The following is a 144,179-nucleotide window of genomic DNA, read 5'->3' as shown; positions in this document are numbered from 1 at the left end:
CTATAAAGGTACAAGAATCTTATAAACTACCAAATCGATTGGAACAGAAAAGAAAGTCCCCTTGCCACATAACATGAAACATACAGAACAAAGAAATAATATTAAAAAACTGTAAGGAAAAAAGGCCAAGTAACATATAAAGGCAAACCTATTATAATTACACATTATTTCTCAATGGAGACTCTAAAAACCAGAAGGGCCTAGACAGATGTCTTGCAGACTGTAAGAGACCACAGATGCTAGCTCAGACTACTATACCCAGAAAAACTTTCAATCACCACAGGAGAAGAAAACAAGGTATTCCACAATAAAATCAAACCTGAACACTGTCTATCTACAAGTCTAGCTCTATAGACAGAATTAGAAGGAAAACTCCAACCTGAGGAGATTAACTATACCCAAGAAAATACTGGAAATTAATAATGTTACACCAGCAAAACAAAAAAGGGAAGCAAATGCACACACACATACACACACACACACACACACACACACACACACACACACTATCACCAACAGGAATTAACCAACATTGGTCATTGATATCTCTCAATATCAATAGACTCAATTTCCTAATAAAAAGACATAGTCTTTCAAAATAGATGAGAAAACAAGACCCAACCTTCTGATGCCTACAAAAAACACACAAAATCATCAAAGATAGACATTACTTCAAAGTAAAATGTTAGAAAAAGATTTTCAAAGAAAATGGACCAAAGGAGCAAGCTAGTGTAGCTATTCTAACTTCAAACAAAATAGACTTCAAACCAAAATTGATCAAAAGAGATGGGGAAGGACACTGCACACTCATCAAGTAAAAATTCCACCAAGATCACATTTTAGTTCTTAAGAGCTATGTCTCGAACACAAGGACACTCATGTTTGGTGTGGGATGTTCTCTATGCTGTGAATGTATTGCTCTGATTGGTTAATAAATAAAGTGCTGATTGGCCATTAGCCAGGCAGGAAGTATAGGCAGGACAAAGAGAGGAGAATTCTGGGAGGAGGAAGGCTGAGGCAGGGAGACACTGCCAGCTGCCTCCATGACAAGCGAGATGTAAGGTACCGAAAGCCACAAGCCACATGGCAACTTATAGACTAATAGAAATTGGTTAATTTAAGATATAAGAACAGATAGCAAGAAACCTGCCATGGCCATACAGTTTGTAAGTAGTATAAGTCTCTGTGTTTATTCAGTTGGGTCTGAGCAGTTGCAGGACTGGCAGGTGAGAGAGATTTGTCCTGACTGTGGGCCAGGCAGGGCCAGGAGAACTATAGCTACACATGTTTGTAAAAGAAATACTACTAAAGCTTAAATTACACATCAGCCCTCACACATTGATAGTGACAGACTTAAATACACCACTCTCATCAACAGACAGGTCATTCAGAAAAAAACTAAACAGAGAAATACTGAGCTAACAGACATTATACACAAAGTGCTCAAACAGGTATCTACAGAAAATTTTACCCAAACACAAGGGAATATACCTCAGCACCTCATGCAGCATTCTCCATAATTGACTACATAGTCATAAACCAAGTCGCAAAAGATACAAAAAGATTGAAATGACCCCTTGTATCCTATCAGACCAGCATATATTATAGCTGATTTCAACAACAACAAAACTACCAGAAAGCCTACAAACTAATGGAGATTGAACAACTCTCCACTGAAAGACTACTAGGTCAAGACAAAAATAAAGAAAAAAAATAAACACATCTTAGAATGAATACAAAACATACTCAAATTTATGGGACACAATGAAAGTTGTGCTAAGAGAAAATTTCATAGCACCAAGTGTCTACATAAAAAAGTTGGCAGTGGTGGCACACGCCTTTAATCTCAGCACTCGGGAGGCAGAGCCACAGCTACCATGTGAGTTCCAGGAAAGGCACAAAACTACACAGAGAAACCCTGTCTTGAAAAACCAGAATAAAAAAAAAAGTTGGTATTCCATTGTGTATATGTGCCACAATTTATTTATCCATTCTTCAATTGAAGGGCATCTAGGTTGTTTCCAGGTTTTGGCTATTACAAACAATGCTGATATGAACATAGCTGAGCAAGTGCTCTTGTGGTATGATTGAGCATTTCTTGGGTATATGCCCAAAAGTGGTATAGCTGGATCTTGGGGGAGATTGATTCCCAATTTTTTAAGAAAGCGCCATATTGATTTCCAAAGTGGATGTACAAGCTTGCATTCCCACCAGCAGTGGAGGAGAGTTCCCCTAGTTCCACAACCTCTCCAGCATAAAGTGTCTTCAGTGTTTTTGATCTTAGCCATTCTGACAGGCGTAAGGTGGTATCTCAGAGTTGTTTTGATTTGCATTTCAGAGAAAAACAATGACATCATACGGTTTGCAGACAAATGGATCGATCTAGAAAAAATCATCCTGAGTGAGGTGATCCAGACTCAGAAAGACAAATATGGTATGTACTCACTCATAGGAAGATGCTAGATGTGGAACAAGGATGACTGGACTGCTACTCACATCACCAGTGAGGCTACCTGGAAAACGAGACCCCAAAAAAGACACGGAGAAATGGATGAGATCTACATGAACAGCGTGGTCATGAGTGGGAACAATGAAGGGCAACGGTCGAGGGAAAGAGAGTGGGAGATCCTAGCTGGATCAAGAAAAGAGAGGGAGAACAAGGAATAGGAGACCATGGTAAATGAAGACCACATGAGAAGGGGAGGAAGCAGAGAGCTAGGGAGGCCCACGGAGATCCACAAAGATACCCCCACAAAAGACTGCTGGCAATGGTCGAGAGACGGCAGGAACTGACCCACTCTGGTGATGGGATGGCCAGACACCCTGTTAGTTGTGCCATAAACCCCAAGGAAGGTCTGAGGAATCTGGATGCAGACATCCACGGCTGGGCCCCTGGTGGAGCACTGGGAGTCTAATTAGTGAGAAAGAAGAGGGTTTATATGAGCGAGAATTGTTGAAGCCAAGGTTGGATAAAGCACAGGGACAAATAACCAAATGAATGGAAGCACAGGATCTATGAACCAAAGGCTGAGGGGCCCCCAACTGGATCAGGCCCCCTGAACAGGTGAGACAGTCATTTGGCTTGATCTGTTTGGGAGGCAGCTGTGTGTTGTTGCCGGGTCCTGGGCTAGTTGCATGAGTTGGCTGTTTGAATCCTGGGACCTATGCAGGGATGCTTGGCTCGGTCTGGGAGGGGGGGACTGGACCTGGCTGGACTGAGTCTACCAGGTCGATCCTGGTCCTTGGGGGAGACCTTGATCTGGAGGAGGTGGGAATGGGGGGTGGGGTGGGGGGAGTGGGAGGGGGGCGAGAGTGGGAGAACAGGGGAATCTGTGGCTATTATGTTGAACTAAATGATGTTGTAAAATAAATTTACTTAAAAAAATAAAAAAATAATAAATAAAAAAATGAACAAAGAAAAAAATAAATAAATAAAAAATAAAAAAAAGTTGGAGCAATTTTATACTGGTAATTTAATAGCACATCTGAAGGCCCTAGACCAAAATGAAGCAAGCACACACAAGAGGAAGAGATGACATGAAATAAACTGAGGGCTGAAATTAATAAAATAATAGCTGAGAATTAATGAAACAGAGTTGCTTATTTGAGAAAATGAATAAGATAGACAAAACTTTATTTAAACTTACTAAAAGACAGAGAGAATATCCAAACTATCAAAGTCAGAATGAAAAATGGAATATAAAAACACACCAAGGAATTCAAAAGAATCATTAGGTCAGATTTTAAAAACCCATCTTCCACAAAACTGAAAAATCTAAAAGAAACGGAGAATTTTCTCCAGAGATATCATTTACCAATGTTAAATCAAGATCAGATAAGCAGCTTAAATAGACCTATGACCCCTAAGGAAATAGAAGCAGTCAATAAAAGCTTCTCAACCAAAAAAAGCCCAGGGCTAGATGGCTTTTAGTTCAGAATTCTAACTGACTCTCAAAGAAGAGTGAAAACTAATACTCCTCAAATTATTCCATAAAACAGAAACAGGAAAAACACTGACCTATTCATTTTTATGAGGCCACAGTCACTCTTATAACCCAAACCACACAAAGATGCAACAAAAAAGAGAATTACAGACTAATTTCCCTCATGACCATTGATGCAAAAATACTCAATGAAATACTCACAAACCACACCCAAGAACATATCAAAAAGATCATCCACCATGATCACGTAGCCTTCATCCCAGAGATGCAGGGATGGTTTAATATATAAAAATCAGTTAATGTAACCTATCATATAAACAAACTGAAAAAAAAATCCCACATGATCATCTCATTAGATGCAGAAAAAGTATTTGACAAAATCCAACAACCTTTGTGATAAAAGTCATGGAGAAATTAGGGACACAAGGTACATACCTAAATATAACAAAGGCAATTTACAGCAATCATATAGCCAATATCACATTTAAATGGAGAGAAACTCTAAGCAATTCCACTAAAATCTGTAACAAGAGTAGGGTGTCTACTCTCTCCATATCTATTCAATATGGTACTTTACATCTTCTAGACCAATAAGACAACTGAAGGAGATAGGATATAAAAAATAATTGTGTTCATGAAATTCATTGGATTATATTTTTTTAAAAAAAATATTTGTAGAGTTCTCTGGCTCTTCAAATTCCATGATATTCTCAGGAAAGTTTCAGAATTGCCTGATATTCAGCTTTCTTTGAAATCTCCTCGCTACCTGTTGATCAGCAGCAATGTATTACATTTGGTAACATTTCTATTGGTTTTTCACCTGGTATTCATTAATCAATTGAGTGCTTTCCTTGGTGACATTAAGACCCTTTAGACATTATTTAGATATTATTTTTAGCATCTAATTTTATTAATTAGAAGTTTCCAAAATGGCAAAAATCTAATCCAAGTATAATAAAAAAAAAAGTCTACTTTCATAACAGGATCTTGAGTTCTAACTGGCTAAAATAGACATGAAAATCCTAGCTGTCCTGAATAGAAATTTACAATACTGCAATAATGGCATGAAAACAATCTTAGTAAAAAATATGTCCAGATATTTGTTTTCTGAGTATGACTATAACATGACTTGTCAATTTAAGGTCTTTAATAGTTCCAGTTCCTCAGGTCCTTTTCCTTACATGTTTGTTAAAAATACAAACATTGAACTCTCTCAAGAACAGATAGTTCTGTGCATTCAATAGGATAATTTGTATAGATGATTCCTAATTGCTATTTCTAGAGGTATTTCACATCATATGTTACTTTGTATTTTATATTTTTGTAACTATTATATTGTGTTCATTTCTTGATTTCTATTTCATATATTCAATACTGTCTTTTGACATTGCTACTGAGTTTTCTCTGTTGACTTTTGCATCCTAAAACTTGACTACATTTCTTTTTTAGTTCTCAGAATTTTAGGCGAAGTTTTGGAGGTTTCTAAAAAACCATCTCTTCTGAAAACATGGTGCATTTGCTTCTTTTTCATTTGCATGTCACTTATTTCTTACTCTTGCCTAGTTGTTCTCTTTAGTATTTCCATCACTCTGTTGATTAAATGGTGAATGTGGGTACTTTTATCTTGTATAAAATCTTAAAGACTTTCTGGCTTCCATATTCAATGGACTGTTAGATGGTGCCCAATTGTAAATGATCTTTATTACATTGGCTTTTATTCCTTTTGTATTATATTCTCAGAAATTTTATCATGAAGTGATTTTAATTTTATCAAATGTCTTTTCTAAATCAGTAAAAACTGCTACAAGACCTTTGTCTTTCCTTCTGTTAATGTTGATCTCATTTGAGTTTTCTATTTTTTCTTCTTTTAAAATTTTGTTCAGTCACTTGTTTGTGTCCTGCTTATCAATTTTGGACAGAATACTATGAGCAGTTGAAGCAAGGATAGTTTCTTACTCAAATGGCTAGCTTTTGCCACAAAGTGAGTAAGCTCCAACTGAAGGTTCTTTGATGCCCATCATCTGTTTTTTGAAGTAAATTGGTGCTGAAAAGAACAGACATATCTCATTATCAAGAAAAGCCTTATGTTATTAAGTAATTTTTTAAGTGCCATATTGTGTAGGTCTTTCAAGTGTTTGGAGATCACATATCTAAAATATATCTCTGTATGGCCTTGAAAATATATCTAACATAAATATAAGTTTGATAGTTATAGATAATTAATTATTAACCTGTATTATTTATTATCCTAAATAACTTTCAAAGACTAAAACTTTACATTACATTTTAAAATGAGCTGCATAGGCACAATACCTTAAACAAGAATAGAAACAAATATACAGTAAAACAAAGATAATCTTAAATTTGTATCAATACACACAAATGTCATAAATAAGAATAGAAATATATAATGTTCTAGCAAAAATAAATTTAAATTTGTATTAGTATAAAAATCCATGCCAATATAAAATAGCAGAGATTAATAATTGCTTTTAGTTAAAATAGAATCAACAATCTGCCCTCTTATCCTCTAATTTTTGAACCCACTTTTTCTTCTCAGAACAAGATCCCTAAATAAAATTTCCTTTGCTTAGTTTCCTCCAGACCATGACCACCAACAACTTGTGAACACCCCCCACACACACACAATGACAAACATCCATTGAATGACCAGAAACCACCAACCCCACCTCTTGGGAGTGTGAGTGTTGTGTTTTTATAATTACTTCCCACTCTCTGGGGAGCAATAGCATCTTTAGGGGACACTGAAAAAATCAAGATAGGATCAAGTTCTTGGGGAGATAGCTGTTGCCTAGTCTCAGTGTGATGGGAGGGTGATAAGGCTTATCTGAACTCCTGACTGGAACAATCTACAAGGCTGGGCCATTTTAGCTAACTGCATTGAAATGTTCTTGACCAGTTTGTAGTCCAAAGTTTATCTTTGGGTGGTGTTCATCATCTTAGTGGCATTACCACAATCCAGGTGAATTTATCATTGTGGGGCCCCCATATCTTTCTAAGGTTACTGTTAGGAATTGTCATGATTCACTGCAGGAAACTCAAACAATGTAAATTTCATATGCAGCATGCATCAGAGGGGCTAAAGGACCACAATCTATTAAATACATCTGGGGTATACAAACTTTGTTCCTGATTACTTGTTTCAGACTCAATCCTGAAATCACATATAGGAAGCAAGATGAAGCCTATTTCTAGAACAGTAGTACTCTATATGACCATTAATATTATGACAGAGTTTAAAGATATATTAATCTTATAAATTTTGAGGTGATTTTATTTGATATTTATATATCTTATAAATGTTGAGGTGATTCCATTGATCAACCTGTTTGTTTTTATGCTGATACATTGAGGTTTGTATTACTATAGTTTTGTAGCTTGAGATCAGAGATGATGATACTTCTGGAAGTTCTTTTATTGTGCAATATTGAAATGTAAGCTGCCAATGCGGTCAAGACTACTTCCTACTTTCTCTTCTAACACATTAAGAGTAGCTGGATTTATGTTGAGGTCTTTGATCCACTTGGACTTAAGTTTTGTGCATGGTGATAGATATGGATCTATTTGCAGCCTTCTGCACATTGATATCCAGTTATGCCAGCACCATTTGTTGAAGATGCTTTCTTTTTTCCATTGTACACTTTTGGCTTCTTTGTCAAAAATTATATGTTCATATGTGTGCAGATTAATATCAGGGTCTTCAATTCGATTCCATTGGTCCACATGTCTGGTTTTATGCCAGTACCAAGCTGTTTTTATTACTGTAGCTCTATAGTAGAGTTTGAAGTCAGGAATTGTGATGTCTCCAGAGGTTGTTTTATTGTACAGGATTCTCTTGGCTATCCCGGGTTTTTTGTTTTTCCATATGAAGTTGAGTATTATCCTTTCCAGGTCTGTGAAGAATTGTGTTGGTATTTTGATGGGGATTGCATTGAATCTGTAAATTGCTTTTGGTAAAATTGCCATTTTTACTATGTTAGTCCTGCCTATCCATGAGCATGGGAGATATTTCCATTTTCTGACATCTTCAATTTCTTTTTTCAGGGACTTAAAGTTCTTGTCATATAGGTCTTTCACTTGCTTGGTTAGTGTTACCCCAAGGTATTTTATGTCATTTGTGGCTATTATAAAGGGTGATTTATCTCTGATTTCCTCCTCAGCCTGTTTGTCAATTGTATATAGGAGGGCTACCGATTTTTTTGAGTTGAATCCTGCTTTGTTGCTGAAGGTGTTTATGAGCTGTATCAGTTCCTTGGTTACTAGATGTGGAACAAGGATGACTGAACTGCTACTCACATCATGAGGGAGGCTACCTGGAAAACAGGACCCCAAGAAAGACACAAGGATCGTCCAGTGATGGAGAAATGGATGAGATCTACATGAACAGCCTGGACATGAGTGGGGGTAATGAAGGGTGAGGGTTGAAAAAAACAGAGTTTGGGGGAGTGGGAGATCCCAGCTGGATCAAGAACAGAGAGGTAGAAGAAGGAATAGGAGACCCTGGTAAATGAAGACCACATGAGAATAGGAAGAAGCAAAGTGCTAGAGAGGCCCACAGAAATCCACAAAGGTACCCCCACAATAAACTGCTGGCAATGGTTGAGAGACAGCCTGAACTGACCTGCTCTGGTAATAGGATGGCCAAACACCCTAATTGTCGTGCTAGAAACCCCATCCAATGACTGAGGGAACTGGATGCAGAGATCCACGGCTAGGCCCCGGGTGGAGCGCCGGGAGTCCAATTAGCGAGAAAGAGGAGGGTTTATATGAGCGAGAACTGTTGAAACCAAGGTTGAATTAAGCACAGGGACAAATAGCCAAACGAATGGAAACACATGAACTATGAAGCAAAGGCTGAGGGGCCCCCAACTGGATCAGGCCCTCTGAATAGGTGAGACAGTTGATTGGCTTGATCTGTTTGGGAGGCATCCAGACAGTGGGACTGAGTCCTATGCTCATTGCATGAGTTGGCTGTTTGGAACCTGGGGCTTATACAAGGACACTTGGCTAAGCCTGGGAGGAGGGGACTGGACATGCCTGGACTGAGTCTATCAAGTCTATCTGAGTCCTCAGGGGAGGCCTTGCTCTGGAGGAGGTGAGAATGGGGGGTGGGCTGCGGGAAAGGGGAGGGGGGAGAGGGGGGAGAACAAGGGAATCCATGGCTGATATGTAGAACTAAATTATATTGTAAAATAAAATTAAATTAAATTAAAAAGAAAAAAATGAAATGTAGGCTGCCACCTACGCTAAATATTTTCCTTTGTGGGAGTTGCCATGGTGTCTCTTCTCAGTAGTAGAAACCCTAATTAATACAAGAGTTGGTAACAAGGACTGGGGTATTGTTGTGATAGGCCTGACCATGTTTTTGTTTGGAGCAATTTGGACTTTGGAAGTCATGGTTAAGAAAGCAGTGGAATGCTTTAAAAACTGCATAATTGGCCAAACTAATTGGAGCATGGAAGACAGTGGTGTTAATTGTTATTTGAACTGTGGGGGTTCACTCAAGAGGTTTCAGAGGAGAAGAATTTTAGTATGTTGCCTAGAGATCATTCTTGTGATATTTTGGTGAAGAAACTGCCCGCCTTCTGCCCTTGTCTGAAGTGTCTGCCTGAGGCTAAAGTGAAGAGTTTTGGATTAATTCTGTTGGCAGAGGAAATCTCAAAACAGCCTAGTATAGATTCTGTTGTATGGTTAATAGTGGTAACTCTAATGAAGATTTATAACAAAAAGGAGCAAGCTGTGCAGGATAAATTACAAAATGTAAATTTTGAGGAGAAAAATATTACCATAAGTGGAGTAGCATTGAATTCTGTGTTCAAAGAGATAAACAGATTAACAAATGGAATAAAGAGAGTGGTGACCTCAGGGCAGGATCCCACTCTGCTAAATTTCCAACTTTTGGAAAGAAACTAAAGAAAAGCTTAGAGCTGGGTGTGGTGAGGCACATCTTTAATCCCAGCACTGGGAAAGGGGAGGCTGGCAGATCTCTGAGTTTGATGCCACCCTGGTCTCTAGACCAAGTTCAAGGATGTTTTATGTCAGTAATTTTTTAGATTTAACATTTTCTTTGACCAATGTTTCTATTTCTTCGATTGTGTCAATGTCTGAGGTTCTCTCTTCCATCTCGTGTATTCTGTTGGTGATGCTTGCATCTGTAGTTTCTGTTCACTTATCTGTAGTGGGTAGCTGTTCCAGCTTTGACCTGGAAGTACTACCCACATTGAGGATTCCAGTAACTGTCATGCCTAAGAGGCAGATCCAAGATAGGAGCACTTAAGACAGAGATCTGGATGTGCCGGTTCTCTTGATTCCTGGATCCGGGATGCTGGATGTAGACTAAGCCAAATTCTCCAGAGAACACTGCTGGACTGCACTCCACCTCTCCTGGACCCTGTAACCTATCCCTTTACTTATAAGTTACCCCACAAAATAAACTTCCCTTTTAACTATGTGGAGCTGCCTTAATAATTCCACCAACACTTAACTAGATTTTCCATTTCCAGAATTCCTTCAGTTTGTCTTCTTTATTGCTTCTATTTCCATTTTCAGTTTTTGAACAGACTTGAAAACTCATTCCTGTCCACTGTTTTTACTGGGTTTTCTAGACATTCTTTAAGAGATTCATTGATTTCTTCCCATTTTTTTAGGCTTTTCCTTTATTTCTTTAAATATTTACTTATTTCTTCTTTAGGAATCTCTATCATCATAAAGTTGGTTAAGGTTATTTTCATATGCTTTGACTGTGTTGGAATATTCAGGGCTTGCTGTGGTGGAATGTCTGGGCTCTGGTGGTAACATATTTCCTGGGCTGTTTGTGTTCTTTCACTTACATTTAGGCATCTGGAGAAATTATAGGTTTAGGTGCCAATTCCTGAATTTGTCTTTGTTGAATGGATGTTTTCTTCTTTGGTTTCTATTTCCTCTCTGGTCTTCTGACTGCCATGGTCTGTGGTTGGGTAGAGGATCTCCACCCACATTGGGGGATGGACTTCTGATGATCTAAAAGGCCTCTGGTCTAGCAGGTGGCTGCTGCCCAAGTTTGGGAAAGAATTCTGGCTGTGTGTGACCACCAATCTGGCCCAGGGTCTTCTGGGTTTCAGGATGCTGGTCTGGCTTCTGGTGGGTTAGGAGGCTTCCAAAAAAAAAACTGGTAATAAGCAGAACAATTTTTTTGAGATTATGATTTAATTGTAACATTTTTTCCTTTCTTCCTCCTAACCCCTCCCCATATGCCCCCTGACTTTTCTTCAAATTCAAATTCATTACCTCTTTTTTTCACTAATTGTTACTGCATGCGTGCTATGTGTGTGTATATATATATATATATATATATATATATATATATATATATATATGTATGTTTAACCCATATAATGTTGCCTATATATTTTCAGAGCTGACTGTTTGACACTGGACAACCAATTAGTGTGCTCTTCCTTGGAGAAGGCCACCTCTCCTGTTCCCAGTTTTCCTCAGTTCTTTGTGTAGAGTTGAGGCCTTGTGGGCTTTTCTTCATCTAGTTTGACATATTCATTGGTGCTATGCTTGTTCAGCTCATGTTTGGGCAGTCGTATTGATGAGGCTTCATGGATGTAGCTCCTGATGTTACTAGGAGACACAATTTCACAATAGGCTTCCTGATCTGGCTCTTGTAATCTTCTGTCCCCTCTTCTGCACTGCTCTCTGTGAGAGGTTAAGGAGTATTTTGCAGATGTATCTGTAGAGATTGAGCTCCACAATTCTGGGTTTTGCTTTTGGTTTTCTGTAGTGGTCTCTGTCTGTTACAAACAGAAGTTTCTTTGATGAGGGGTGAAGACTACACTTATTTGTGGGTATAAGGACAAATGTTTAGATTGTTGTTAAAGACTATGCAGTTTTAGTAAAGTAGTGATTGCAAGTTCTCCCCCAACATCCATGACTTCATTGTCACTGAGTAGTTGGCTAGGTTTCAAGTATCAGGCAAGGTGCCCCTCTTGTTGAATGGAGGATCTAAAGTCTAATTGGAGAGTTATTGGTTACTACCAAGATATGTGTGCCACTACTGCACCCTCATTGTGTCATGTTAGTTATGGATATGGTTCATAGGTATCATATAAGCACAAGTTTTATTTATATAATCCTCTCTTTAAATAGCTTCACTCTGAACTGATTCAGGAAGACAGGAGAATTTGCATCTTAGAAAGTCTCCTCAGAGTACTGATGCTTCTAGTCAAGGGAAAAACTATGATGATCTCTTATCTACAGCAATATCATGATGTGTTTGGATGTCCCCTAAAAAAACAAACAGCTTCAATATTTTTGCTTTGCCTTTTAGGATAGACCAGAATGCCCCATTTCTTTTGAATGAACCATTTCTTTCTGCCATGGCCAAAAAGCATAACCCAAGTCCAGCACAGATTGCCCTTCACTACTAGGTGCAGCATGGGGTCATTACCTTGGCTCATAGTTATAAAGAGAATGAGATGAAGAAGAACATTTAGGTAATGAGGGGAGCTATGGTTATCTAGAACCCTGGTTGTGGTAATATATTGTGTACCCCAATATATTGTATACCATAATAAACTTATCTGGGGATCAGAGGACAGAGTCAACCACTAGATTAGACATAAAAGATAGACAGTGATGGCACACTCTTAATCCTATAACTAAGGAGACAGAGATCAGACTGGATTTCTGTGAGTTCAAGGCCATACTGGAAACAGAGCCAATCAGTGGTAGCACACACTTCTAATCCCAGGACTTGAGATTTCATGTCTTTGCTTGGGAAGGACACATGCCTTTAATCCCAGGAAGTAATATGGCAGGACACAGAAAGGTATATAAGACATGAGGAAACATGAACTCACTCTTTTTTTGGAGGAGGATTTCATAAGGCTAAGAACCAATGGCTTGTTCTTTGCCTCTCTGATATTTCAGATTTACCCCAATATCTGGCTCCAGGTTTTTTGTTTTTTGGTTTTTGTTGTTGTTGTTGTTGTTGTTTTGTTTTTTAAATAAAAAGACCATTTAGCAGTTCATGTCACATCTGGCCTCCCAATGTTTGTGGTATGAATTCACTAAAAAGCCACTTGTGACCTTGCAGGTCCCCAGGCTCAGGCCCGAGCTACATGCAACTTGAGTCTCCACCCCCACATGAGCTGGAGTCTTTTGGCTTTTTCTCTCCTGGTGGGTTGTGGGCTCTCTTTGGATCCCCATCTCTGACTGCCGCCATCATAGGTTGCTGCCTTGAAACTTTCTGAGGCTTCCACTACTCTGCACAGAAGCAGTCAGTCTCACATCTGAATCTTCATTGTTGACAAATTTCATGAGACAAGTAAGATTTCTTAAAAGGAATTACTTAAAAGAGAATTTTTTTTCCACATTAAAAAATGGAAAACACTTTTACAATAGAGGGAATTTGGTCTCTGTTTGATAACACATTTGGTGGTCTGAAAATGGAACAATTAAAAGAAAGGATAATTAATGTTGATGGGATTTACATAATTTCAATTATGAATATTATTTGTTTGATCATTTTTGTTTTATCATTAACAAGTTTGGTTACTATGAGTGCCAAGATAAAAGTTTTTTAAAAAAAACTTGTTAAAACAGATCATAGAGAAATTGAGACCCAGACAGGAGAATTTAAAGGTGAATCAATCTCAGCATTACATTATATGATTACAGAGAAACAGCCTAAGGCTTTCAAACAGCTAACCTTAATCTATCTGGAAACCTTATAGAAACTGCCACATGTTCAAGGTTGTATATGAGCTGATTGGACTCCTGTGCAAATGTTAGATTTGAAGAAATTCAAGGAAGCTATAGCCTTATATGGTACACATTCTCTGTATGTAAAGCAGATGTTAAACTCATGGTCAACTTGTGATAGAATTATCCTTCAAGACTGGAAAAATTTGGTTATAGCTGTCCTAGAAGCTGATCCACAGTTACAATGAAGGACCTGGTAGAAAGATGAGGCTAAGACCACTAAATAATGATGTAGGGCTAGAGGTATGGAAATTTCCCAAGATCAACTTCTTGAAGAAGGTGATTATGCTGTTATATAAAGACAAACTTTATATGATGACCACGCCCTAATTTTATGCCAAATGGCAGCCTTGAATGCTTGGGACAGAATTGAGAAGTAGGAAAGACAGTTGAGTCATTTACAAAAGTTATGCAGGATCCAAAAAAAAAAAAAAAAAAACCTTCACTGATTTCTTATAAAGGCTGTCTTCAGCAATAAATAGAATGATACCAAATTCAGAAGCTAGACAGATAATAATTAATCTTTGTCTTTTGAAAACGCTAATGCACAATGCAATGGTAATTAGGCCCTTAAAGGCAAGATTAGGACCCTTGGAAGAATGGATTTGAGATACAATTAATATTTAATCTCATGACCATGATGATACTTGGACAGGAAAGGTGATTTCCAGAGGGTTGAAGAAAAATAGTAATGTCAGGTGTTTCAATTGTGGTAAACAAGGTCACCTAAAAAAGGGACTGTAAACAGGACGTTCCTAGAAACAATGTTTTATCAAGGAATAATCCCAAGAGAACACCCTTCCCTTGTGGATTACACAGAATGTGTGGTAAAGTAAAGGCAAGCATTGGACTAATGAATGTAAATCAACAAGGGACAGACAAGGTAATCTTTTGCCTTTGCCATTGGGAAAATCCCTGAGGGGCCTCTCACATGCCCCCGTGAGAAATTCAATTTAGTCCTTTCCTACCATCATGGAAGAAACCCCTTCCTAGAGCAACTAAATAACCTAATGTTTAGTATAAGAAACCATAATGCTCTGGATGATAGAACAAAAATAGAAGAGAAAACAAAGCATTCAAGAAAAATCATAAATCAAAATTGATAACGATTAGATTTGAAAACTCCCCAAAGACTGAGTTGGGCAAGGGTTTTGTTTTTGTCTTTCAGGCAAATAAAAGCAACCATCTTGAGGAATTTAAAGACCTTTGGACAAATAAGCATCCAAAGAAGAAGGAAGAACTACCTAGAAAAATTACCAAGAAAAAGAATAACCTGACCTAATGTGATCTCTGAAGTCTCCAAAAAGATGATGGAATCCCACAATGAGGATTCCATCAGGATGATCACTATACCACTAAGATGACAAATACCACCCAAAGATTGGCTTTGGACTACAAACTGCTCAGGACAATTTCTAGATGGATAGCTGAAATGATCCAGTCTCACAGACAACTCAAGCAAGGACTTGAGACAAGCTCTGCACTTTCACATTATGCAGAGACTGGACAACAAATGATACAGCTACCTCTCTTATGACTTGACAATTAACCCAAAACTTTTCTTCCCAGAATCCCCTAAAGATGCTTTTGTCCCCAAACAGCAGGAAGTAATTTAAGAACATGACAGCCATATTCCCAAAAGGCTGGGTGGGTGGTTTTTGGTCATTCAATGAGTTATGCATAACTATCATTGTTTAGGATGCTTGGTAAAAAATTGTTAATGATCAGGAAAAAAGCTAAACAAAGGAAATTATTATCAGGGTTCCTGATAGAAAAGAAAAGAAAAAAAGAAAAGAAAAAAGAGGATATAGATAAGAGGTAGATTATTGAATCTACTCTGAAAAATATAGAAATGATAGAATAAAGGGTAGATTATTCAATCTACTTTGAAAAGAAAAAGAGAATATGAATATGATAAGATAAAAAGGTGGACTATTGAATCTATTTCTTAAAAGCAACTACTAATTTTAAATACTTTACATTGATTGGATTTTTGTACATTGTATGCAAATTATGTATATTGATACAAATTTGAGATTAATTTTGTTAGAAAACACTGTACATATAGTTCTAGTTATTCAAGTTATTGTACATATACAGTTCATTTAATAATGTAATACAGTTTTCTAGTCCTTGAAAGTTATTACCAATTATTTAGGATAATAAAGAAATGCATGTTAGTAGTTAGTCATTACAAAAGAACTTGTAGTCATATTAGGTATGTTTTCAAGGTCAAACAGAAATATATTTTAGATAGACAAGTTATCTTCAAACACTTCAGAGATCTACAGAATATGGCATTTAAGATGTGTTAATAACATAGATTTTTTTCTTTTCTTTATGACAATGAGACATGTCTGCTTCTGGCTGCACCAATCTACTTCAGAGAAGATGATGGGCATTGAAGAAACTCCTTATGGACTTTACTTTCATTGTGGCAAAAGTTAGCCACTGGGCAAGAACGTGCCCTTACCTTGACTGCTGAAAGTATGCTGTCCAAAATGGACAAGCAGGACACAAAAGAAAGGAATGCCAAACCTTGCCAAGACAAGGTGGGAAGGCCCTTTAGAAAATCTGCTTCACAGATGAGTCTGTCAGATATGCTAGGCCGGTAGGCTGAAGATAGATGCCCCAACATTGCAGAGGAACCTTGGGTGACTGTCTAGGCAGCCAGCTGTTTCTGTCATTTCTCACATTTTTTAGAAGTTGCTTGTTTATACTTCCTGCTTACTCAGGTAATATTATTTCCTACTCGGGTCTCTGAGAGAGTTGAAGATTAGATAGTTATGGTTGTAGTTTTCCTTGTTAACAAATTCAGAAAATAAACTCACTAAAGAGGTGTAAGTGTATAAATTTGAAAGACATCAAAATACAGCTTTTGGTTGGTAATACAAGTTAGGGTAGACCATGAATTAGGTGCAACATTTTGGACTCACCAAGACAGGACAAATAATGAAGTCTTTTTGTTTGAAAGTAGATATGGAGTAGATATATATAATGGAGTAGATATAACATAATTCTTTACTGTATATATTGTATATACTAATTGTACTTATTGCATATAGTTTTTCTTATATCAGTTATATCCTTCTTTTGTTATTTTAGACTGTAAAGGAGAAATGTGGTAATATATTATGTACTCCAATATATTGTGTAGCCTAACAAATGTATCTGGGGATCAGAGGACAGAGCCAGCCACTAGATTAGACATAGAGGCCAGATGGTACACACCCTTAATCCTATCACTCAGGAGACAGAGATCCCCATCTGGATTTCTGTGAGTTCAAGGCCACACTGGAAACAGAGCCAGGCAGTGGTGACACACACCTTTAATCCCACAACTTGAGATCTCATGTCTTGCTTGGGAAGGACACAGACCTTTAATCCCAGGAAGTAGTAAGGCAGGACACAGAAAGGTCCTGTGGAAACATGAAGACAAAGGAAAAAGACATGAGGAAACAGGAACTCACTCTCTTTTGGTGGAGGATTTCCTATAGGTAAGAACTAGTGGATTGATCTCTGCCTCTCTGATCTTTCAGCTTTTTACCCCAATATCTGAATGGGTTTTCTACTAATAAGACCTTTTAAGATTCGTGTTACACCTGGGTATTCTTCCTCACCCATAAGTTTCTTTGGAAACCTCTATAAATTTTTTGCCAAATCATTGTCTGTAGCATTTCCTGTGCAAGTGAGATTTCAAGTGTGATTTTCAAGAACTGCTAACAGAACACAAAACTGAATGTTTACAAATGTGGTCATTTCCAGAAATATCAATAAATGCCAGAATATTCTCACAAGTCACGGATCTAGGTGCCAGGCATTCATTGCATTGATCTTTGTACTTTAATCTAAATTTGAAACTTTCTGTACTTTTAATAACATATTCCTTCTTTTTTATTATTTATTTTTTGTTTTTTTGAGACAGGGTTTCTCTGTGTAACAGCCATGGCTTTCCCAGAACTCACTCTGTAGACTAGGCTGACCTCCAACTCATAGAGATCCACCTGCCTCTGTCTCCTGATTTCTGGGATTAAATGTTTTATTTATTTTAATTAATTATTTTTATTAAAATTTTCATAAATATATTTTGGTATTCTTTTTCCTCCCTCACCTCTCTCAAATAATAGAGAAAACCTTGTCTGATAGAAAACACAGAGATTTAGTTTCCATCACTAAGTAAGACATGTACAAATGACATCTTTACCTTCTGAAATGGAGCATCTCTATTTTTATTATGTAAATTATTATGATTATTATTATCTTTTATATTCCCCTATATTTTCACATAATTTAGTGCTTATGTGCTTATTCATTTTGAATGAATGTCAGCTATAGGCAGCTATTGACTTCAAAGAGAGGGAAAAATATTATATTCTGGTGATGAGTCCCTTGTTTGGTTATCCAATACAAAGGAGTCAGCCCTGGAATCATATAAACATAAGCAACACTAACAGACTATCAGATTATACACATACACACACACACACACACACACACACACACACACACACACTTAGCAACTCACAGGCAATTGGAACCACATTCATCATTTTGGAAGAAAGACACTAAAGTTTTAATCACTTATTGAAATAAATATAATGTTCTTTTCCCTAAAGAATTGTGTCTGGTACCATCTCTCTTATTTGCTCATGTGTTTCTTTTGACTAATTATAACCAAAACTGATTTGACTGAAGAGTGGGAGATAATAATAGCCATTTAGGAAACTGAAGGATGGGAGAACATAGACTCTTCAAGCTCCAGGGAAGTGGCCTTTAGATGGTGTTAAGAAGTCAGTGTTCTCAGCCCATAGGTCAACAAGAAAACAGACTATACTCACTTACCTTTTATCAGACCAAAGAGGCACACCTAAGAAGAGTGACCAAAAATGCCAAGTTGCTCCTATCAGTTCACTTCCCTAGTCCTAAAAATAAGGAATGGAATATTTCTTTTTTTTTTTTTTTTTTTTTTTTTTGGTTTTTTGGAGACAGGGTTTCTCTGGGTAGCTTTGCGCCTTTCCTGGAGCTCACTTGGTAGCCCAGGCTGGCCTCGAACTCACAAAGATCCGCCTGCCTCTGCCTCCCAAGTGCTGGGATTAAAGGCGTGCGCCACCACGCCCGGCTATGGAATATTTCTGTTTGAAAATATTTGTAACACTTATGAGATCATGACTGAGTAGAATCTTATGTGCCTACTGTAAATTGAAGCTACAGAATGAGGTTAGTAAAATCTTAGCCTATGAAGTTTCAAATTTAAACTTGGAAATATCAAGAATCCAATTGCTAATTGGTAATTAACATTGCACAGTCTCTTTTAAGAAGTTATTTCTGAAGCAATGAAAGAAACAGCAAGGAAAAGAAATAAAATCTTGAAGCACCTCGACCTCAATTCACTACAGCCTGAGTCTGTGTAAACTCAAACAAGTTCTGTGTGAGGTCAGAGATGTGTGATCCCAATCACAGTCCATCCTCAGTCTCTCTCAACAACCTTGCTTTTCTCTTACTACATACTTGGACTCTTACCTAAAGCCAGAGTTTTGAAACCATAGCTCTGTTATGAAGTGCACCAAACTGGATAGGCTAATGTGAGGTCAGAGTACAGTAGTGTTTTGTTCTAACCTAGGTCTCTGGAAAACCTGATCTATTTTTTCTTCTTATTATTATTTTATTTTATTTTACAATACTATTCAGTTCTACATAACAGCCACAGATTCCCTTGTTCTGCCCCTTCCTGCCCCCCTGTCCTTCCCCCCCAGCCCACCTCCCATTCCCACCTCCTCCAGAGCAAGGCCTCCCATGAGGACTGAGGTCGACCTGATAGACTCAGTCCAGGCAGGTCCAGTCCCCTCCTCCCAGATAGAGCCAAGCATCCCTGCATAAGTCCCAGGTTTCAAACAGCTAACTCATGCAATGAGCCCAGGACCTGGTACCACTGCCTAGATGCCTCCCAAACAGATCAAGCCAATCAACTGTCTCTCCTATTCAGAGGGCCTGATCCAGTTGGGGGCCCCTCAGCCTTTGGTTCATAGCTCATGTGTTTCCATTCGTTTGGCTATTTGTCCCTGTGCTTTATCCAACCTTGGTTTCAACAGTTCTTGCTCATATAAATCCTCCTCTTTCTTGCTAATTAGACTCCCGGCGCTCCACCCGGGGCCTAGCTGTGGATCTCTGCATCCAGATTCCTCAGTCCTTGGATGGGGTTTCTGGCACAACTATTAAGGTGTTTGGCCATCCCATCACCAGAGTAGGTCAGTCCTGGCTGTCTCTCGGCCATTGCCAGCAGTCTTTTGTGAGTGTATCTTTGTGGATTTCTGTGGGCCTCTTTAGCACTTTGTTTCTTCCTTTTCTGCTGTGGTCTTCATTTACCATGGTCTCCTATTCCTTGTTCTCCCTCTCTGTTCTTGATCCAGCTGGGATCTCCCGCTCTCTTTCCCTCGACCCTCGCCCTTCATTGCTCTCACTCATGTCCAGGTTGTTTATGTAGATCTCAGCCATTTCTCCAGCATTGGGCGATCCTCATGTCTTTCTTGGGGTCCTGTTTTCCAGGTAGCCTCACTGGTAATGTGAGTAGCAGTCCAGTCATCCTTGTTCCACATCTAGTATCCTCCTATGAGTGAGTACATATCATATTTGTCTTTCTGAGTCTGGGTTACCTCACTCAGGATGATTTTTCTCTGAGATACCACCTTACACCTGTCAGAATGGCTAAGATCAAAAACACTGAAGACACTTTATGCTGGAGAGGATGTGGAACTAGGGGCACTCTCCTCCACTGCGGGTGGGAATGTGAGCTTGTACAAGCACTTTGGAAATCAATATGGCACTTTCTTAGAAAATTGGGAGTCAATCTCCCCCAAGATTCAGCTATACCACTCTTGGGCATATACCCAAGAAATGCTCAATCATACCACAAGAGCACTTGCTCAGCTATGTTCATATCAGCATTGTTTGTAATAGCCAAAACCTGGAAACAACCTAGATGCCCTTCAACTGAAGAATGGATAAATAAAATGTGACACATATACACAATGGAATACTATTCAGCAGAGAAAAACAATGACATCATGAGGTTTGCAGGCAAATGGATGGATCTAGAAGAAATCTGATCTCTTGTTCCTGGCCATCTAGGTAGTGTAGGACATGGGCTCCCTCTTGTGGTGTGGGCCTCTTGTTAAACCAGGTATTAGTTGGCCACTCCCACAAGTTCTGTGCCACTCTTGATTGTTCCAGCACCTTTTGCAGGCAGGACAGATTGGAGTTTGTGGGTTTTGTGGCTAGGTTGGAGTCCAGGTTTCTCTTTCAATACTCTGCAGAGTATTGTCTCATGCCAAGGAGACTAGAATTTAGAGGTGAAGACTCCATGAGGGCACCAGCTCAACCTCTCTACATTAAATGAGCTGTCCTCAGAAATAGGGTCCTGTTGTCAAAGAAGACTTTTAAAAACTACTACTACTACTTAAAAAAAAAAAAAACTCAAAACCCAAAGATTGAATTCCTAGTGTTGCAACTCCCAGTACGTAATAGCATGAAAATCCAAGATGATCTGCCTTCTCCAAAACTATAAATCCCAGAATGACAGCCAAATAAAAAAGATGTTTATGAAATTCTAGTCAAAAAATTTAAAGTAACCCAATGAATGATATAGAAAGCTAAATGGAAAGCTTTTCAAATAGAATGGGCCTTAGGGATGCTTCAACTTCACTTGAAGAACTCAACTTTTCCCACCCAAAGGGACTATGGTTATCAATCCCGAGGCCTCTATATGCTTGGTCTGTGGTACATTTGAGATACCCTGCATTTTTTTGTGCAACATTGCTTGATTAGCTTCCTGATAATTTTGTTCCACAGTATGACAGTTTTCTACTGATTCTGTTCCATTTCCTCCATGAAAACTGTGTATAAGATAATGTACTTAAGAAGCTCTCTTGGCATTAGACATAGCTATAGATGCAAGATTGTAAAACATGGTAGCGAACTTCTGCCCTCTGGGGTCCTCCCATTGTGCTGTAAGCCTGTATTTAAGACCTCCTACCCCCTTCAAGAAATGACATATGGCATTTAAAATTAAATTAAATATATATATATATATATATATATATATATATAATTGAATGAATACTGCGAATGTAATCTATGAATACCACAAATGTGATTAATATCATGAGTGTAATTTAAAAAATAAATAAATTAATTAATTAAAAAAAATACATAGCTAATGCAAGATGTTCTGATCCCAACTTTTCTACTTGTTTGTTTGTTTGTTTGTTTTCTGATCTTCTGGTCTACCAGGAGGGGTATTAAGGCCCTGCCACTGAAGAATAGAATGAAGGGTTGTGTCAGAAAACAGGATTATTTCCATTAAACTCTCTTTACCATAAAAGATAAATACTACCTGTGGTAGTTTGAATGTAATTTGCCCCCATGAGATCATAGAGAATGACACTATGAAGAGGTGTGGCTTTGTTGAAGTAGGTGTAGCCTTATTGGAGGAAGTGTGTCATTGTGGAGGTGGGCTTTTAGGTCTCTTTTGTTCAAACCTCCCTCAGTGTGATTTTCAGACCATTTCCTATTGCCTGCAAGATGTAGGACTCTCAGCTACTTCACCAGCACTATGTGTGCCTACATGTCTCCATGCTTCCTGCCATGACTGACAAGGAACTGAACCTCTGAAATCTAAGTGAACCACCCCAATTAAATGTTTTCCTTTATAAGAGTTGCCATGGACATGGTATCTCTTCACAGCAATAGAAACCTCAACTAAGACTAAAGCTGGTACCAGGGACTGGGGTACTTCTGTGAAAGGGCTAGCCATGTTTTTGTTTGGAGGAATTTAGACTTTGGAAGTTTGAGTTAGGAAAGCAGTAAAATGCTTTAAGTACTGTTTAATTGGCTATACTAGTTGGAGCATTGAGGTCAGTGGTGCTGAGAGTTATTAGAATGGTGGGGGCTCACTCAAGAGGTTTCAGAGGAGAAGAATTTTAGTATGTTGCCTAGAGATCATTCTTGTGATATTTTGGTGAAGAAAGTGGCTGCCTTCTGCCCTTATCTGAAGAGTCTGCCTGAGGCTAAAGTGAAGAGTTTTGGATTAATTCTGTTGGCAGAGGAAATCTCAAAACAGCCTAGAATAGACTCTGTTATGTGGTTAATAGTGGTGACTCTAATGAAGATTTATAACAAAAAGAAGCAAGCTGAACAGAGTAAATTACAAAATGTAAAATTTGAGGAGAAAAAGAGCACCAAGAAGTGTACTAGAGCTAAATTCTGTGTTCAAGGAGATAAATGAATTAAGGAATGAAATAAAGGGAGTGGTGACCTCAGGGCAAGATCCCACCCTGCTAAATTTCCAATTTGTGAAAAGAAACTAAAGAAAAGCTTAGAGCTGGATGTGGTAGGGTACATCTTTTATCTCAGCACTGGGAAGGGGAAGGCTGGCAGATCTCTGAGTTTGATGCCATCCCTGTCTAGAGAGCAAGTTCAAGGATAGCCAAGTTTAGACAATGAAGGACAGAAAGATGGTGAAGATGTAGTTGAACATGGGGACCATGTTTCAGGCCCAGCAAGCAGTAGAACTTGGCAGCTTTGGCCATTTGGTTCTGGAATTAAGTACAGAAGAAAGGGGCAATGGAAGTTGCCCCTGAGACTAAGGAAAGTTGCCAAGGCCAAGCGTGTGTCAGGGACATCTTTGAATGGAGGCCTAAAGAGGCCATTTCATGAAGCTATGAAGTTGAAGTCTGGATTGCCTTGGAGACTCCAATATGTTAAAGATGCCAGAGCTGTGGGATACCTGCCAAGGAGAGCTGCTAACAGGGAGTGGAACAGCCCAAGAGAAAGAAGTATGTTGCAATCAACAAAGCTGAATGGAGTTGGAGATCTGAAGAGTGTTTTGACATCAGACATGAAGATGTATCATTTGTAATATGCCCAGCTAGTTTTTGTCTTGCTTTGGTCCAGTATTTCCTCACTATGCTTCCTTCTCTCTGTTTTAAACAGTAATGTATAGCCTGGGCCATTATTGTACTATGTGAGCTGTTTTTTTTTTATTTTAATTTTACAGGGGATTATAGTTATGAGTCTCAGAAGAGGCTTTGGACTTTGAAATATGGTTGAGACTGTTATAGACTATGGGGAATTTTTAAGTTGGACTGAATGCATTTTTGCATAAGGATATGGCTACAAGCCTTTGAGGGCCAGGTTGTAGATTATGGTGGTTTGATAGAAGATGGTTCCCAAAGGGAGTGGCACTATTAAGAGGTGTGGCTTTGTTGGAGTAGATATGGCCTTGTTGGAGGAAATGCTTCTATGTTGGGGTGGGCTTTGAGTTCTCCCATGCTCAAGATACCACTTAGTGTCACAGCCACTTCCTGTTGTCTTCTAATCAAGTTGTATACAGCATCATGTCTGCCTGCACACCACCATGCTCCCCACTACAATGATAGTGAACTGAACCTCTGAACTGTAAGTCACCACCTTAATTAAATGATTTCCTTTATAAGAACTGCTGTGGTCATGGTGTTCTTCACAGCAATAGGAACTCTAAGACACTACCTTAGAGTGAAAGGGTGGACAAAGATATTCTAAGCAAATGAGAAACAGAAACGAGAAGGTGTCACTGTTCTGATATCAGACAAAAATATCTAGATATCCATTAGCTGAGCAATAAGAAAAGAAAATGTTGGACATATACACGGTGGAAATCTATTCACTCCTAAACAGCTTTTTTATCATTTGTTATCACATAAATGAATCTGGGAATAATTATATCATTAGAACTACACTGGCAAGATAAAAAAGATAAAAGTATTCTATCACAACACTTATAGACAAATTTGTAACATTTGTAGAAATGTTGCTTTGAGAGAAATTAAGGGTTGTCTTAGTCGAGGTTTCTGTTGTTGTAAAGACACACCATGACTATGGCAACTCTTATAAAGGAAAACATTTAATTGGGGCTGGCTTCCAGTTTCAGAGGTTTAGTGCATTATTGTCATGGCAGGAAGCAAGTAAGAAAGCAGGCGACATGCTGCTGGCTGGAGAGGTTTCTGAGAGTTATACATCTTGATTCTTATCTGCAGGCAAAAGAAAGTGAATTGTATTCCCCACACACACTGGGCATAGCTTGAGCATATGATACCTCAAAGCCTGTCCCTATAGTGAAACACTTCCTTCAACAAGGCCACACCTCCTAATAGTGCCACTTCCTATAGGCCAAGCACTCAAACACATGAGTCTATGTGGGCCATACCTAAGTATCTATTCAAACCACCACAAGAGTATAAAGGCCATTACAGCAGCTGGGAATGTATGAGTGAGGGAGAGATAGTGAAAAGCTGATAATGCACACCAAGTAATAGTTACTATAGGAAAGGAAGTCTAATGTGCTCTTGTATAGGAGGGTGAATATAGTTTTAAATTTAGTTTTAAAACTTCCAGTAAAGTAGTTTGAATGTTTTACTATAAAAATGTAATTGACTTTTGAAGAGAATTTATTATATGTATAGCACACATATATATAAAACCTGATATCAACTTTTTCTGATTTAAATATGTATCAAAATATCAGATGATACCCCATTAATAGGTACAAGTTTTATGTTTATGTATAGTTAAATAATGAGCTACATTTAAAAGAATGTTATTGAAAAATAGACAAACATGTAATACATTGGAGAACCCAGAAGCAAATACCCACACATGTTGCCCACTGATGTTTGGCAAGATATCAAAGCCATTTATTTAGACAAAGACAGATTTTAACTGATGGTACTGAATAAAATGAAAATCTAAAATGCAAAATAAAGAAGTCAAACCATTATCTCACATAATATGTGAAAATTGTCATAAAATAGACCCAAGTTTTCAATTTAGATGATTGAGACTATAAAACCAAGAGATGAAAAACAAGATAAAGAACTTTGATGCTTGATCAGACTGTGGCTTCTCTGATACATAAAAGTTATGAGATATAAAAGGAAAAATGATGAGAAATTACTAGAATTTTAAACCTTCTGTAGCAAAAGATGCAATCAAGAGAATGAAAGACAAATCACAAACAGAACTTTTCCAAAGAGGATGTTTTGAGGATGTGGCTTTTCTTCACTTACGGCACAACGTGCTGTTGTACTGTGTTCTGCTCTGCCAGCCAGAACATGATATTAGTACACAAATGAGGGGAAGGCCAGGAAACAAGGGAAGAGGATTTGGACTTTCAGTGGACAATACTCAGAGCTCACTCTTTCTCTGGGTTCTTGTTATGGAATTAATATTTCTGAAAGGTTTAAGCCAATGGTATACAGAATTATAGCCTAGTTGTAGCAACTGAAGAAAATAATGAAGGAAACAAATTTTCTATCCACTTATCACTTTTCCAGACTTTTCATACATCCAAAAGCTTTAGGAATAGTTAAAAACTCTAAGCTCTTCTTTGAGAATATTAACCTGTATGAATCCAAAGACTGTTCAAAAGATTGACTGATATCACAGTAATAATGCAGAACAGCAGCTAAAGAATGTTAAGAATGGGAAAAAATAGTCTTCCACAAGGAGGAGCACACCAATTGGTTATCCAATACCAAATGGTCATCCCTGAAAGCACACACACAAGTAATACAAACTGAGCATGTTGTAGTTGTATATTTATGAATATGTGTATGTTGTATATAGAATATAAATATATATAACATATTCTATATATGTAAAACCTATATACATAACAATAATTAATGACAAAGAGGATAAGAATTTGGAAAGGAGCAAGGAGAGGTATATGGGAGAGTTTGAGAGTAGCAATGGAATGAGATATGATTATAATGATGAATTTGCATTATAATCTAAAAGAATAAAAGAAATATTTTTTTTCATTTTTCTTTATTAAGAAATTTTCTACTCACTCTACATACCACTCACAGATCCCATCTCCTCCTTCCTCCCACCGCTCTCCCTCCCAAGCCACACCATATCCCCACATTTCCCAAATCAAGGTCTCCCATGGGGAGTCAGCAGAGCCTGGCACACTGAGCCTAGGCAAGCCCCTTCGCACTGCACCAAGGCTGTGCAAGGCATCACACCACAGGCACTGGATATATAAAACTTAGAAATAATATTTGAAAGAATGAGAAAGACACTTTTGCCAGGGAGGCAGGTAGGCTGGACTGCATATCTTCATCTCTCCTTCTCCTCCAGATCCAATCCCCTACTTTCATTCCCAGCTCTACAACAGAACACCTGCTGAAGTTTCCCTTCCTATCTGACCCCATTTCCCATGGACCAGAAAGATGTTCTCCTCCAACCTTCCTTTCCCCAACTCATCCCATTATATTGGCCCCCAACATCAGCAGTCATTCCCTGGGAGCACACAAGCTGAGCATCCCAGGAAAAATAGATAAGTTAACTGAAGACTTTGCTACTCCCTCCTCTAGTTCAAATCCAATCTCCAGTCTCATCACTAGCTCTGTGACTGAGCAACTGCTACAGCTTTCCTTCTTCCTGTGCCCAAATCTCATATAAATCCCAGACTTTTCCCTCCTATCCTTACTCTAGCAGGCACACCCTAGTAATCCACAGACCACTCCCATTAGAGAAACAGGTAGACTAATTGTAGATCTTCCCCCATCCTTCTCTTCTTCCAGAACCAATTCCCAGTCTCATCACCAGCTCTTTCACTGACTTTCTGGAGTGACCTCTCTTCACCCTCTGCCCAATCCTAAGGAGACTAAATAAGCAGATTGTGGTGGTATTCTAATTGTACTGAAATGTGATTTTGATTGTGTGTTAATAAATAAAATTGCCTGGGGGGTCAGAGCTATTAGAGCCATAGACAGAGTGTGGTGGTGGTGGTGGTGGTGGTGGTGGTGGTGGTGGTGGTGGTGGTGGTGGTGGTGGTGGTGGCACACGCCTTTAATCCCATAGATCTCTGTGTGTTCAGGGATACAGGCAGCATTGGAGACATATGCCTTTAAGACCTAGGGGGCTGTACATTCAGACAGTGACGAGGCAGTCATGTGTTTGGGTTTACAACCAATGAGAAGGCAGAATGACTAGAAAAAAACGACTTACACACAGGAAATAGCTCTCTTTTCGGGAAGCTGCCACACTGCAGGCAGAAGGGTGAGATTTTAGCTCTGAGCTCTGACCTCTTGGCTTTCTCTTTTACATTGGTTCTGTGTTTCTTATTTAATAAGACTGTTGGTTACATCTACAGCAGATCCTGTTGGAACACCCTGCTTTCCTCCTGTAGAGAGCTGCGTGCAGCTGCGCCTCAAAGATGGCGCTGGCTTCCGCCTTCCACCCTCCCGATGGTGAGCGCTCTCTGTGATAAACAACTCTTTATTTGGCTAAGTCTAAGGATTTGGCTTGCTTCTGTGCACCTGGACCTATCCGCAGTACCCACGTGGCAGATTGGGGTTGGCTGCCCAGAAGCTACTTAGGTTGTGGGTTGGCTTTCCCCGGGGTCAGAAGTCAGAAGATTGTTTCAAGGTTCCTGAATAAACTGCTTGGAGAAGAGCCTGGTGTTGCGTCTTCCTTGCTGGTCTAGGCGGACGCGACATCCTCCCTCCTGTGAATCCTTTCAGACCCCTAGCCCTTATCCAAACTAACCAAAAGGCAGAGAGAGAGAGAGCATCCAAATTAACAAAATCAGAAATGAAAAGGGAGACATAACAACAGACAATGAAAACAGCCAGAGAATAATCAGGTCACACTTCAAAAACCTGTACTCCACAAAATTGGAAAATCTAAAAAATGGACAATTTTCTGGATAGGTACCACATACCAAAGTTAAATCAAGACCAGATAAACAATTTAAATAGACCAATAACCCCTAAGGAAATTGAAACAGTCATTAAACGTCTCTGAACCAAAAAAGTCCAAGACCAGATAGTTTCAGCACAGAATTCTACCAGATTTTCAAAGAAGAGCTAATACCAATGCTCTTCAAATTGTTCCACACAATGAAAAGAGAAGGAACATTACCAAACTCTTTATGAGGCCACATTTACCCCAATACCAAAACCACACAAAGATGCAACAAAGAAAGAGAATTACAGACCAATCTCTTTCATGAACATTGATGCAAAAATACTCAATAAAACATTTCAAACCCCCAAATCAAGCTCTCACATGGGAAGTCAGCATAAAGAAAAATGAAAAAAAGAGGCAAAAAGCTAACTATACAAAACATAAAGAATACTTTATCTATTAAAAAAAATTGGCAAACCAAATCCAAGAACACATCAAAAAATTATCCACCTACAAGTAGGCTTCATTCCAGAGATACAAGGATGGTTCAACATATAAAAATCTGTCAATGTAACCCATCATATAAACAAACTGAAAGAAAAAAACACACGATCATCTCATTAGATGTTGTAAAAACCTTTGATAAAATCCAACACCCACCGGGCGGTGGTGGTGCACGCCTTTAATCCCAGCACTCGGGAGGCAGAGGCAGGCGGATCTCTTTGAGTTCGAGGCCAGCCTGGTCTACAAAGCGAGTTCCAGGAAAGGCGCAAAGCTACACAGAGAAACTCTGTCTCGAAAAACCAAAAACCAAAAAAAAATCCAACACCCCTTCATGATAAAGGTCTTGGAGAAATCAGGAATACAAGGAACATATGTTAACATAATAAAGGCAATTTACAGCAAGCCAACAGCCAACGTCAAAGTAAATGGAGAGAAACTCAAAGTGATTCCACTAAAACTAGGAACAACACAAGGCTGTCCACTCTCCCCATATCTATTCAATATAGTACTCAATGTTCTAGCTAGAGCAATAAGACAACAAAAGGAGATTAAGGGGGCACAAATATAAAAGGAAGAATTCAAACTTTTGCTATTTGCAGACGATATGACAGTATACATAAGTGACTAAACAAATCCTACCGGAGAACTCCTACAGCTGATAAACACCTTCAGTAGTGTGGCAGAATACAAGATTAACCAAAAAAAAAATCAACTATGTTCATAGCATCATTACTTGTAATAGCCAGAACCTGGAAACAACCTAGATGCCCCTCAAATGAAGAATGGATTAAGAAAATGTGGTCCATATACACAGTGGAGTACTACTCAGCAGTGAAAAACAATGGCATCATGAAATTTGCAGGCAAATGGATGGAACTAGAAAATATCATCCTGAGTGAGGTAACCCAGACTCAGAAGGAAAAACATGGTATGTACTCACTCATAAGTGGATACTAGATGTAAAGCAAAGAATAAACAGACTACAACCCACAGCTCCCAAGAAGCTAACTAACAAGGCGAACCCTAAGAGAAACACGTGGATCGCCCTGGGATGGAGAAATAGATAAGATCTCCAGGAGCAAACTGGGAGTGTGGAGGGGCAATGGAGGGTAGGGGATGGGGCATGAGAACATAAGGGAACTGGATGGTCAAACTGGAACAGGGACAGAGTGGGAGAGGAAGATATACCATGATAGAGGGAGACATCAAGGGAACAGGGAGAAACAGGGTATTAGGGTATTTCCCAGGAATCTACAGGAATGACCCCACCTTAGACTCCTAGCACTAGTGGATAGGGTGCCTGAACTGACCTACTCTGGCAATCAGATTGATGAATACCCTAACTGTCATCATAGAGCCTCTCTCCAGTAACTGATGAAAGCAGATGTAGAGATCCACAGCCAAGCACCAGGCCAAGCTCCAGGAGCCTGATTGAAGAGAGAGAAGAGGGATTCTATGAACAATAAACATCAAGATCATGATGGGGAAACCTACAGAGACAACCAAACCAAACTAGTAGGAACCCATGAACTTTGGACCAATAGCTCTGGAGCCTCCATAGGACTGGACTAGGCCCTCTGCATAGGGCAAGACAGTTGTTTCAGATTAACCTATTTAAGGGGCCCTTGGCAGTGGGTTCAGTATCTGTCCCTAGCACATGAGTGGGCTTTTTGGAGCCCAATATCTATGGTGGAATACCTTACACAGCCTTCGTTCGTGGGGAGCAGCTTATACCTGCCTCAACTGAATGTACCAGGCGCTGCTGACTCCCCATGGGAGTCCTTGCCTTAGAGGATGTGGAAATGGGGGTGGGTTGGGGGAGGAATGCTGGGGGGAGCAGGAGGAGGGAGAAGAGGGGCATCTATGGTTGGTATGTAAAATTAACAGAAAATTTCTTAATAATAATAAAGAGTTAATGCCAATGTTTCTCAAATTATTCCACAAAGTAAAATCAGTTGGAACATTGCCCAATTCCTTTTATGAGGCCACAGTTACCCTGATACTCAAACATAAAAACCCAACAATGGAAGAGATTAGAAACAAATTTCCTTTGTGAATATAGATGTAAAAATTCTCAGTAAAATATTTGCAAACCAAATCCAAGAACACATCAAAAAGATCACCCACCATGATCAAGTACTATTTATCCCAGAGATTCAGGGATCATTCAATATACAAAAATCAATAAAAGCAATCCACCATTTAAACAAACTGAAATAAAAAAAACACATGATCATCTCAATAGATGCAGAAAAGGCCTCTGACAAAATCTACACCTCTTCTTTAGAGAAATTAGGGCTACAAAGAACATATCTGGACATAATAAAGGCATTATATAGCAAGCCTACAGCCAACATCAAATTAAATGGCGAAAAACTCAAAGCAATTCCACTATATCAGGAATAAGACAAGGCTGTCCACTCTCTCCATATCTATTCAATATAGTACTTGATATCGAAGCTAGAGCAACAAGACAACTAAAGTAGATCAAGGGGATATAAATTGGAAAGAGAGAGGTCAAAATATCCTTATTTGCATATGAAAACATAGGCCCTAAAAATTACAACAGAGAACTCCTACAGCTGATTAAAATTTTCAGCATATTATCTAAATACAAAATTAAATCACAGAATCAGTAGCCCTTTTAAATACAAATGACAAATGGACTTAGAAAGAAATCAGAGAAACAATGTCTTTCACAGTGATCCCTAAATAATATAAAATATTAATCTTAAGGTAACTCTAAGAAAATGAAAGACTTAGATAATAAAAACTTCAAGTGTTTGAAAAATGAAATTGAAGAAGATATCAGAAGATGAAAAGCTCTCCCATGCTCATGGATTGGTAAGATTAACATAGTAAAAATGGCCATCCTATTAAAAGCAAACTACAGATTCAATGGCGTCCCCATCAAAATCCCAACAAAATTCTTCATAGAGTTTGAAAAGACAATTCTCAACTTGATATGGAAAAACAAAAAATCCAGGAGAGCTAAAACAATCCTGAACAATAAAAGAACTGTTGAAGGTATTGTCATTCCTAATAGTTCTACTACAGAGCTATAGAAATTAAAAAAAAAAAAGTTATGCCAGTCAGGTTACTGGCATAAAAACAGACACATTGATCAATGGACTCAAATTAAAAACCCAGACACAAATCCACATGCCTATGGACACATTACTTTTTTTTTTTTTTTAAGAAGAAACCAGAAATACACATTAGAAAAAAAGATAGCATCTTCAAGTAATAGTGCTGGTCAAACTTTAGTCTGCATGTAGAAGAATGCAAATAGATTCTTACTTATCACCCTGCACAAAACTCAAGTCAAAATGGATCAAGTACCTCAACATAAAACCAGGTACACTGGGCCTGGAAATAGAAAGTGGTGAATAGCCTTGAACTTATGACAGCTCATTCTTGGGAAGTTGTGGAGCAAAGGGAACACTCCTCCTGTGCTGGTGGGAGTGCAGACTTGAACAACCACTATGAAAATCATTCTGAGTGAGGTATCCCAGACTCAGAAAGATAAATATGGTATTTCTTCTATGTGGATGTTATCCATTAAATAAATAACAAAGCTACAATCTATTGACATTGGGGGGTTAGGTTATAAAAAGAAGTAACTAGATGGGACACATGGATCTCTCTGGGAGGGGAAAATAGAATACGTTTTATAGGTGGAGTGGGGACAAGGGGGATGGGAATGTGAGGATGTGGTGGGAAGTGGAAGGGTAAATGGACTTGATGGAGGGAATTAGGAGCAAGACAGCTAAAATTGTGGGGCATTTGAGGGGTGATATGACTCCTAATGACATGCTTCTATACCCAGAGATCAGTGCCTCACTCAAACTCCCTGTCACCTCTTGAGCCAACACTATCTCAGGAACATCTCACTCACCATTCCTAGGGCTCTGGTATTTGGACGCTGTTAGGGATCCCTGGCACTGTTGGTCAGTCTTTCCAAGAATGCCTCACTTTCCAGACTGAGAACCATGAACCACATGCAGTGTGTTTAGTTTGGGGCTTACAGGACAGATGACCATTCTCCCAAATAACTGCTACCTGTAACTTTGCTAGAGCAGAAGGTCTCCACCCACTACACCCCCCTTAAATTATCACTTCCTAAACTCTACCCCCAGACTTCCACAGAAGTTAATTTTTGGTCTCAAAGACTCAAAAGAAAACAAATGAGGAAAGAAACACACACAGTAGTAAAGAAAGACCTTTTATAGGAAACATTAGCATTATTTCAAAGCATCATGAAAATGTAATGAACTATGGTGGACTGATGGACACGACTAGCTGAAGTTGAGTTGTTAAGCAGTTCAGATTGAGCAGAAATGAGATATGTTCAATCAACAGTATCTCGGATGTTGCTCACATCATTATCCATATAGAGGTACGTTGAGACTTGAGATAGAAGTCATGACACAAGCCACCACATTAAAATTCATCAGAAAAGGGATATTCTGGGTGGCCTTCACCACTAAAATAGAAAAGAAAAATATAAAATATTAATGCTTGGGTTCATTTCTATGGTAGTAAAGGCAGATGTCTATGATACTATCTTTAGACTTGACCACTTAATTTTCCTGGCTGGTTACAGAGCCTGCTGTTTTATTTTTTTAAACTTGACTATGAAGGAAATGTTTTTTAAAAAGTATGACTGAATTTTTTAATTAAATTCTCTTGCCTAGAGAAGGAAAACACAGAGACAGACACTGATACATGTACTTTCCTTTTACTTCTATAGTCAGTCTGTCAAAGCACAGAAGGAAAGATTATGTATCATTTCAGTCTCTCAATAAAAGCAAAAACTTAATGTCATATTTAATGGAGGTCTAATCATTGATAATCACAAAATAATGTGGAGAATACAGCTAATAGGTACTAATTTCCTTGCAATTTAATTTGTGCATTATTTATGCACTGACCATCACATGCGACATAATGTGTTTCATTCAGATAATGTCTCTAATAAGATAGATTTCTATGTCTAAAGATTAAAAACATATAACTTGTAGATCTCTATAGTTTAGCACCATTACAAAATATAAAATGACAAAATTATTACTTACTAAAATATTTAATAGGTGGCAAGAATTACTAAATGCTTGCCACTCTCTAACACGCATTATGTCTCATCTTTATCCTTCAATTCACTCTATTAATAAAATATTCTATTAGTAATGATAATGTACATGCCAGTCTTTTTAAAATTATTATATCTACTTCCATTGTGAATTAAAATTTCCACAGATAAAAGGGATCATGTGTCCCTAGTTTGTCTTTATTTGAAATATGTATGAAATATAAAATTATATAATCATTGAGCAATAAGGAGGAATAAAGATTGTTAAAGGCTATCAATTTCATCAGTAATAGAACTTTTTTTCCTAGTCTTCCTTTGGTATTAAATCTCTTTCTGCATAAACTTTATTTTCAATATTGAGATATTCATAACTCAGAAACAAGAAAAATAAGTTAAAAGAGTCTTAATGGCAGCTTTCAAGAAACTAATGAAGTGATTGGTTTCTGAACAAACATTCACTGAAAAGAAAAACACAGAAGCTAAAATAAATTGTGGCACATTTATAAAAGTGACTTACAATGGAGCAGGTGCATATCTTAAATTTCTGTTCAGGCTATCTAGGATTTTCATATCCTCTGATGGCAGCTCAAATTCAAATACCTATTAAACAATTAGAAACATTTTAGGACACTACCGATTTGCAAATTTTTAAAACCCAAGTGAATTCCATTTTATTCTTTAAAGGCAACTTTTTAATATACCTAAAAAAAACTTCTGAAAGGTATTAGACATCAAGCAAGATACTCAAGTGGTCAATGGGTGTCAGATAAAAGTTAAAGGAAATCACTTTTGAGAAATGTTGAAGCAGTATAATATATCAAAAGGACCTGCAGCAGATATAAATCTGATGTTATTCAAAGACGTGGTCTTTGAATAAGATTTCAAACAATCTAGAGTAAATTTCTGAACCATTTATTTTTAATATTTACATGAATAGGAACAATTCTTTGCAACACAATTTAAGTCAAGAATTATTCAAGTGTTAATTCCATAATTTCCAATAAAGAAAGAATTTGACTTGAAGAAGATTTCAATGGCTGGCACTGGTTACTTTACATAAAAACAATTTTTACTAATTTCTAAAATAGTGACACAAATAGATCATCAAATCCTTTGTTATTTCTCCAAAAATGGTGATAAATAAATAGAAGGAGGGAAAGGAGGTAGGGAAGGAGGGGGAGAAGGAAAGAGGATGAGAGGGAGGGAAGGAGTAAGGGAAAGAGGGAGGGAGGCAAGAAGGGAGGGAGGCAGGGAGAGAGGGAGGCAGAAAGGAAGGAGAAAAAGCTTCAAGTGTCAAAATGGAGCAACTGATCCATCTAGTAAAAAGCACTGAGCAAACCTTTGTATTTAAAAACTAACAAAAAAGCAAAGAATATATTATTAAAAGATAATAAGTAGCACTACTTCTCTATCAATAAACCTAATAATATATGCAAATACATTAATAGAAAAAAACTAAGAAAGTTATTAATATACTAAAAGTCCACCAAAAATTGTAAATTCCCATTATAGGCACATATTAAAATTCTTAATATTTCAAAACTTCAGTTCTTCCTCAATTTATGGATAAGTTTAATGTTTAGATATTTAAGCACCAAAAGATGTAATCAAAGTAAGCAATAATAAATGATGAAATTCTTACATATATAAGTATTATCTGTCCAGAAAATCATATTTTTATTTTTTATTAAAATATAATTATATCATCCTCTCACCCTTTGCTTTCCTATCTCAAACTTTCACATGTCTCCTTGTTACTCTCTCCCAAATTCATGGTCTCTTTTGTTAAATTATTCTACACACACACACACACACACACACACACACACACACACACAAATTCAGCCTGATGAAACTGTTTAGTGTTGTTTGTATGTTTATGATTCATGGCCAGCCAGTTGGTATTGGATAAACAAGGACCCCATCCTAAGGAAGACCAATTCTTCAGATCTTAGGCTCTTAGAATTCTTTAATCGTTTATAGTTCTTTATCTAATTATGATCAATTATGATCCCCTATGAGATTTCTGCCTTACAAGTAGGAGTGTCTATTGGCATTGTCTTTATCCAGGTCTTGTTTAAGTGGCCATTTGAGGCAAGGTAATTTGTCATATTTTGAAAAAGGGTGAGTATAAATAAGACAAAGAGAATCCATGAATATGATTATTCTTGCTGGCAATACCACATAGCCACATAGAACATTATTAAGTGTTCTTTCAATTTTTATTTTACATTATTTCAGAAACTGTACTTCAATTGGAGTTTGGGAAGAAATAATGTAACACTTTTAAAATTATATATATATATATATATATATCGCATATGATGTTCTTTTCCAAATAAGGAAAAGGACATGACATTTAACCACAACGTAAAGGAATCAAGAAACACAATAAAGAGAAATTTCTGCTCATGAAAATAGACAAAGAGAGAGTGAGGGATGGAGGGAGGGAGAATGAGAACACAGCAGAATTTAGGATAGAGTAAATGTATCTGAATTTGCATGGTAATTTATATGGAGAAGATATAATTGCAGGAAATTAATTCCAACTCATATTTCCCAGTCTCCATACCCCATGCAAGTATTCACCTACTTCTACCAACAGGCAGGTCCATATTCCCACTCCTTTAATCTTAGCTGCTTCTATCCTTTTGCTATTTCCATGTGTGTATGCATGGCATGCATGTGTGTTTTTCATGTAGGTGCTCACATGTGTGTGTGTGGCATGTGAAAGGCTGAGGTTCACACCAGGCTTCACCCTCATGGCTCTTGTACCTATTTGCTGAGGCAGGATCTCTCCATTAGACCCAGAGCTCACCAATATGGCTATTTTCACTAGTCAGCTTACTCTAGGGATCCTTTATCTCTGCCTGAAATGTTGGAATTAGAGGGGGGCACCACATCCACCTGGAATTTTATGAGTTCTACAGATCCACGTTTGCTTGGCAAGAGCTTTAACTGCAGGGCCATCTCCCAGCTCTTAACTTAGCAGAATAAATGACAGATAATAATTTGCCTAGGTTTAAAGTCTTTGCCAATATCTACTCAACGAATTAAAAGAAGAATATGTGAGGAACTAAGCCTATGCCAATTGGCTAGAGAATGAAAACTATCTGAAGCTAAAGAATATCAGGCAAGAGATCACCTATATCCTGAGGCAGATGGACCTCATCACTTGCAAACACACACACAACAGTTCTGTGAACATACTTGAGTAAACTCAAGGTAGACAGATGCCTCAGTGTTCTGGGAGAACTCTAGAAAATTGTAAAATCATAGAATAATGAACTAAACAAATAATCTTTATATTAAAGCACTAGGTTGGGGCTGGTTCATTTTTTCAACTGTTGTAGGTAATGGTATAACAAAGTTCTTGTAGTTGAAAAGAGAAGATCATCAACATAGGTAAGTCTCAAGAAAAGAATATGCAGTTAGCCTGTAAAGCAACTCAAAAGAAATAAATACATCCATATTAAAATATGTGAGCATGATGCTGGCAATGGCTCAGTGGTTCAGACACTAGCTGCTCTTCCAAAGCAGATTAGAATCCCAGGACCCACAGGGCAGCTCACAATCATCCACAAATCCAGTTCCAGGGCATGTGATACCCTTTTCTGGCCTGTACAGGTACTAGGCATGTACATGGTACACACACATGGCACATACATGTATGCAGCCAAAACATCTATACACATAAACAAAAATTAATAAACAAAAATAAAATAAAATATGTGAATATGCAAGTCAAATACAAAATAAAGCCACAAAAATTTATCATATGAAAACATCTGCCCAAACTTAAACTCTCATGTCATCTAACAATGAAAAGATCCATTGCAAAGATGTTCAAAGTGCATGGCTGACTTAATTCTCAATTCTAAATTTCTGTGCTCTCTCTAAATCTAATTTTATCAAGCTAAGTTGTCAATTGTATTGTAGAGTAGAACAAAACATTTGTGAAAGCAACTGAAATCTCACATGAGTAGGAAATGATAGGGAGGTTGACTTATCCAAAAAATTCCCTGAGAGACTTCAAAGAAGAAAATAGAAGAGAGATAATGTGTAAGAGTCCTGATGCCCACAGCCTCCCTGGTCACCTGTAAGTTCTCTTTTATCTCATTCTCTTTGTAACTCTGGGCAAGGACCACAATTCCACGTTGAAGATGGTAACGAAGAGCAATCTGGGCCGGACTTCGCTTGTGTTTTTTCGCCATGTCACAAAGAACTGGATCATTCAAGAGAACTGGGGAGTTTGGGTCCACCCTGGAAATAAAGGCAGATATTTTTAGTTTCAAAAGCTGAGAATTGTTCGGAGGCTTCAAAACCAGGGGTCTTCAAAAGAGTCCTTGGATTAGCAACATTTCCATCACCAAGATGTCAAACATGCAAATTCTCCTCTATCCCTGAGCAAGTTCAAAATGAGTTTCTGATAAGTGAGTTTATAGTATTGAAAAGATTTCACCAATACTGCTGTTTGAAGTAAACTCCCTACTGTCCTTACCATCGTTTAGGCCGCTGAGATCCAAGAGCACAGTAGGCAACTAGAACAATGTCCTTTGACTTGCAGTAGTTCAACAACTTGCTCTGGTTCAGGTAAAGATGGCATTCCACCTATAGATGGACAGACAGAAAGATGATATCTGATTATGTGAGATGCTAATGCGCATGTAAAAGAGGATCACTAAAGATAAGTACTTCAATAAGAAAATGTAACAAGCCAGGTGGTGGTGGCCCACACCTTTAATCCCAGTACTCGGGAGGAAGAGCCAGGTGGATCTCTGTGAGTTTGAGGCCAGCCTGGTCTACAGATCGAGATCCAGGACAGGCACCAAAACTACACAGAAAAACCCTGTCTCAAAAAACCAAAAAAAAAAAAAAAAAAGAAAGAAAGAAAGAAAGAAAATGTAACATACTTAGACTATCAATATAATTTAATCTGTGTCTTTAAAACTTAATTTCACATCTGTATTACTAAAAGATACACAAAAATAATTTTCTGGTGATAAACTAATTCTATGAACCAGATCTTGAAGTTTAAATTCCATTTTGCATTACAAAGAGAAAACATAGTGTTGGCTTGAAGACATTTCCAGAAATCATTGGGAAATTTAAATATAGACAGGTTCAAATTCAGTAAGAGAATTGTTGTTAATTTCTCTAAATATAAGTCTGACAATGTCTGATAACATCTTCATTATTGGAACATATTTTCTGAGCTCTCTGAAGGTGAACACTCAAAGAAACTACTTTGAGCAACTTCATAAGAATATTGCAGAAATAGGGTCAGTGAGATGGCTCAGTGAGTTAAAACACTTATTGCCCAGCCAGACTTGAGTTTGCTCCATGAAACTCACAAGTAATCTCCTGTCCTACTCCACATATGCATCATAACACACACACACACACACACACACACACACACACAGAGAGAGAGAGAAAGAGAGAGAGAGAGAGAGAGAGAGAGAGAGAGAGAGAGAGAGAAGCATACATTCATGCACACACACATGAATGTAATTTTGAAAATTAAAGAAAATATTACATATATGTGGAGATATACCCTATATGGGTATATTTGTCCAGGTAACAACCTCACTGTTTTGAGATATAGGTTAGGTAAGAAGCAGAAATAGTCTGCATCAGCCTATCAATTGTTCAAGATGTTTGATGAAAATTATGATAAGAAATTTTTGAGAAAATTAATACCAAGTCTAAATAAATATTGAATATTTATACTGGAAAGTCACAATTTTGTGTTGTTATATAAAGACTTAATGACTCAAAATTGTATTTTCTGTGGGAAGAAGGCTGCTAACAGCAGACAAGTTCATGATAGCTAAGTTAGGGAACCAACACAGCAACCCACAACAGAGGAAAGGATGGAGCAATGTGATTTCTAAGCACAATTGAAGCTTTCAGCTATAAAAATGTATAAAGTTAAACTGTTTGCAGAGAAATTAATGCATTGGAGATAATCACAATAAGTAAATCAATTTCTAAAAGACAAGCACCTCACTTTTTTCTCTCATTTGTGAGTCCTAGCCCTTGTGGATACATGAAATCCTATATGTACAGATGACTTCGAAGTAGAGACAAACTTCTTAGGCAACAAAGAAGGAAGAGGAAGGGATAGAGAGGTGCAGTTCTGCTGCTTCTTCCAGATCATTGGCTGCATTGGTCCATGAGGATGGAGGGAGTAGAAGCCGGGAACACGGTTAGGTCAACTGTGGATATGAAGAAGACAGCCCCTTGGGAGACAGACTTCAACAAATCAGCTCAACTTTATCCTAAACTATAAGGAATATATAGGATTGGGAAGTTTGGGGACAAACCCTAATTTGCATTAAATGGCACACTTCTATCTCAAGGCTTCATATGTGGCAGTAGGGTCCTATAGCAGAGCTTCTAGCACAAGTATTCTAGCAGGAATCTGTGCCAAGGTCAAGCTAAAGATAAATCAGGCATCTGGCTTAAAGACAGCTTTTAGATAAGGTCAGCACTCTGGACCCAGAGACATTATCCAGATAAGGGCAGGTAGAAAGTTTCACTGGGGAGGGAGAGGTTCTCTATGTGCCAAGCTTTTGGGAAAAGCTGCCAGGCCATGATAGACTGCAACCTCTGACCAGGCAGCAAGGCCTTCCAACAGAGAGTGCAGTGGAATGGTGGTGGGGCCGGTGGCAGGCAATGCTTCTGTTACGTCCAGCACACTGCCCTATTCTTGTGCACCCAATAAGATGCTTTCCTTATTCTGGTCTATAGTGAAATACTTTAACTGTCTGCCAGTCTCTTCTTTGCTATCATAGTAGCCGGTTCACTACTGTTTCCAGACAACAATATTTGCTACATCATGAGAATATGTTAGATTATAATAAAGAACAAAGGACCACTCACAGAATATATGCATTTAAGTTACTTTTAGGAGAGGAGGAAGAAAAGAAAAGCTCACCGGGAGGTTTTCGACACAGAATCAGCTGTATGTTCTGCATATAGTCCCTGAGTGTGGATTTTATCCAACACTAATATCATCATAAACAGGCAATCAGTGAAATGTACATGGTTTTTAGAATTCTAGTCTAAATTTTCAAGTCAGAAATTTCAGCTCTGTCTCTGTTTCAAAACCCCAAGACCAGATATACTAAAAGGAAGGAGTAATTCCTTTATCTCCAAAACTGCCATGCCCACTCATCTCTCTCATTTTCATTCTTTCCTTTTCCTGCTCATTTCATGTTTTTCTGGACTTCTCACTAGAAATCAGTCCATTTGCCAGCACCTTCATTTGTCTGATACATTACATTTTTCCCAGCTCATGGATAAGTCTACTTTGATCCTAAAATACTACTAATGACATCTGCTTCCTGGACCTTTAAATCTCCACAGTCTGTACCAGTTGGACACTATGGTACGGCCTCATTTTTGCAAAATTTAATAGTCCAAAATTGAATTGTAGAATCTTAAAGTATCCTTTGCTACAGTGACACTGCTCTTAGAATCTTCTTTTCCATGAAAATAAGATGAATTGAGGAAGGAGCAAATGGACTGGAGGCAACAGAACAGAAATAAGGAAATGTGTGCGAGATGAAGAGAAGTGTGAAGTTTCTCACCTGGTTACAGACAGGCTTGTACTTAAGCCCAGGCTTATTCAGGATTTTCTCCAGCTGCCTGCTATTAAAGTTGGACACCCCAATGGACTTGACCAATCCTGCGTCCTTACACTTCTCCATGGCCTAGAAATGAAAGAGTTGTGAAGAGTCATATTTACATTGAAACAAATGCAGGATGGAACTGTTAAGAGTACACCATCTACCTCTGAACATATAGCTCAATGGCAGAGCACTTGCCAGTGTGTGAAAGACCCTGAGTTTGATCACTATCACACTTACACTGAAAAGGAGGCTCTAGGGAGACACTGCCCAGATGATCTCTGAAACTGAATATGAAGAAACCAAAAGAATGAAGACAATAGAGGAAGAAAGTGACAGACCTAAAGGAATTCACTTAGTGTGTCCTCACTAAGAAGCAGAGATTTTCACACTACATATGCTGGCAAAATACAGTCATTTCTGTCATCCTGAGTACCCCTTCATTTCCCTTTATTACACTGTAGTAATGCATGGCTCCCCTTCACTCCAATAACACACTATATAAACATAATGAATTTCTACACACAGAGGCATATACCCCATTTTCTCAAGCATGACCTGATTTCCCTCTCTCAGCTCCTCCATTGTCCCTCTTTCAACTGCTCACCTCCCATGTGGCACAGATATCCACAGTGTCCAATAATGTTTTCCCATGTTCATCTTCTGGAAACAGATCCTCCCCTGGCTGTAATAGAAACAGTCTTTACAATGATCTGACTAAACACATGTATCTCATAGGAATAGCTAGAAATGAGACACTAAATGTGTTTTAATTGGAGCATCATTCTACGTACTTACATTTACAAGGTGATTTGTATGTGGAATTATAAGTATTCTTAGATGCTTGATCTAGTCTCATATAAAATACATAAATGTAGTTTTACATATGTATTTATTATTATTATTAAATGGTTTTCTCATGTATCTGCCTGTAGCCCTCTAGCTGATGTCCATTATTTTGTCACTTCTTATTCATGTTTCTGGTGAGATCTTTCTCTTTCACTGAGAAATTCAGTAGACATACAACTTTGACCTTCAGTAGTAATGGATTTCACTCCTGACCCAGGACAAACAATCAGTGATTCTTTTTTTACCTAAATATATTTGGTCAAAAGGAAACTATGTCCACTAAAGATGGCCATTCAAGATTATATGCAAAGCTAATTTTGGAAAACTCAATGATGCTATAAGGAGGTAATAATCAGGAAGCTTAAACTGTCTCAATGACACAAGAAAATAAAATGCTGGAATAAAACTCAAATACCTACTAATGTAATATAAGGAATGCATAAATAGTGACATTTTTGAAGATTTTTTTTAATCCATAATTCTAGCAATTGCTTTGGCTTCCTATTTTATGGCCATTTGTGAAATCTATTTTGAGTAGACTACATAATGCAGAAATTGAGTTTACAGAAAAATATAATAGTATTTTATCTTGACCATCCAGAAAAATAATAACCACGTCCTGTTAAAGTTGATTAAGTCTGATCATTCAAATTGCTTACCTTCATTGGAACTGGGTAATGAATGATATAGAGGTCAACATAATCCAGTTGAAGGTTTTTCAATGATTTTTCCAAGTTAGATCGAACCAGCTCTGGTCTAAAGAAAGTGCACCAAAGCTATTTACATGAAAGAAAGGAAGTAATCCTGGATTAGTAAATTATCCAAATATGGAGGTTTTACCTAATACTGATACATTTTTACTACATAGAAACTTATAATCATACAACATAAAATTCCCTTTGTTCTGTGGCTTCCACTAATCTGACTTACACATATGAACATGATTACATGTTTGTTTTTAATCATTCAAAAAGAAAAGAAAACTTCTCAAAAGATAAAACTTCTATTTACTCAATAGATAAAAATATCTATTAATAATATTTATTCTCTGAATTATATCTCACAGAGATCAAAAGCAGTTATTAATGAAATTATTTGATCCATTCTTAGTATTAGAGAGGAATTAGCATCCCTTTGTTTACATCATTGAACAGAAGCAACAGATGACACTTTAATGTGTGATGAACACTAATAAATGTACTTTAACCTTTCATATGGAAGTTCTCTTTTACTGTTCTTCAATATTTAAAGGTAAAAAATAGTATTTGGGATATAGCAAATTTTACAAAGCTATCAAAGAGATTCAGAAAAACACAATTTCATAGTTTTACTTGAATTTACAGCCCATGTAAAAAAATACACTGCTTTGAACTGAAGCTCATAAAAGTAAAGGACTTTAGAATGATACATTGGTAAAAGTCATCTTTTTCTGCGTTTCATGCTGGAACTCATCTATGAATTATATGTAAATAAAAGTTGTACCGGTACGTATATTTTATCAATTAATAAATTATCCAATCAAATAAGTATTTACTTGCTTATATCACATTTCAATTAATATGTTCACCTGAACGTTATGCACACAATACCTTTGTAACAATGAATATGTCTTCTCTCCTCACAATGCCAGCTGCAATCTTGCTTCGAATAGCCTGTCCTACATCCTTTTCTGTTTGATACACATAAGCAGTATCGATGTGGCGGAACCCAGCCTCTATAGCTAAATTTATAGCCTCCAGGGGCTTATTTTCAGGAACCTAAGGAGGAACCAAAAGCAGTATTTAAAGACATGTAAGAGAGGTAGTTCAAGTGGATCTAATGGACAGTTCTTTAGAAAAGGAGGAATCTTATATTCTTATGTCATTTTCACACCACTTTACGACATCACAAGAAACTGGTTTCCTGGCCACTGAAATTTCACCTCCTGTAAAACTTAACAGTATCCACAAATAGTAACTGTGGAGATCACAGACATGGAGGTGATTTCAGAAGAATTGCCTTTTCCCCATATCTTAGGTTAGTTGAGCATTTGAGGTAATAGGTCTCAGCTTACTTTCACTGAACCCTTCCAAGATAATAATGAGGTTTTCACATCCCATAACTTCTTCACACCTATGCAATAATGGTCAATCATTTGCATCAGAGAACCTCAAACAGACATCAAATTCAGTGATTATCCTAAAAGGGCTTACGGAACTGAGCATATAGGAATAGTCCTGTTATAATTTATATAGTGGGGTCACACGAGAAAGGTGCTTGGAACAAAACAGAGAAAAAATACAAATTCAGTGCAGCATTATAAGTCTTCTCCCAGTGAAGACTCCTAAGAAATGTTGTGTTCTTTTCTGCATCAAATTGTGACTTTATATGGGAAATCTCATCTGTATAAAAAGCTGCCTATTTCTCATTTTGTAAGGGATTATTCATGTTAGGCTATCAGTCCTTTTTTTGTTTTGTTTTGTTTTTCGAGACAGGGTTTCTCTGTGTAGTTTTGGTGCCTGGATCTCGCTCTATAGACCAGGCTGGCTTCAAACTCACAGAGATCTGCCTGGCTCTGCCTCCTGAGTGCTGGGATTAAAGGCGTACACCACCACCGCCCGGCAGGTTATCAGTCCTTAAAAACAAAAGTTACTTTGTTTAGTGTAAATACAACCAGACTTAAATTTAAGATTATTGCCTGCTCTGCCAGACTTGGATAATACTATGAAGAGTCCTATGTTAAAGGGTAGAGGATCACATCAAACTCCTTTTGCATATATATTAAAAAAAATCAGAGCCAGACATGGTACACACACTTTAATCCCAGCACTCCTGAAACAAAGGCAAAAGGATCTCTGAGTTGAGGGTCTGCCTTGTCTACATAGCAAATTCTAGGCCCAGGGCTACACAGTAAGACTCTATATCAGAACAATTAAAAAAAAAAAGAAAGAAAGAAAAAGAGAAAAGAAATTCTTTTCACAATGAAGTGAAATGGTGGCTCTTAGCAATGAGCCCTGAAGCCTGCCCAGGTTTTCTAGTTACAGGGCTATTCAGGCTGAGGCTTCTGTAGTGATCTTGGCTCTTGTTTTCTCTTTCTTTTTCTTAACTGTTTTTTAGATTAATTTTATGTGAGAATGATTTGCCTGCATGTATGTCTGTGCAACACATGCATGCAGTGCCTGTGGAGGACGGAAGAGAGGGTCAGATCACTAGCACTGGAGTCTTTGATGGTTGTGAAGGGTCATGTGGCTGCTGGGAACAAAATCCCGGTCCCTGCAAGAGCAGCAAATGCTCTTAAACCACTGAGTCATCTCTCCAGACCCATTGCCTTCCCTTTCTTTTTGCCACTTTATCCTACAAAGTAATTAAGTCCTTCCTTCCCTTTCTTTTTGCCACTTTATCCTACAAAGTAATTAAGTCCCATCATGTTTCTTCACTCTTGCTCCTTGGATATTTCCGAGAAGATAAATTGTATCCCAAGCAGTATGGGCATTGGCACTTCATAAATATCTTTGTAAATCTTACAGATGAGAAATATTTGCATTCAAAGATGAAAAAATAGTTCACTTATCTTAAAATTGCATGGTCTAAAGAAGATTTTAAAATACAAAATTCCTTCCAGGTTTGTAAACTCCCCTCTTTGGTCACTTCATTTCAGAGAACCTTCTGGATCATATGCTATAAACCTAATGTCTATTAGCAAAGATCAACACTTCACACCATTTTCACCATCATACTGTTGCAGTGTCCACTCAGTCCCCACAGCTGAGAGTGGTGTATTGGATGTTTTAATTAACTCACGTGCAGCATTTACTGTAAAATACTGACCACTCCCCCAAAATAGAACTGCAGTAGTCCTTGGACGTTTGCTATGTTTCTCAGCTATACAAACATTCAGTATGCTGATTTCCTTTAGTCTTGAATTTTTTTAGTACAAGGGAAAGATTTGGGAATAAAGAGCTAAAAAGAGGAACCCTCCCTCCCTCCTTTTGGCATCAAATCAAGGAGCTGACAGTGTTCCGGACTGGTGAGTTTTATCTCTTCTGCCAAGCCAAGAAACACTGAAGCAATTGACATACGATTATATAATCAGACCTTGATGCAGAGCAATGTCAAACCATCTTCTTTCTTGTACATAGAATAGAGCTAGTCTAGAGAAACAGAACCAGGTGAGTCTCCCAGAGTCACATGGGAAATGGATGACTTGAGAGCTTTATCTCCTCCACTGTCCCTTAGCCTATTTTCTCTTGAGCCCTCCACCACAGCACCACTGTTCTTACCTCTTCGGGTTTATATGTGCCAAAGCCCAGTGCTGGAATGAAGTGGCCATCATTTAGTTTCACGTGTTGCTGCTTGGAACTCATTGTTTTCCACTCTTCTGACTAAGTTCTGATTCTCCTGCAGCCTTTGTGGAATCATGAATATATAGAGGCCATACATCAAATTCCTGGCTAATGGGTAACCAACCCCCATGACCCTACCCCAACCCCATGCAATGACTAACCAGCATTACTCTCTGATTAATGATTAAACAGTACTTCTGCCTGTCTAATGGTTAACAAGTGACATTACCTGTTTAACAATTAACCAATAGAAAAGGGGAGGTAAGAAATTTAAAGCATTACTTCACATGCCATTTGGTACCATACAGATATATAAAAGATAATTCCATAGTGAATCATTATATAATCATAATTTGTTTTAGTAAAATTTCTCTTTATACTGTATAAATTATTTCAAGCTATTGCAAGAGGGTAAAGAACAATTACTTATTGTTTGCTACATAGAAATCTATTCCCTTATGGTTATGGCATGCTTCAAATCTCCCCTAGTCTCGAGCTCAGTAACACTCTTAGTTCTTTGCTCCTAGAAGAGAAAACATCAAATACAGCATAGTAAATTGAGCAAGCAGGTTAGCACTGGGTTTTAGCAAACAAGGAAACAAGAACAGACTTCAAAATCAGAGCAGACCAAGCTGGGCAACAGTGGCTTTGATTACGATAGGCACACTCTCCTCTCTGTTACCTCTTCACCTATATTTGCCTTAGGGCAGGCACTTTTAGGGAAAGAGCCAGCATCTTTTAGATTTTACCCAAAGTGCAGTCTAAGAAGTGAGGAATAGAGTTTAAATAACCCCAAAGTTGAAAAGCTCACTAAGCAAGAGGGTAACAGCACCAGGTACACATTCCCATGTGAAAAAATTCCTGAGGCCAGTTTGAGCTTATTCAGGTAGAATCAACCACTCCCACTTGTTGCCCCTTAGGTCCTATTTGGAGGGAATTCTTGCACTGGCCCAGTGAGAATGACACTAGCAAATATTGTTACATCCTATCCACCTACACCATCTACGCAACCTACCAAGAGCCCCGAGTTGTCCCAATTAAAATGACCACTACTGCGGTACAGTCATTGTAAGTGTGCAGTAGTGGAATGTATACTTCGGTGGTAACAAACAACTGACTAACTGGACTTAAGACCCACTCAACAGTGGGGAAATCAGTCCTGGTATTGGAAACCTAGCCAACTACCCAGGACTAGGGAAGTCATGGGTTTTGGAGTAGAACCTATAACCACCCCTTTATTAAGCCATTATAATCCTACATTCTAAATATTTGTTCTTATACTCAAAGATAAGTGTAATCTTCATTCCTCATCAAAGAAACTTCTCTTTGAGACAGACACAGACCATTAAAGAAAAATCACAACTTATCAAAATGCACATTTGAGAAGCCTAGTCCCAGCTGATATATCTAGAGCACAGCTCCTGTACCTAAGGCTCAGGGATCACCTATTGCTCTCTATATCCTGATTTGGAGAGACCATTGGTCAGCTAACCTCTTGCTCAACATTAGCCTCTTGAAATCTTCCAGAGAACAGGGAAAGTGGCTCATCTGGCTATTTCTTGCTGGGTGAGGGCATTGTCATAAGGAACATCTAGATGAGGGGTCACAGATTCCTCCAAGGAAGGGAGTTCAGGGACTCTAAAAGAAGACAGCGATCATTGTGATCGAAGATTAGCATCACTTGGTCACCATCAGTTAAAGTTTTGGGTGTGGAGTCTTGAAGATATCAGTTGTACCAGGTTGCTAAGTGAACAAGAATCAAAGACACAAGATGAAAATCAAACCATGAGAAAAAGGTTGTGGAAGACTGTTGGTATAAGAAAACATGTATTTTTTTTTTATTTGAAAATCCTAAAGAAGACTTGTATCACTTGGTCCATGTAAGCTATGATATATCTGAATCTGGTTGAGGAGAGGTGGAACAATATTTTTTCGTAACTATTTGAAAACGAATCTGTTAAGTTCTGGAACCAACAAATTTGATCACCCATTATAGGATGAGCAGGGACTGAAAATGTTCAACATCATAGAGAATGAGAGGCTAATCAGGGCCACATCTGCTTGAGCAATGTTAGAAAAACATCTGGAAATATTTTTATGGGAGTCAAGGAATGATTTATCAGGTGAGGTCAGAAGTAAGAGTGAATGTGTCATTAAGACACCTCCCATAAGAGTAATTTCAATTGCAGGAGCTATGGTGCATGATCCATAGATCTGCTTATCTGAACCTTGGTGCCTCTTTGAAGAGAAATCACAAGTGGTTAATTGGTTCATTACTCCGGTGTGCTTATCTTGCTTCTCATTCTGAGTCTTTCTGGAAAATAAGGTTTTATCCTTGGCTGTGGATCCAGTTATTAATTCCTTGGAGTTTGACAGCTTTTTGAATATTGTCCCTTTTATACTGACTAAAACCAGTTATCTGAATGACTGTCTTTGTATGTGTTTGGGGGCACAGGGGTTCCCTGGCTACACTAGGTCAGAATCAGAATCTTAGTTGGAGCAGATAGCACTACTGTGTAGCTGAAAGTTTTCCTGTGTTCTGCCTGGCCCACAGTCAGGACAAATCTCTGTCACCTGCCAGTCCCACAGCTGCTTGGCCCCAAATAAACACACACAGGCTAATATTATTTTTAAACTATGGCAGGCTTCTTGTTATCTAGTTCATATATCTTAAATTAACCCGTTTCTATAAATCTATATTTGCCATGTGGCTTGTGGCTTACTGGCACTTTTACATCTTGCTTCTCATGGTGGCAGCTGGTGGCATCTCCTCTGCTCTGTCTTTCTCCTTCCTCTCTATCTATTTGGATTTTCCATCTGCCTCTAAGCTGCCTTGCCATAGGCCAAACAGCTTTATTTATCAACCAATCAAAGCAACATATTTCCACAGCACACAGAATGACATCACCCATCACTACTGTTGTTGTTTTTATGCATTTAAGACCATATGGGCAGTAAAAAAATTACCCTCTTTATAAATAAGCAGGCTAAAACAGTTAGGGAGCCTACATGGGACCAACCTAGGTCTTCTGCATGTGTGTAACAGTTGTGTAGCTTAGTCTGTTTGTAAGACTCCTAGCAATGAGATCATGACCTGTCCCTGGTGCTTTGCTGTCATTTGGGAACCTGTTCCCCATGATGGATTACCTTGATGGGAGTGGGGTCAGGGGGAGGGGCTCAGTCCTGCCTCAACTTGATGTGCCATGCTTTGTTCAAGCCCATGGGAGGCCTTCCCTGTTCTGAATGGAAAAGAAGGAGGAGTAGATGGAAAGGACAACAGATGGGAGACAGGAGGGGGAGGAGCTGTGGTTGGTATGTAAAATGAATCAAAAATGTTAATTAAATAAAAATAAATAAGTAATACCCCCCCAAAAAAATCAGGCTAACTTTTAGGGACTTTCGGGGTTTTTATTTTGTTTTGTTTATTTTCTTCTACCAAGTGTGCCATCTGAAGGAATGGGTCGGATTCTTGCTGACCATGTGGCTTACCACAGAAGCACAGAGAATATTCTCTTTTCTTTGACTATACTAGCAGAATATGTGCCACTTAGAGTTCAGTATTTGGAATTCTAAGGCCTCTACAATTAACAGAAGCGGTGACTTACCAGAGAAGCAAAACATTTAGAAGGGTTACTTTTCCCTCTGTGTTCTGGCTAACTTTGGAAAGTAAGGGCCAAAACACTGGCTATCCTTTTGACCTCCCATACTCACAGCCTAAGCCTTCAAACTTTGACTCTAAACACTCACAAATAAAGTTTTGTCCATCTTACACAGTGAGACATGACTTTTTCTAGCTCTAACTTTTCTGTGACCCCCACAGTTTAGACAAGAACAGATTTTTAACAAATTTGGCAGACAGTATTATTATCTTGATTAAACACAAATTTTTCTCTATCTGAGCCTTTATGAATGATACAAACCAGATACTTTTACACTGAGTTAAAGCCAGGCTTTATACCAGTGCACTGAATTCTGACCTTAGAAATTTTAATAACCTTTACCCATCATATATATGCTCTCTATAAATCCCTCCTCCACAAAACTTTGTGACTTGCATCCTTTCCTTACTAATCACTGGTCCCTTCCTGTTTAATTCCCTTTCTTAACTTGAAACAGAGTAACATAAACAAATATACAACTTATTGAAAGGGAATTGAATCCAAATTATGTTCATAGCTTCAGGTAACCTATGGGTACCTGTTCACATGTTGTTAAAGTGTAAGACTCTTGTCTGTTGTAAGTCCTAGGCAGCTGTAATCTCTGTTTGGATAATTTTTTAAAAAATTTTTACATATTTTTTCTTGGTCTCATATGATTCTGAGAGTTTCTGAATGTTACATTCTAGCAAGACTTGGCCATGATAGGAGTGTCCAAGGACCTTGAACAGAGAACTATCAAACAATAAAAGGCATGAAAGAATACACACAGAGAGCCAAAACCATGTGTATGCTAACCTTGCAATTGCAGTTTGGGACACAAAAATGTGTCTGTTCCAATGAAGGACGGTGAGAGATTGCAAATGGTTACTTTTTCATGGAGGACCAATGGAGGAAAGAGATACCACTAGTGCCTACTGGACAGATCAGCTGGTGAATGACAACAGTGCTGTGGGAGGGTCTGTATGTCAAATCTATTACTCTGATTGGTCAATAAATAAAACACTGATTGGCCAGTGGCCAGGCAGGAAGTAGGTGGGACAAGGAGAGAGGAGAATTCTGGGAAGCAGAAGGCTGAGGCAGAGATACTGCCAGCTGCCGCCATGATCAGCAGCATGTGAAGACACCGGTAAGCCACCAGCCATGTGGCAAGGTATAGATTTATGGAAATGGATTAATTTAAGCTATAAGGACAGTTAGCAAGAAGCCTGCCACGGCCATACAGTTTGTAAGCAATATAAGTCTCTGTGTTTACTTGGTCAGGTCTGAGCAGCTGTGGGACTGGCAGGGGACAAAGATTTGTCCTGACTGTGGGCAAGGCAGGAAAACTCTAGCTACACAACAGGCTGCACCCAGGACACTTATCCTACTTCTAACAAGCAAAGCTTTGCCCAGACATTGGAAATGGGCATTGAAAAGCAAAAGAAATCAGGCCTTTCTCCTCTCAGAGTGATCACCTCTCTCCCTCATAAATAAGGAAAAGTTTTCAGAGAGGGAACACTTGATGTTGAAGGGCTACCATGTGACATTTTCAAATTTCAAATTGTTTAATGATCTCCATGCTGCAATAAGGACAGATTGTACTACATTTTATTCCCCGCAGAATTTTTGAATCACTATCTAGTCTGTAAGTGCTAAAGCAGACTATTTCACATGAATAAATACTTGGAATTTGCAGCTTTTGCAGAAGCTAGAATTGTCCTCTTTTAAGGATGCTCACGTGGACAAAGGAAACTTTTCCCTTTTTTTCTTTTTCACCTGCAAAGTCGATCAAGCAGGAGGACAGTGATGTAATTAACATAAAAAGCTTAAACATAAGAAATCTCATTGCATTTTTCATCCCTTAAGAGCATGTCAATAACTGTAGTATGGAATCTGGATTTAGGCTACCATCCAGAGATCAATTCTTTCCACCCCCAGTTCGGAGTAAAGCCAGGCTTCATTGCATAAGAAAACATCCTGCCTCCTTTTGAGAGTGTCTGGGTTAAAATTATCCCAGATCTTTAGGATGCAGCCCAGGGGAGCGACATCTGATGAGATAGAGATGGGCCTGATTCCCCATCTACAAACAGGAAACATGAATCAGAAAGGTAAGCAGCATCTCAGATGAGGTGTCCCTCTCCACTCAGGCTATCCTCCAACCATGGTTGGATGTGCACACTTCTATGCATGGTCTAGCCTCCTGGGGGCAGTCCTGGGTCCCTTTAGAAGTCAGCAGGGAATTTTCCCCTTGTGATTGAACAGTGACCAGTCTCTGGGTCATCCTTTTCTGATGCCCACCATTGTCAACTCTCTCCCTTCATGCTTTGGCTGTCCTCCCAGATATCCACCAGCCTAATTCTGTCTTAAGGTCTGTGTAATCAAGGAGTTTCTCCCAGTTGATTATGGTCCCCCTTTTCAATTAAACCTGGTGTTTGAGCTTGCTGGTTTCCTGACAACATAGATGGTACCTGTCATCAAATAACAGTCAAAGAGAGTCCCTGCTTTGTTTAGGAGTTCATATATGCTTTTTGAGGAATACACACAAGCTGAGAACATGACTCAGTGGCATAGTGCACGCCTCATATGTACAAGGCCCTGGGCTCAATCCCCACTGTTGCAAAAAAATAAAGAAAACATTTTCTTTGGGCCTGTGAGGTGGCTTGGCTGATAAAGGCACTTTCTGTACAAGTATGAAAACCTGCAATTGGTCCCCAGAAAGGTGGAAGCAGAAAGCCAATCTGCAAAACTATCTTTGGACCTCTCTGGGCATGCCATGACATATGTGCCCTGAAAACATTATACACATGCAAATGCACATCAGACACAATAGTAGTAGTAATAATAACAATAACAACAACAATAATAATAATAATTTAAACAAAATATTTTTAAAGACGTCCCAAAGAATCCAAGCAACAGGGGCAAGGATCCCCCTACAAGGTATGAGGACAAGTAAGGGTCACCCTGTATTAACAGTCATCATGTTTTCCCAGGTTATACCAGGGTTTCATAATAAAAGAACATTACAGAAGGCTGCTTGGCTAAAAAGACATCCATACTGCAGCCCTCAGAACAAAGATCTTCTAGATGTATCTATAAAGTCGTGCAACTTCTCCAGATAGGCAAGTGCAACATCAGACTAACCTGCTCAGGGGACTCCAGTGTCTTTACAGGACATGTGAGAGGAAGCACAAATGGGTTTCATCTGGGCAAAAACTGTAGGAGAAGGAGGAAGACAAGACCCTTGGCCATTCCAAGTTTTTACTAACGGTCACACAACCAACAAACCAGGGACAGCTGCCCTTAGGTCTTCAGGTTAAAGAAAAGAATGAAAGGGACAGGCTGGGTAGCAGTGGCAATTAAACCAGGCATGCAAGCCAGTGGCAGAGAAGAGAAGGTGGAGAGAGAAGAGCCATTTAAGCTAAGGGGTTCTTGCAGCAGAAAAAGTAACAAGAGGGAAAATTTTCAGTACCTTAGGAGACATGAAAGAAATGACAAAATGCGGGTGGCTAACAGAAGCAGAGTCCTTGCCACAGGTGGGCTAGGGAGGAGGAGGATGCCTCATGAGCCCTTTAGCTAAAGAAAGTGGACCTGTACTGGGCACCAGATGTCTGCAGGAGGTCGCCAGCTCCCCCTGCTCTCAACTCCAGCTCCTGTCTTGCTTCTTCTGCCTTCCAGAGGGAAGAAAGCACCATAGGGAGAGCAGCCAAAGGTTTCATTTTAGAGAACAAGGAAGCAAGCATTCTCTTCAAAATAAGAGCAGGCTGAGCCCTGCAGCAGCACTGGGGGCCTGGCAGCCAGGGACTTCTATTTCTCCTTTCCTTCATAACACTTGCTCTCCCTCCTCCAGGGCGGGCACTTCTAGGAAAGGGTCCTGCTTTCCTCAGGAGCCCACTTTCCTCCGGTTTCCATCTAAGATAGAGAAGGATCAAAATATGTATAGGATTTTAATTACCCACAAAATAAAAAAGATCACTGTGCATGCTCCCCTGACCATGCTGGCTTAAGGTGACTCAGCTTCTACCACCTGCTGTTATTTATGTTCTATTTGTGGGTGCAGGCATGAGTCAGTCCTTCCCAGAGCTAACCTCCTGCCTAAAGTTTGTGAGTGCTTAATATTCAAAGCTTTTTGTTATGATGAAGTGTCTACTTGATCACACAACACAAGAAACAATAAGCCATTGTTACAGTCCCCAAAGGACCTAGGATTTCTACAGAGATGCTTTTGTCTCTCCTGGGCTATCAGACTATTCAAACAATGTACCCCAAGAAGTTAGAATTCTCCCAGGAATCTTGCACTTAGAGGAGGAAAGGCTGAGATTTCAGGGGCAGCCAGAAGACAAAATTGTCCCCAGGAGAAAGACTTATGATGTATTAGACCATCTTTCAGGAGGGATTGGAGCCATAAGGGACCACAATTTGACCACAGTACATAGTTACACATACCTCACACCATAATAGTGGTCATTTCAGCTAAGACAACTTAGGGTCTTCCATTGGGATATGCAGAGAGTGGAGGTGGATAAAATAGAATATACTCCTTGGAAAGTGATTATTAACAATTTTAGCATGGATGACATCAGGTAACAGAGCATTTTAAGTTTTGCATTCTTTGAATCACAGACTACAATACATATACATAGAATTTGGTAAAAGTTATCACCATAATTATGCAAATGTTTATTTATTTATTTATTTATCTATCTATTTAATTAGCTAGTTAGTTATTTTGGAGCTAAATTTAGAATTTTTGAAAATTTTACATTTCTTGCAAATTTTTTTAATTTTATTTTATAATTTAATTTAATTTTACATATCAGCCACGGATTCCACTGTCTCACTTATCCAGAGGGCCTGATCCAGTTGGGGGCTCCTCAACTATTGGTTCATAATTCACATGTTTCCACTAGTTTTTCTATTTGAGCTCCGGCAGTCCAATTGGTGAGAAAGAGGAGGGATTGTATGAGCAAGAATTGTTGAGACCATGATTGGAAAAAGCACGTTTTTTTTTAAAGCAGTATCAATGACCATTAACAAGTTTTCCGTGGCCTGATACACAAGTACAACCCAGTTACATAATAGCTCCATTTAATCAGTTATAAAAATAGGTATTAAAACAATTTCAGCCCAAATGACAATTTAAATAATCCTTAACTCTATTAAAGTTCTGAAAATTATAACAAAAAAATGTTAAACATCTATTACAATAGAACATAAATACTTCAAATTTGGGGTTTTGTTTAGAAAACTTTTCAATAAATAGATCATTTTCTAAGAATGTCAATTTGCTTTGAATGTAAAGAATAGGAAAAAATTACTGGATGGTGGTGGTGGTGGTGGTGGTGGTGGTGGTGGTGGTGGTGGTGCACACCTTTAATCCCAGCTCTAGGGAGGCAGAGGCAGGCAGATCTCTCTGAGTTCAAGGCCAGCCTGATTTACAGACAGAGTTCCAGGACAGGCTCTAAAACTACACAGCAAAAACCCTGCCTCAAATATCCAAAATAAAAAAAGAATGGGAAAAAATGTATAAATAACCTTTTGATTATAAACAACCTAACACATATAAATTTACTCCTACATGCTTTCTTCTCTATAAGTCTCCTGTTGCATAACTGTGTAAAACTTCTGTATTAGTGAGTTTTATTATTCATTATTATTATTATATTAACATTTTTATTATTATTATTAAATTTTCTATTCATCTTACATACCAACCACAGATTCCCCCTCCCTCCCCCCAACCCCTAACCCTTCCCCCAACCCACCTCCCATTCTCACCTCCTCCAAATCAAGGTCTCCCATGGGGAGTCAGCAGAGCCTGGTACATTCAGTTGAGGCAGGTCCAAGCCCCTCCACCCTGCACCAAGGCTGCGCAAGATGTCACAAGGCTGTGCAAGGTGTCACAACTTAGGAACTGGGCTCCAATAAGCCCACTCATGCACCAGGGACAGATCCTGATCCCCCTGCCGGGGGTTGGGGGGGGAGCGCCTAAACAGTTCAAGTTAAATAACTGTCTTGCCTATCCAGAGGGCCATTCCAATCCCATGGAGGATCCACAGCTATTGGTCCACAATTCATGGGTTTCAACTACTGTGGCTGGTCATCTCTGTACATTTTCCCATTGTGATCTCAATGTCCTTGCTTATAGAATTCCTCCTCTCTCTCATCGATTGAACTCTTATATATATGCTATTATTCCTCTTTAAGCCATCCATTTATCTTCTTTTATTTTTAACTTGAGATAAATAAGTGAAAAACAAATACAATTTTGTCAGGGACAAGGATAGAATCTCTAGTTAGTGAAAAAAAAATACAGACCCCCATAAGATTATCTTACAATCAGGTTGCGTAGCAACAGGACATTGAGTCAGAGCCCTTGACCCTTTCACCCTGTAAACATCCTATACAGACATCCTGTTAGCTTGCCCCACCTTATGCAGATGACAGCTTCTTGCTCCCCCCACCCTGCAGGAACTATATAAACCCTCCTGGAGAAAAATAAAGTGGCACCTTGATCAGAATCTTGACTTGGTGTATTTCCTTTGTGTCTCCTGTCCCTACATTCCATCCTAAGGGTGGTCGAGTACCCGTTAAAGCCCTGCTGGCCAGGGCAACTGGTGCCCAACGTGGATGAAACCACCTCTTGAGGATTCGGAACGTCGTCTCCCAGATGAAAGAACAAGGCCTTGGTGAAGTTGTTGGATCCCCCTGAAATCACCCAATTCAGGACACGATCCCAGAGGAGAGTGGAGACAACGCAGACAAGAAAGTGACGAGCCATGGGACAGGCAACTTCGTCACAAGATTTATTCCTTTCTGGCCTAAAAGAGGCCCTCAAGATACGAGGAACTAGGGTAAAGAAAAAAGATCTTAAAGCCTTATTTGATTATATTATAGACACATGTTCTTGGTTCCCCCAAGGAGGAACCATAGATGAAAAAGGTTGGGCACGCCTCGGAGACTGTTTAGATGATTGCTACAGGACTTTTGGACTAGGGAAGGTTCCCATTGTTAGTTATTTAGCTGCATTGTGTTCTTACCCTGCAAGGAAACGTCACGAAACACGACAGAATCCGCTTATAGAGTTTATTAGAGATAAAGGGACAGAGAGTGCACAGGCCTGTGGGAGAGACATGTGCGTGGAGAAGAGAAAGAGGAGAGAAGAGAGAACCGGAAATATGGTGCTCCGCTTTAAAAACCGGCTGGGGGCGTGGCCAGGTCACGTCACTACTCCACGCGTGTGCGTAGATCACATGGTCACGTTGCGCGCTTACGTAACCATGTAACGTCACGGATTCTGGTCACGCGAGATGCCTTGGCCGGAACTTGCTAGGCGGAGGTGTCCGGCCTGACCGGAATTGGCTAGGCGGAAGTGTCCGCCTGGTAAATGCTACCGTGGGCGGGGAGGGGGGGGGGGGGGCGTGTTGTGAACCCTTCACCCATCACCACATTTTCTTACTAGAAGCTTATTAATGACATTCTTAGGGCCTATAAACATTCCCCTGACATACAAGAGCTTATTAATATAGAAGAAAAAAATCTTAAAAGAAGCCTTTCACTCCCCCTCTACCTGCCCTAAGAACCCCAGCACTTTCTCGTCCACCTTTGGTCTGTCCCTCGGATCATGACCTGAGCTCTATGGAAAAGGGGACGCTCATGACTTTTAAACCTAACAATCCCCAGGAGTCCGCTCCTGCCCATCTTTCTCTTTCTGTTAATAATTTTACCTCTAACTCCCCTCTAGACCCCACCAAGGAGGCTTCCCTAGAGAAAGGGGCGTCCGTTACCATAATCCAGACTGGCCCCCCTGCAAAAATCTCCCCTTAAAACAGGAGTCCTTGGGCCCTTTTATACCACCTCAAAAATCTCGGGGGGTTCCCCCTTCCACAATACCCCCTCCCTATATTTCTCTGTCTTCCCACTTTTGCGGGCCATTCTTCATGAGTTGGCTCCCCCTGTCCCAGATCCTCGGCTCACTGAGATGGGCCCTCCAGGCTCACAGGGAACATATTGAGCTTTTAAGGGAATTGAAAACTCTTGATAAAGAACTTAAAGATCTTGCCCTTGAAGTGGTGGCTCCCGTCCCGCTAAAACCATCTCAAAAATCTATTAAATCAAAAATTAAGCCTCAGCCTGTCCTGGCAGTTCCTGTTACCCAGAGCCAGACATCTGGGGACTCATCCGAGGTGGCGCCCAGAGCGGCCCCTCAGGGGGTTTGGAAGATCAAAATGAGGAGGGGGAGGAGAAGGAGGAGCCATCATCAGGGGACCCCCGCCAGGACAGACTTATCATAAATTAAATTTCCACCTTGTTGAAAAGCTGAAATCCACCTGTGCTCAGTATGATCCTACAGCTCCTTTTACATTAGCCTTGGTGGAAAACCAGAGCGAACATTGGTTGACCCCTAATGACTGGTATTTTCTTGCCCACGCGGCTCTTTCTGGGGGTGACTTTGTCCTCTGGAAAACAGAATTTACAGAAAATTGTCAAGAAGTTACTCAAAAAAATATTGAACAGCTGTCCTCAAAAACTTGGATGTTAAAGAAACTCCTCGGCAACCCCCCTTACAATACAAATGCAGCACATGCAAAATTCCCTCCTGGCCTCCTGGCCCAGATTCAAAATGCTGGGGTCCGGGCCTGGAAACGCCTGCCCCAAAAGGGTTCGGCTACCACCTCATCAGCAAAGATTCATCAGGGGCCTGATGAACCTTTTAGTGATTTTTGTCTCTCACTTAAATGATGCAGCTGAGAGACTGTTTGGGCCAAATGTACACGAAAGCACCTTTGTTAAACACTTGGCCTTTGAAAATGCAAACCCTGCCTGCCAGGAAGTCCTCCGCCCTCATTAAAACAGAGCGGACCTGTCTGAATATGTAAGACTCTGTTCAGGTGTTGGCGCCACCCATGCCATGGGATTAGCAATAGGTGCCGACTTGAGGGCTTCACAACATCCTGGAGCCCGCACCTGTTATTTCTATAAACGACCCAGAAATTTCGCTAGGGAATGCCCCCAGAAAGGTCACAGGCTTGCGCCCTTAGCCCAGCTGGCTCAGGAGGCTGCCTCTATGAGGCCCCTCCCTTCCACTCTCTGCCCCCACTGCAACAAGGGCCATCATTGGGCTACAGAATGCAGGTCAAAAAGCAATTATCTCGGCCAGCCCCTTCCTGCTGGGAAACTTCCAAAGGAGCCAGCCCCTGGCCCCAATGCCTCCAAGAGCACATCCTGGGGCCTTGAGGTCCACTCACCCCCTGCCTCCCCTGCCTCAACAAATTCTCCCGCCCCAGTTCCATTCTCCTACCTCCGGAGAGCAACTCCAGGCAGTGCCGGATTGGACTTGTGTGCTGCCGCCAAAACAGTATTAAACTCCCTTGAAGGGGCTCAGGTCATCCCTACAGGGGTGACAGGGCCCTTACCTCCTGATGTTTGCGCGCTTGTCCTTGGCTGTGCTTCTGCGGCCCTTCGGGGGGTCCAGGTCTACCCTGGCATAATAGATAATGATTTCACAGGTGAAATTAAGATTCCGGCCACTGCTGTAAATGGCATGGTCACGATTCCTCAAGGTACATGCCTGATACAGCTAGTTCCTCTACCCTCTACCCTCGTCTGTCTGTGATAATCCCTCAATTACAAACACCCCTCATGGGTCAGCTGGATTGGACTCCTCAGACGTATACTGGGTCCAGCCTGCTACTCAGGATCGCCCTACTCTTACCCTTACTATAGAGGGAAAGAAGTTTCAGGGTATCTTGGATACAGGGGCAGATACCACAGTCATTTCCCAGTCTCACTGGCCGTCCGCTTGGCCACTGGCTCCATCCCTCACTGATTTAAAAGGAATCGGTCAGTCTAATAATCCTTTAATTAGTTCAAGGACACTTTCCTGGAAGAACGAGGAAGGAAACCAGGGGACTGTCACTCCTTTTGTGGTTCCGGGCCTGCCTGTTAATCTTTGGGGAAGGGACATACTTCCACAAATGCAAGTAATCTTATAGCCCAAACTCTACAGTCACACAACAAATGCTACGGAAGAATTATATCCCTGGCGCGGGCTTGGGCAAGGCAGCTTAGGGGAGAGTCCAACCAATTCAGCCCATTCCCAAGGAGGATAGACATGGGCTGGGTTATTCGGGTTTTTAGTAGCGGCCACTGACCCTCCTGTACCCCATACAGACAAAATTACCGGGATGACCCAGGCCCCTGTCTGGGTAGATCAGTGGCCCCTTACTCAAGAAAAGCTACAGGCCACCACTATGCTTGTACAGGAGCAGCTTATGGCTGGCCACGTTGAGCCCTCCAACTCCCCTTGGAATACACCTATATTTGTTATGAAAAAGAAGTCAGGAAAATAGAGGCTCCTTCAAGACTTAAGGACAGTAAATAAGGTAATGAAGCCTATGGGGGCACTTCAGCCTGGATTGCCTTTGCTTGTGGCCATTCCTGCTAAATTTTACAAGATGGTCATTGACCTTAAAGATTGTTTCTTTACTATTCCCTTGCACCCCGAGGACAGAGCCTATTTTGCATTCAGCCTTCCCTGCCCCAATTTTCAGGGACCCATGCTTCTACCAATGGAAGATATTACCCCAGGGCATGGCCAACAGTCTTACTCTCTGCCAGAAATCTGTGGCTCAGGCTGTGGACCCTGTCAGACTTAATTGGCCCCAGATATATATCTTACATTACATGAATGACCTTCTCCTCGCTGCACCTGACCCCATCTCCCTTGAGCAATGTTTTTCAGAACTCAGTAGAGCCCTTAATGGATTGGGACTACAGACTGCTCCAGATAAAGTCCAAACCCAGGACCCTTTCAATTACCTGGGGTTGGAACTCCATTCAAACTGGATCCTCATTCCTCACGTCCAGTTACACACTGACCATCTCCATACCCTAAATGATTTCCAACAATTGCTCGGCCATATCCAATGGCTTAGGCCTTATCTTAAACTTTCTATGGATTCTCTCCTTCCCCTCTATGAGATCCTCCGGGGCGACCCTGACCCCACATCACCCAGTGTGCTTTCCCCTGCAGCCAATGAGGCTTTGAATCAGAAAGCCATTGCCATTAGGCAACAGTCTTGTTTTCAGATTTCCTATGCCATACCTCTATATTTTATAGTTCTGCCCACACCATACATCCCCACAGGAGTCTTTTGGCAACATGCTCAAGAACCAAAACTTAAAGGCAAGATACTCCTCTGGGTCCACATGCCCGCTGCCCTTTCGAGAGTCATTTCCATCTACCCTAAGCAGGTGGCCTCACTCATTATGAAAGGACGACAGACCTCTAGCCAATATTTTAGTAAGGACCCTGATACCATACTCACACCCTATTCCAGGGATCAAACCCAATTTTTGTTCCAAACCTTAGATAAGTTGGGGGTTGCCTTGGCAGGGTTTATGGGGACCTTGGATAATCACCTCCCAGATGACCCCTTGCTCCATTTTGCCCGACTACATCCCTTCATCTTTCCAAAAATTACAAAAACCGGTCCCATTTCTCGTGCACTTACAGTCTTTACTGATGGTTCCGCTAATGGTGTTGCAGCCTTTGTGGCCCAAGGTCGCCCTACCTCCTTCCTAACGCCTTTCTGGTCAGCACAGTTGGTTGAACTTTCAGCAATTTTAAAGGTTTTTCAGACCTATTCTGATAGTGCCTATATTGCCTTTTCCATCCCCTTGTTAGAAACCTTTCCAGCCATAAGGCCTACCTGCAATGCCACCCCATCAGATTCAACAGCTTGTCCTGACTCGCCAACATCCATTTTTTATAGGCCATATTAGAGCCCATAGTGATCTTCCTGGACTGTTAACCGATGGCAATGCACAGGCCCATGCCGCCACCAGGCTAACTTTCCCTGTCATGGTCGGCTTAGTCCTACAGGCCCAAACTGCCCATAAGATCCACCATTTAAATTCTCAGACCCTCTGTCTTCTTTTTAAGATCTCTAAACAACAAGCCTGAGAAATTGTCAAACAATGTCCCTCTTGTGTTGTTTCTCACCCTGCCCCACACTTGGGAGTCAACCCTCGAGGCCTCCTTCCCAACCAAATCTGGCAGACAGATGTTACTCATTGCCCCAAATTCAGCAGACAAAAATTTATCCACGTCTCTATAGATACCTTTAGTGGCTTTATCTTTGCCTCTCCTCATGCTGGGGAAGCCACAAAGGATGTTCTTTCTCACCTGATTCTTGCCTTTCCTGCCCTGGGAAAACCAGCTAACATAAAGACAGACAATGATCCCGCTTATACCAGCACAGGCTTCAAAAAATTTTGTGATAGTCTACAAATTATTCATACCACAGGGATGCCTTGCATCCCCAGGGACAGAGCATAATAGAACGAGCCCACCAGACCCTAAAGACCTGGTTGGCTTGCCTCAAGTCTTCTAACCTTCATTTTACCTCCCCCAGAGATCAACTGAGTCATGCTCTGTTCTCAACTTCCTCACCTTAGATGCTGCAGGGCACTCTGCCGCTGACAGGCACTGGCACCCTTCTCCAGATGCCACCTGGCCACTAGCCATGTGGCAAGATCCTCTCATGGGGTGTTGGAAGGGCCCCGACCCAGTCCTTATATGAGGACGAGGTTCAGCCTGCATTCTTGACCAGATACACTCTGCTCCCAGATGGTTACCAGAACACCTGGTTAAAGCTGTAAATATACCTGATCTGCCCAGGAGAGATAGCCCCTCTCCTGAGGAAACTTATTCTGTTTCAAATGCTGTCCCTCCAGCAAGCCATCCAGGCAGTTGTCCTCACCCACAGCAACCTCCACCAGCCCTTTAGCTCTGTTATCACTCTGCTCAGAGTTCCTGTGGGGGGACAAATCCAGTCTGACAGCAGGGGTCATGTTTCCAAGGGCAGTGCTGAATTTTCATCCAAGGTGTCAGAAAAGCTTGTCGGATTTGCTGGCCTTGGTGTCACAGGTGATCATAGCCATGTTGGGCCAGCTTGACACAGCCTGTGGCTGGCAGGTAGCACAGCAAACAGGGCAGCACCAGAGAGAGGGCACCCATGAAGGACCAGCAGGTACAGCAGTTAGAGCGAGAGTAGGAGCAGGGATGGTCAGCGCAGGAGCCCTCATCATCCTCATTGGTGCAATGGTAGAAGACGCCTTGTACTAGGCACATGCATGTGCCGTAGACCCAAGTATTCCTTGCTCAGTTGATTCACCTTCTGCTTATAAAGATACTCTTTCAAAAAATCCTGTAACACTGATGGCAGAGGAAGCCCACCGATCCCATCATATGTTGTGCACCTGCAGATCACTGGGTCAGGTCGCTGTGTTGCCACTCAAGGCTCTTTGGTCCCTTCCACCTAGACTAACCTATTGTTCCTCAGATCAATTCCTAGATCTCTAGGAAGAGAAGCCGCATTGAGACAACTGCCTTGACGGGAGCCTGTTACTGCCATCACCTTAGCAGTTCTTTTGGGGGTTGGAGCAATGGGAACAGGCACAGGAATTGCCTCTCTGGTCCTGTCCAACCAACATTACTCTGAACTTTGATGTCCATAGATGAGGATATTGCCCAATTTGAACAGGAAATTTCAGCCCTTGAGTCGTCCCTTTCCTCCCTAGCTGAGGTAGTTTTACAGAACAGGAGAGGCCTGGATCTCCTCTTTTTACAATAGGGTGGCCTTTGTACTGGGCTCAAAGGGGAATGTTGCTTCTTTACAGACCATAACGGGGTAGTCAGGGACAGTATGGTAAAGGTTAGAAAAGGACTAGAAAAAGAGAAAAAGAAAAGGAGAACAAGAGCTTGGGTGGTTCCAGAATTGGTTTTCTGCCTTCACTTGGCTAACAACCCTTCTTTCCTCCCTCCTAGGACCTGTTGTAGGCCTGCTCCTGGTCCTTGCCTTTGGGCCATGGGCGCTTTCCTGGCTCACTTGGTTCATTTGAAGCCAAATAACAGACCTGCAGGCCAGGCAGATTCCAGGTTCATTACCACTGCTTTGATATGCAGGACTCCAGGGTTGAAATTTCCCCTGACTAGAGATGCCCCACACAGACCCCTTCACTCGGGGGAGGCTGCACCTGTGTGGGGGGAAAAGGCTCACTCAAGGCATGATTGGAGTGCAGCTGGGACTGCACAGGCTGGGGACCATGGTACCCCAAAATCCTGAGAGCCTGGTTTATATGCCCTGTTGCATAGCGGTTGTGCAGTAGCAGCCTTGTGCTTACCCATTTCCGCTTCCTCAAAAAACTGCACGGTCCACTGATTCCCACACTATGGGGACGTCTGTGGTGCTTGAGTCTGGAGAGACATTCCCTCTCAGACCTTTTTTCACAACCTTTAGAGGGATAGGGCCTCTGTAATCCTCCATGCAAAGCCTCTTTCAGAGCCCTCCTTTTAGACCATTCAAACCTGGTTAATGTTAGCCCTTAGACTCATTACTAAGAAGGGGGAGATGTCAGGGACAAGGATAGAATCTCTAGTTAGTGGAAAATTACAGACCCCCCCAATAAGACTGGGAACTAGATTATCTTACAGTCAGGTTGGATAGCAACGGGACATTGAGTCAGAGCCCTTGATCCTTTCACCCTGTAAACATCCTATACAAACATCCTGTTAGCATGTCCCACCTTATGCAGATGACAGCTTCTTGCTCCCCCCACCCTGCAAGAACTATATAAACCCTCCTGGAGAAAAATAAAGTGGCACCTTGATCAGAATCTTGACTTGGTGTATTTCCTTTGTGTCTCCTGTCCCTACATTCCGTCCTTAGGGTGGTCAAGTACACATTAAAGCCTTGCTGCCCGGGGCACAATTTGATGTTGTAACTCAAAATATTCTGATACCATGCTGCAAATAATACCTAAAACCCTTTAGATTTTCATTTGTGTCTACAAGTGAAATGTAGCCTTCTTGGTAGTTTCCTAGATACTTACATTTATATAGACTCGTATTTATTTGCCACACTAAAAACAGATGCCATTTATAGATGTCAGTATCATCTATTCTTTAAGAAGGATAGCATATCAGGGATATGAAAGTCTAAGTCTAAGACTCCTTGTCTAAAGCAGAAAATCAGAAGTCACCCATGTGTGACATGGTAAATAAGAAGAGCCTGACAATGAAGAATATACTCCATTCCCAAGAGAGAAGGATTGGAAGAACATTGAATGTCACATAGCAGGTGATAGGGTGGCAGGACACCTAAGAAATGTGGACAGACTGAAATATGATATCCAAAAGGAGTCTAGGGGTAAGGTACACACTGCTGTAGCCACCAGGAAAATCCCTAGTGGGAGAGAGGATGCAGAAGCTTTAGCTTAGCCTCATTGTCAGAGAAAAGGGACTGAAACTCCTGCTGAGGGTTAAGCCCACAGCTCCCGAAAAATCTTGAATCCAGTTATACAATGTGGTAAGACCATGACTTCTCTGATGTGATGGTTTGGGCTAGGCACCTTCATGACAGTGAATCTGTTGTTTAATATTGAATCACCCTGGGTACCTAATAACAGTGAACAATCTCACGGCAAGGAACCTGGAGCCTGGGTGAGACAGGCAAAGGAGTTAGTCACAAAGAGGAGGCAAACCAGGTGTCAGCAACTGGAAAATTCAAATGGAAGCTTTGGCTCAGACACTGAAGGCCATGGTTAGAAATCAGCCTCATGCTCAGTAGGTAGAGGCTGACCCCATCACCTTTTCCAGCTGTGTTAGAACCCAAGCCTCAGACCCTCAGGTGGCCAGGCTCTGCAGCCACCTGTGTGAGTTGAGGTGCACTGTCAATGGGGCTGAGAACGATGAAGCACCAGCAAAGTAGTCGACTTTTTCACCTCATCCCTCCAGCAGCATGTCTGCAGGTGAGTGTGCTTTGAAAGTAGACAGTGGTCTGTCTGTACAAATGTCAGTGTGGGGTTTGCTTCCCTCATCCCCAATGCAAATGGGAGAAGGCTCCTACCTAGATTATTAGTCATTCCTGAAGTGTACAAGCTAGGGAGTCCTGAGAATGTGAAAGAATCGGTCAGGCACCCTGTTGCAATGTTAAGTGTAGCCAGCAGAGGCTCCTCCTGGACCACAAAGAAAAGAAGTGGAAGAGCATTGGTGGGCATGTTGCACTTAACTGGTTGAACTTCAAGAAGTCTAACTGGTGGGAGAGGCAAGAGAGTCCAGCTTCAAGTGACCCCACCCCTCCACCTGGCCAAATATAGTTTTAAAGGGCCCAGAAAGAAGCTCGCTAGTGCTTTGTCTTTTCTTTGCTCCTGTCTTTCTACCTTTCTTCTCATACTATGTTTTAGTAGTATTTGAATTTATTTTATTTATAAAAATATTTTTATGGTTTTGTTTTTATTCTTCTTAAGTTTGTCAATTTTTCTTACACATTTTTTGTTGGTCAATTATATAAATATCTCTCTCACTCTCTGGTCAACATCCTATGACATTCTTCTATAATCTTATTTTTTCTCTTTTATTTAATATTAACTGACATTTCTCTCCTCCTTTTTTTTACCTTTTCCCTTATTTTGTTCTTTATTACATACATATTTTCCCTGAATAATTTTAATCCCTTAATTTTTCTATTTTTGTTTTCCATGGCCATTGCCTTTGGTGGTATAGTCTTTAATTGATTTTTAGTGCTTCTATATTGATTTGATTAATGTTATTCTGTTACAGTGGCTTGATTTTTATGCTCATGGTGGTAGTAGGGATTGAGCCCTCAAGACAGACTATTCATTAAAAAGATGTCCTAATAAAACAAAGAAATACAGAAACTGACAAATGCACATATCAACACAGAATCACAAGAACAAAGCCCCAAAAGACAACATGATGTCTCCAAGACATCATAACACCTCCACTGACAATCCAAAAATGATGAAATGATTAAAATGCTGAACAAAGAAAAGGTCTATCAGCAACGTAGAAGGAAAGTCAGTAATATGGATAAATTTGGAGAGGAAACAAATTTTGAAAATAAAAAGCAAATTGAAATGTTAAAAAATAAAAACAAATAATCAAATAAAATACACAGTCGAAATCCCCAAAATCAGGCTAGATTAAGCTTTATATAGAATATCAGGGATAGAAGACAAAGTTGGGAAAATATGACATTCAGATGCAAAGGAAGACAGGCAGACAAGAATGATCATAACATTCCAGAAATTAAGAGACCAAACCTGAGATTCCATGAGACAGAATGAGCTGAAACCAGTATAAAACTCTACTCAATAAAATTATAAAAGAAAATTATCCAAATCTAAAACATTCTACTACAAGAGACTATAAAACCTCAAGTAACTGACAAGAATCTTGCCATGACATACTATAATTGAGATGCCAAGACAACAAAAGCAAAAGCTCCAAGAGCAAGCTGTCACTTCACTTTACAGGTAAAGCCATCAGAATAACATGAGACCTGTGAGCAGAAACTGTGAAATCGATAAGAGCATGAGAGCTATTTCAAGCTTTGGAAGTAAATAGTGGCTAACCAAGAGAAAACAAAACTTCTGAAGGCCAGTACGAATTAAATTCGTGACCACTAAGCCAGCACTCCAGAAGATAGTTAATGCTTGAACATAGAGAAACTGTAGGGGAACTTTTCAATAAGAAGTTAAAGGTAAGGGCTCACAGATTCAAATGGCCAAGAAAATGATGGTAAGAACAGATTAATGCAATTGGATGAAATTTAGAAAGTTCTTCACAGTAAGGAAGATACTCGGCAGAGTGAAAGAGCAGCTGACATAGTGGGAGATGGTCTTCCCCAAGTACACATCTGACAGGCTACTAATAGTCAGAATATTTTAAAAGTTCAATAAATTAAACACCAAAAAAGTATCCAGTCACTGACAGGGGAAATTGAACTGACCAGATAGATTCCAAGGAATAAACAAAAATTTCCAATAAATTTATTTTAAAAATTGAATGTGCCTATGCATTAAGGACACGAAAAATCAAAACTACACTGAGGCTCCCTCTGACCCCACTGAAAAAAGGATATTATTTTTAAAAAATGCTGACAAGGGTCAGGGGAACCCTTGTGCATTACTGTTGGAAATGTAAACTAGTACAGTTTGTTTGTAGTTTAGTATAGAGATTAAAAATAAACTACTAAAAATAGACCAACCATGTGATCCCTCGATATCACCCGTTTGTATACTGAAGTAACCTTGAGTCAGCATTCCACAGAAATCCTTGTACATCCAATACATGTTGACTGCTTTATGAATGAATTGAAGACAAAATTATACACACACACTGTAGTTTTTCTGCCATAAAGAAGAAATAAAATGTGCCACATGAAGGAAAATAGATGAAACTGAGATTGTCATATTAAGCAAATAAGCCAGACTCAGAAAAACAAACATACTTGCTCTCTCTCGTGTGCAGAATCTAGGTTTCAAATAAATAAACATGTTATATAACATCATATCATATCATATAAAAATAAACAAAGGAATATGTTGTAGAAAAAGAGAGCAGAACAGGAGCCAGGTGGCCATGGTGCACGCCTTTAATCACAGCACTCGGGAGGCAGAGCCTGGTGGATCTATGTGAGTTTGAGGCCAGCCTGGTCTACAAAGCAAGACTCAGGACAGGCACAAAAACTACACAGAGAAATCCTGTCTCAAAGAGAAAAAAAAATGGGTGGAAAAAAAAAGACAGGGTACCAGAGAGGACAATGGGAGAAAGAAAGACAAATATTATATTTTCTCTTATGTCTATATCTAATAAAAATTCAAATTCAAAGTCCATTAAACTATGCCTTTATCATACAACTAATTGTTCTGGGGACAATACCTGAATAAAAGCTTCTTCCCAGTCTAGTGAACTATTGACCTTGGTCATTTCATTTCTCAGGACTAACTTTACCACTTGAAGCCCAACAGTTGAGAGAGACACACGTGAGTCTCTGCTGCCCAGGTCCATCATCTAGTGAGAGATTCTGAGGCTACTCAACAAAAATGCAGTATGACTCATGTATCTTATCCTCATTACCATTTAGCACATTAATTTCTCTGGATCTGACCTTCTAGGAAAGAAGAAATGTATTAGGAGTCCATATAAATAGATAATCTACCTCCATCCCATTGCAATCAATATTAAAACCAGAAAGCTGTTAGTCAATGCTCTAGATTGGATATTATCATTTCTACAAAGCTACAAAATAAACTGAAATAGACAAACACAGTATCCAGAATACCTATAGGTGATGACATGATCAGTCCCTGAGACAGAGCAAGCTCTGACTTTATTGTCTCCCGTTCATGGATTAGTTCTAGCATAAAGAAACTAAGAACCAGAAGCAGGTGACTGGGCAATCCAGTTAAGTACCCACTCATTCTACATCTGTTTTCCATTGATTCTGCAATACAAACACCACTGCTGTTGCTTCAGAAAGCTCCACAAACTGATGTGTGTAATTCATTTCCTGTCAGTCTTCTGGATAAACACATACTGTTTCTCTTTTCCTTCCCAAGACACAAGAATAACAGAAATCATTACATCTAAAACGTCTTCCATGTTCAAGCAATAGCATGGGGAGAACAGAGGTTAAAGCAGTAGTCCACATGTACCATAGAGTTCAAACCAATTTGCTTATTTTATATGAATTAGAATCCCTAAATATAAGACTCTATCATGATAAAGAAACATCTATTAATAAATTTTCTTTTTAGAATCTTTCATTCATAGTAAATTATACAATGTTTTTATTGGATAAGCTAGCACTTAAAATTAGACCAGAATGCATTAGCTCCTACTTTCTTTTAAATTTTTTGGCCACTATTGAACCCCTTGTTTTATATTTGTATGTAGAAGTAGAATGTGCATGATATGTTTATGAATGTGTGTGCAAGTGTGGGTGCACAAATGCCTCAGTATGGAGATCAGAGGACAACCTCAGGAGTCAGTCCTTGATCCTTAACTATCACCTTGGCTGAGACAAATCTCTTGCTGTTGTTCACTATTGAGTATGCCAGACTAGCTCACCCACAAGCACCCAGGAATTAATTCTCCCTTCTCTGGATTCTATCCCACTATAGAAACTTTGAGATTACAGACACAGGCTACCATACAGGCTTTACACGTATTCTAGGGACCTGAACTCAGATCTTATACTTACACATCAAGCATTTTATCCACTGAGCCATCTCCCCAGTTCATGAAGCCTCTACCTAATCAGAAGTCCCTTGAAACAATCAAATGTTTTATACTACACACATAGCAATACACACAGAGAGAGCATTAAAAACATGACAATTGAGTGTTTCTCAAATTTTGACTCTTAAGAAGCTAAGTTGAAAATTGAAAAGAAAAATAACCCTTTCAACTTTCTCCCTGACAAATATATTTTTGCTTTGTAATTATTATGCTTAGTCATGACACTGTAGTGAGAGCATTGTGCAATAAAGGCTAGTAGTGTACTGATTAGATGTAGAATGATTAACCCCTGTTAGAAATCATATGCCAAGATACAAACAGAACCTTAGGACTCATTGTGCATTTCACCTGTTATACAACTATGAGAATCAATCAGTATTGTCAAAATGCAGAAGACTACTTCATTTAATGTGTGACCTTACTCAGAATCATTCATGTAAGAGGAATCTGGAAGCACTTCATGGCTGTAAATTTTAGAGTACATGTATAGGACTTAAAATGCTGCTGTCAAAATACCACAACATAGTTCTAAGTGGAGCATACAGATTTCATATTAATGAAGAATGTTTAACTACAGGACTATAGCTTATAATGCATTTCTTTCAAAAAGCAGAGAATATGTTATCATCCACACTGTCACATGATTATATGACATAGGTAATTTAAAAAAAATGGGAAGACTGCAATTTTTAAGCAGTTTTTATTTCTGAAAGTTCCAAGGGTGGTTGTGTTATGTCCTATGTGCTTTTTCAGTTATTATAATAAAAGTTTGCTATTTTCAACTCTAAGAAGGGTTTCTTTACAAGCAACTAAGGAATGCTGAAAGCAGAAGGAATAGTCTTCTCCAAGGAAGAGTACTCTAACTGGTATGTTGAATCAAATGGTCAGTAGTCGAAACTTATATACAAGTGATATTATTCAGACTCAGACCAATGTATTTATGTATGTATGTATTATAGTGTGTGTGTGTGTGTGTGTGTGTGTGTGTGTGTGCACATAACAGCAATTAATTTTTAAAGGCCATGAATTTGAATGAGAGCAGAAAGAGTATATGCGAGGCCTTGGAGGAGCAAAGGGGAATTGATACTATACATATACATATCTTTAAAAATTAAAGAAGTTTTTAAAAGGTAAAGCTATGCCTTTAACTATTGGAATAGAACAGAATTTCCCAAGCAGAAAACAATACTCTTAACTTTACTGCAACTGCATTTACTCAACACCACAAACTCAGTGTCCTTCTGTCTCCTTCATTATGCCCCTGATCATTATTAAACTCCTCCAACCTGCTCTCATAAATGCAAATATGGATATTGATAACTCTTGAGTACCCTTTGGCTGGACTCCAGGACACTGCCAAAGTTGTCCATCTCTCTGAAGATTTGAATATTTTGTTTTTAATCCTGGTACCCAGCTGTTCTACTTATACATTATACTATATATCCACATATCTGTTTGAATGCCTTGGACATAGGAAAAGTACTACTTTGCTCCATGGACAGCAGTTCCAAAGTTACTGCATCCTGCTCACAATCTACACTGGTAACTTCTCCACTTTAAAGAGCCTTGAGGGTATGGTGAAAATTTGGAATCAATTTTAAACCTAATTTAAATGAGATTACAACATGAAAACTGTTATAAGTAAAATCTTTATTATATAAAAATTTATATAAATTAATCAAAAGTCTCATAATCTTTTATGATAAACTCATAGATCTTCTTTTGTGCCTATAACTGTGTCACATCTAAACTGAATTTATAGGTAGAGTTTTATTTATATAATACAGTAATGAATTATTTTAATCCCTATGAACTAATAAGACAGTAATTATTCCTGGGTACATGGCCTTCACTATTTTATACATTTAAAACTCCACCCATAAGTTCAGTTAAGTTGTGAGCACAGTTCTCGGTTCCTTTGTGACCAATCATAATTCTATTATTTCTAAGTTGATCTGTTTTGGCAAATGTCAAAGGGTATATCTAGTGCCTCAAAAATCAGGACCAAGGCCTTGGTGGTCATCCAATCATTAAACATTATTTCTGGTGTTTTACCAAGCTATTGGTTTGTCTGATTTAGAACTGGGTTCCGTGGACTCACACCGAGCAGCTCTCATACAAGTCTGAGTGTTAGAACTAAGCGAAGTCATGAACCCAGGAACAGATGAATAGACTCTGATCATTCTCTGTAGTGGGTACCTGTTCCACCTATGAACTTGAAGTACCAGCCTCTAGGGCATGGCCTCGGTGGCTAGTTTAAGATGAGGGGAGAGCTGCTTGTCCCGTCACATTGCACTATAAACTTTTAGCTCTGATTAAGATATTTTGGATATTGTCACAATTTTGAGGTTATTGTCTCATACTGTACATCTGTTTACAGATTGTTTACCTTGATAATGTGAAGCCTTAGTCCTTAGGTTATTTAGGTAGATAAGACTTACAGATTAATAGTTACCCATGCTTGTCATATCTATAGTTACACTAGTTAGGCTTTCCAGATTTACAGAAATATATGTCAGATGGATAGGTGTGGTGGTATTCTAATTGTACTGAAATGTGATTTTGATTGTATGTTAATAAATAAAGTTGCCCGGGGGTCAGAGCTATTAGACCCATAGACAGAGTGTGGCGGTGGTGGCACTCGCCTTTAATCCCATAGATCTCTGTGTGTTCAGGGATACATCCAGCATTGGAGACATACACCTTTAAGACCTAGGGGGCTGTACATTCAGACAGTGATGAGGCAGTCACGTGTTTGGGTTTACAACCAATGAGAAGGCAGAATGACTGGAAAAGTGACTTACAGACAGGAAATAACTCTTTTTCGAGAAGCTGGGACACAGAGGAGGAAGGGTGAGATTTTAGCTCTGAACTCTGACCTCTTGGCTTTCTCTTTTACATTGTTTCTGTGTTTCTTATTTAATAAGACAGTTGGTTACATCTACAGATAGGTAATCTTCAAACACTTCATAGACCTAGAGGATGTGATGCTTAAATGTTTTGATAACTTAGAATTCTGTTGATGTGAGACACAATTGCTCCTGGCAGCACCTGTCTACTCCCAAGAGAATATTGGGCCTCAAAGACTCTCCATATGGAAGAGTCTTTGGCAAAAAAAAAAAAAAAAAACTGGTCTGCTGGGCCAAGCAAGAACTGCCCTTGCCTTGACTGCTGACCTTATGCACGCTGTCCTTTCTGGATGAGTAGGACACAAGGAAATGCAGCTGCTGAACCTTGCCAAGACAGGGTAAGATAGTCCTTCAAAATTTCTGCTTCTGAAAATGGTCTGTCAGTGATTGGACAGTGGTGGTGCACACCTTTTAATCTCAGCACTTGGGAGACAGAGGCAGGTGGATCTCTGTGAGTTTGAGGTCAGCCTGGGCTACTGAGTGAGTTCCAGGAAAGGTGCAAAGCTACAGAGAGAAACCCTGTCTCAAAAAAAAAAATGGTCTGTCAGATATTCTAGGCCTGTAGCCAAAAATGGATGACTAGATAATTACAATTGTAATCCTCTCATATCTTAGCTAAGAACATTTTAGGTACTAAAGATAGATTCTTAAGGATAGGACAGCTATTGGAGTAATCTCTGTAACTTGAAATTTACCTATGGTCTGGCTATTTCTGGATATTTAGTGTGTGTTTCTTGTTTGATGTTGCTCTTGTTGGTTGTATTTCTATTTTGTTTATGTTACTACTTTTCCCCTCTCCTGAAAAAATACTTGCTAACCATTCCAACTGTATATAGTTTTGTATCAGGTTAGTACTTACTTATTTAGACAAAAGGGGAGATGTAGTGGATACCTGTTCCACCTATGACCTTGAAGTATCAGCCTCTAAGGCTTGGCCTCAGGGGCTAGCTTAAGCTGAGGGGCACAAATGCCTCAGGCCCCTTCTCTTGATCATGGGTTAGATGGTGTGGACTGACTCAGGCAGCAGGAGCAGCATGGGACAGGACATCAACCTTCCAGGACTCTGTGACAATTTTGCCTATCCTGTCTAGTGAGTTGTTCTCCCCAATATAATTTCTAAATAAATAGTTCCTTTATCAGTATTTGTGGATTATCTGCTATAATTCTCTCCATAATTTGTTATTCATAATTATTTGCTGATGGGTATAGCCTTTGTTTTCAATTATTAGTCTGTTTTTTCATCATTTTTTGACAGAAATGTGACTGTAACAGAAAGAGTTCTGCTCTTACTTGCACATACCCATGTATTTAAAGCTGAGTCCCTATCCTATGCATACGTACTAATTTTAAAGCATGCATGACTAACATTCAAAACATGCCAAGCAGTTGTAAGTTTAGGTAAGGTGAGAAACCCTCTTTTCAATAATATCATCACTTTCTCCCTATGACTGCAACAATCATGCCTTTTCCCTCTAAAGTAATTGTTTCAGACATTCTTGTTAATTTCATTGGTTTTTCACATGATCTCAGTGCAAAGCGAGATGTGATCCATTCATAGTCAATGCTACGTGAGGGAGGACTATGCTGGGGCACTATTCAATTTTACTTTGTAACTGAAGCTTTTAAAGGATGGATTTTTTTTCCTGTTGGATATTGTACTACTGCTCCATGAGATCTGAAGTTACTGTAGCTTCATTCCCCCATGAGGTCAACACACAGAATTAGTGCCAGTAGAGAGGGAAGAAGATAAGGATGCTCACTGAACAATATCCAGAGTGTGGTCTCTCACCACACTTCTTGTTGTGGAAGTAAATATTTCTGTAATACTTCAGCCAATATGATGTAGGTTTATAACGCAGAGATATCCTAACAATTGCAAGTGAAGGTAACAAAGGCTACACACCCATCTTCCATTGCATTTTCCACACATCTAAAATCTCCTAGAATTTTGTAACATTTGTGAATCCACAAGATTATAGGCTGTTATGAATCTAAACGAAGATCAAAATATTGAGCAACATGGTCTGGAGAGATGACTCATTAAAGAGAAATTGATTCTTTTCCAGAGAATCTAGGTTTTGATTCCTAGTACCCACATGATGGCTCGTAATCGTCTGTAATTCCAGTTCTAAGGGACTAATACCATCTTCTAATCTCCCGTAGTACACAGACATATATACAGACAAGCACACATATGCATAAAATAAAAATATTTTTTTCAAAAAATATATTGAGCAATAGTAAATTAGAATTAATGTGGGAAAAGGGTAGTGGTGTATTAAGTAATCAATTCTTTCCTAAAACATAAAATTCCTTGTCAATTTTCTAAACATTGAGAAAAATCTACTGGTCATCATTTTAGTCATTTTCATATCCAAAAATATTTTCTTTGGTACATAAAGATTCTGTGGGAAATAATTTGTAAAATTCCTAAAGAAAGCACCATAAACCTAGACTTGCTATCTAATGTCAACTGCTATTTATGAGGTGCGGCTTTATGTGAGAATGGAAGTATTAAGGAAATTGTTCTGAAATGATAAGGACAGATTTCGCATATTGGGACCAATGAGATCAGTTGCTTTGAAGAAAAAATAACTGATAACTGTTGATGCCACCTATATATCAAGACCACATGCTCCCAGACAGACAGATCTTCTCAGTGTGAGATGTAAAACTACCTATTTGGGGATCCTGTTGTTACTAACAGTTGCATCTTTACTTGGTTTCTGTAAACAGCTGACTGCTTACCAGAGCTTACTAGACAGTAGGCCTAGGTTACATGGTTTTTCTGATGTTTCCATGGGGAAAATTTGAAGCTTCCTAGTCCAACATTGTGTTGATATCTTTACACACTAAATTTTCAGGGATTCAGAGATCACATTCCATCAATGCATCACAATTCTTGTAAGTATTTTTAAATTCATTGAAATTAAAATTTGTTCTCTTTTTTGTATCTTTACAAAAATAATGCTAGGAATAACTCTCTGATATGTTCTTGTATTAAATTTGTGAAAATCTCCTTTTGTTTGTGAGATGTAATTATCTTCAAAAAAAAAAAAGAGAAAGAAAAGAGTTAGGGGAAAAAAAATCAACCTTGGCATCATTTCTAGTTAGAGCTATGATCAACTCCCTCCTCCTGAAGTCCCCCATCCTGAATTTGAATGGTCCTATTAGGCTGGTTCTCATGTCACCTTTTTAGTCTAACCTTTTCAAGAATGCCTCACTCTCCAATTCCAAGACTCTAATGCTAAACAGCTAGAGAGAGCCTGAGAACTGTTGGTCAATTTTTCCATGTGTGTCTCACCTTCCAGACTGAAAATCACAGACTGTGTGCCATGTTTTCCTGTTGACTCATGGCTAGAGGACCACTGACTCATAAATAACTACTAACAGCCATTCCCTGGTCTGAAAATACCACCTAACCCAAGTCTGAAATATTTATAAAATGGAAATCATCATCTCCAAACACTACCCACAGACTTCCACCAAAACCAGTTTTGTGTTATAATGATTCATTAAAAAAATAAAATAAAATAAAGTATCTTTTGAGGAGAACATGTTATATTTATTTTGAAGCATCATGAAAATTAAATCCCCTTTTTTCAAGACTGTTAGCCGGAGTTTCAGATGAATGTGAGAGTTGCTAAGCAGCCTAGATTGACTGAAATGAGGCATCCACCAAACAGCATCTGAGTCAAATCACCAACATCACTGTCCACACACTGTGCCATAACTTCAGTCAGAGTCAGAGTCATGACAAAGTCTTCATGTTAATATTCCTCAGAAAACGGATATTCAGGATGGCCAACAAGACTGAAATAGGAAATAAAAGCAAACATGCACTGTATGATCCACTTTTGCAGTGTAAAACACTTGACATCTAGGAAGTCACCATCAAGGTGAAAGTTCATCCCTTCATTCCCTGACATGTTGCGGAAGGTGATATTCTTACAGTCACTTACAAACATTTATTAGAAATGTTTTAAAAATATCATTTATTTATACATTTTTCCAACTATGTCCCTTTGCCTAGAACAGAACACACAAAGACCAGTGTTCATAAAGACTCATCTCCCTTAGCTTCATTTTTTCACCTATCAAAGAAAGAAGAGCCAAAAATCCTTCTGAACTTCAGTCTCCAAAGAAAGGAGAAAAAATATGAGTCACTTTAGTTCAAGATAACTCTAGATATTGATCAACACGAAAATGCCTTAATATGCCTTAAAATATGATTTATGCCTACTACTTTCACTTCCATTTAATTATTAGTAGTCCATTAATTATTCACTCACTGCCCATTATGCACAAAGTAATGTATTAGACTCAGGAAAGAATGATATTAATAAGATGGGCATCCATGTCCAAGGAGCTAACTGTATAATATGTAGACCTCTATATACAAATAACAATCCAAAATATGCAGAGATAAAAATCATTCATTGTTAAAGTGTGACAAGAATTATTCATTACTTACAACAATGGCTCACTCACTGAGCTAGATCTCTGCTTTGCCTCATTCTGCTCTCTACTAAAAAAATCTTACTAATGATAACACATATACCAATTTTACATGTTATTGTAGATTTTCTAATTCTCCTTCAAACATTATTATATTTATTTCTATTGAGAATTAAAATTCCAACAAGCAGAAGATATAGATAGATGATAGATAGATGAATATGTACATATATATATGCAATCTTCATTTGCAATTTATAACCTATTTCCAGTATCAAATTTTGTAACTATATAGAGCATGAAGGGAAACTAAAGATCTTTGGGATGGCTATTAATGCTCCTTTGCAATAGTGTTTTTTCCTGAAGGTTCTTTTCTTACTTTTGAACATGCCTTTCAAAACTTTCTCTGTTTTGTGATGATCCATGCATAATTTCAAAAATCTAGGGATAAATGCTGTATGAACTATCCCCATGGGAAACTTGCTACAGATAAATAGGACATTTGGTTTCTGAACCATCATGAATGGAAGAGCGAGGGAGATTCTTGGACCGGAAACAAATTGAGGTGAGGTGTTTATTAAGATTACTTACAAGTCAGCTGCAATATATCGAAAATTTTTGTTCAGGCCATCTAGGGTTTTCATATCCTCCGGAGACAGCTGGAATTCAAAAACCTTTCAGGAAAACAAAAGGTTTTAGCATTTGAATGAATCAGATTTTATGTCTCAAAGGCAATGTGAGTAGTACATATGTTTCTAAAAATAATGAACATTGTTTAGCAAAACATCCATGGTTAATAAATATTAACTAAAAATGAAAGAAAACTGCTTTTGAGATATATTAAAATTACACAGTGCCACAGATGAGAAAATACAAACGAAACATTTAACATCATTCAAAGACAGTGGCATCGCCTACATAGTTGCCAAGAAATCTAAAGCAAATTTTTGAAATATATCACACAAGACAGTAATTTGCATGGGAAGTTACATTTTGTAATAAATCAATGAATAACTAAAATGTGAACAATTGCTCATTCAATATTATATAACTCAAGATGTATCCAAATTCTAAATATATCATGTTCATGTAGGATAAAAGAGCTGGCTTTCAAAAGGATCTTCTTATTTAAATTTGAGACATTTTTTACTTCAAAATGATTTTCACTAATTGTTCACATCTTAAAACATATGCAGTGAATCCCCATCAAAATCCCAACACAATTCTTCACAGACTTGGAAAGAAAAATACTCAACTTTATATGGAAAAACAAAAGACCCAGGATAGCTAAAAGAATCCTATACGATAAAGCAACCCTTGGAGGCATCACCATCCCGGACCTCAAACTCTACTACAGAGCTATAGTAATAAAAACAGCTTGGTACTGGTATAAAAACCAACATACGGACCAATGGAATCGAATTGAAGACCCTGACATTAATCCATGCACATATGAACACCTGGTTTTTGACAAAGGAGCCAAAACTATACAATGGAACAAAGAAAGTATCTTCAACAAATGGTGCTGGCATAACTGGATGTCAATATGTAAAAGATTACAAATAGATCCATATCTGTCACCATGCACAAAACTCAAGTCCAAGTGGATCAAAGACCTAAACATAAATCCAGTTACACTAAACTTAATAGAAAAGAAAATAGGAAGCACTCTTGAACGCATTGGCACCGGAGACCATTTCCTAAATAAAACACCGACAGCACAGACCCTGAGCACAACCATTAATAAATGGGACCTCTCGAAACTGAGAAGCTTTTGCAGGGCAAAAGACACAATCAGTAAGACAAAAAGACAGCCAACAGATTGGGAAAAGATCTTCACCAACTCCACATCTGACAGAGGATTGATCTCCACAATATATAAAGAACTCAAGAAACTAGACATCAAAGCACTGAACAGTCCAATTAAAAAATGGGCTAAAGAGCTAAACAGAGAATTCACAAAACAAGAACTACAAATGGCTGAAAGACATTTAAAGAAATGCTCAACATCCTTAATCATCAGAGAAATGCAAATCAAAACGACTCTGAGATACCACCTTACACCTGTCAGAATGGCTACGATCAAAAACACCAATGACAACCAATGTTGGAGAGGATGTGGAGCAAAGGGAACACTCCTCCACTGTTGGTGGGAATGTAAACTTGTACAACCACTGTGGAAATCAGTATGGCGGTTTCTTAGAAAATTAGGAATCGAACTACCTCAAGACCCAGCCATCCCACTCTTGGGCATCTACCCAAGGAATGCTGATTTATACCATAAAGATACATGCTCAGCTATGTTCATAGCAGCACTATTTGTAATAGCCAGAACCTGGAAACAACCTAGATGCCCATCAATGGAAGAATGGATGAAAAAAAATGTGGTACATATACACAATGGAGTACTACTCAGCAGAGAAAAACAATGAAAGCATGAAATTTGCAGGCAAATGGATGGAACTAGAAAAAATCATCCTGAGTGAGGTAACCCAAACCCAGAAAGACAGTTATGGTATGTACTCACTCATTGGTGGATTCTAGATATAAAATAAAGACCAATCAGACCACAACCCATAGAACCATAGAGGCTATATATATAGCATGGAGGTCCCTAGGACAACTGTGGCATATAATAAATTTCAGTTTTACTCAATTATTAAAAAAAAATAGCCAAATGAATGGAAACACATGACCTATGAACCAAAGGCTGAGGGGCTCCCAGCTGGATCAGGCCCTCTGAATAAGTGAGACAGTTGATTGGCTTGATCAGTTTGGGAGGCATCTAGGCAGTGGGACCAAGTCCTGTGCTCATTGCATGAGTTGGCTGTCTGAAACCTGGAACTTATGCAGGGACACTTGGCTTAGTCTGGGAGGAAGGGACTGGACCTGCCTGGACTGAGTCTACCAAGTTGATCACAGTCCTCGGGGGAGGACTTGTCCTGGAGGAGGTGGGAATGGAGGGTGGGCTGGGGGTAAGGGGAGGGTGTGGGAGGGGGGAGAATCGGGGAACCCATGGCTGATATGTAGAACTGAATGATATTGTAAAATAAAAAATATATATCACAAAAAAAAGAAAAAAAAATTAAGTGCATGTACACTATTTCCACTTTTTCAATGTCACTTTAAAAGGTAAGTCATACTTTCTTTGCATGTTCATCACTTTTCAAAATTTTATTTTATTTTATTTCCAAAGTTTCAATTAATACTCTATGCTGGTTTGGAAGAAAATGACCTTCAAAGGGAGTGGCATTGTTAGGAGGTGTGGCCTTGGTGGGGTAGGTGTGGCTTTGTTTGGAGGAAGCTTGTCACTGTGGAGATGGGCTTTGAGTTCTCATATATGCTCAAATGATGCCCGGTTAGATAGTTCACTTCCTGCTGCCTGCTCAAGATGTAGAATTCTCAGCTACCTCTACAGCACACTGTGTGTCCCACAATGATGATAATGAACTGAACCTCTGAAAACGTAAGCCATACAATTAAATGTTTTCCTTTATAAGAGTTAAAAAAAAACAAAACAAAAAAAAAAAACAAAAAAAAAACATATGCAGTGATAAGTCTCTTGGTGCCTTAAAAATATGGAGACAGAGAAGGATGAAGGATGGAGGGAAGAACAAGGAAATTTGTCAACAGTGTAACAACTTATGAATCTAGTAAGATACATAATTAGGGGAGTGGGAGAGAGTAAATAAAACAATTGAACACAGAAAAGAACTCATAAATGTAATTATTCTGAATAAGTCATTTAAATTTACATACATCTTTCTGGATCCATGCTTTACAACATATAAAAACTACAATTTAGAGAACAGTTAAGTGGAAATAACACAAAGCCTTGGTAAAATAGGGAAGGGGACTCTTGCCTGACAACCTGGACTTGTAGGAGCTCACAGAATCTGGACAAACAGCCAGAAAGCCTGAATGGAACCAACTGAGGTCCTCCACACACGTGTGACCATTGTGTAGCTTGGTCTACTTGTGGGACTCCTAACAGTGGGAGCTATAATGGTATTTTATTTGTACTGAAAAGTGATTTTAATTGTATGTTAATAAATAAAGTTTCCTGGGATTCAGAGCTATTAGAGCCATAGCAAGAGCGTGGCGGGGTAGTACACACCTTTAATCCCAGCACTTGGTAGGCAGAGCTAGGTAGATCTCTGTGTGTTCAAGGATACAGCCAGCATTGGAGACACATGCCTTTAATCTCAATACCAACCATAGAAGACCTGGAAGTCTCTACAGACAGGCAGTGACAAGGCAGTCATGTGTTTGGGTTTACAACCAATGAGGAGGCAGAACAGAAAGACAAAATAAAGACAAACACACAGGAAGTAGCTCTCTTTTGGAGAGATCTCTTGGCTAAAGAGGTTAGCTGCAGCAGGCGGGTAAGGCTTTTAGCTCTGATCTCTTGGCTTTCTCCTTTGCATTGGTTCTGTGTTTCTTATTTAATAAGTCGGTTGGTTACATCTACAGGGAGCAAGGGCTGTCTCAAATGCATTGGCTGGCTTTTGGGAACCAATCCACACTCTTGATCTGCACACTGTTGAAGTGACTTACAACGTCCCCCATGGAAGAGATATCTACTTGTCACCCCTTGAATCTTGGCAGTTGTGCAACTTTCACTGGACACTTGAACATAACAGAAGAACTGATTCTTCAACCCTGCGCTTGTCATAAAAGGCTTCTCACTGGTTTGGTTTAGGGCTAAGTGCAGAAACCTGGGAAACTTGTCAGTTGTAGGAAACCTATATGGAACTGAGGAGAAGATCAGTCCACTGAGACTGAGAGGCAGCATTGTCCTGAATATATGTACAAGAGGTCCTTGAAGAGATGTGCAACTCAGCAAAGACAGATAATTTTCACTGAGTCCAGGCTAAAGTAAAGCAAATGTTTCAAATCAAAGAATATTCTTAAGTAGTTATTTATATTAAACTACTTAAGAATGGTTTCTTTACTAACTACTAATATTTTATACTATAATAAAGTATACTTATGTGAAATTTCAAAAAAAAAAACTCAGGTAAATGAGTAAGACAGAAACATACAATTAATCAATATACATGCATATAATGAGTATTAGAATATCTCAACATACATAGAATTAAAAGAAAAACCATAAAAATTTGTAGAATCAAAGTTACTCAATCCAGATCCCTCATTTCACAAAATAAAAAAAGAAATGCATAGGAAAGGGGTATCTAGTAATTAGCTAAAAAAAGCAAAGCAAATTCTACATCATCTCCAACACTATTATCAAGTCACGCTGCTGTTTATGTTGTAGCCAAAACATTTCTCAATGCACCTTAAAGCTCACATGTATATAAAATGTGTGAAATATAGGCTTGAACTAAAAAATGTTCACAGAAATTTGAAGGAAGCAAGCACATGGAAGATGCTATATAACAACTCTGAGAAGGAGAGCTCATCACCTGCAAATTCTCTCTCATCTCATTTTCTTTGAAACTCTGGGCCAGGGGCACAACCCCACGCTGAAGCAGATATCGAAGAGCAATCAGGGCAGGGCTTCGCTTGTTCTTTTTGGCCACATCACAAAGAACTGGATCATTCAAGAGAACTGGAGAGTTCTGGTCCACCCTAGCAGGAAAGTAAAAATGAGCTGCTGAGGCCAAGGTGTTTGGTGGTGCTTCAAATCACAGTAGAGGACACATACTAGACTGGACATGATAGTTATGGATAACTGTCAACTGGACAAAGTCTAGAATCATTGGGAAGATGGGCTTCAGGGATGCCTGTAGGGCATTATCTTATTATGAGAATTGATGTGGGAAGGCCCATATTAATTGTGACTGCAACCATTCCCCTGGACTGTATAAATGGAGAAAGTGCTGAGATCATTAGTGTTCTTCTGTCATTCTCTGCGTTTTGATTGTAATGTGAAGGTACCACGGCTTCCAGCTCCTGACACCCTGACTTCCCTACCATTATGGTCTGTAGCCTAGAACTGTGCACCATAACCAGCCCTTTCTCCCTGAAGTTTCTCTTGTACAAGTATTCTGTCGGACCGATGGGAAAAGAAACTGACTCCAGGGCTACTCAGGAGTCCCTGAACCACCAACTTCTGCTTCACCAGGTTCTTTTAAAGAAAGATCCCTCTCTCCCTGAGAACTGAGTGTCATGATGCTAATTGACAGTCTTGCTTCAGGTATACTCTTTTTCATATTACCATTCTTTATATCGTTGAGTTCCCAGAGCACCATAAGCAACGAGAACAATGTCTTTTGATTTACAGTAATCCAGCAGCTTACTCTGGTTTAAATAAAGATGGCATTCAACCTATGAAAGAGTATTATAGAAAGATATCAGATTGTATCATATGTTCATATTATGATGAATAAAAATGCTTAAAGTCAATAAAGTAGACTAAGAAAATTATATGCAATATCACCTTTGAATTTAAAACAGTTGCAATTTTTCTTGAAAGGCAAAAGAACTAATTTTCAAAGATTCTGGTAAACAACATTTGACTGGGCAAGTTTTTGTGTCAAAAAGTAGTTAGGGGTCAGCAAGGAAGTTCATGAATAAAGATGCCAGCTGCTAAGCTTAATAAAATCATCAGAAAGGACCATAATAAGATGATGAGAAGCATCTGAACTCCACTTAAGTGCTGAACACTGAGTGATTTTTATTTTAACTCAATCTCTCAACAAAATGTCCGATGCTTCCTCATGATTCGCAGTTCAAGGAGAAGATCACTTTCCCCTGGCCTCAAATTCTGCCTACTGGACTAACTTTAAATTTGTACATTCGCCAACAGTGGGGTAATAAATTATATCCCCATTCTCACCAACACTTTAATAGTCCAAGGTTAAATTTATAATCTCCTCCATGTTTTGAAGCAATGCTACTGCTCTCAGAATCCTCTTTTCCACAAAATGAAAATCACTTCTACAGAGGGCAAATGGACAGATGTCAGCAGTACAGAGTGAGGAAAAGCATGAGAAATGAGGAGGGAATGAGAATCCTTACCTGATTGCAGACAGGCTTGTACTTAAGTCCTGGCTTATTCAGGATTCTCTCTAACTGCTTGTGGTTAAAGTTGGACACCCCAATAGACTTGACCAATCCTGCATCCTTACACTTCTCCAATGCCTGGTGATGAGAAAGAGGTTGTGAAGGGCCATACTTGCAATTGGCTACATCAATATAAAGAGAAGATGGAACAGTTTAAAAAAATTATCTAGAGTGAGACATACAGTTCAACATTGGGACACTTGCTAGTATGTACAAGGCCCTAAGTTTGATTACAGACACTAAAAAAAGGTAGGGAGGGGTGTATTGCCCGGGTGATCACTGGACTTAAATATGAAGAAGTCAAGAATGGTGATATTAAGAATAAGATGCCAGGCAAAGATATATTTCTATGACATCACTAGAAATTTGAGGATGCTATTAGATAAGGTAGCAAAATAACACATATTCCTTGTTATTCTGAGTGCTTCTTCATTTTCCATCCCTTACATTTTAGTAATGCATTTCTCCCCTTCTACTCCAGCAACTATGTATGCATGTAAATGAATTTCTATACTGAACGGAAAATGAGCTGGCTCTCCCTCCTTCTGCTTGCTCTATTGTCCTTTAGAAAGGCACTCACCTCCCACGTGACACAGAAATCCACTTTGTCCAGTAGTACTTTCCCTTGGTCATCTTTTGGAAAATCATCATCCCCTGGCTGGAAGAGAAATGTTTGTTAAATAAATCTCACAAGAACATTTGTGTCGCCTATAGTAAGGCTTTTAAAAATGTCTTAGAGGAGCTGGAGATATTGCTCAGTGATTAAGCACTGGCTTCTCTTCAGCGGACCTGGGTTCAATTCACAGCACCTACAGTATGGGTCACATCTATTTGTAAATACATTACATGGGCAATGCCCTCTTCTGGCCTCCTCAGACAATAGTGCACAGACATACACACAAGCCAAACACCCATACATATTAAACAAATATTTTTAAAAATTTTTAAAGACTATCATGAAATAAGACAATAAACAGCCATAAAGTAGTGAGCCATCATCCTATGCACTGTGTTTGCAAAGTGATACACATGTAGAGTTGTACAAATTACCTTTAGCAGCTCAGTTTTGCTGTATTTTCTTATGTTAATTATATAAGTAATTAAATATTTTCTTTCTTATAATAATTTTATTTTTAAAATTATAAGTACAACATTTTTCTCCTTCCCTTTCCTCCCTCCAAACCCTCCAATGTATGCCTTTGCTGTCTCTCAAATCCATGCCCTCTCTTTCTTTAATTGTTTTTAATTAAACACACACAAATATATATAATTCTTGCACCTAAATAATATTTTCAAACAACAAAATGAGACCTACTAATTGACCTGTGTTCTTTTATCTACTCTTTCTTTTGGGAAAAAAAGAAAATGTTTCCTATTCACAGGGAAGCCCAGTCAATGCATGGCCTTGACCTCCACCAAGAATTTATATGAATCTAGTCCCAGTATAAATAATAAGTATGAATACATGTGGGCCCAAGGGCAGGCATGAGAGCCAAGGATAGCCAATCAGGACTGAGTGCAAGATTGATTATGATACAAAAGATGCAGAGAAGCCATAAAGTGTCAAAGACCTTGAAGCTGATACTATCTTGGGCCTCTATTACCAATAAGAGAGAAAATAGGGGCAAGACCCAAGCAAACACCTAGTAATACAAATAAATATGAAAGATGTGTACATACAAGATTTTCTGGAAGTTACTTCTACTCTGTGATTCTGAAAAATTCTTGGGCACCTCATTTCATAATCCAGTAAACTTTTTGTAGAACCTACTCAGAAGTTTAATAACATAAACTAACTATATGAAGTTATATGAAATTATAATGGAAACTTGTCTCAACCATCCATAAAAATTATTTCCATGCCCCCATTCAAAAATAAATACATTTGACAATACAAATCACCTACTTTCATCGGCACTGGGTAATGCATAAGGTAAAGATCGACATAGTCCAGTTGAAGTCTTTTCAGTGATTTTTCCAAATTAGACTGGACCAGCTCTGGCCGAAAATAAGTGCACCAAAGCTACAGAAGTTGAAGAACACAAGTTGTGATCAATTAATAGATTGCATAAACATGCCCACTTATTAATCCTAATACTGAAATATGTTTTGTACTTGAAGGAAAGTTATAATCATTCCCTTTATACCAGAATTTACTTTACTCCTAGTTAACAATGTGAACTCAATTATATATTTTTGTTATTGGTAGCTTGTTTATTGAACAATGAAAGGAAATTACTCAAGAAATAAAACACATACTACTAATAACATCCAACAACTGAAATATTTTTCATAAACATTATAATCCACTATTACTTTCACTCACCATTTCTGCAACTGACTCCTTTAACCAACTTCTGATCAAGTAATATAATTTTCACTTCCTTATATTATATTTCAATAATTTGCACACTTGCATACTATAAAAACAATACCTTTGTAGTGATGAACATGTCTTCTCTCTTTACAATGCCAGCTTTAATTTTGCTTTGAATCGCCTGTCCAACCTCCTCTTCTATTTGATATGCAAAAGCAGTATCAATATGGCGGTACCCAACACCTATAGCTAGGTTTGCAGCTTCCAGTGACTTACTCTTGGGAACCTAGAGGAACAACCAAAAGAGGTATTTAGAGATGCATGTTATGACACCTAGTTCAGAATAAGCCTAGATGAGGGTATACTAGATTAGAAAGAATTTTGTATTTCAGTCATCCTCAGATCACTTGTTAGGCAAGAGCCTAGTCCCCGATCCTTGAATTTCCACTTTCTACTCTACAAAACACAACAAATTCTCCAGAAACATTGTAGATGTCACAGAAAATGGAGTATCTCCACAGACTCAAATGGTTGCCTATATTTTGTCCCACATTTCAGGCAATGAGTCAAAATTGCTTTCTTGGGGTCTTTCCTAATTAATAGCAAGACTTTCACATCTGAAAACTTCTTTATACCCATGCAGTCCTGGATACTTATTGGCACTGATGAATGCCAAGCTCACCTTGGGTTCAACTGTTTGCTTGAAAGTCACACTCAATTTATGTAGTGGTGTTACTAAGCAAAAATGAACACAAGGAAATCTGCTTGAGATAAAGCACAATTACAAGGAGAACAGTGTCCTCCTTGACCCCAGCTAAGACGTTGCCACAAAGGGATAAGAAAGCAAAGATCACAGACACTAAGCAAGGCCAGGTTAATATTATGGACTTGTTGGGCAGAGAACAGTGTCCTAGGCCAGTCTTTCTGTATATTCATTCTCTTTACCTGAAAGACCTAAATACTAACAGGAAGAGAAAATTGACCCTAGGAATATATCCTCATTAAAAAATAAATTACCTACATCATATTCGAGATTAGTCATTTGGGGTGTCAGCCCTTTCAGCCTAAGATCATTTGTTTAAAATAGATACGACTGGAATTAAATCTAAAACTACTGCCTGACTGTGTGATTTGGATAATGATATGACAGTTCTTTTATTAAAGGATTTAAGATTGTGGCTGGGGAGATGTCTCAATCAATAAAGTGTTTGCTAACAACTCTCAGAATCTTAGTTCAGACCCCCAGCCCTCATGTAAAGTCAGAGTATGGCATAATAGTATACACATGCAATCCCAGTGCTTGGGGATACAAAGTCAGGGTGCTCCCTGGAGTTCACTGGACTCCAGTCTAGCTGAATCAGGAAGTTCCAGACTCAGAGGCAGTCCTCACAAAAACAAAGTGAGACCAGCAGAGGGAGACTTTGACCTCTAGCGTCCACACACCCAGGGAACAAATTCATATGTAAACATAAAAATTATACAAAGGGGTTAAAAAGGAAATCACACAGCCATTTCTGACTATTTTAATAATTTCTACTGTTATCTTTCCATGAAAAAGCACAGTGACTTAAATTCTGGCTTGTATCACTTTCTGTGGATAACAAACCTGAATTATCAAAGATTAAAGCCACTCTGCAACGCTGAAGCTTTAGCATTGGACTTGACCTGATCCTGATTTTTGTGCCACTTTGCAAAAAAAACCAAATCCTATATATTTCTCCAGATTTCTCTATCTCTACATGCATAAATCTAATAGTAAGGAAATGTACAAATTTGAAGTTAAGGGGAGTGGTCCTTTGTCACAGAATTAAAGTCTCGGGAGGTTTACAAAATAAGAAATTCGCTCCAGGTTAAGAAACGGCACACTTTGATGTTTTCAGTTCTGGGGCCCACCATGTGTTAAGTGAACCCACAGGAGTCTGTGAAAGGATCTCTAGAATTTATTGAGATATAGAATGGGGATAATACACTCACGGACACAGGACAAGTAAACACCACTGCTTATTCAGCTGTTGTTCTCCTCCATTCTGTCCAGGGTTTTGGGGAACCAACCATCAGGCCTCTGACCATCCAAGAGAGTACACGACGACTCTCCTTCAGCTCTTAAGGTGCCACATACAGACGAAGCCACGCCCTAGGGCTTGTACCCCAAAGACAATGGCTGAACTGAATGAGTTTTCCCACAGCAATATTGCTCTAAACCTAACATGCATTAATGAAGATCAATAATTCACACTCATTTTAGTAGGTCCTCCTTACCCTTATCATAATGATGCATTACAAACTCCAGTGAGTTTCCCACAGTTGAGAATTTGTACACGGGAGAGCTTACTTAGCTCTGGTATAGTATTCACTGTGCAATGCTGAAGATTACCCCAAAACAAAAGTGAAATATTCCTCAAATATTTGTTTCATATATTAATCTACAAGGAGACAATCTGAGTTACCACACGAATTTCCCTGCATCTTTCCTCCTTGAAAGGAAAAACAGTGTCATGGATTGTAGACATAAACATAGAGGTCCTCTTTCACACTGCAACCAAGAAAGCTGATTGGCAATCTGGTGAAGTTATTCTCTTCTATCAAACTGAGAAACATAGACATAGGAAAAGCATTGTGCTCAGAATTGTTAGGTCAAGAATATGTCCCTTTAAGTCTGGAGCTCAGAGCCTGGAGATTCATACCAAGTTCACTCTTAGAGGCTTCAAATAAGAACAGTATACCCGCAGGCAGGTCTGGGGTAGAAAAGCAAATCCAAGAGAAAAGACACAGTCACATCCTGCCAAGTCCAGGCTCCCAAGCCTACAGCAAGAATAACCAGAGAAGATTTTAAAAAAAAAAAATCTTTCTTCCTATCCCTGAAGTTCCTGACTGAGTTACAGTAAATAATCCGATGCCACTGAGGCATGTACCTTATAGCTCCATCATATACAACACTAACATCCATCCTCAAAGAAAATGTTTTCAGAGTTAGGCCTTCCCTTTGTTCTCCATTAAGCATGCCTCTCTGCTGGATCACCAGGATCAGGGAACTTTCTCCCAGAGAAGTGCAAGCATGGAGAAAGACCCTGTTCTGCCAGAATCCTGACTCTGCCTATCTAGGGAACCAGCTTGGTCTCCTACCCACAGCCACCAATTGTAGATGCTGCTGTAACCTCTGTTTAACAAAATTAATAAACAAGTAGGGACTCAATCAAACCCTGATGCAGAGCAAGCTCTGCCTTCTTGTACATGGAATATCTCTAGCTTGGAAATAACTGAGAATCATGCAGTCTTACCTCTTGGGGTTTATAGGTGCCAAAACCCAGAGCAGGAATGAAGTGGCCATCATTTAGTTTGACAAACTGCTGTTTGGAACTCATGGCTTGCAACTTCTCTGCCTAAGCACGTCCTGAAACTTCTGGTGCCCTAAAGGGGAAGGCGGTAAACATTATATATCAACTTCCTGTCTAATGGCTAACAAGGGACACTCCTATTCTGGTGGTTAACCATTCCTACTTATTTGCTAATGATTAATCCTTTCTACTCCCTAGATAATGATTAACAAGTGCTACTGTCTGTCTAATAGTTTAACAATATTGCTCTATACCTACTGTTTAAATACTACTATTGCCTGTCTAATGGACAGCTGGCAGAAAGGAGGAGGCCAAGAAGTTAAAGCAGTATCTCTCATGGAAGAAAGGAAACCACTCATTTTCATATGAAGGATGAATTTTAAACAAAGTACTATATACTGCTAAAGTATTTGTTTTCTATAATTTTCTCTTATTATCACATATGTTATATTTGTGGAGAAGAGAGTGACTGAATAATTATAATATTTCAGACATTTATTGTCCTTTGATCATTATGAAGCTTTCACTTGACCACCCATCATTGGAGATAATGAGCTGCAACTCACCATATAAACATATTAAAAGAACAAAGAAGCCATAATTGAACATTTAAAACATTTTGATACTCAACAATTACATTTAGTCAACAATTATAAATAGAAGAGGTTAGTCTTTTTTTGACAATTTTCTTCTATGTTTCCATTGTCATCGTCACGAGTACAATCCTGAAATGCATAAAGGGGACAACACAGAATAGTGCTTAGTGTTATATAAACAATTGGGAGCTACTGAATATGGTTTTACAACAAGCAAGGGGACTTAAATATTACTATAGCATCCATTTGTTAGACAGTTTTGAAATATTTGTGTACATGTGCTGGGTGTGCCAGAAGAGAGTGTCTCATCACTTGGGGCTGTAGTTACCAGCAGTCATGGGTAACCTAGCTTGTTATAAGATTGTTGGTCAACACTTCTTGTCCCATGACCTCAGAGCAACCACTCTTAACCACTGAGCCATCACTTCAGTGCCCAAATTTTACATGACTATAAATAAGATGTTAAATGCAGATCAATATTTTATAGTTTGTAGCCTCATTGAACATTCATAACATAACTAAACTGAAAATAATCAAATTACTATGAGTTTGGAGTGGGAGAGTAAATGTAAATTATTGATGAGATACTATTCTGTATTTTTTTATTCTATTAAACATAGACTATATTGGTTTTCACTAAAACAGAACATTTTAAACCAGAATGTGTGATAATTTTTTATGTAATGTGGCCATACAATGTGCATTCCATACAAGGTAAGGCTGAAATTTATAAAACTTCATTCTTCTGAAAGAAACAGTTATGGTAATTAATAACATTTCTATATTCTTTCCAACCTAGAATTAATATCTGTCAAGTTGGAGTCTGAAAAAAAAAGTATTTACTAAGAAATATAACGAGGGCTGAAGAGAGTGCTCTGCTGTTAAGAGAACCAGCTCCTTTTTGAGAGTATGAAGGTTTCATTTCAGCAGCCATTTGGCAGTCCACAGTTATGTACCTCCAAGGGATCTCACACCCTCTTCTGGCTTCCATGGGTAATACATGCATGTGGTGGATAGACAAATTATCTATCCACATAAAAATGAATCATTTAGAAAAGAGTATCAGCTATATTTCATTTGTGCATATTTTCTGTTGCACAGAAATAGAGATCTATCAATGTAACATAAAGAGCCTATAGTTCATTCTAACGCTTGGTAGTATTGCATTTGTTTACATGTATGTCACATCTTGTTTACATGTATGTCACATCTTGTTTACACCTTCATCTGTTGATGGAAATTTTAACTCCTTCCACTTACTGAACTCATGAAACTCCTTTTTAACATTACCACACTTTACTTTTGATTGTCTGCAGACTGTTTGAGTGTGTGTATGTGTGTATGTGTGTGTACAAATGTTTCAGTGTGGAAGCTGATGTCCTAGAGAAGACAATCTTAAGTGTTGTTACCAAAAACTACAAACTCCTGACCAAGTAATTTTGTGCTACCAATTACAATGTTCTATGAAACTGAAGAGCTTCAATGAGCAGAGAATCAAGTAGTAACAACTGAAGAGCATCTGTGAGGTGAGACACTGTGACGTCAGGAGTAACTTCTCTCATGTGGGAACATGCTTCACGTCTCATTCATAGTCATGCTTCTTTCTTCCACGTGCTGCCAGGGTGAGAAAGGAGAGGACTACATTTAGAATCAGAAGTTGAAGCTCCTACAGGGTCTGGCTCTTCCACTACACTGCTTGGTAACATCAAGCTAATCTCAACCCTGTCCTTCTGGTTTGGGGGATTCCTTTGCTACCTCAAGGGCTCTGATTCTTCCTTAGACCTTCTCAATGATTGCTTGTGCTTTCTCATATTTACACAGGAAAAAAAGCCAAATAATCATGACTCCTCAGCACAGTTGCTACATGACAGGTATGTTTATAAAGGGCCATTGGCTGTGTTTATTAAGAAGATGCTGAAGGTGTGGAGGAAAGTAAGTTCTCTCAGACTTCTCATAATTAATAAAGTTCTCTTGGGCTTCTCACAATTCATATGTAAAATGGCACAGGCTTGGATCAGAGCACCAGCAGGGAAGATGGCCAACAGTTTGAGTAAAATGACAATTTTTTCAAGAATAGAGTCAACAAGGCTTTCTGATATATCACACACATAGTAAGAAAAAAGAAATGGACTCCATGTTAACTCCCCAAATTTAGTAAGGCCAACAACTGAAGGAGCTGGCTGAGGAAATGAAAATGGAGCAGATTTTTCCCAGGAAGACAATGAGTTGAATTTTAAACACATTACATTTGACTTTCCAGGTATCCACCTAAGTGTGTAAGACAGTTGTGCCGCTAAGCCTGGAGGTGTGCCAATGACACATATTTAGACTCTGTAGGAAAATAATTTCCACCTTAGACACCCTGAAGTTAGTATGAAAATGAGTGGGTTAGTATGGACATTAGTGAAATGATACCTGAGACATCCTATGGTTGAGTTGGTGAAAGGAAATTTAAAAGGAGCAGAAACTAGAATGAAAACTGAGAAGTCCAGGTCCTGTGATACAAGCAAATGGAGGAGGATATTTGTTCCAAATTTCCCCCAAGTTTGCAGTATGCAGCAACGTGTCTTTTCTTAACATGACCCACATGACCTCACAAAGCCCTAGTTGATCATGACTGCTCTTTACTGTGTGTGCTCGGGTGCCACCAGAACGTTATAACAAGGCGGTACACAGCTCTTTAGTTATAATCATAAATTTTAAAGGGTATTTTATAAATTGGGGCAAAGTAGAGGTTATAGCTTTTGCCCCAAACCCCAGCTTATGTGACATATCCTCAGATTGATGGTGAACAAGCTCCTCAACATGTGGCAATGAGTCCTACTTCCACCCCCATAAGCTGATACAGGAAACCAAGCCACAAAGGCTTAAAAATACCACAGCAGGTCATTGAAGGTCATTGTTTCTCTTTGAATATCTTTGAAGGCCCAGAAATCTAAACAATATTTTTCCTCACACATTGGAATTTTTCATCCCATTAAAATGTACAATCATAATTTTTGAACTCATTCAGTCAGATGGTAGCATAAAGGCATTCCTCCCTGAACTTGAATCAAACAACAGGCATGCAGCTATACACACAAGTGGGCAGCCCTAAATGAGAAATGAAATTCAACAGCAGAAAAGTGGAACCTAGACTGCTACTCACATCACCAGTGAGGCTACCTGGAAAACAGGACCCCAAGAAAGACACGAGGATCACCCAATGACGGAGAAATGAATGAGATCTACATGAATAACCTGGACATGAGTTGGAGCAATGAAGGGCGAGGGTAGAGAGAAAGAGAGAGGGAGATCCCAGCTGGATCAACAACAGAGAGGGAGAACAAGGAAGAGGAGACTATGGTAAATGAAGACCACACGAGAAAAGGAAGAAACAAAGTGCTAGAGAGGCCCACAGAAATCCACAAAGATACCCCCACAAAAGACTGCTGGCAATGGTCGAGAGACAGCCGGGACTGACCTACTCTGGTGATGGGATGGCCAAACACCCTAATAGTTGTGCCAGAAACCTCATCCAAGGACTGAGGAATCTGGATGCAGACATCCATGGCTCGTCCCCAAGTGGAGCGCTGGGAGTCTAATTAGCGAGAAAGAGGAGGGTTTTTATATGAGCGAGAATTGTTGAAACCAAGGTTGGATAAAGCACGGGGACAAATAGCCAAACGAATGGAAACACATGGACTATGAACCAAAGGCTGAGGGGGCCCCCAACTGGATCAGGCCCTCTGAATAGGTGAGACAGTTGATTGGCTTGATCTGTTTGGGAAGCATCTAGGCAGTGGTACCAGATCCTGGGCTCATTGCATGAGTTAGCTGTTTGAAACCTGGGACTTATGCAGGGACGCTTGGCTCAATCTGGGAGGAGGGGACTGGACCTGCCTGGACTGAGTCTACCAGGTTGATATCAGTCCTTGGGGGAGGCTTTGCCCTGGAGGAGGTAGGAATGAGGGGTGGGCTGGGGGGAAGGGGATGGGGGCAGGAATGGGGAGAACAAGGGAATCTGTGGCTGTTAGGTAGAACTGAATGGTTTTGTAAAATAAAATAAAATTAAATTTAAAAAAAGAAAAGAGGAACCTCAAGATTCTGTAAAACAGAAAAGCAAAAGAAACAGAGTGGCCCAACACCCATGGCAGGAAACTGAAGGACCATCTTGCCTTGCAAAGTTCAGTGCTCACCTTCCTACATGTCCTGCATGTCTCATTTATACAACATATCATCCAGCAGTCAATGAAAGGGCACTTTTTTGCCCTTGGCTAACTTTTGCCACAAAGAAAGCAAACTCCATAAAGAGTTTCTTCAGTGCACATTATCTTCTTGAAATAGATTGGTGCTGTCAGGAGCAGGCATGTCTCAAAGTCCAGAAAGTCAAAGTTCTTAAAACATTTTAAATGCCATATTCTGTAGTCTTGAAGTGTTTGAAGATTAACTACCTGATTGAATTATATCTATGTATATCTAGAAAACTTAACATGACTATAAGTTTGACTATTATAGACTAATTATTAATCTTTATTTCTTAATTATCTATTACAATTTAAATAAGTTACATAAACATACCTTAAACAAGAGTAGAAATCTGTATTTCTCCATTATACAATACAATTACAAATGAGTTGCACAAACAAAGTACTTTAAACAAAAGTAGAAATATACATACAGTAAAACAAAATTAACTTTAAATTTCTATCAATAAACTAAAATCTATAGCAATGGAAAATATTTATCTTATATTTCTATATCAAAAGTGGACCTGTACTGAGCACCAGATGTCCTGCAGGAGGTCGCCAGCTCCCCCTGCTCTCAACTCCAGTTCCAGTCTTGCTTCTTCTGCATTCCAGAGTGAAGAAAGCACCATAGGGAGAGCAGCCAAGAGTTTCACTGTAGAGAACAAGGAAGCAAGCATTCTCTTCAAAATAAGAGCAGGCTGAGCGCTACAGCAGCACTGGGGGCCTGGCAGCCAGGGACTTCTATTTCTCCTTTCCTTCATAACACTTGCCTTCCCTCCTCCAGGGCGGGCACTTCTAGGAAAGGGGCCTGCTTTCCTCAGGAGCCCACTTTCCTCGGGTTTCCATCTAAGATAGAGAAGGATCAATATGTATAGGATTTTAATTACCCATAAAATAAAAAAGATCACTGTGCATGCTCCCCTGACCATGCCGGCTTAAGGTGACTCAGCTTCTACCACCTGCTGTTATTTATGTTCTATTTGTGGGTGCAGGCATGAGTCAGTCCTTCCCAGAGCTAACCTCCTGCCTAAAGTTTGTGAGTGCTTAATATTCAAAGCTTTTTGTTATGATGAAGTGTCTACTTGATCACACAACACAAGAAACAATTAGCCATTGTTACAGTCCCAAAGGACCTAGGATTTCTAGAGATGCTTTTGTCTCTCCTGGGCTATCAGACTTTTCAAACAATGGACCCCAAGAAGTTAGAATTCTCCCAAGAATCTTGCACTTGGAGAAGGAAAGGCTGAAATTGCAGGTGCAGCCAGAAGACAAAATTGTCCCCAGGAGAAAGACTTATGATGTATAAAACAATCTTTCAGGAGGAATTCAAGCCACAAGGGACCACAATTTGACCACAGTACATAGTTATACATACCTCACACCATAATAGTGGTCATTTCAGATGAGACAATTCAGGGCCTTCTGTTGGGGTATGCAGATAGTAGTGATGGATATAACAGACATACTTCTCTTGGAGAGTGATTATTAGCAACTTTAGCTGGGATGATACCAGCTCATTAAGCATTTTAAATTTTGCATTCTTTGAATCATAGACTACAGTAAATAATAAAGAATTTGGTAACAAGTTAGCACTGTAATTATGCAAAGGCATTTATTTATTTATTTATTTTGGAGATAATATAGAATGTTTGAAATTTTTACATTTCTTACAAGTACTTTTTAAAACAGCATCAATGACCATTAATAAGTTTTCCTTGGCCTGATACAAAAGTACAACCCACTTATATAATAGTTCCATTTAATCAGAGCTATAAATATAGGCACTAAACAACTTCAGCCCAAATAGAAATTTAAATGATCCTTAACTCTATTAAAGTTCTGAAAATTTTAACCAAAAAAAAAAAAAAATGTTAAACATCTATTACAATAGAACATAAATACTTTAAATTTGGGGTTTTGTTTAGAAAACTTTGCTATAAATAGATCATTTTCTAAGAATGTCAATTTGCTTTGAATGTAAAGAATAGGAAAAAATAACTGGCTGGTGGTGGTGCACACCTTTAATCCCAGCACTAGGGAGTCAGAGGCAGGCAGATCTCTCTGAGTTCAAGGCCAGCCTGATTTACAGATAGAGTTCCAGAACAGGCTCTAAAGCTACACAGCAAAAACCCTGCCTCAAATATCCAAAAAAAAAAAAAAAAAGAATGGAAAAAATGTATAAATAACCTTTTGATTATAAACAACCTAACACATATAAATTTACTCCTACATGCTTTCTTCTCTATAAGTCTCCTGTAGCTCAACTGTGTAAAACTTCTGTATTAGTGAGTTTTATTTTCCTTTACTACTATTATTATTATTAAGAAAATTTCTATTCATGTTACATACCAACCACAGATTTCCCCCTCCTCCCTCCGCCCCCCCCCCCCCCCGCAGCACTTCCCCCAACCCACCTCCCATTCTCATCTTCTCCAAGTCAAGGTCTCCCATGGGGAGTCAGCAGAGCCTGGTACATTCAGTTGAGGCAGGTCCAAGCCCCTCCACCCTGCACCAAGGCTGTGCAAGATGTCACAACTTAGGCACAGGTCTCCAAAAAGCCCACTCATGCGCCAGGGACAGATCCTGATTCCCCTGCCGGGGGGTGGGGGGGGGAGCGCCTAAACAGTTCAAGTTAAATAACTGCCTTGCCTATCCAGAGGGCCATTCCAATCCCATGGAGGTTCCACAGCTATTGGTCCACAGTTCATGGGTTTCAACTACTGTGGCTGGTCATCTCTGTACATTTTTCCCATTATTATCTCGATGTCCTTGCTTATAGAATCCCTCCTCTCTCTCATCGATTGGACTCCTATATATATGCTTATATATGCTATTATTCCTCTTTAAACCATCCATTTATCTTCTTTTATTTTTAATTTGAGATAAATAAGTGAAAAACAAATACAATTTGATGTTGTAACTCAAAATATTCTGATCCTATGCTGTAAATAACACCTAAAACTCTTTAGATTTCCATCTGTGTCTACAGTTGAAATGTAGCCTTCTTGGTAGTTTCCTAGATACTTATATTTATATAGACTCATATTTATTTGGCAGATGCCATGTATAGATGTCAATATCATCTATTCTTTAAGAAGGATAGCATATCTGGGATATGAAAGTCTAAGTCTGAGACTCCCTGCCTAAAGCAGAAAATCAGAAGTCACCCACGTGTGACATGGCAAATAAGAAGAGCCTGACAAATGAAGAATAGACTCCATTCCCAAGAGAGAAGAATTGGAAGAACATTGAATGTCACATAGCAGGGGACAGGGTAGCAGGACACCTAAGAAACATGGGCAGACTGAAATATGATACCCAAAGGGAGTAGAGGGTTAAGGTATATACTGTTGTAACCACCAGGAAAATCCCTAGTGGGAGAGAGGATGCAGAAGCTTTAGCTTAGCCTCATTGTCAGAGAAAAGAGACTGAAAATCCTGCTAAAGGGTAAGCCCACAGCTCCTGTATTGAAAGCCACTGATAGCAAAAGTCCATGGAGTATACAGCAGTGACCACTCAAGTTCAGAAGGTCAACCTATCAGAACTAACGGTTCTGTTAGAGGAAACCATCATGAAAGGAGTCATGAAATTACTGCTTTTTGAATGAATTGTCTGACTCTGTTGTAAACTTCTTGTGCAATATCAGCTATGATTCTTGCATTTACCATGCATCTCCATGTTATGCCTACATGTACTCTCATGACTATATCTCAATCTTATGGGCATGTATAATTGTGGATACTCTAGAAGATAGTTTCTTATTTAACTGTACAATTTTTATAAATAGAAACATACTAAAATATGCTTCATACTAGATCTATTGTTCCATGTGGACTGTAGACACTTGGTGGTCTTGCTCTCCATCCTTACCCACTGACAAGGCAAATATTGGCTAGAAAAAGTATCCTCATAGAACTTTCACAGAGCAGAATTGCAGGTGCCTGGCCTTGTTAGATCAAAACTCTTCAGAAGAATTATAGCAAACCACAAGTGACAGTGCAGGTGTCTGGCTTTGGTATATCTTAGTACGTCTGGTGATCAATAACACCTATGTTGCCCTAAGCTTCCTCTACCAACACCTCCCCACTCTAATTCAAATAACAATTAACACTTTGTATTTATTTCTACACCAGTTTTTAGTGCAAGATTTTAGGCTCAGTAGACAATTATATATATATATATATATATATATATATATATATATATATATATCTCCTGAGATTCAGGTGACTATCATATCAGAAAAAAGCTGTTAAGATATTATTAATTACATAAAATAGTATATGTATTCTTTGCCTTTTCCTTAAATCTCTCACTGGTTTAATGTTTCCTTGTAACCCTTGTAGCTATCCCTTTAAGAGACAGCCAAAACTTTTTACACCCTACAGCTGTTGTTAGTCACTAATTAAACTGACCACGAAGTCTTTGCCAAGCTTGACTCTTATCAGAATACTTGTCCCTAAAAATTTAATTTGTAGTTTTTTAAAAGTTGTTAATGAATGGGTATATATATGCTGGGGGAAGAGAAAGGGAAGAAGATGGAAAGAACTAGATAGATATGAGAAAACAGCAAAAGAGAATTGGTTTACAAGAATAAAGATGAGAGGGGGAGATGGAAAGAAGTAGGTAGAATGATGAGAAAACAGAAAAGAGCAGAAAGGACTGGGAGGAGCTAAGTATGAGAACAGAAAGTAAACTGTAGATAGAATTAACTTAGAAGAAAAAAGTGAATGGACTAAAGAACTCAGTGTGCTTAAATTCATCGAATATCCTTCAGATTAGTATCCTTAGCCACTTGTAGCATTTGTTCTGGACCCTGGTAGAAATCTCCTCAAGGGAGGCACTTGAGGGGGAATTCAGTACTCCTGAAAGCCTTGAATCCAGTTATACAATGTGGTAAGACCATGACTTCTCTGATGTGATGGTTTGGGCTAGGCACCATCATGACAGTGAATCTGTTGTTTAATATTGAATCACCCTGGGTACCTAATAACAGTGAACAATCTCACGGCAAGGAACCTGGAGCCTGGGTGAGACAGGCAAAGGAGTTAGTCACAAAGAGGAGGCAAACCAGGTGTCAGCAACTGGAAAATTCAAGTGGAAGCTTTGGCTCAGACACTGAAGGCCATGGTTAGAAATCAGCCTCATGCTCAGTAGGTAGAGGCTGACCCCATCACCCTTTCCAGCTGTGTTAGAACCCAAGCTTCAGACCCTCAGGTGGCCAGGCTCTGCAGCCACCTGTGTGAGTTGAGGTGCACTGTCAATGGGGCTGAGAACGATGAAGCACCAGCAAAGTAGTCGACTTCTTCACCTCATCCCTCCAGCAGCATGTCTGCAGGTGAGTGTGCTTTGAAAGTAGACAGTGGTCTGTCTGTACAAATGTCAGTGTGGGGTTTGCTTCCCTCATCCCCAGTGCAAATGGGAGAAGGCTCCTACCTAGATTATTAGTCATTCCTGAAGTGTACAAGCTAGGGAGTCCTGAGAATGTGAAAGAATCAGCCAGGCACCCTGTTGCAATGTTAAGTGTAGCCAGCAGAGGCTCCTCCTGGACCACAAAGAAAAGAAGTGGAAGAGCATTGGTGGGCTTGTTGCTCTTAACTGGTTGAACTTCAAGAAGTCTAACTGGTGGGAGAGGCAAGAGAGTCCAGCTTCAAGTGACTCCACCCCTCCACCTGGCCAAATATAGTTTTAAAGGGTCCAGAAAGAAGCTTGCCAGTGCTTTGTCTTTTCTTTGCTCCTGTCTTTCTACCTTTCTTATCTTATTATGTTTTAGTAGTATTTGAATTTATTTTATTTATAAAATGTTTATATGGTTTTGTTTTTATTCTTCTTAAATTTGTCAATTTTTCTTACACATTTTTGTTGGTCAATTATATAAATATATTTCTCACTCTTTGGTCAACATCCTACGACACTCTTCTACAGTCTTATTTTTCTCTTTTATTTAATTTTAACTGACATTTCTCTTCCTCCTTTTTTTAACCTTTTCATTTATTTCATTATTTACTACATATATATTTACCCTGAATAATTTTAACCCCTTATTTTTATTTTTTCCCATGGCCATTGCCTTTGATGGTATTATCTTTAATTGTTTTTTTAGTATTTCTATATTGATTTGGTTAATGTTATTCTGTTACAGTGGCTTGATTTTTATGCTCATGGTGGTAGTAGGGATTGAGCCCTCAAGGCAGACTGTTCACTAAAAGGATGTCCTAATAAAACAAAGAAATACAGAAACTGACAAATGCACATATCAACATGCAGAAACACAAGAACAAAGCCCCAAAAGACAACATGATGTCTCCAAGACATCATAACACCTCCACTGACGAATCCAAAAATGATGAAAGATTCAAATGCTGAACCAAGAAAAGGGCTATCAGCAATATAGAAGAAAAGTCAGTAATATGAATAAATTTGGAAAGGAAACAAATTTTGAAAATAAAAAGCAAATTGAAATGTTGGAACATAAAAGCAAATAATGAAATAAAATACACAGTTGAAATCCCCAAAACCAAGTTACATTAAGCTTAATATGGAATATCAGGGATAGAAGACAAAGTAGAGAAAATACAACATTCAGATGCAAATGAAGACAGGCAGACAGGAATGACCATAACATTCCAGAAATTAAGAGACAGAAGGAGCTGAGACCAGCACAAAAGGTACAGAAAGTCTTCTCAATAAAACTATAGAAGAAAATTATCCAAATCTAGAACATTCTACTACAAGAGACTTTAAAACCTCAAGTAGGCAGTAACCGACAAGAACCTTGCCATGACATACTATAATTGAGATGCCAAGACAATGAAAGTAAAGGCTCCAAGAGAGCTGTCACTTCACTTTTACAGGAAAGCCATCAGAATAACATGAGACCTGTGAGCAGAGACTGTGAAATCGATAAGAGCATGAGAGCTATTTCAAGCTTTGGGAATAAATAGTGGCTAACCAAGAGAATACAAAACTTCCGAAGACCAATCACAGCAAGGAAGATACTCGGCAGAGTGTAAGAGCAGCTGACATAGTGGGAGATGGTCTTCCCCAAGTACACATCTGACAGGCTACTAATATTCAGAATATTTTAAAAGTTCAATAAATTAAACACCAAAAAAGTGTCCAGTCACTGACAGGAAAATTGAACTGACCAGATAGATTTCAAGGAATAAACAAAAATTCCCAATACATTTATTTTAAAAAATTTAATGTCCCTATGCATTAAGGACATGGAAAATTAAAACTACACTGAGGCTCGCTCTGACCTCACTGAAAAAGGGTATTATATTTAAAAAATGCTGACAAGGATCAGGGGAACCCTTATGCATTACTGGTGGGAATGTGAACTAGTACAGTTTGTTTGTAGTTTAGTATAGAGATTAAAAATAAACTACTAAAAATAGACCAACCATGTGATCCCTCGATATCACCCCTGTTTGTATACTGAAGTAACCTTGAGTCAGCATTCCCACAGAAATCCTTGTACATCCAATACATGTTGACTGCTTAATGAATTGATGGGTGAATTGAAGTAAACATTATACACACACACACACACACACACACACACACACACACACACACACACAGTGGAGTTTTATTCTGCCATAAAGAAAAAATAAAGTATGCCACATAAAGGAAAATAGATGAAACAGATTGCCATATTAAGCAAATAAGCCAGACTCAGAAAAACAAACATACTTGCTTTCTTTCATTGGCAGAATCTAGGTTTCAAATAAATAAACATGTTTTATAATATATCATATCATGTAAAAATAGACAAAGGAATATGTTGTAGAGAAAGAGAGCAGACCAGGAGTCAGCTAGTGGTGGCGCATGCCTTTAATCACAGCACTTGGGAGGCAGAGCCAGGTGGATATCTGTTAGTTTGAGGCCAGCCTGTTCTACAGAGCAAGATCCAGGAGAGGCACAAAAACTACACAGAGAAACCCTGTCTCAAAAGAAAAAAAAAGATGGAAAAAAAGACGGGGGACCATAGAGGACAATGAGAAAAAGAAAGACAAATATGTTTTCTCTTATGTGTATATCTAACAAAATTTCAAATTCATAGTCCATTAAACTATTCCTTTATCATACAACTAATTGTTCTGGGGACAATACCTGAATAAAAGCCTCTTCCCAGTCTAGTAAACTATTGACTTTGGTCATTTCATTTCTCAGGACCAACTTTACCATTCAAAACCCAACAGTTGAGAGAGAGACATGTGAGTCCCTATTGCCCAGGTCCATCATCTAGTGAGAGATTCTGAGGCTACTCCACAAAAATGCAGTATGGCTCATGTATCTTATCCTCATTACCATTTAGTATATTCATTTCCCTGGATCTGGCCTTCTAGGAAAGAAGAAATGTATCAGGAGTCCATATAAATATAGAATCTACCTCCATCCCATTGCAATCAATATTGAATTCAGGAAGCTGTTAGGCATTGCTATAAATTGTATATTTTCATTTTTCTACAAAGCTACAAAATAAACTGAAATAGACAAACACAGTATCCAGAATACCAATAGGTGAGGACATGATCAGACTCTGAGACAGAGCAAGCTCTGACTATATTGTCTTCCATTCATGGATTAGTTCTAGCATAAAGAAACTGAGAACCAGAAGCAGGTGACTGGGCAATCCAGTTGAGTACCCACTCATTCTACATCTGTTTTCCATTGATCCTTCAATACAAACACCACTGCTGTTGCTTCAGATAGCTCCACAAAATGATGTGTGTAATTCATTTCCTGTCAGTCTTCTGGATAAGCACATACTGTTTCTCTTTTCCTTCCCAAGACACAAGAATAACAGAAATCATTACAACTAAAACTTTTTTCATGTTCAAGCAATAGCATGGGGAGAGCAGAGGTTAAAGCAGTAGTCCACATGGACCAGAGAGTTCAAACCAATTTGCTTATTTTATATGAATTAGAATCCCTAAATATAAGACTCTATCATGATAAAGAAACATCTTTTAATAAATTTTCTTTTTAGAATCTTTCATTTATAGTAAATTATACAATGTTTTTATTGGATAAGCTAGCACTTAAAATTAGACCAGAATGCATTAGCTCCTACTTTCTTTTAAATTTTTTGGCCACTATTGAACCCCTTGTTTTATATTTGTATGTAGAAGTAGAATGTGCATGATATGTTTATGAATGTGTGTGCAAGTGTGGGTGCACATATGCCTCAGCATGGAGATCAGAGGACAACCTCAGGAGTCAGTCCTTGATCCTTAACTATCACCTTGGCTGAGACAAATCTCTTGCTGTTGTTCACTATTGAGTATGCCAGACTAGCTCACCCACAAGCACCCAGGAATTAATTCTCCCTTCTCTGGATTCTATCCCACTATAGAGACTTTGAGATTACAGACACAGGCTACCATACAGGTTTTACACGTATTCTAGGGACCTGAACTCAGATCTTATACTTACACATCAAGCATTTTATCCACTGAGCCATCTCCCCAGTTCATGAAGCCTCTACCTAATCAAAAGTCCCTTGAAACAATCAAATGTTTTATACTACACACATAGCAATACACACAGAGAGAGCATTAAAAACATGACAATTGAGTGTTTCTCAAATTTTGACTCTTAAGAAGCTAAGTTGAAAATTGAAAAGAAAAATAACCCTTTCAACTTTCTCCCTGACAAATATATTTTTGCTTTGTAATTATTATGCTTAGTCATGACACTGTAGTGAGAGCATTGTGCAATAAAGGCTAGTAGTGTACTGATTAGATGTAGAATGATTAACCCCTGTTAGAAATCATATGCCAAGATACAAACAGAACCTTAGGACTCATTGTGCATTTCACCTGTTATACAACTATGAGAATCAATCAGTATTGTCAAAATGCAGAAGACTACTTCATTTAATGTGTGACCTTACTCAGAATCATTCATGTAAGAGGAATCTGGAAGCACTTCATGGCTGTAAATTTTAGAGTACATGTATAGGACTTAAAATGCTGCTGTCAAAATACCACAACATAGTTCTAAGTGGAGCATACAGATTTCATATTAATGAAGAATGTTTAACTACAGGACTATAGCTTATAATGCATTTCTTTCAAAAAGCAGAGAATATGTTATCATCCACACTGTCACATGATTATATGACATAGGTAATTTAAAAAAAAATGGGAAGACTGCAATTTTTAAGCAGTTTTTATTTCTGAAAGTTCCAAGTGTGGTTGTGTTATGTCCTATGTGCTTTTTCAGTTATTATAATAAAAGTTTGCTATTTTCAACTCTAAGAAGGGTTTCTTTACAAGCAACTAAGGAATGCTGAAAGCAGAAGGAATAGTCTTCTCCAAGGAAGAGTACTCTAACTGGTATGTTGAATCAAATGGTCAGTAGTCGAAACTTATATACAAGTGATATTATTCAGACTCAGACCAATGTATTTATGTATGTATGTATTATAGTGTGTGTGTGTGTGTGTGTGTGTATGTGTGCACATAACAGCAATTAATTTTTAAAGGCCATGAATTTGAATGAGAGCAGAAAGGGTATATGCGAGGCCTTGGAGGAGCAAAGGGGAATTGATACTATACATATACATATCTTTAAAAATTAAAGAAGTTTTTAAAAGGTAAAGCTATGCCTTTAACTATTGGAATAGAACAGAATTTCCCAAGCAGAAAACAATACTCTTAACTTTACTGCAACTGCATTTACTCAACACCACAAACTCAGTGTCCTTCTGTCTCCTTCATTATGTCCCTGATCATTATTAAACTCCTCCAACCTGCTCTCATAAATGCAAATATGGATATTGATAACTCTTGAGTACCCTTTGGCTGGACTCCAGGACACTGCCAAAGTTGTCCATCTCTCTGAAGATTTGAATATTTTGTTTTTAATCCTGGTACCCAGCTGTTCTACTTATACATTATACTATATATCCACATATCTGTTTGAATGCCTTGGACATAGGAAAAGTACTACTTTGCTCCATGGACAGCAGTTTCAAAGTTACTGCATCCTGCTCACAATCTACACTGGTAACTTCTCCACTTTAAAGAGCCTTGAGGGTATGGTGAAAATTTGGAATCAATTTTAAACCTAATTTAAATGAGATTACAACATGAAAACTGTTATAAGTAAAATCTTTATTATATAAAAAATTTATATAAATTAATCAAAAGTCTCATAATCTTTTATGATAAACTCATAGATCTTCTTTTGTGCCTATAACTGTGTCACATCTAAACTGAATTTATAGGTAGAGCTTTATTTATATAATACAGTAATGAATTATTTTAATCCCTATGAACTAATAAGACAGTAATTATTCCTGGGTACATGGCCTTCACTATTTTATACACTTAAAACTCCACCCATAAGTTCAGTTAAGTTGTGAGCACAGTTCTCGGTTCCTTTGTGACCAATCATAATTCTATTATTTCTAAGTTGATCTGTTTTGGCAAATGTCAAAGGGTATATCTAGTGCCTCAAAAATCAGGACCAAGGCCTTGGTGGTCATCCAATCATTAAACATTATTTCTGGTGTTTTACCAAGCTATTGGTTTGTCTGATTTAGAACTGGGTTCCGTGGACTCACACCGAGCAGCTCTCATACAAGTCTGAGTGTTCGAACTAAGCGAAGTCATGAACCCAGGAACAGATGAATAGACTCTGATCATTTTCTGTAGTGGGTACCTGTTCCACCTATGAACTTGAAGTACCAGCCTCTAGGGCATGGCCTCAGTGGCTAGTTTAAGATGAGGGGAGAGCTGCTTGTCCCGTCACATTGCACTATAAACTTTTAGCTCTGATTAAGATATTTTGGATATTGTCACAATTTTGAGGTTATTGTCTCATACTGTACATCTGTTTACAGATTGTTTACCTTGATAATGTGAAGCCTTAGTCCTTAGGTTATTTAGGTAGATAAGACTTACAGATTAATAGTTACCCATGCTTGTCATATCTATAGTTACACTAGTTGGGCTTTCCAGATTTACAGAAATATATGTCAGATGGATAGGTAATCTTCAAACACTTCATAGACCTAGAGGATGTGACACTTAAATGTTTTGATAACTTAGAATTCTGTTGATGTGAGACACAATTGCTCCTGGCAGCACCAGTCTACTCCCAAGAGAATATTGGGCCTCAAAGACTCTCCATATGGAAGAGTCTTTGGCAAAAAAAAAAAAAAAAAAAAAAAAATTGGCTTGCTGGGCCAAGAACTGCCCTTGCCTCGGGTGCTGACCTTATGCACACTGTCCTTTCTGGATGAGTAGGACACAAGGAAATGCAGCTGCTGAACCTTGCCAAGACAGGGTAAGATAGTCTTTCAAAATTTCTGCTTCTGAAAATGGTCTGTCAGTGACTGGACAGTGGTGGTGCACACCTTTTAATCTCAGCACTTGGGAGGCAGAGGCAGATGGATCTCTGTGAGTTCGAGGCCAGCCTGGGCTACTGAACATTTTAGGTACTAAAGATAGATTCTTAAGGATAGGACAGCTATTGGAGTAATCTCTGTAACTTGAAATTTACCTATGGTCTGGCTATTTCTGAACATTTAGTGTGTGTTTCTTGTTTGATGTTGCTCTTGTTGGTTGTATTTTTATTTTGTTTATGTCACTACTTTTCCCCTCTCCTGAAAAATACTTGCTAACCATTCCAACTGTATATAGTTTTGTATCAGGTTAGTCCTTACTTATTTAGACAAAAGGGGAGATGTAGTGGGTACCTGTTCCACCTATGACCTTGAAGTACCAGCCTCTAAGGCTTGGCCTCAGGGGCTAGCTTAAGCTGAGGGGCACAAATGCCTTAGGCCCCTTCTCTCGATCATGGGTTAGATGGTGTGGACTGACTCAGGCAGCAGGAGCAGCATGGGACAGGACATCAGCCTTTCAGGACTCTGTGACAATTTTGCCTATCCTGTTTAGTGAGTTGTTCTCCCCAATATAATTTCTAAATAAATAGTTCCTTTATCAGTATTTGTGGATTATCTGCTATAATTCTCTCCATAATTTGTTATTCATAATTATTTGCTGATGGGTATAGCCTTTGTTTTCAATTATTAGTCTGTTTTATCATCATTTTTTGACAGAAATGTGACTGTAACAGAAAGAGTTCTGCACATACCCATGTATTTAAAGCTGAGTCCCTATCCTATGCATACATACTCTTTTTAAAGCATGCATGACTAACATTCAAAACATGCCAAGCAGTTGTAAGTTTAGGTAAGGTGAGAAACTCTCTTTTCAATAATATCATCACTTTCTCCCTATGACTGCAGCAATCATGCCTTTTTCCCTCTAAAGTAATTGTTTCAGACATTCTTGTTAATTTCATTGGTTTTTCACATGATCCATTCATAGTCAATGCTACGTGAGGGAGGACTATGCTAGGGCACTATTCAATTTTACTTTGTAAGTGAAGCTTTTAAAGGATGGATTTTTTTTCCTGTTGGCTATTGTACTACTGCTCCATGAGATCTGAAGTTACTGTAGCTTCATTCCCCCATGAAGTCAACACACAGGATTAGTGCCAGTAGAGAGGGAAGAAGATAAAGATGCTCAGTGGACAATATCCAGAGTATGGTCTCTCACCACACTTCCTGTTGTGGAAGTAAATATTTCTGTGATACTTCAGCCAATATGATGTAGGTTTATATCGTAGAGATATCCTAACAATTGCAAGTGAAGGTAACAAAGGCTACACACCCATCTTCCATTGCACTTTCCACACATCTAAAATCTCCTAGAATTTTGTAACATTTGTGAATCCACAAGATTATAGGCTGTTATGAATCTAAACGAAGATCAAAATATTGAGCAACATGGTCTGGAGAGATGACTCATTTAAGAGAAATTGATTCTTTTCCAGAGAATCTAGGTTTTGATTCCTAGTACCCACATGATGGCTCGTAATCGTCTGTAATTCCAGTTCTAAGGGACTAATACCATCTTCTAATCTCCCGTAGTATACAGACATATATACAGACAAGCATACATATGCATAAAATAAAAATATTTTTTTTCAAAAAATATATTGAGCAATAGTAAATTAGAATTAATATGGGAAAGGGGTAGTGGTATATTAAGTACTCAATTCTTTCCTAAAACATTAAATTCCTTGTCAATTTTCTAAACATTGAGAAAAAGCTATTGGTCATCATTTTAGTCATTTTCATATGCAAAAAAATATTTTCTATGGCACATAAAGATTCTGTGGGAAATAATTTGTAAAATTCCTAAAGAAAGCACCATAAACCTAGACTTGCTATCTAATGTCAACTGCTATTTATGAGGTGAGGCTTTATGTGAGAATGGAAGTATTAAGAAAATTGTTCTGAAATGATAAGCACAGATTTGGTATACTGGGTCCTATAAGATCAGTTGCTTTGAAAGAAAAAAACTGGTAACTGTTGAGGCCACCTATATATCAAGACCACATGCTCCCAGGCAGGTAGATCTTCTCAGTGTGAGATGTAAAACTACCTATTTTGGGGATCCTGTTGTTACTAACAGTTGCATCTTTACTTGGTTTCTGTAAACAGCTGACTGCTTACCAGAGCCTACTAGACAGTTAGCCTAGGTTACATGGTTTTTCTGATGGTTCCAGGGGAAAAATTTGAAGCTTCCTAGTCCAACATCGTGTTGACATCTCTACACACTAAATTTTCAGGGATTCGGAGATCACATTCCATCAATGCATCACAATTCTTGTAAGTATTTTTAAATTCATTAAAATTAAAATTCATTCTCTTTTTTGTATCTTTACAAAAATAATGCTACGAATAACTCTCTGATATGTTCTTGGATTAAATTTGTGAAAATCTCCTTTTGTTTGTGAGATGTAATTATCTTCACAAAAGAAAAGAGAAAGAAAAAAGTTAGGGGGAAAAATCAACCTTGGCATCATTTCTAGGTAGAGCTATGATCAACTCCCTCCTCCTGAAGTCCCCCATCCTGAATTTGAATGGTCCTATTAGGCTGGTTCTCATGTCACCTTTTTAGTCTAACCTTTTCAGGAATGCCTCACTCTCCAGTTCCAAGACTCTAATGCTAAACAGCTAGAGAGAGCCTGAGAACTGTTGGTCAATTTTTCCATGTGTGTCTCACCTTCCAGACTGAAAATCACAGACTGTGTGCTATGTTTTCTTGTTGACTCATGGCTAGAGGACCACTGACTCATAAACAACTACTAACAGCCATTCCCTGGTCTGAAAATACCACCTAACCCAAGTCTGAAATATTTATAAAATGGAAATCATCATCTCCAAACACTACCCACAGACTTCCACCAAAACCAGTTTTGTGTCATAATGATTCATTTAAAAAGTAAAATAAAATAAAGTATCTTTTGAGGAGAACATGTTATATTTATTTTGAAGCATCATAAAAATTGAATCCCCTTTTTTCAAGACTGTTAGCCGGAGTTTCAGCTGAATGTGAGAGTTGCTAAGCAGCCTAGATTGACTGGAAATGAGGCATCCACCAAACAGCATCTGTGTCAAATCACCAACATCACTGTCCACACACCATAACTTCAGTCAGAGTCAGAGTCATGACAAAGTCTTCATGTTAATATTCCTCAGAAAACGGATATTCGGGATGGCCAACAAAACTGAAATAGGAAATAAAAACAAGCATGCATTGTGTGATCCACTTTTGCAGTGTAAAAGACGTGACATCTAGGAAGTCACCATGGAGGTGGAAGTTAATCTCTTCATTCCCTGACATGTTGCAGAAGGTGATATTCTTACAGTCACTTACAATCATTGATTAGAAATGTTTTTAAAATATTATTTATTTATTTATAAATTTTTCCAACTATGTCCCTTTGCCTAGAACAGAACACACAAAGACCAGTGTTCATAAAGACTCATCTCCCTTAGCTTCATTTTTTCACCAATCAAAGAAAGAAGAGCCAAAAATCCTTCCGAACTTCAGTCTCCAAAGAAAGGAGAAAAAATGAGTCACTTTAGTTCAAGATAACTCTAGATATTGATCAACATGAAAATGCCTTAATATGCCTTAAAATATGGTTTATGCCTACTACTTTCACTTCCATTTAATTATTAGTAACCCATTAATTATTCACTCACTTCCCATTATGCACAAAATAATGTATTAGACTAAGGAAAGAATGGTATTAATAGGATGGGCATCCATGTCCAAGGAGCTAACTGTATAATATGTAGACCTCTATATATAAATAACAATCCAAAATATACAGAGATAAAAATCATTAATTGTTAAAGTGTGACAAGAATTATTCATTACTTACAACAATGGCTCACTCACTGAGCTAGATCTCTCGTTTGCCTCATTCTGCTCTCTACTAAAAAAATCTTACTAATGATAACACATATACCAATTTTACATGGTATTGTAGATTTTCCAATTCTCCTTCAAACATTATCATATTTATTTCTATTGAGAATTAAAATTCCAACAAGCAGAAGATATAGATGGATGATAGATAGATGAATATGTACATATATATATATGCAATCTTCATTTGAAATTTATAACCTATTTCCAGTATCAAATTTTGTAACTATAGAGCATGAAGGGAAACTAAAGATCTTTGGGGTGGCTATTAATGCTCCTTTGCAATAGTGTTTTTTTCCTGAAGGTTCTTTTCTTACTTTTGAACATGTCTTTCAAAACTTTCTCTGTTTTGTGATGACACACGCTTATTTTCAAAAACCTAGGGACAAATGCTGTATGAACTATCCCCATGGGAAACTTGCTACAGATAAATAGGACATTTGGTTTCTGAACCATCATGAATGGAAGAGCGAGGGAGATTCTTGGACCGGAAACAAATTGAGGTGAGGTGTTTATTAAGAATACTTACAAGTCAGCTGCAAGATATCGAAAATTTTTGTTCAGGCCATCTAGGGTTTTCATATCCTCCGGAGACAGCTGGAATTCAAAAACCTTTCAGGAAAACAAAAGGTTTTAGCATTTGAATGAATGAGATTTTATGTCTCAAAGGCAATGTGAGTAGTACATATGTTTCTAAAAATAATGAACATTGTTTAACAAAACATCCATGGTTAATAAATATTAAGTAAAAATGAAAGAAAACTGCTTTTGAGATATATTAAAATTACACAGTGCCACAGATGAGAAAATACAAACGAAACATTTAACATCATTCAAAGACAGTGGCATCGCCTACATAGTTGCCAAGAAATCTAAAGCAAATTTTTGAAATATATCACACAAGACAGTCATTTGCATGGGAAGTTACATTTTGTAATAAATCAATGAATAACTAAAATGTAAACAATTGCTCATTCAATATTATGTAACTCAAGATGCATCCAAATTCTAATTATATCATGTTCATGTAGGATAAAAGAGCTGGCTTTCAAAAGGACCTTCTTATTTAAATTTGAGACATTTTAACTTCAAAATGACTGTCACTAATTGTTCACATCTTAAAACATATGAAGTGATAAATCTCTTGGTGCCTTAAAAATATGGAGACAGAGAAGGATGGAGGGATGAACAAGGAAATTTGTCAACAGTGTAACAACTTATGAATCTAGTAAGACACATAATTACGGTAGTGGGAGAGAGTAAATAAAACAATTGAACACAGAAAAGACTTCATAAATGTAATTATTCTGAATAAGTCATTTAAATTTACATACATCTTTCTGGATCCATGCTTTACAATATATAAAAACTACAATTTAGAAAACAGTTAAGTGGAAATAACACAAAGCCTTGGTAAAATAGGGAAGGGGACTCTTGCCTGACAACCTGGACTTGTAGGAGCTCACAGAGTCTGGACAAACAGCCAGAAAGCCTGCATGGAACCAACTGAGGTCCTCCACACACGTGTGACCATTGTGTAGCTTGGTCTACTTGTGGGACTCCTAGCAGTGGGAGCTATAATGGTATTTTATTTGTACTGAAAAGTGATTTTAATTGTATGTTAATAAATAAAATTGCCTGGGATTCAGAGCTATTAGAGCCATAGCAAGAGCGTGGCGGGGTAGTACACACCTTTAATCCCAGCACTTGGTAGGCAGAGCTAGGTAGATCTCTGTGTGTTCAAGGATACAGCCAGCATTGGAGACACACGCCTTTAATCTCAATACCAACCATAGAAGACCTGGAAGTCTCTACAGACAGGCAGTGATGAGGCAGTCATGTGTTTGGGTTTACAACCAATGAGAAGGCAGAACAGAAAGACTATATAAAGACCAACACACAGGAAGTAGCTCTCTTTCGGAGAGATCTCTTGGCTAAAGAGGTTAGCTGCAGCAGGCGGGTAAGGCTTTTAGCTCTGATCTCTTGGCTTTCTTCTTTGCATTGGTTCTGTGTTTCTTATTTAATAAGTCAGTTGGTTACATCTACAGGGAGCAAGGGCTGTCTCCTATGCATTGGCTGGCTTTTGGGAACCAATCCACACTCTTGATCTGCACACTGTTGAAGTGACTTACATTTTCCCCCACGGAAGAGATATCTACTTGTCACCCCTTGAATCTTGGCAGCTGTGCAACTTTCACTGGACACTTGAACATGACAGAAGAACTGATTCTTCAACCCTGCGCTTGTCATAAAACGCTTCTCACTGGCTTGGTTTAGGGCTAAGTGCAGAAACCTGGTAAACTTGTCAGTTGTAGGAAACCTATATGGAACTGAGGAGAAGATCAGTCCACTGAGACGGAGAGGCAGCATTGTCCTGAATATATGTACAAGAGTTCCTTGAAGAGATGTGCAACTCAGCAAAGACAGATAATTTTCACTGAGTCCAGGCTAAAGTAAAGCAAATGTTTTAAATCAAAGAATATTCTTAAATAGTTATTTATATTAAACTACTTAAGAATGGTTTCTTTACTAAGTACTAATATTTTATACTATAATAAAGTATACTTATGTGAAATTTCAAAAAAACTCAGGTAAATGAGTAAGGCAGAAACATACAATTAATCAATATACATGCATATAATGAGTATTAGCATATCTCAACATACATAGAATTAAAAGAAAAACCATAAAAATTTATACAAAGTTACTCAATCCAGATCCCTCATTTCACAAAATAAAAAAAAAAAGAAATGCATAGGAAAGGGGTATCCAGTAATTAGCTAAAAAAGCAAAGCAAATTCTACATCATCTCCAACACTATTGTCAAGTCAAGCTGCTGTTTATGTTGTAGGTAAAACATTTCTCAATGCACCTGAAAGCTCACATGTATATAAAATGCTTGAAATATAGGCTTGAACTAAAAAATGTTCACAGAAATTTGAAGGAAGCAAGCACATGGAAGATGCTATATAACGACCCTGAGAAGGAGAGCTCATCACCTGCAAATTCTCTCTCATCTCATTTTCTTTGAAACTCTGGGCCAGGGGCACAATCCCACGCTGAAGCAGGTATCGAAGTGCAATCAGGGCAGGGCTTCGCTTGTTCTTTTTGGCCACATCACAAAGAACTGGATCATTCAAGAGAACTGGAGAGTTCTGGTCCACCCTAGCAGAAAAGTAAAAATGAGCTGCTGAGGCCAAGGTTTTTGGTGTTGCTTCAAATCACAGTAGAGGGCATACACTAGACTGGACATGATGGTTATGGATAACTGTCAACTGGACAAAGTCTAGAATCATTGGGAAGATGGGCTTCAGGGATGCCTGTAGGGCATTATCTTATTATGAGAATTGATGTGGGAAGGCCCATATTAATTGTGACTGCAACCATTCCCCTGGACTGTATAAATGGAGAAAGTGCTGAGATCATTAGTGTTCTTCTGTCATTCTCTGCGTTTTGATTGTAATATGAAGGTACCACCGGCTTCCAGCTCCTGACACCCTGACTTTCCTACCATTATGGTCTGTAGCCTGGAACTGTGCACCATAATCAGCCCTTTCTCCCTGAAGTTTCTCTTGTACAAATATTCTGTCAGAGCGATGGGAAAAGAAACTGACTCCAGGGCTACTCAGGAGTCCCTGAAACACCAACTTCTGCTTCACCATGTTCTTCTAAAGAAACATCCCTCTCTCCCTGAGAACTGAGTGTCATGATGCTAATTGACAGTCTTGCTTCAGGTATACTCTTTTTCATATTACCATTCTTTATATCGTTGGGTTCCCAGAGCACCATAAGCAACGAGAGCAATGTCTTTTGATTTACAGTAATCCAGCAGCTTACTCTGGTTTAAATAAAGATGGCATTCAACCTATGAAAGAGTATTATAGAAAGATATCAGATTGTATCATATGTTCATATTATGATGAATAAAAATGCTTAAAGTCAATAAAGTAGACTAAGAAAATTATATGCAATATCACCTTTGAATTTAAAACAGTTGCAATTTTTCTTGAAAGGCAAAAGAACTAATTTTCAAAGATTCTGTAAACAAAATTTGACTGTGCAAGTTTTTGTGTCAAAAAGTAGTTAGGGGTCAGCAAGGAAGTTCATGAGTAAAGATGCCAGCTGCTAAGCTTAATAAAATCATCAGAAAGGACCATAATAAGATGGTGACAAGCATCTGAACTCCACTTAAGTGCTGAACACTAAGTGATTTTATTTTAACTCAATATCTCAACAAAATGTCCGATGCTTCCTCATTATTCGCAGTTCAAGGAGAAAATCACTTTCCCCTGGCCGCAAATTCTGCCTACTGGACTAACTTTAAATTTGTACATTCGCCAACAGTGGGGTAATAAATTATATCCCCATTCTCATCAATACTTTAATAGTCCAAGGTTAAATTTATAATCTCCTCCATGTTTTGAAGCAATGCTACTGCTCTCAGAATCCTCTTTTCCACAAAATGAAAATCACTTCTACAGAGGGCAAATGGACAAGTGTCAGCAGTACAGAGTGAGGAAAAGCATGAGAAATGAGGAGGGAATGAGAATCCTTACCTGATTGCAGACAGGCTTGTACTTAAGTCCTGGCTTATTCAGGATTCTCTCTAACTGCTTGTGGTTAAAGTTGGACACCCCAATAGACTTGACCAATCCTGCATCCTTACACTTCTCCAATGCCTGGTGATGAGAAAGAGGTTGTGAAGGGCCATACTTGCAATTGGCTACATCAATATAAATAGAAGATGGAACCGTTTAAAAAAATTATCTAGAGTGAGACATACAGTTCAGCATTGGAACACTTGCTAGTATATACAAGGCCCTAAGTTTTATTACAGACACTAAAAAAAGGTAGGGAGGGGTATATTGCCCAGGTGATCACTGGACTTAAATATGAAGAAGTCAAGATAATGGTGATATTAAGAATAAGATGCCAGGCAAAGATATATTTCTATGACATCACTAGAAATTTGAGGATGCTATTAGATAAGGTGGCAAAATAACACATATTCCTTATCATTCTGAGTGCTTCTTCATTTTCCATCCCTTACATTTTAGTAATACATTTCTCCCCTTCTACTCCAGCAACTATGTATGCATGTAAATGAATTTCTATACTGAAGGGAAAATGAGCTGGCTCTCCCTCCTTCTGCTTGCTCTATTGTCCTTTTGAAAGGCACTCACCTCCCAGGTGACACAGAAATCTACTGTGTCCAGTTGTACTTTCCCTTGGTCATCTTTTGGAAAATCATCATCCCCTGGCTGGAAGAGAAATGTTTGTTAAATAAATCACACAAGAACATTTGTGTCGCCTATAGTAAGGCTTTTAAAAATGTCTTAGAGGAGCTGGAGATATTGCTCAGTGATTAAGCACTGGCTTCTCTTTCAGCAGACCTGGGTTTAACTCACAGCACCTACAGTATGGGTCACATCTATTTGTAAATGCATTACATGTGCAATGCCCTCTTCTGGGCTCCTCAGACAATAGTGCACAGACATACACACAAGCCAAACACCCATACATATTAAACAAATATTTTAAAAAAATTTTAAAGACTATCATGAAATAAGACAATAAACAGCCATAAAGTAGTGAGCCATCATCCTATGCACTGTGTTTGCAAAGTGATACACATGTAGAGTTGTACAAATTACCTTTAGCAGCTCAGTTTTGCTATATTTTCTTATGTTAATTATATAAGTAATTAAATATTTTCTTTCTTATAATAATTTTATTTTTAAAATTATAAGTACAACATTTTTCTTCTTCCCTTTCCTCCCTCCAAACCCTCCCATGTATGCCTTTGCTGTCTCTCAAATTCATGCCCTCTCTTTCTTTAATTGTTTTTAATTAAACACACACAAATATATATAATTCTTGCACCTAAATAATATTTTCAAACAACAAAATGAGACCTACTAATTGACCTGTGTTCTTTTATCTACTCTTTCTTTTGAAAAAAAAAAAAAGAAAATGTTTCCTATTCACAGGGAAGCCCAATCAATGCATGGCCTTGACCTCCACCAAGAATTTATATGAATCTAGTCCCAGTATAAATAATAAGTATAAATACACGTGGTCCCAAGGGCAGGCATGAGAGCCAAGGATAGCCAATCAGGACTGAATGCAAGATTGATTATGATACAAAAGATGCAGAGAGGCCATAAAGTGTCAATGACCTTGAAGCTGATACTATCTTGGGCCTCTATTACCAATAAGAGAGAAAATAGGGGCAAGACCCAAGCAAACACCTAGTAATACAAATAAATGTGAAAGATGTGTACATACAAGATTTTCTGGAAGTTACTTCTACTCTGTGATTCTGACAAATTCTTGGACACCTCATTTCATAATCCATTAAACTCTTTGTAGAACCTACTCAGAAGTTTAATAACACAAACTAACTATATGAAGTTATATGAAATTATAATGGAAACTTGTCTCAACCATCCATAAAAATTATTTCCATGCCCCCATTCAAAAATATGTACATTTGACAATACAAATCACCTACTTTCATCGGCACTGGGTAATGCATAAGGTAAAGATCGACATAGTCCAGTTGAAGTCTTTTCAGTGATTTTTCCAAATTAGACTGGACCAGCTCTGGCCGAAAACAAGTGCACCAAAGCTACAGAAGTTGAAGAACACAAGTTGTGATCAATTAATAGATTGCATAAACATGCCCACTTATTAATCCTAATACTGAAATATGTTTTGTACTTGAAGGAAAGTTATAATCATTCCCTTTATACCAGAATTTACTTTACTCCTAGTTAACAATGTGAACTCAATTATATATTTTTGTTATTGGTAGCTTGTTTATTGAACAATGAAAGGAAATTACTCAAGAAATAAAACACATACTACTAATAACATCCAACAACTGAAATATTTTTCATAAACATTATAATCCACTATTACTTTCACTCACCATTTCTGCAACTGACTCCTTTAACCAACTTCTGATCAAGTAATATAATTTTCACTTCCTTATATTATATTTCAATAATTTGCACACTTGCATACTATAAAAACAATACCTTTGTAGTGATGAACATGTCTTCTCTCTTTACAATGCCAGCTTTAATTTTGCTTTGAATCGCCTGTCCAACCTCCTCTTCTATTTGATATGCAAAAGCAGTATCAATATGGCGGTACCCAACACCTATAGCTAGGTTTGCAGCTTCCAGTGACTTACTCTTGGGAACCTAGAGGAACAACCAAAAGAGGTATTTAGAGATGCATGTTATGACACCTAGTTCAGAATAAGCCTAGATGAGAGTATACTAGATTAGAAAGAATTTTGTATTTCAGTCATCCTCAGATCACTTGTTAGGCAAGAGCCTAGTCCCCGATCCTTGAATTTCCACTTTCTACTCTACAAAACACAACAAATTCTCCAGAAACATTGTAGATGTCACAGAAAATGGAGTATCTCCACAGACTCAAATGGTTGCCTATATTTTGTCCCACATTTCAGGCAATGAGTCAAAATTGCTTTCTTGGGGTCTTTCCTAATTAATAGCAAGACTTTCACATCTGAAAACTTCTTTATACCCATGCAGTCCTGGATACTTATTGGCACTGATGAATGCCAAGCTCACCTTGGGTTCAACTGTTTGCTTGAAAGTCACACTCAATTTATGTAGTGGTGTTACTAAGCAAAAATGAACACAAGGAAATCTGCTTGGGATAAAGCACAATTACAAGGAGAACAGTGTCCTCCTTGACCCCAGCTAAGACGTTGCCACAAAGGGATAAGAAAGCAAAGATCACAGACACTAAGCAAGGCCAGGTTAATATTATGGACTTGTTGGGCAGAGAACAGTGTCCTAGGCCAGTCTTTCTGTATATTCATTCTCTTTACCTGACAGACCTAAATACTAACAGGAAGAGAAAATTGACCCTAGGAATATATCCTCATTAAAAAATAAATTACCTACATCATATTCGAGATTAGTCATTTGGGGTGTCAGCCCTTTCAGCCTAAGATCATTTGTTTAAAATAGATACAACTGGAATTAAATCTAAAACTACTGCCTGACTGTGTGATTTGGATAATGATATGACAGTTCTTTTATTAAAGGATTTAAGATTGTGGCTGGGGAGATGTCTCAATCAATAAAGTGTTTGCTAACAACTCTCAGAATCTTAGTTCAGACCCCCAGCCCTCATGTAAAGTCAGAGTATGGCATAATAGTATACACATGCAATCCCAGTGCTTGGGGATACAAAGTCAGGGTGCTCCCTGGAGTTCACTGGACTCCAGTCTAGCTGAATCAGGAAGTTCCAGACTCAGAGGCAGTCCTCACAAAAACAAAGTGAGACCAGCAGAGGGAGACTTTGACCTCTAGCATCCACATACCCAGGGAACAAATTCATATGTAAACATAAAAATTATACAAAGGGGTTAAAAAGGAAATCACACAGCCATTTCTGACTATTTTAATCATTTCTACTGTTATCTTTCCATGAAAACGCACAGTGACTTAAATTCTGGCTTGTATCACTTTCTGTGGATACCAGACCTGAATCATCAAAGATTAAAGCCACTCTGCAACACTGAGGCTTTAGCACTGGACTTGACCTGATCCTGATTTTTGTGCCACTTTGCAAAAGAAACAAATCCTGTATATTTCTCCAGATTTCTCTATCTCTACATGCATAAATCTAATAGTAAGGAAATGTACAAATTTGAAGTTAAGGGGAGTGGTCCTTTGTCACAGAATTAAAGTCTCGGGAGGTTTACAAAATAAGAAATTCGCTCCAGGTTAAGAAATGGCACACTTTGATGTTTTCAGTTCTGGAGCCCACCATGTGTTAAGTGAACCCTCAGGAGTCTGTGAAAGTATCTCTAGAATTTATTGAGATATAGAATGGGGATAATACACTCACAGACACAGGACAAGTAAACACCACTGCTTATTCAGCTGTGTTGTCCTCCATTCTGTCTAGGGTTTTGGGGAACCAACAATCAGGCCTCTGACCATCCAAGAGAGTACACGACGACTCTCCTTCAGCTCTTAAGGTGCCACATACAGACGAAGCCACGCCCTAGGGCTTGTACCCCAAAGACAATGGCTGAACTGAATGAGTTTTCCCACAGCAACATTGCTCTAAACCTAACATGCGTTAATGAAGACCAATAATTCACACTCATCTTTACTAGGTCCTCCTTCCCCTTATCGTAATTATGCATTACAAACTCCAGTGAGTTTCTCACAGTTGAGAATTTGTACACGGGAGAGCTTAGCTCTGGTGCAGTATTCACTCTGCGATGCTGAAGACTACCCCAAAACAAAAGTGAAATATTCCTCAAATATTTGTTTCATACATTCATCTCCAAGGAGACTCTCTGAGTCACCACACAGATTTCCCTGTGTCTTTCCTCCTTGAAAGGAAAAACAGTGTCATGGATTGTAGACATAAACATAGAGGTCCTCTTTCACACTGCAACCAAGAAAGCTGATTGGCAATCTGGGGAAGTTATTCTCTTCTATCAAACTGAGAAACATAGACATAGGAAAAGCATTTTGTGCTCAGAATTGTTAGGTCAAGAATATGTCCCTTTAAGTCTGGAGCTCAGAGCCTTGAGATTCATACCAAGTTCACTCTTAGAGGCTTCAAATAAGAACAGTAAACCCACAGGTAGGTCAGTGTCAGAAAAACAAATCCAAGAGAAAAAACACAGCCACATCCTGCCAAGTCCAGGCTCCCAAGCCTACAACAAGAATAACCAGACAAGATAAAAAGGAAATCTTTCTTCCTATCCCTGAAGTTCCTGACTGAGTTACAGTAAATAATCCGATGCCACTGAGGCATGTACCTTATAGCTCCATCATTAACATTCATCCTCAAAGAAAATGTTTTCAGAGTTAGGCCTTCCCTTTGTTCTCCATTAAGCATGCCTCTCTGCTGGATCACCAGGAGCAGGGAACTTTCTCCCAGAGAAGTGCAAGCATGGAGAAAGACCCTGTTCTGCCAGAATCCTGACTCTGCCTATGTAGGGAACCAGCTTGGTCTCCTACCCACAGCCACCAATTGTAGATGCTGCTGTAACCTCTGTTTAACAAAATTAATAAACAAGTAGGGACTCAATCAAACCCTGATGCAGGACAAGCCTAACTGTCTGCCTTCTTGTACATGGAATATCTCTACCTTGGAAATAACTGAGAATCATGTAGTCTTACCTCTTGGGGTTTATAGGTGCCAAAACCCAGAGCAGGAATGAAGTGGCCATCATTTAGTTTGACAAACTGCTGTTTGGAACTCATGGCTTGCAACTTCTCTGCCTAAGCACGTCCTGAATCTTCCAGTGCCCTAAAGGGGAATGCGGTAAACATTATATATCAACTTCCTGTCTAATGGCTAACAAGGGGCACTCCCATTCTGGTGGTTAACCATTCCTACTTATTCGCTAATGATTAACCCTTTCTACTCCCTAGCTAATGATTAATAAGTGCTACTGTCTGTGTAATGGTTAAACAATACTGCTCTATACCTACTGTTTAAATATTACTATTGCCTGTCTAATGGACAGCTGACAGAAAGGAGGAGGCCATGAAGTTAAAGCAGTATCTCTCATGGAAGAAAGGAAACCACTCATTTTCATATGAAGGATGAATTTTAAACAAAGTACTATATACTGCTAAAGTATTTGTTTTCTATAATTTTCTCTTATTATCCCATATGTTATATTTGTGGAGAAGAGAGTGACTGAATAATTATAATATTTCAAACATTTATTGTCCTTTGATCATTATGAAGTCTTCACTTGACCACCCATCATTGGAGATGAGTTCCAACTCACCATATAAACATATTAAAAAAACAAAGAAGCCACAATTGAACATTTAAAACATTTTGATACTCAACAATTAAATTTAGTCAACAATTATAAATAGAAGAGGTTAGTCTTTTTTTGACATTTTTCTTCTATGTTTCCATTGTCATCGTCACGAGTACAATCCTGAAATGCATAAAGGGGACAACACAGAATAGTGCTTAGTGTTATATAAACAATTGGGAGCTACTGAATATGGTTTTACAACAAGCAAGGGGACTTAAACATTACTATAGCACTCATTTGTTAGGCAGTTTTGAAATATTTGTGTACATGTACTGGGTGTGCCAGAAGAGAGTGTCTCATCACTTGGGGCTGTAGTTACCAGCAGTCATGGGTAACCTAGCTTGTTATAAGATTGTTGGTCAACAATTCTGGTTCCATGACCTCACAGCAACCACTCTTAACCACTGAGCCATCACTTCAGTGCCCAAATTTTAGATGACTATAAATAAGATGTTAAATGCAGATCAATATTTTATAGTTTGTAGCCTCATTCAACATTCATAACATAACTAAACTGAAAATAATCAAATTACTATGAGTTTGGAGTGGGAGAGTAAATGTAAAGTATTGATGAGATACTATTCTATATTTTTTTATTCTATTAAACATAGACTATATTGGTTTTCACTAAAACAGAACATTTTAAACCAGAATGTGTGATAATTTTTTATGTAATATGGCCATACAATGTGCATTCTATACAAGGTAAGGCTGAAATTTATAAAACTTCATTCTTCTGAAAGAAACAGTTATGGTAATTAATAACATTTCTATATTCTTTCCAACCTAGAATTAATATCTGTCAAGTTGGAGTCTGAAAAAGAAAGTATTTACTAAGAAATATAATGAGGGCTGAAGAGAGTGCTCTGCTGTTAAGAGAACCAGCTCCTTTTTGAGAGGATGAAGGTTTCATTTCAGCAGCCATTTGGCAGTCCACAGTTATGTACCTCCAAGGGATCTCACACCCTCTTCTGGCTTCCATGGGTACTACATGCATGTGGTGGATAGACAAATTATCTATCCACATAAAAATGAATCGTATAGAAAAGAGTATCAGCTATATTTCATTTGTGCATATTTTCTGTTGCACAGAAATAGAGATCTATCAATGTAACTGAAAGAGCCTATAGTTCATTCTAGCGCTTGGTAGTATTGCATTTGTTTACACGTATGTCACATCTTGTTTACATGTATGTCACATCTTGTTTACACCTTCATCTGTTGATGGAAATTTTAACTCCTTCCACTTACTGAACTCATGAAACTCCTTTTTAACATTATCACACTTTACTTTTGATTGTCTGCAGACTGTTTGAGTGTGTGTGTGTGTGTGTGTGTGTGTGTGTGTGTGTGTGTGTGTGTACAAATGTTTCAGTGTGGAAGCTGATTTCCTAGAGAAGCCAATCTTAAGTGTTGTTACCAAAAACTACAAACTCCAGACCAAGTAATTTTGTTCTACCAATTACAACGTGGTATGAAACTGGAGAGCTTCAATGAGCAGAGAATCAAGTAGTAACAACTGAAGAGCATCTGTGAGGTGAGACACTGTGACGTCAGGAGTAACTTCTCTCATGTGGGAACATGCATCACGTCTCATTCATAGTCATGCTTCTTTCTTCCGCGTGCTGCCAGGGTGAGAAAGGAGAGGACTACATTTAGAATCAGAAGTTGAAGCTCCTACAGGGTCTGGCTCTTCCACTTACACTGCTTTGCAACATCACGCTAATCTCAACCCTGCCCTTCTGGTTTGGGGGATCCCTTTACTACCTCAATGGTTCTGATTCTTCTTTAGATTTTCTCAATGATTGCTTGTGCTTTTTCATATTTACAGGAAGAAAAGCCAAATAATCATGACTCCTCAGCTACAGTTGCTACATGACAGGTATGTTTATAAAGGGCCATTGGCTGTGTTTATTAAGAAGATGCTGAAAGTGTGGAGGAAAATAAGTTCTCTCAGACATCTCATAATTAATAAAGTTCTCTTGGGCTTCTCACAATTCATATGTAAAATGGCACAGGCTTGGATCAGAGCACCAGCAGGGAAGATGGCCAACAGTTTGAGTAAAATGACTTTTTTTGTAGATGAATTTTTAAACAGTCTTATTAAATAAGAAACACAGAGCCAAATACAGGGGTGGTAGCTGTAGAGATGAGGGAAATAGAGAATAGCCATCAACTAAACTTAGCTCACCACGCTGCTGCCATAGCTTCCCAAGTGAACCTCTACCTGTCTAACCTGCGCCTTTATTGCCTTGCTGTTCTGCGTTCTCATTGGCTCTTAACCCAGCCACCTTACATCCTCCTCACTGCCTGTCTATACAGACCTCCAGGTCTCTATGGTTGGTACTGGGACTAAAGGCATGTGTCACCCTGCTTGGCTGTGTCGTTGAACACACAGAGACTCTGCCTGCCATGTGATCAGATTAAAGGCATGTGCCACCACTGCCTGACTTCTGTTTATGGCTGCTTATGACCTCTGATCTCCAGGCAAACTATTTATTAACATACAAATAAAATTTCACCACAATTTTTCAAGAATAGAATCAACATGGCTTTCTGATATATCACATACATAGTAAGAAAAAAGAAATGGACTCCATGTTAACTCCCCAAATTTAGTAAGGCCAGCAACTGAAGGAGCTGGCTGAGGAAATGAGAATGGAGCAGATTTTTCCCAGGAAGACAATGAGTTGCATTTTAAACACATTACGTTTGACTTTCCAGGTATCCATCTAAGTGTGTAAGACAGTTGTGCCGCTAAGCCTAGAGGTGTGCCAATGACACATATTTAGATTCTGTAGGAAAATAATTTCCACCTTAGATGCCCTGAAGTTAGTATGAAAATGAGTGGGTTAGTACGGACATTAGTGAAATGATACCTGAGACATCCTATGGTTGAGTTGGTGAAAGGAAATTTAAAAGGAGCAGAAACTAGAATGGAAACTGAGAAGTCCAGGTCCTGTGATACAAGCAAATGGAGGAGGATATTTGTTCCAAATTTCCCCCAAGTTTGCAGTATGCAGCAACGTGTCTTTTCTTAACATGACCCACATGACCTCACAAAGCCCTAGTTGTTCATGACTGCTCTTTACTGTGTGTGCTCGGCTGCCATTTAGTGTTATGAGAGGGTGGGGACACAGCTCTTTAGTTATAATCATAAATTTTTAATGGTATTTTATAAATTAGGGGAAAGTAGAAGTTATAGCTTTTGTCCCAGATCACGGCTTATGTGACATATCCTCAGATTGATGGTGACTAAGCTCCTCAACATGTGGCAATGAGTCCTACTTCCACCCCCATAAGCTGATACAGGAAACAAAGCCACAAAGGCTTAAAAATACCACAGAAGCCAAGGTCACCGCCTCCATTGTTTCTCTTTGAATTCCACCAACTGGTCCAAAAAAATCTAAACAATATTTTTTTCCTCACATATTGAAAATATTCATTCCATTAAAATGTACAATATAATTTTTGAATTCATTTAGTCAGATGGTAGCATAAAGGCATTCCTCCCTGAACTTGAATCAAACAACAGGCATGCAGCTATACACACAAGTGGGCAGTCCTAAATGAGAAATGAAATTCAACAGCAGAAAAGTGGAACCTCAAGATTCTGGATAACAGAAAAGCAAGAGAAACGGGGTGGTCCGGCACCCATGGCATAAAAACACCACTAGAGTGAGAATAAGGAAGTACACCCACTTAGAGAGTTGTACAAGAAGAGGGCTCCAGGGAGCGCCCTAGCATAGCACTGATATCTTGCTTGTACACCTTCCAAACAAATACTAGGACTGGAATCTGGATGTCCCTTTTCTTTTACTGTTTTTTTGTTGGTTTTGTTTTTTGTTGTTTTGTTTTGTTTTTTACCTTTTGGGTTTGCTTGTTTTGTAGCTCTAGGCATTAGTCCCACAACTTTGCACCCCATGAGTGGATACTCTGCTGCTTAGCAACACTCTAGGCTAGCAGGAAGGAAAGTACAGAAGCTCCAACCATGAACCAATCTCATTCAAACTTTGGTGAATAATTCACCTTAAGAATAGATTGGGTACCAATCAATGACCCATCATAAAATGATGGCAGCGAAAAGTTGTTTGAGTTTCCACCCCTAGGCAGATGCCATCATGGGGAGAGCAGACAAGGATAACATAACTATTGTCGACATTACACCTATAAGTATTCTCTGCACCTGTCAAATTCACACCCTGTCAGATTACACATTGCTAATGTGAGTCCTACTGAAGGGATCTATGCTCTATACTCCCACATCTCCCTTTGGAACACATCAGTGTACAAAGAGAAACTTAACAAATTGGAGAAAAAAGTGTAAATAGGTTTTCTGTTGGTTGGTTGGTTGGTTGGTTGGTTGGTTGGTTGGTTGGTTGGTTGGCTGCTTGCTTGCTTGCTTGCTTGCTAGGTTGGTTGGTTGGTTGAGACAGGGTCTCTCTAGGTATACCTGGCTGTTCTGGAGCTCTCTATATAGACCTCAAACTCATAAAGCTCCTCGCCTCTGCCTACCTAGGGCTGGGATTAAAGGTATAGGCTACCATGTTCAGCCGTTTAAATGGTTTTAAAGTAACAGAGACAAACAGTATCTGTGTAAAACCTTATTAACTGACAGAGCTTGTACTTCTATAGTTTTAGAAAGCACAAAAGATACACCCACATGCTCTGCTGTCTATACCATGCCTACCTATATTACCAGAAGGTCCTACCTCTTGTAAGACTTAAGAGCCAGTGGGCACCTTGGACTTGGATATTATATGTATATGTCCAAATTCAACAATCACAAAGGAGCTACAGGAAGTGAATTTTATGAAGTACATTTGGGAAGTAAACTTAATATTACACATAAACCTAAATTATGGATAATCCTAAGAGGAATGTCGAGAGTTGATTACTAAGAAGGCCATCAGACAACCTGGAAGAGATACTCATACCAACAGATAAGCAAGTTACTACAACATATAAATGTGAAAAACAAGGTTATATGAAACTCTATAAAACTCATAACTGCATAGTAACATATTTTAAAGATACTGAAGTTGATTAAATGCTAGACAAAGATGTCATAAGAAATTTTGTTTGTTTTTTGAGACAGGGTTTCTCTGTGTTGTGTAACAGTGCTGGCTGCCCTGAAACTTGCACTATAGGCCAGGCTGGACTTGAACTCACAAAGATCTGCCTGCCTCATTCTTCTGAGTGCTTGGATTAAAGGTGTGCACCACCACTGCTCAGCCATAAAAAATATTTTTAAGTCCAAATGAAATCCAAATATAAATATCATATTAGTGAATTAAAGAAGACTACACAGAATAGGAATGATGAATTTATGAAGGAGAGATGTTGAAAAAACAACCAATAGAAATTTTAGAAATAATGAATTCATCAGTGCAATAAAAAGTCTCAGTTTGAAGTATCAACAATGGAACAATAAATACTAGCTATTGGAGGTAAGTCTTCAAAAAATTACTTTAACACCTCTTCTCCACGCCTTTAATCCCAGCACTCGGGAGGCGGAGGCAGGCGGATCTCTATGAGTTCGAGGCCAGCCTGGGCTACCAAGTGAGCTCCAGGAAAGGCGCAAAGCTACACAGAGAAACCCTGTCTTGAAAAACCAAAAAAAAAAAAAAAAAAAAAAAAAAAAAACCTCTTCTCTCTCTCTCTCTCTCTCTCTCCCTCCCTCCCTCCCTCCCTCCTTCCCTCCCTCCCTCCCTCCATCTGTATATGTATGTATGTATATATAGTTGTGATTAGATCAATAGATAATAGATAAATGATAGATAGATGAGATGAGATAGATAGATAGATGATAGATAGATAGATAGATAGATAGATAGATAGATAGATAGATAGATAGATCAAAATAAATAAGAGAACATAAAAGATTTCCAAGATATTACTAAAAGACTACATAGACTGGTGAAGTTGCTCAGTTGGTAAAAAATGCTTGGCTTGCAAGCAATAGATCTTAATTTTAATTCCAAGAACCCACAGTAAACAGCTGGATGCAGGCTCTGCCTTCTGGAGTTGGGATACCCCTCATCTGCTGCTTTTAGACAACAGAGGTGCAAGGTCCCAGGCCCTCAGACTCAGACTGAGTTACACCACCAGCTTTCCTGATTCAGTAGCTTGCAGGACAGCACATCATCCTATATTCTGGTGCCATAATTGAGTGGTAAGAGGCAACACTTATGAAATTAATCTCTGTCCAAGAATCAGTTGTTCCAGGTACTAAAAGTGCTGCCTCTGGTCTTTAGCTCCTGACTTGAACAAGCCTTCACTGCAGCCACTCCAGATCAATGGCTGTGTAGATTGCTTGACATCTTTAGTGATGGTGAGGACTCATCCAGTGGTGAGCAGGACAATGAAGTCACTGAGTTCAAGGCAATCAGCACAATGAAGTATAGCAACACACAGAAGTGCTCTCTTGTAGAGACCCTGGACAGAATTTGGAGTCTAGAGCCTCAGAAGTCAGATATGATTTAACTATAGATGTTCCTTCCCAGTACTTGTGCATATTTCTGGGCTTGCAGTACTTCCTAATATATTTCAACAGCACAATTGTGGTGCCTTCTCTACTGGCTGATGTCATGTATGTGGGATATGACCAGTGTGACAACAGCCAGTTCATCATGACCATTTTCTTTTGTATGGAAATCACTACAAGGCTATGGACACTTGGAATCAGGTTACCCCTAGTTTCAGGCCAGTGCTTTTGTATGTTGGGGCCCTGTTTGATCCATCCCGTCCTTGGATAAATAGAAATCTAATACCAGAAACATTCCAGTTACCAATGGGACCCCAGAGCTATTACACATAGATATAAGGCATCTCCACATCTGACAGATCCAGGGGATTATCATCATGTCCTCAGTAAAAGAAGTAGCCATCTACATCTTTGTCCTGCCTGGGTATCTGTAAAAGTACATCAGGCCCTTGACTATTTGTGGTGTAACAATTTCCTCCAAGATTAAAACATTCCAACCTTCTAGGGAAGATCTTAAAGCAGAAAGGTAAACAACTAAAGGTAGTATCAGGAAGTCCCTGAAACTGACTAGATTCACTAGGCTCCTCCATGATAGTGTAAGCAATGAAAACTGAGAGTCTTTCTGAGACGAGAGGGACAGAGCTGGCAAGAAGACTGTGAAAAGCTGAGCTACAAAAAAAAAAAAAGACTCTCAGAGGAGAAAAACTGCAAAAAGATTCTGACACAAACCAGCAGCCTGGAAGAATCAGAAACCAGCTGAGGTGCCTGGAAGATGTTTAGACCAGATTCACTTGGAAAGGACACTCAGCCTGTTGAGTTTCCTGCAGGTTGTGCAATGTGTAATTTGGTCCAGGTTTCCCAGCTTTGTCAACGTCATAGATATTCTCAGCTTTGTCAACTGTCATAGATATTCTCAGGGACAGTGCAGCTAGTACCATTGTTTCCACGGATGACTACTATGCTTGTGCCAGGTTTTCCTGCACCCAACCACATCCTGTCCATGCAATAAACAGGAATATTTTCATGAATGATCTTCCCTGTATTTTCTGCAGCATTTTTGGTACTGGAAATAATTCAACCTACTCCATTCCCAGTATTGGAATTTGGGGGATTACAAAGGTTGGCAACTTCTGACTAATAGTGTGGTGTAGCATTCATGCCAGGCTTGAGCATGATTGGCAAATTCAGTGTCCTCTTCACATCTCTCCTAGACCCTGTGCTCAGAACCCTCTTCTGCATACTCTCTGGGATGATGGAAGTTATTGACCTCTCTAACCTGAAGGTCATTAGCTGGAATTCTTCCTGGAACCTTTTTGTGCTTAGACTTTCCATCTTCTTTGCACTTTTTCTTCCAAGTTACTTCAGACAAAACACCCTGGTCAATGGTATAATGGCAACTGATCAGATATTGCATGACCTTCTCATAACTAGGATGTTTATAGGAGGATGTGTGGCTTTTATTTTGAACAACACAATCTCAAGTACCCCATAAGAAAGAAGGATCAGGAAATGAAAGAAGGGTGTGAGCAAAGGGAATAAGTCTATTTGTGGCATGAACTCCTAAAATTTGCCATTTGGCATGAACAATATTTTTTAAATGCAGATGCTTCAACTACCTGCCTACTAGCCAACATTTGCAGGCTACATCTGGAAAGGCTTTGGGAAGAATGAAAACAACTGGAGTTCAGAGGAAGACTCCTGGACCACAGTTTAGATTTTGCTGTGTCCTGTGACATGGCCACCGTGAAGCATGTAACTACAGTTCCATACTGAGTAACAAGATGTACATTTTTATATTTTCACTGGCATCCTTCACCTAAGTGTTGTGATACTTTGTTTGGAATCTAACAAATAAAGTTTGCCTGAAGATCAGAATACAGACCTAAGCCACTAGATAGTCATTGAGGCCAAACAGTAGTGGCTAGTGGCACACACCTTTAGTTCCAGCACTCAGGAGGCAGAGGCAGATGGATCTTTGTGAGTTCAAGGTCACCCTGGGCAACACAAGATTGATCCAATCTAAAAGAGAAGCAGAGCCGGGTGGTTGTGGCACTTACCTTTAATCCCAGCACTTGGGATGTCACATCTTTAATCCCAGCACTAGGGAGGTAGAGACAGGAAGTGATGTGGCAGGGTAGAGAGAGGAATAGAAGGTGGGGGGAGACAGAAGCTCAGCCCCTTTCAGCTGAGGAGTTGGTGAGGTGAGAGGTGGCTGTGGCTTGTTCCTTTGTCTCTCTGATCTTTCAGCATTTACCCCAATATCTGGCTCCGGATTTTTATTGAGACCAATTAGGATCCATGTTATACCTAAGAGTTAAGACAGGTGGCACATCGCTATAATGTTGTTGTCAATGACTGTGAGGGGGAAAAAAGCTGGATGCAGGCACCAGAATGCAATTTCAATACTATAGAGGCAGAGACAGGAAGATGCCTGGAGCTGGCTGGCCAATCAGCCTGGCCTAATTTGCATGCTCCAGGTCAGTGAGAGATGATCAAAGAAAAGTGGATGGTGCTTAATGAATGACACACAGATTGTCCTCTGGATTCTATAGGCATGTATGTATCACACACACACACACACACACACACACACACACACACACACACACGGTTGTATGTCTAGCCCATCACTCTATCTGATGGATAAGAATAACAGGCTGTGGCTATAGAAAATTTATTCTATGAAGAAATAGCAGAAAATCTCTCACATCCTGAGAAAGACATAAAGACAAAAGACATTTAGAACCCTGAAGATATGTAACCAGAAGAGCTTCTCTACAACATAACATTGATTTTCAATAGCACAAAGCAAAGTAAAATCTGAAAGAAAAGAGTGTCAAGTCACATAATTCATCAACAGGATTTTTTTTAGCAGAAACACTAAAGTATTTAAACTAGATATTATCATAGTCTTGTTGTGAGGCTTATTTCAACATGTGATAAATAGGACAAGTTATACTAATTTTCAGCACATTTAAACAATAATCCTTGATTTGCTTCTGTGAAGACCAAAATTTTGATTCATGATGTGAAATTTTAAGTAGTATTTATGAGAAAAGTTCCCATACCACAGAGAATAAAAAATGAGTTCTCATAGGGTAGACTGTTTTCTTCTAACAGCTACAATTGGATCCATCCATAATATACTTGTAAGAAATTATATTGTTGGGCTCTATTCACTCATCTTCTGGTTATAAATGGTCTAAAGCATTTTGATAATAAATACTTAGCTGGAAATAAAGAATGACTATTAGAAGGACAACTTGGGAGCTTGGTTATATGTCTACAAGACAGAAGACTCATTAGTAACATTTGACATTAAACGTTAAACTGGGAAGGTTCCAAATAAAATCACTTTCTGGGAAATAAAGTTTTGAAAGTGAGAGTTTAAATGAATTGTATTTGAACACATAAATGGTTATGATGTCATCACTCTTTTTAAGCTCTAGATTAAAAATGAATGAATATGTGTGAATTAAATTTACACCAATAACCACAATTTACCAAAGAACTATTGATCTAATAATGCAGTTGGAAAAATCATGTTTCACACACATGTATACAAACACACACTACGCAGAAGCATTTTAAGTATAGAATATGTCTTATCACATTATCTGCAATTTTGCTCTAATGGCTCATCCAATCTATTCTTCATTATCATATGTACAAGCAGTATCATTGTGGCAGAAATTTAATGTGAACTATGGGAGTTCAGCCCCTCGATAGTCCCTTCCCAGGGTCAAGAAAGAATCTACAACCAGCTGATAATCTTTGATGATAGGAAGTGAATCTACATACATGAAACTCCTTAGTCCACACACTTTATTCTTCTGAGTCAGTTCTCTCTCTACACAGCTTCTATTCTGCTGTCATGCCTGGCTCCTTTCTTGTCTGATTTCTCTCTATATTTATCTGCTGTCCCCTCTAAGTTCTAAGCTAATTCTCTCATCTTAGTTCTGCCATATATATGTTATCATCCATTTAGTTCCTTTCCATCTTAGCTCTTCTCCCATCTCCTTTCTCATCTTATTCATTCCCATCTGGGTCTTCTTCATCTTCCATCTTGTCCCTCTAGTACTGTCTTCTAGCCCTTCAAATTAGTTCTTCCCCATCTAGTTCTTTCCTCTCCAGTTCTTACCCATTTAGTTCTTCCATTCTCTTTTCTCTTCTCCATCTTTTCCTCAAGTTCTCTCTCTCAAATCTTCCTCCAATTTTCCTTATACCTCTCCATCCCCTCATCTCTCAGGTATGCAGTTATAAACCCAAGCAATAGCAATCTTCTGGCAGAGTAAGGTCACCAGGCTTGAATTCTTGCAGGGTCATAAAGGCAAACAAGAGTTTTCCCCAGGCAGTGACCATCAGGCTTTCTTTTACAACCCAAAAGGGAAGTAGTAAAGGAGGAGTTCAATTGAGAACATCAATTGAGAGCTAATGATTGGTTAATATATCAGAAAAAGGAATTTATGTGCTCAAACTACATTCCTAGAAGTGTTTGGGTAAAAATGTTAGGAGTCTATAATGTTAGTAAGGCTGTATAAGAAAGGGGGGTCTCAGCTAAAACTGCACAAGAAATAAAGCTATCCACCTGACATAGAGACAGGCGTTGTTTCCACAAGGGTGTTACCTTAGTTCAGGAGATCGTTTAGCCTTGGATGCTTGATAGGTATTTTAGATACATACACCGTTAGGAGTTCTTGGAAGCACACATAGCATACAAGGAAATCATTGTAGGAACCAGCTAATATATACACAAAAGCTAAAATATCACCAAGACTTCTTTAGCCTTGGCTTGGCCTTCAGAAAAGTCCTTGACTTTTTCAAGTAGTAGCTTTTGTGACAGTAGCTGAATTCTATTATGAATTCTATTTTCCTTTGTCCTGCAGCAGAAGTCAGTACAAGTTACTGGCTTGTTAATTTCCTCAGCTACTCTTGGAAGCCAATTACAAGAAAAAAAATCAAAATGTGCTATTTGCCCACTGGACTGGGTGATTCATGCCACATGCATTGACCTTTCCAACATCCTTTCACTCTTTAGTTATTTCTACCCTAGTGAAAGAAACCAATCCCAATTCAGAGGGAAATTTGGGAAGGTTAATCGTGAGTTTTCCATTCTAAGAAGTTCTTCAGTCTCAAAGGATCACTAATTAGTTAATCATTGCCCTCAAGACCTTCAAATAGTATTATGTTCAATAATTTACTATAAGTATCTATTAGCAGGACCTAAAATTATTGATGTTATGGTTTTGAAGTGAAAGGAGATAATACAATCAAATAACAAAGATATATGACTATAAATACTGAACAGGTGAGGCACAAATGCTCAGTCCTTCTCCAAGGGCATCAAAAACAATGTGTTTCATCCTCCACAGTAAGTAATAAAAAATGCTGAATGTCCACAGGAAAAAACTCAGTAGGGTCTCGGGCTTCTGTTATACTAGTCATGTGCACAATGGGCATTGAAGAAACGGATACATAAATCAAAGAAAAATTAAAATCTAAAAAATTACTGACACAAAGCATCTAGGATATCTGGAACACTATGAAAAAAATAAACCCAAGAATAATAGAAATAGAGGAAGAAAAAGAATCTTGGGTCAGAGGCCCAGAAAATGTTTTCAACAAAATCATAGAAGAAAATCTCCCTATCCTAAAGGATGAGGTGACTGTCAAGGTACAAAAAGCACACAAAACACCAGATAGACTGGACCAGAAAAAAAAAAATCCCTTTGCCACATAAGAATCAAAACACTAAACATACAGAACAAAAAAAGAATATTAAAAGTTGCAAAGGGAAAAGACTAAGTAACATATGATGACACTTACTGAAATTACACCTGGCTGCTCAGTGGAGACTCTAAAAGTCACATACTCTGATACATGGAAGAGACCTAAAGCCAGTTCTATCGGGTAAGTGGTAATTAGAATGAAGTTTGAAATTATAGCCTATTCTATCAAAACTTCAATAAAATGTATTGAATAAAGTATCCACAAAGCAACCTGTTACCCATTTTTAACATTTAATTTGAGAATTTTTAATTTCTTAATGGAATTAGAAGGGACTAAATAGTGATTGCTACTACCCTCTCCCATTACTAACTTTGTTCTATATTGATAAGGACACTCAGATATTCAGAATTTTCCCAGTTTCTTCAATTGTGCAGGCCATAACTTGATTGGACTTAGAACCAGAATATACTATACAGTATTTTACAGTATTCCACAACTAACCTTTCTTCTGCCCTACCTGAGAGTTGATATAGTACATGTCACCTGTTAGCTTTGCTTATCTGTTCTGATATCTGATCACTTAACTCCTTTGCTATCTTATTCCATTAACATCTCATATCCAATGGTGAATGTACCACTAGAATGTTTAAACTTAGGGTCTCCAATTTATCAAATACAGAAGAATGGTTTCCCAACATGGAAAATATTTAAGAAATGATTTATAAGTACTGGATTGTGGTAGGACTTCTGGTTCTAACATTAACCAAGATAAGTTGTTTTTTGTTTTTTAAGTTTCCTGAACTTCAAAGATAATTAGATGTTGCCTTGTGGAAAGAAAGATGCTTGCACTATTCTCCTTGCCTGTTACAGAACCAGAGACACAAACCTTGCACCAATTAAAAAAAAAATCAATCCCTACTCTTTATAGCTGGTGGTGTGATACTATGACCATAAATTGGTTGGATTTGGATCTCATTCCAGTATTTTTCTTTCATATTTTTTCAGAACCTATTCAGAACACAGTGGGGCCAGCTAGGTCAAGGTCATGACAGAGAGACATAGTTTATGCTGGGAAATGTTCAATTCCTTACATAGAAATATTTGTGTCATATAAATGGTGCCTTCTAGGCATTATTATATGTTTTCAAGTAAAACTCATTAGTCAAAGTCCTTAATGATATTTCCTAAACATCAAACCACAAAGAAGCTCCATCCTACTCAGCTATTAAATCATTTTGAAATACATATTTTAGTTGACAAATAGCTACATACAAGGCAGTATGAGGTTTTTCTCTGTGTATGTATGGTGGAACAATTCAGTAAAACTAAGGAATGTATCCGGCATTTCACCATTCCTATTTTCTTCAAGGGAAGAACAAAACTCTTATTTCTGGGTCTACTTAGGGATTTAAGAAAGAGAAGAAAGAGGTAATTGTGGATGTAGAATCTTGTGGTAGGGTGGGATTTTTGGTAGTGAACTCTAAGACAAAATTACATCATTGGTCCACAGCTGTTCTTTTATTTCTTATCTGGTGGTGGAATCTCTGCATATAATTCTCCCATGCTGAACCATCAGGAATGTGGTCCTAATCAGAGCTGAGTCATGTCACCATCATACCCTTTAGCCTCCCCAAACCATAAACTAAATAAAAATAGAGAAACTCATTTGCACTGTTCTACAGAATGTAAATTTGGTACAATTGTTAAACAAAATGTAAGAAGATTTCTATACTCTCTTATGAAAAAAATTAATCTAAGGTAAGTAGTATTGTATTGTGGGTAATATGGAATACTAATCTATCAAAAAATACAACTAAGATTTTATATATATATGTATATATATATACACACACACATATATATATTCTAGCAGAGTAGAGTTTATACAAAAATGAGTTGAAAAATAATTGAAATGGATGGATAATAAAAAATAGAATGTTTGCCCATCCATATTTATTATTGCTCTACTCATGATAGCAAGGAAATGCTATCCACCAACAGATGGATAGATAATGAGATTATGTACATATGAACAATAGAATATTATTCAGCTGTAAAAGAAAGATGAAATGTGCCAGGAAATAGATGAACCTGGAAAGTATAACATGAAGCAAGGTGACCAAACCCAAAGGACAGGGGAACTGGATGTTCTCCCCCATATGCGGACCCTAGCCTATAATATATTCTTGTACATTTATAATCTGGTGTAAGTATGAGTAAAGTCTAAAAATTTAGAAAGAAGACAAAGTAAGGTAATATTATGTGATGAGATAGAAGAGGATGTAGGCAGGACACATGACTCAGGAAAGAGAATATAAAGTTTTGTTGTTTTTTTTTTCAGTTTAAACTCTATCATAGGATGCTATTTTCATGGTGGATATGTGAATTCCACACATCTGTGCATTGAAGTAGCAAGAATCATTTTTACATTCCATAAGAACCCAGCATGTAAAGTAGTTACTGTACTAGTCTCATAATTTTTTTTAAATTCTGTTGACCATCAGTGCAATAGAAATTGGACATGATTAGTGCTGAATGCATTTGACATATTGACCCATTGAAAACATGATTTTTTTCTAATTCTATTTCAAACTATACCAAATAACTCTATCATAATGTTATTTGATATGTATATTTGTTGCCATGTGTAAAATAAGTACACAGGGGTTTTAATTTAATTTTTTAAAGAATATAAATGATTTTAGAATTTCAATGATGGTTATATAAAATTTTTCAATACATTTTTATCTACATTCTTTATACTTGATATTTTCAGTAAGAAATAACAAATGAACAGGATGCAGGGAAAAGAATCCCTTGATAAGGTTGTAAATTAGCTCAGGCACTAAGGAAATAAGCATAGAAAATTATCATGAAACTAAATTAGAGCTACCATAAAACCCAGATCTGTAACCTCTCAATATATGTTCAAATGAATTAAAGTCTGCCTGCAATAGAGATACTGATGTTTATTTGACACTATGCACAAGAACAAAGTTTTGAAGAATTGCTCATCAAAAATAAATAGGCACACACACATACCCCACCCCTTACCAGCTACAGCACTGGGGAGAACAGACCCCGCACCTCACCTGAGCAGCACAATAGAACTGGCCCTGGTGGCATGGGTGCAGGTGAGCAGACCCTGGGCCTGAGTGTGTGAGCCTGGGAGAGCTGGCCCCACCCCTCACCTGGGCAAAGTGGGAGAGCTGGCCCTGTTGGTGCAGACACAGGAGAGCAAAGGCACAGAAGAGTTGCTGTGGATGATTGATTGATAAATAAAACGCTGATTGGCCAGTAGCCAGGCAGGACGTATAGGTGGGACAAAGAGAGAGGAGAAGTCTGGGAAGTGGGAGGCTGAGGCAGAGAGACACTGCCAGCAGCTGTGGTAAGGAACAGGATGTAAAGTAAGACATGAGCCAAGTGGCAAGATATAGATTAATAGAAATGGGTTAATTTAAGATTGAAGAACTAGATAGCAAGAAGCCTGAGCCATTAGGCCAAACAGTTTAAATAATATAAGCATCTGTGTGTTTATTTTATAAGTGGGCTGCAGGATTGCCAGTCTTGGCAGACCTGGAGAGAAACTCTCCAGCTATAGAGAGTGGTTGGGCTGACCAACTCAACTACCACCCAAGCCGGATCCAGGGCTTTGAGTTGGCGCATCCCAACATCTACCCCATCTAAGAACTGCTGGAACATGTGAAGGGGCTGGTCCTGTGGAACCAAAGTTGCAGGATCTCCATGACACAGGGCATCAACAGGTTATCTGAGGAGAGTCCTGGTGAAGATCCAGTATTGATAGTGCAACAGAAGCCAGAGGCCTCGAGCCAGACCAGTGACTCACTGCAATGAACATTTGCAAGCAAAGCTGTTTGGGCAAAGGGTAGACTGCATGACCACAGAAAGACTTTTTTTCTTCATTTTTATTTTTTATTATTTTTATTTTTTGTTTTTTGGGGGTTATTTTTTGTTTTTTTTTTCGGGGGGAGGCTGCAAGGGCAGAGGGCAGATGTTGAGGGACAGAGAGACGAGTGGGATTGATGATATAAAATTCACAAAGAATCAATAAAAAGCTAAAAAAGATAAATGGGCAAATGTGGAATGGATATGCAGTAGGATTAGTCAGCTATAAAGAATAAAATCTTGTCAATTTCAAGAAAATAGATGAAACTCAAAATTATTTTTCCTCTCATACTTTCTTCTATGAATGTTAAAATTTTGTTCTTTAAAGTCTTTAATTCATTGAAAGATAACTTGTATATGCTGTGAGGCAAAGTTTTAACTTCATTCTTTAATTTGTAGAAATGAAGGTTTCTCCTGCAATGTTTTTTGAGCAATCATTCCTTCCTCACTGAATAGTGTTGGCACCATTGTCAAGAATCAGAACCCATATTTATGTGGGTTTATTTCTACATTTTCCATTCAACTACAGATATGTGCATCTCCATTTACACTTTCATTCTGCCGGTTTATAGTAAGTTTAGAAATGAAGAAGATGGCACACCACCAGAAAATCTCTTCATGTTTGCTGAGGCCCTTCAGGTTTCATGTCTATTCTATGCCAGTAATACAATGAGTGCCTCCCTTCCCGGTGGAACACTGTTAGCAATGTGACAAAAAGTGAAATAAGTGAGGTTAGCCAGATTCAGAAAGAATCAAATGTTAATCCACATTTATGGAATCCACAGGGCAAGGAAGAAGATATCATAAGCATTTTAAAAAAAGATCAGATAGGAGGAAAGAAATTCAAACAGAGGGAAGGAAGAAAAAGTTAATTCAGGATAATAGGAGTATGTACTACTACATGTAGTAATCAAAAAATTACTCACAAAGCTATAATCCACATTCTGTAAAATTGTTACACACTAATAAAAAATTCAACTTCAAAAAATATCTAAGTTTATTGATGCTATGAAATGGCATCTAAATTTCTTCATTTTCTAGCACTGAATAATATTGAATTATCTGTATTTATCATATTCTTGCTTATTTTCTTTATCCTCATATTTTCCACTTATTCTGAGCTTTGTAAACAAGGCTACTTTGAACTTTGTCATAAAAAATATCTCTTTTAGTTCCTACTTTAAAGTCTTAGAAATATACCTTGATGAACAATGGTCTCATATAATATTTAATATTTAGCCTTCTGAGTAAAGTTAATTTTTCTCCACAAGGGCATCATCTTCTAAACACTTAAACAATGTAGTCATGATATGAAGACTGAATGATGTTATATATGCAATGTGATGTAATATGTATCTAAAATATTCCACAAATATTCCCTTGTTATAGATTCTAATACCTACAGAGTGAATAATTACAACCATAGATGGCTTCAGATTCTATCTATACTGTTTTAGTCTACCCTCCATACATAATGAAGTTTTTTGAAAATTAAGCAAAAAATAGCCGGGCAGTGGTGACGCACGCCTTTAATCACAGCACTCGGGAGGCAGAGACAGGAGGATCTCTGTGAATTTGAGGCCAGCCTGGGCTACCAAGTGAGTTCCAGGAAAGGTGCAAAGCTACACAGAGAAACCTTGTCTTGAAAAACTAAAAAAAAAAAAAATTAAGCAAAAAATAAATTAGCAATAGTAGCTCCCCCAAAATAAAGTATAACCATACTGTATAGTAAGTTTGTTTTCTTTCTCTAAAAAATTATTTACTGCCCTGCACTGGTTATTGTGACATGAGAAAATGCCAGTGCCTGCATGATGTCACAGTGAATTGAGTAGGATAACATTTTAATTGTGAAATGTTTTAAGCTAACAAATCAGTTTTACTGCAAGGCATCCATTGAAATAGCACAGAAGTCATCCTAAAGCAGGATGCCAGTAAATGACTTAGACATGAGTTGTTTACACAGAAAAGGGGTTGATTCTCATTTCACCAAAACAGAAAAGATTGGCACCAGATTTCATCAGGCTAACCAGGATGCCTCTCAGTTTAAAGCTCGGGGATTATTTATTTCAGTAATTTCCACTTACTATGTTCAAGCAGTAGATCATTCTTGGTAACTAAAACAGAGGATGCCAAAACCAAACTTCAAGGGGAAGATGTTGATGCTGTTTATGTTAGATCCATCACCTATACTATGTCAAGTATAACATTCATTATATCAGTAAATTGTCATGTGGTGTTTAAGCATACTGAGAAGCTGGCTGTGGAAGCAGTGCTGGCCTCTTGGATCTGTGACCCCAGCACATTTGTTTCAAAGTATCCTTCAAGACCCCTTGTTCAGGAGTGGGCTGTGCTCCATACCCAGCCCCAGAGGAAGGAGAAAGGAAAACCACTTCCCTAGTCATTGGGGCTGGATGATGTGTGTCATCTGATGTTCTCTAGTCATCTGTTGCTTAAGGCTTTATTCTTTTTCTTCTTCTTGCTGTATAGCAATAAACTCAATCAGAACCCAAAGTACAGCTATCATGGAGCATTCTAAGTACAGAACTAATTAACATTTCATTCCCAACATTGTTCACATGAATTCTAGTCATTTGGAATTTTCCCTAAGTATCCTTTTTTTACCCAGATAATGATCTGATTGTGATTTTGTTTTTCATTTTCATAGTTTATTGTATATCACTGATAAACTTGAGAATTTTCTTTTAAAAGAAACTTGTTATGCTTTTGCAATACACAAATTGACACATTGAATCTTTTGTAATTGTGTTAATAAGGATCTTTCATATTCTTTGTATTGATCCCTCATTAGATAAACGATTTGTGAATATTTTATCCACACTGGGATTGTCATTTGACTCCCAGGACAGTCTTCTTTGGTGTGACAAACTTGTTTTTTTTTTTTATTGTTCACTTCTACATTTCCAAACATATTTGTTATTATTTAAGTCTTTTATATATTTTTATAATGAATTTAATGTCTTATTCTCCATTCCCATCTCTCACCTTCTTCCTTCATCCTTTACAATCTTTCTTCCTAACAGCCCCCTTCTACTTTTGTGTTTTATTTTAGTGTGTGATCCCCTAAGTTTAATTGGAACTTCTTGCCACAGCACGGGTAGGGGTTTGTTTATTTGAGCACAGACAACTTCCCAGTGGCTACACCACTGAAGAAATTAACACTCTCTGGCCCAAGAGCCATTAATTGCCAATAGTCCCTCAGGGAGAACTGGAGCCTCATGGGCCACTCTCCCATCTATGGAAACATGTTGACAGACCTAGTTATGTGCAGGTCTTGTGCAGATAACTACAGTTACAATGTGTTCACGAACACAATGTCTGTCATGTTCAAAGGATATCCTTTTGGTGTACAACTTCCCCAGTCTCTGGTTCTTACATTTTCCCAGCCTCTTTTCCACCATGTTCCCTGAGACTGGAAGAGATGCTGCCGTTTAAGGCTGAGAATTCTACCATCACTTATTCTTGGCCCAACTTGAAGCCAGTTACGTACATTAACCACCACCTGCTATAGTAAGAACTTTTCTGATAAAAGTTGGGTGCAAAGCTAATAAACATTAGTATTTATGAGGAAGTTTGACAATAAGACCATTTACCAAAACACTAACAGTAGGTTCCTTCCCAACCATAGAGTCTTCTTGACCATATTTATAAAATCAGCCTGGTTTCTTCCTGTGGAGCAAACCTCAGCCCCAATTAGAAAGCAATTGGTCACACCATAACAAGCATGCCACTGTTGCATAGGAAAACACATCTTGCCAATGATGTCCATATCAAAGATGGTAAGATTCATATCCAGGTAAGACTGATGATGACTTTTCTCCCCCAGTAATCCTCACAGCACCTACAAGAACTATGAAGAGTAGCCAATGGGGAAGAAGCTTCTAGTTTGGCTCCAGCTTGATTTCTTTATGCTCTGTGACCCAATTGTGTGACACGTTGAGTAATAAAGTTTTACTATTGAACTCTAGTGAGTATCCAAGAGCAATCGTAATCATCTGTATTGTTTGGGGGAGTTCCTGGGACCTCCCTGACAGCAACTCACAGAAAGCTATTCCCCCTTTGTTGCAATGTTTTAAGTTTTGACAAAGTTAAATTTATCTAAGGGTGAGGCTGAAGAGATAGGGTGGCATTTAATAGCACTTGTTGCTCCTTCAGAGATACCCAGTTCTATTCCCCACACCTACATGGGGGCTTACAACCATCCATACCTCCAGTTCTGGGGTATCTGACACCATCTTCTGATTTTCATGATCAACGGGTATACATGTGGTACACAGACTTACATGTAGACAAAACAATCATATACATAAAGCAAATAAACGACAAAGGTCTATTTTTCCTTTTGCTGCCTGTTTTCAATGTCCTAACCAGGAAATCACAGTCAAATCCAGTTTCACTAAGATTTTTTCCTATTTTCCCTTCATTGGTGTTGAAGATTTTGTTCTTATACCTAGGTCTTTGATCCATTTAAAGATAGTTTTTGTACAGACTGTGAGACAGTTTAAGTTCACTGTTTTATAGTGAGATGTCAAGTTTCCTTAACACCATTTTCTGAAAGACAATTCCTTCCTTATTGGGTGCGTTGTCAAGCATCATAATACCACATAAGTAAGGGTTAATTTCTGGATATTTTCATTTTATTCCTCAGAATTACACATCTCTATTACACTGTCATACTCTTCTGATCAGTGTCACTTTGTGGTAAATTTTGACATAAGGAAGTGGGATTAGCATTGTGTAATTCCTCTCCAAGTTTATTGAGGCTACTGAGGTTTTGTGCCTCCACTGTATGAATAATAGGCTGAGGTTTTCTGTTTTGAGAAGTAAGAGCATTACTAATATGATGAAAATTGAGGTTAGTCTATAGAAATAAGCAAAATAATTCAAGCTCCCAAAGAGCCAGATATTACTTCCATATGCAGAATCTATGGGGGAATGGTGTCCTGAGCATTAAAAGGAGATACTAGATAAAAAGAAAGGGATTCAAGCAGAGAAAAAGGAGGGAAAAGTAAGTTTGTGTGATGTGTAGATATATCTCATCAAGGCAAACTGCTGTATGTGCATATGAGATTGTCATCTTATGAAAATAAACTCATTTTTCTATATAATAAATATGTATTCGTAAATATGTTCAACTTCAGAGAAATAAGTCTAAGTTATCATTGGATGAGATCTGAATCTCTTCTCCAAAGCTGAATAATGTTGCATATGTATGTGCTGTAGTTTTCTTTACTCATTCATCTCTTTATCCTAATGTTGGCTGTCTCCCACTATTATGAGTTTATTGAATAAGGCTACATAAGTACTACCATGCAAATATCTTTCTAGTGACTTGCTTTGAAATATTTTGGACACAAACCTAGAAGTGGAGTATCTTATAGTATTTGACATTTGCCT

General features: G+C 38.6%; 3 protein-coding genes and 2 pseudogenes across 10 annotated transcripts; 2 read left to right on the top strand and 3 right to left on the bottom strand.

The window, feature by feature from the left end:
• Positions 1-33,160: 33,160 nt before the first annotated feature.
• LOC102910900 (aldo-keto reductase family 1 member C13-like) lies at positions 33,161-96,127 on the bottom strand. Of its 8 annotated transcripts, none has more exons than XM_076572865.1 (11): positions 96,001-96,094; positions 53,632-53,703; positions 46,787-46,913; positions 44,117-44,284; positions 43,187-43,303; positions 42,286-42,363; positions 41,640-41,762; positions 38,543-38,652; positions 38,139-38,304; positions 34,559-34,641; positions 33,161-33,435 (listed from the first exon to the last, which is right to left on the bottom strand). In XM_076572865.1, the coding sequence occupies exons 3-11, from the start codon at positions 46,868-46,870 to the stop codon at positions 33,393-33,395; spliced, it is 972 nt and encodes a 323-aa protein (XP_076428980.1). In that variant the 5' UTR covers positions 46,871-46,913; positions 53,632-53,703; positions 96,001-96,094; the 3' UTR covers positions 33,161-33,392. The 8 variants fall into 8 exon arrangements, with proteins under 8 accessions (XP_076428980.1, XP_042134110.1, XP_076428979.1 ...); XM_042278176.2 differs by lacking the exon at positions 96,001-96,094 and adding an exon at positions 54,079-54,207 and having other exon boundaries at positions 46,787-46,911; XM_076572864.1 differs by lacking the exon at positions 53,632-53,703 and having other exon boundaries at positions 46,787-46,911; positions 96,001-96,127.
• Positions 77,053-96,086, bottom strand: LOC102913954 (aldo-keto reductase family 1 member C13). The gene is made up of 11 exons (XM_042270171.2): positions 96,001-96,086; positions 92,696-92,861; positions 90,595-90,724; positions 87,435-87,602; positions 86,906-87,022; positions 85,580-85,657; positions 84,955-85,077; positions 84,152-84,261; positions 83,397-83,562; positions 78,559-78,641; positions 77,053-77,322 (listed from the first exon to the last, which is right to left on the bottom strand). Exons 3-11 carry the CDS (start codon positions 90,676-90,678, stop codon positions 77,280-77,282), a joined length of 972 nt encoding a protein of 323 aa, XP_042126105.1. The 5' UTR covers positions 90,679-90,724; positions 92,696-92,861; positions 96,001-96,086; the 3' UTR covers positions 77,053-77,279.
• A 14,686-nt stretch (positions 96,128-110,813) lies between the features above and the next one.
• On the bottom strand, positions 110,814-124,119 carry LOC102910385 (aldo-keto reductase family 1 member C13). The gene is made up of 10 exons (XM_006987818.4): positions 124,101-124,119; positions 121,983-122,112; positions 118,833-119,000; positions 118,304-118,420; positions 116,973-117,050; positions 116,346-116,468; positions 115,545-115,654; positions 114,789-114,954; positions 112,319-112,401; positions 110,814-111,079 (listed from the first exon to the last, which is right to left on the bottom strand). Exons 2-10 carry the CDS (start codon positions 122,064-122,066, stop codon positions 111,037-111,039), a joined length of 972 nt encoding a protein of 323 aa, XP_006987880.3. The 5' UTR covers positions 122,067-122,112; positions 124,101-124,119; the 3' UTR covers positions 110,814-111,036.
• A 2,643-nt stretch (positions 124,120-126,762) lies between these two features.
• Positions 126,763-129,658, top strand: LOC102919616 (solute carrier family 23 member 2-like; annotated as a pseudogene).
• A 73-nt stretch (positions 129,659-129,731) lies between these two features.
• Positions 129,732-130,842, top strand: LOC143266775 (solute carrier family 23 member 2 pseudogene; annotated as a pseudogene).
• Positions 130,843-144,179: the final 13,337 nt, after the last annotated feature.

Source organism: Peromyscus maniculatus, chromosome 5, assembly GCF_049852395.1.
Source record: "Peromyscus maniculatus bairdii isolate BWxNUB_F1_BW_parent chromosome 5, HU_Pman_BW_mat_3.1, whole genome shotgun sequence".
NCBI lineage: Eukaryota > Metazoa > Chordata > Mammalia > Rodentia > Cricetidae > Peromyscus > Peromyscus maniculatus.
The sequence above is the reverse complement of the archived record's forward strand: the minus strand, read 5'-3'. Positions and strand labels throughout refer to the sequence as shown.

Excerpts from the sequence above, each read along its gene's own strand:
- LOC102910385 (XM_006987818.4), bottom strand. The coding sequence starts at position 122,066 with ATGAGTTCCAAACAGCAGTTTGTCAAACTAAATGATGGCCACTTCATT. Across the intron at positions 118,421-118,832 it reads ACATGTTCATCACTACAAAG|CTTTGGTGCACTTGTTTTCG; the intron begins GTATTGTTTTTA and ends CAACTTCTGTAG. Across the intron at positions 115,655-116,345 it reads ACAAGCCTGTCTGCAATCAG|GTTGAATGCCATCTTTATTT; the intron begins GTAAGGATTCTC and ends ACTCTTTCATAG.
- LOC102913954 (XM_042270171.2), bottom strand. The coding sequence starts at position 90,678 with ATGAGTTCCAAACAGCAGTTTGTCAAACTAAATGATGGCCACTTCATT. Across the intron at positions 85,078-85,579 it reads ATTTCTGTGTCACGTGGGAG|GCATTGGAGAAGTGTAAGGA; the intron begins GTGAGTGCCTTT and ends TCTCATCACCAG. Across the intron at positions 83,563-84,151 it reads ACTCAACGATATAAAGAATG|GGTGGACCAGAACTCTCCAG; the intron begins GTAATATGAAAA and ends CTTTCCTGCTAG.
- LOC102910900 (XM_076572864.1), bottom strand. The coding sequence starts at position 46,870 with ATGAGTTCCAAGCAGCAACACGTGAAACTAAATGATGGCCACTTCATT. Across the intron at positions 44,285-46,786 it reads GCACATATAAACCCGAAGAG|GTTCCTGAAAATAAGCCCCT; the intron begins GTAAGAACAGTG and ends GTTCCTCCTTAG. Across the intron at positions 42,364-43,186 it reads ATTACCCAGTTCCAATGAAG|CCAGGGGAGGATCTGTTTCC; the intron begins GTAAGCAATTTG and ends TTTCTATTACAG.